At 44.5% G+C, this 138,426-nt stretch overlaps 7 protein-coding genes and 1 long non-coding RNA gene across 16 annotated transcripts in view; 3 read left to right on the top strand and 5 right to left on the bottom strand.

Annotated features, from left to right (window-relative positions):
- Nucleotides 1-13,597, bottom strand: part of tie1 (tyrosine kinase with immunoglobulin-like and EGF-like domains 1) — a 27,000-nt gene extending 13,403 nt beyond the window's left edge. The window contains exons 1-16 of one of the 7 annotated variants that reach the window (XM_036978667.1): nt 13,390-13,597; nt 7,838-8,146; nt 7,523-7,633; nt 7,176-7,331; nt 5,641-5,772; nt 5,223-5,363; nt 4,876-5,004; nt 4,532-4,677; nt 4,186-4,330; nt 3,766-3,924; nt 3,258-3,395; nt 2,531-2,833; nt 2,003-2,293; nt 902-1,107; nt 376-586; nt 93-206 (exon numbers count right to left, since the gene is read on the bottom strand). In XM_036978667.1, the coding sequence (XP_036834562.1) occupies nt 93-206; nt 376-586; nt 902-1,107; nt 2,003-2,293; nt 2,531-2,833; nt 3,258-3,395; nt 3,766-3,924; nt 4,186-4,330; nt 4,532-4,677; nt 4,876-5,004; nt 5,223-5,363; nt 5,641-5,772; nt 7,176-7,331; nt 7,523-7,633; nt 7,838-8,126 (2,671 nt within the window). In that variant the 5' untranslated portion in view covers nt 8,127-8,146; nt 13,390-13,597. Of the gene's footprint in view, nt 1-92; nt 207-375; nt 587-901; nt 1,108-2,002; nt 2,294-2,530; nt 2,834-3,257; nt 3,396-3,765; nt 3,925-4,185; nt 4,331-4,531; nt 4,678-4,875; nt 5,005-5,222; nt 5,364-5,640; nt 5,773-7,175; nt 7,332-7,522; nt 7,634-7,837; nt 8,147-11,222; nt 11,537-13,389 lie in introns of those variants that run through there. The other 6 variants (XM_036978663.1, XM_036978664.1, XM_036978665.1 and 3 more) reach the window with 6 other exon arrangements.
- An 8,161-nt stretch (nt 13,598-21,758) lies between these two features.
- Nucleotides 21,759-28,494, top strand: c5h1orf210 (chromosome 5 C1orf210 homolog). The gene is made up of 4 exons (XM_036978662.1): nt 21,759-21,909; nt 26,314-26,438; nt 26,945-27,455; nt 27,643-28,494. The coding sequence occupies exons 2-4, from the start codon at nt 26,328-26,330 to the stop codon at nt 28,053-28,055; spliced, it is 1,035 nt and encodes a 344-aa protein (XP_036834557.1). The 5' UTR covers nt 21,759-21,909; nt 26,314-26,327; the 3' UTR covers nt 28,056-28,494.
- A 244-nt stretch (nt 28,495-28,738) lies between these two features.
- ap1m3 (adaptor related protein complex 1 subunit mu 3) lies at nt 28,739-70,899 on the top strand. 2 transcript variants are annotated; one of them, XM_036978660.1, is made up of 12 exons: nt 28,739-28,913; nt 37,997-38,153; nt 39,458-39,525; nt 42,611-42,741; nt 52,128-52,275; nt 54,745-54,871; nt 59,938-60,080; nt 60,164-60,235; nt 60,511-60,669; nt 64,776-64,901; nt 68,918-68,993; nt 69,418-70,899. In XM_036978660.1, the coding sequence occupies exons 1-12, from the start codon at nt 28,872-28,874 to the stop codon at nt 69,438-69,440; spliced, it is 1,272 nt and encodes a 423-aa protein (XP_036834555.1). In that variant the 5' UTR covers nt 28,739-28,871; the 3' UTR covers nt 69,441-70,899. The 2 variants fall into 2 exon arrangements, with proteins under 2 accessions (XP_036834555.1, XP_036834556.1); XM_036978661.1 differs by lacking the exon at nt 28,739-28,913 and adding an exon at nt 31,540-31,640.
- On the bottom strand, nt 34,272-35,219 carry LOC118964681. Its single transcript, XR_005051886.1, has 2 exons — nt 35,022-35,219; nt 34,272-34,512 (listed from the first exon to the last, which is right to left on the bottom strand). It is a non-coding gene; the product is annotated as an uncharacterized LOC118964681 (long non-coding RNA).
- Nucleotides 70,900-79,670: 8,771 nt separating the features above from the next.
- On the bottom strand, nt 79,671-89,403 carry LOC110524752 (transmembrane protein 125). Its single transcript, XM_036978659.1, has 2 exons — nt 89,278-89,403; nt 79,671-80,955 (listed from the first exon to the last, which is right to left on the bottom strand). The coding sequence occupies exon 2, from the start codon at nt 80,669-80,671 to the stop codon at nt 79,991-79,993; it is 681 nt and encodes a 226-aa protein (XP_036834554.1). The 5' UTR covers nt 80,672-80,955; nt 89,278-89,403; the 3' UTR covers nt 79,671-79,990.
- Nucleotides 87,740-108,633, bottom strand: LOC110523030 (cilia- and flagella-associated protein 57). Its single transcript, XM_036979078.1, is given in 14 exon segments — nt 87,740-90,391; nt 90,659-90,785; nt 90,947-91,090; nt 91,483-91,617; nt 91,720-91,836; nt 94,799-94,942; nt 98,462-98,715; nt 99,558-99,789; nt 102,486-102,644; nt 106,579-106,738; nt 106,857-107,083; nt 107,947-108,100; nt 108,102-108,181; nt 108,628-108,633. Coding segments are annotated over 14 exon segments (2,109 nt in total). The 3' UTR covers nt 87,740-90,221.
- A 53-nt stretch (nt 108,634-108,686) lies between these two features.
- On the top strand, nt 108,687-114,252 carry LOC110524751 (probable rRNA-processing protein EBP2). Of its 2 annotated transcripts, none has more exons than XR_002473645.2 (10): nt 108,687-109,039; nt 109,135-109,218; nt 109,353-109,528; nt 109,650-109,773; nt 111,585-111,674; nt 111,781-111,856; nt 111,992-112,121; nt 112,255-112,450; nt 112,603-112,710; nt 112,837-114,252. XR_002473645.2 is itself a non-coding variant. In XM_021604649.2 (10 exons), the coding sequence occupies exons 1-9, from the start codon at nt 108,761-108,763 to the stop codon at nt 112,648-112,650; spliced, it is 1,203 nt and encodes a 400-aa protein (XP_021460324.2). In that variant the 5' UTR covers nt 108,687-108,760; the 3' UTR covers nt 112,651-112,654; nt 112,837-114,252. The 2 variants fall into 2 exon arrangements, 1 of the variants encoding a protein (XP_021460324.2); XM_021604649.2 differs by having other exon boundaries at nt 112,603-112,654.
- On the bottom strand, nt 113,313-115,391 carry fam183a (family with sequence similarity 183 member A). Its single transcript, XM_021604651.2, has 4 exons — nt 115,123-115,391; nt 114,958-115,020; nt 114,621-114,724; nt 113,313-114,446 (listed from the first exon to the last, which is right to left on the bottom strand). The coding sequence occupies exons 1-4, from the start codon at nt 115,259-115,261 to the stop codon at nt 114,333-114,335; spliced, it is 420 nt and encodes a 139-aa protein (XP_021460326.1). The 5' UTR covers nt 115,262-115,391; the 3' UTR covers nt 113,313-114,332.
- Between the last annotated feature and the right edge of the window lie 23,035 nt (nt 115,392-138,426).

Below are 138,426 nucleotides of genomic sequence, written 5' to 3'. Positions count from 1 at the left end.
GGGAAGTAGTATTATATTACTGCCAGCAGTATTATTATAGCGTCAATTAAAAGCGTGTAATTCCCATCCTGACCAGTAGGTGGGAGACTCACCCCTGTTTTCACAGGCTCCTATGAGATTGATGATGTTGGGATGCTGGCCCAGTTTACACAATACCTCCAGCTCTCCTGCAAAGTCCCGGTGGTCATTCTCAGAGGCAAATTCTGCTCAAAACGAAACACAGCAAACATAGCAAGTTACAAACAGGTACAGAGAAAGAAGCTTGTTCAATTTGACCCCTGGCTTGTTGTCAGGGTTTTTAGTGTCTGTGTCTTTGTGTGTCTGTGTGTCTGTTTTGGTGTGTGTGCCTGCGTGTGTTTGTGTGGTACATACTACCTTTCAGCATCTTGATAGCAGCGCTCATCTTGACCCCATCCTTCTTGATCATGGCCTTGATGACCTGACCGAAGTTGCCCTCTCCGATGACGTCCTCGAACTTGATGTCATCCCACTCCAGGATGGGGTAGGTGAGGGACTCGGCGGCAGGCTTGGGTCTCCTCGTCAGGGTCAGGGTCCCAGAGTTAAACTGCAGGATGGTCTCCTCTCCCTACGGGTTGCAATGATTCATTTCATTCATTTTTAATCAGTCAAAGTATAAACATTGTATATATAGAGAGGTTTCTAATAATATGTCGCTATGTATAATATAGCGTAAAAGTGGATATATGCACTGTACAAAATATTAAGAACACCTGCTTTCCACAGTATAATGGCCGGGTGAGACCAGGTGAACTATATGATCCCTTATAGATGTCACCTGTTAAATCCACTCCAATCAGTGTAGATGAATGGGAGGAGACAGGTTAAATAAGGATTTGTGAACTAGTTAATGACTGTGGTATGCCGTGTCTCTCTCTCTCACTCTGTCTCTCACCGATCCAGACTGGTAGGTGAAGTTGCGTCTGTGTTTGAGCAGGGTCTTGCGGATGCAGAAGAGCGCCAGCAGGGCCAGCAGGATGGTGACACAGGTGACCGTCACAGACCCCACTACCGCCACCACTAGCTGGTAGCCCTCGCTGCCTGGACGCCCCCCCACACCCTGGGTGGTTGGAGTAAAGTCCTGGAAGCCTGAAAGGGGAGGAGTGGAGGAGGAGGAGGAGATGAGGAGATGAGGAGGAGAGGAGGAGGGGAGGAGGAGGAGATGAGGAGATGAGGAGGAGAGGAGGAGTGGAGGAGAGGAGGAGAGGAGGAGAGGAGGAGAAGAGGAGGGGAGGAGGAGGAGATGAGGAGGGGAGGAGGAGGAGATGAGGAGGAGAGGAGGAGAGGAGGAGGGGAGGAGGAGGAGATGAGGAGGAGATGAGGAGGAGATGAGGAGGAGAGGAGGAGGAGATGAGGAGATGAGGAGATGAGGAGGAGAGGAGGAGAAGAGGAGATGAGGAGGAGAGGAGGAGAGGAGGAGAAGAGGAGGGGAGGAGGAGGAGATGAGGAGATGAGGAGGAGAGGAGGAGAGGAGGAGAAGAGGAGGGGAGGAGGAGGAGATGAGGAGGGGAGGAGGGGAGGAGGAGGAGATGAGGAGGAGAGGAGGAGATGAGGAGGGGAGGAGGAGATGGGGAGGGGAGGAGGAGGAGATGAGGAGGAGAGGAGATGAGGAGGGGAGGAGGAGGAGATGAGGAGGAGATGAGCAGGGGAGGAGGAGGAGATGAGGAGGAGATGAGGAGGGGAGGAGGAGGAGATGAGGAGGAGATGAGGGGAGGAGGAGGAGATGAGGAGGAGATGAGGAGATGAGGAGGGGAGGAGGAGGAGAGGAGGAGGAGATGAGGAGATGAGGAGGAGAGGAGGAGGAGATGAGGAGGTGTGCAGTGAGAATCACCTGGCCATCTCCTATTTCTTATGTACAATAGGCTAAGTATCCTTAGTAGTAGGCTAAGTATCTCCTCTCTCTCACTCACTCACTCACTCACTCACTCACTCACTCACTCACTGTTATTCATTTGGGATTACAGAGTGGCGTAATCTAACTCACCATCTCCCTGGGTCCTGGCATGGACCAACTTGCTCCACTCCCCCGGTACTTTAGAGAAGGCTCTCACTCTGAACTGGTAGAGAGTACTCCCGTTAAGTGCTGTCACGTCTTTAGCCGTCTTGTTGCCATCGTCAGTATCTACCCAGGGGTGCAGGCTGCCCTGACCCACTGGCTGGTACTCTATGATGTACTTTACTATGCCCCCGTTAGGGTCCTCAGGGGGCTGCCACTTCACCTGCACCGCAGACACAGACAGGGGCAGGGCCTGGACATTACGAGGGGAGGAGGGACCTGAGGGAGAGGGGGAGAGGGGAAAAGAGAGGAGGAATGTTTTATCTTATGCTACATGGCTACATGGCTACATGGCTACATGGCTATTGCCCAATGCTGCACAATGTTTTCATCCTGATTTCCTTTCTTTAATCATGACACACTACGAGGGCAGGGGGGAGCCAGGCACCATACATCCACCAATCCCACTCGTCAACACTCACCGCTAAGCCAATAGAAAGAGCTTTTGTTAGTTACCCTGGCTGTTGATGCGGAAGTGGTAAGGCTTAGAGGCAGGCCCCAGACTGCCACAGTTGAGCAGCCTGACGACCACTGTGTAGTCTTGGTGGTACTGCAGGTTGTAGAACTTGGTGGAGAGCACATTGAGCAGGGTGGTCTCCTCTCTCAGCTTCTCTCCTGAGGGGGAGGGCCCGAAGAGCTGCACTAAGAACCCGCTGGCCGCACCCACGGCCCCGCCATCGTTACCAGGCAACAGCCAGCGTACGGTGGCGTTGCGGCCCTCCAGCGAACTGAAGTCAATCTCCGGTCGAACCGTTGGCTCTACAGCAGCGACACAGAACACGCAGTCAGGGAGAGGTCCACCAGCCTGGGATACTTACTCATTCTACTGTTTACTTAGCCTCTGGCTTACAGACGGACAAAGAACATTCTGATCTGGTCACTTATAGACCTCAGAATTAAAGAACCATTCTCACACAGATTCAGAACCAGCACTTAGCTGTCCACTAGGACAAACTTCTACTAACTTCAACTCACACACACACACACACACACACACACACACACACACACACACACACACACACACACACACACACACACACACACACACACACACACACACACACACACACACACACACACACACACACCCTCCCCCTCTGCAACTTCACCAAACCTCTGTTCTGACTTTCTTCCATTACGATACTACAAAAACTAAAATGGCCACTATGTTGTTTCTCACCTGGACAGTCAGTCTCCATGATGGCCTCAGGCCCCAGAGTTCCCTCCCCTCCCTCCCCAGGACGGGTCAGCTGGACACGGACGTGGTAGCGGGTAGACGGCTTCAGATTCATCAGAGTTATAGGCTCTCTACTGTACACTGAAGAACATGAACACAGAGAGAGAGCATCAGAGACCATTATCAATGTAGCATAGGAATCTAAAGTGTATAATGTATAATTAAGCAACAAGGCCCGAGCCGGGCAACACGGAGTGCCTGGACACAGCCCTTAGCCGTGGTATATAAACCATATACCACAAACCCCAAGGTGCCTTATTGCTATTAGAAACTGGTTACCAATGTAATTAGAGCAGTAAAAATACATGTTTTGTCATACCCATGGTATACAGTCTGATATACCACAGTGATTTTTCCTGTGAAATGGATAATAACGCATGTTGCCACTTGCCAAGATATGTAGTTTGTAACTCCCATGACTTTACATGAGATCAAACTCCACCTGACATACCTATGATGGAGGACCAGGAGTCTCCGGTCTCCATGGGCTTGTAGAGGAGCTTGGTGGAGTCTATGGGTCCGTCTCCTCTGTAGGAATCCACAGGCATCACCACCAGTTGCTTACTCCTCTTCTCCAGCAGCTTGGGAGGGGTGTTGGGGCACGGCGGCTCTGGGGAGAGAGCGGGTAGGGGTGAGAGGATGTGGGTGAGACGGGTGATATGACGAGTTTCAACCAGAACATTAAAACCTTTTTATCTACCATTTTTCTCAGTGTGTACTTAGGACAGGTTTCCCACTCAAATCAAGTCCTGCACTAAAAAGTATGTTTAAGTCCAGGACTAGGGTTCCTCTGTGTCTAGGAAAGCTGCCCTCGATGTTAAGCACCTCACACAGACTGATCTGGACCATTAAAATACTTCTCTCTTCTGACCTTTGACAGTGAGGTTGAACTTGCGGGAGTCTTGTCCCCCATTGGTGGAGACCCTGCACTCCCATAACCCAGCATGCTCGAAGGACAGACGAGGGATCTCAAACTGGGCTGTGCTCTTATTGGAGTCCATGGTGGTGCGAGATGCCTGAGAGAGGTCCAAATAGATATTGACAAGTCTGTATGTTGAGCCAACTGACATTAACATAAAAAATATTGACCTATTTTCACTGTTACAAAAGCACAGAATTTCCCAAATCTCACTGACAACACCATCACAGTTTGATTCCCAGTAATGGAATAATCCAATATAAAATAAACACCCTGGCCATCCCTCCATTGCCTCTACCTTGAGCACAGAACTGTCCAGTTTGCGCAGCTCGATGCTGGTGTGGCTAGGCAGGGGGTTGCCTGTGGCAGAACACAGGATCTCAGGGCTGGAGTCAAGGTTCCACTCCAGACTACTGGCCATGTCCAAGATCTGAGGGGCGCGGTCTGATGGGGGAGGAACAGATAAAGATGAGGAAGAAGATGCTTGGTAGAGGCACCAGTGGTGATGATGAGGAGGAGGAGGAGGAGGAAGATGAGGAAGAGGAAGATGAGGAGGAGGAAGATGAGGAGGAGGAGGAAGATGAGGAGGAGGAGGAAGATGAGGAGGAGGAAGATGAGGAGGAGGAAGTAATGTTTACCCACCTGATTTCTCACAGTGCTGTCCTCTCCAGCCAGTGGGACACTGGCATCCACTGAAACGGTTACACACTCCTCCGTTCTTACACCTACAGCTCAGACTGCAGTCTGCCCCGTACATGTCCCTGTGGCAGGCTGGGGGAGGGAAGACATTAGGATGGGAATGCCAAGGCGTTGGAGTTCTAATGAGTGTGTCATGAATTGCTACCTGATCTGGCTATGCATGTTATGTACGTATCTATTTTAACACATGCAGTAATGTTGATAGGTTGGTTGTACAGTACAATCAATATTTATTGGTCAATCCAAGGCTGAAAATACGCCATAACCCTAATTATAACAAATGAACTCACATCTGTTGCAGTGGTGCCCAAACCATCCGCTGGCACAGGAGCATCCGTAAGGGTCAGCCAGGCAGAACCTCAGCCCTACACAGTCCAGCTCTGACCTGCACCACTCCTGACAGTTACGGCCAAACATCCCCTCTCTGCAGGCTGGAAGAGAATACATTACGAGTCCTAGATTTAGTACAGGACAGGTACAGTTACTTCAGACAGTTTGTCAATAGAATATACTTGTATTTTACACACACCACGCACGCACTTATACACACTTATGGACACACACACACACACACTACAAATTAGCAATTGTGTGTATGTGTCAGCTTCAAGGCCACAGTTTTATTATTTAACATAGTGCCTGTAACCCCCCACCCCCTCCTCCCCCCCACACACAACCACACTCACACCCAGACACAGCCACACTCACCTGTCTCGCAGCGCATTCCCATGAACCCTGGTGGACAGATACAGTCCCCATTACTGTCGTGGCACACCCCTCCATTGAGACACTCTGGACAGTCCTTGTCACAGTCGGCACCCCACTTCTTACTGCCACAGTCTGGGAGCGACAGCAGAGAAGCATCAGTGGCCAACCCACCCAAATACAAACACCTCATCCATATGTCAATCATCATACAGATCCTTGTAATGGTTAGCAGTAAGAGAGATGCTGCTGGGAGAGGTGTTGGAGGGCCAGTAGGGGGCACTCTTTCCCCAGGGCAGTAATTGGGGACATTGCCCTTGTGTTGGGTTCAGTCTTTCGGATGGGATGTTAAACGGGTGTCCTGACTCTCTGTGGTCACTAAAGAGCCCATGGCACTTACCATAAGAGTAGGGGTGTTAACCCCGGTGTCCTGGCTAAATTCCCAATCTAGCCCTCATACCATCATGGCCGCCTAATCATCCCCATCATCCAATTGGCTCATTCATCCCCCCTCCTCTCCCCTACTAACTATTCCCCAGGTCGTTGCTGTAAATGACAATGTGTTCTCAGTCAACGTCCCTGGTAAAGTAAGGGTTAAATATAAAGGTAATACAGGTGTCAATCAGACTATTAACTTAGTACTACTTATTAACTATAATCAGACTATTAACTTAGTACTACCAATGTCCAACCAAAAATGTTTCAGAGAAGAAATAACTAAATGTATTGTCAGGCTTACATCCAGATGAAAATAGATCAACCCCAGTACAGACAGTTTACAATAGCGATGGGAAGTTCAGCTTATTTTACTGACTCTAATCTTTTTCACTCGTTCAGTCAAAATAACAAATCTTTCAACTCTTTTTATTTGAGCCAGTAATGCCCAGAACACCAGGACCCCCTACTGGTGAACGATGAACCCGAAAACTCAAGAGTCATGATTCTACAAGCCTCTCATATGGCGTTCACCATAGGGGGCTTATTGGAGCTGTCATTTGCGACTGAAACTTGTTAAATTTGTTGATTGCTAGGCATACAAATAAGATAATTTTTTGCTACATTCGATGCGAAGTTGTGGCCGCAACCAGACTAGATTGTGAACGACTTATGGGAGAATGCATTGGTTGACTGCTGTGAGGGTGATAAGCCCAATGTCGTTCGTAAACTGCAGCCCCCAAACGATTTGCTCTGGAGTTGGAGTTTGTTGAGTAGAGGCTGTGTATGTTTTGGTTCTACAAAGCTGTGTCCATCATAACATTCAATAATAAATGAACTGCAGTCATTCTTACACCATCTTACACTGAGCAGGAAGAGACTGTATTAATCCTGCTGTAGGACTCATTGCGGCCAGCACTAGCCGGTCAAACGAACTACTGCAATGAACGAGTCAATTTGTGTATGTGTGTGTGTGTGTGTGTGTGTGTGTGTGTGTGTCTTTGTGCGCGTGTGTGTGTGTGTGTGTGTGTGTGTATGTGTGTATGTGTGTCTTTGTGCGTGTGTGTGTGTGTGTGTGTTTAATATGAACACCCTTTCTGTACCTCTGACAATCAGCCTCATCCAGGCTCCATTGATGGGACTGTCTCCCACGAAGCATGCACTGTAGATGCCCTCGTTGGCACGAGCCACGTTCTCAAGGGTTACTACAGTCGTACTGTTGGACACATCACCCCAGTGGGTCATGTAGAAATAGTTTCCTGGTATAGAACACAGTATGAGTCAGCACATAGGACAAGATCTCATTAACATCATTAATCAATGAATCAAGCAATTGGCTATATTGCCATGTCATTTTCTCATTTAGATGAATCTATTCCCCCCCCCCCCCCCCCCCCCCCCCCCATCCATCCCCTCCTCCATGCCATCCCTCCCTCCCTCCGTAACTCACCATTGTACTTCCAGGTGACATCTCTCCTCTGGGAGCTGAGGACCTGCATGGCCAGGTGGACTGTGTCCCCTTTGTTAGTCGTCACTGTGAGGTGGACCGGGACAAAAAGACCTGGAAGGAGCAATACAGAAGAAGATGTGTTTTCTCTCTCTCTCTCTCTTTCTCTCTCCCTTCTCTCTCTCTCTCTCTCTCGCTCCCTGTTTCTCTCTTTATCTCTCTCCCTTCTCTCCCTCTCTCTCTCTCTCTCTCTCTCTCTCTCTCTCTCTCTCTCTCTCTCACACACTCTCATTCTTTCACTGAGAGCCTCTTCCTTACCTTTGCTGTAGTTGTTGATGAGAGTGACTGTGACCAGGTTTCTAGTAGGACTAGTTCCCTTTGATGCATGACAATAGAAGATGCCCGTCTGGTCCACTATACCAACAAACTCGTTGGCCACCACCTCCTTGGTCTTGGGCCTCTTGACGCTGTATTGGGACGGTGAGGGGAGGATGAGAATGCTGTTGTCCTTCTTGATGTCCAGGTCTAACTCTGCCGCGTCCCGCTCCCCTATGAGGCAAGATATGGAGAAGCGCTGAGGGGTGGAGGCCACGGCGTTGGAGATCATCGTCAGGTCTGTAACCGCACCTGTAAGGACGAGATGGCATCGCTCACATGATACAGTAATCTACACTATATTGAGATAAAACAACAAAGGGAAGCTCCTGTAGTAATCTACTGATGTTATAAAAATCAGTTAATTCATTCTAACCCAAACCAACAGACCTTAGGGCAGGGCTATTTCAATCTTACCCTACGAGGTCCGGGCTATTGCTGGTGTTCTGTTCTACCAGATTATTAAGAATGGGGGGAAAAAGCAATGGAACTGGCTTCGAGGTCCAGATTAGAATTTGAGGGCCTGAGGGCATAACGCTAAAACCTGGGGACATATTTCAGTTACAAACTGACCTAGAATCAGGGCCCTCAACATAAATCATTGGGAGCCAAATAAGAAAACACATCATATATGGTGGCACAGAAATGGTGCAACATAAATCCGACCACATTCCTGTTCTGTGGCATTTGAGCCCTGATCCACGGAACAATAGAAGGAAACAGGGATGAGCTCCTGCTCTCTCCGGAGGATGCATTCTGCACTCCCCTTGAACTTTTATAGTAGCCCATAACTTGTTGTGTCAAATCAATTCTGATGTTCAGAAATCTAAATTACAGTTAGTTGCCTTGCATAGCCTACGTTATAGCCTTCTTTATGGGGCTCAAACGTTCAGTGGTAATGATTACAACATCTAATAAGCACCTTGAGTAACGTAGCTTATACCTATTTCAGATAGAAGGTGTAGTATTTTACCTGTAAAAAAATACCAGGCAATGTTTATATGGGCCCCTTTCAAAAAGGCCCTTATTTACTACGTTCTTGCATGTATACATACCACTTTTATACATATCAGTGGGTAACTGGTAAATTAGGAAGAGAAGAGGGATGGGGGGGGTGTTGTTAAACCTTGGGGGCTGTTTGCATTTCAAACAGCGAGGTCTTAGCCTAGTGGTTAAGAGTGTTGGGCCAGTAACTGAGAGGTTGCTGGTTCAAATCCCCGACCCGACTAGGTGAAAAAACTGACACTGTGCCCTTGATCAGGGCACTTAACTGCAATTGGCTACATTAATAAAATGTAAAAATGAAAGCCGGAAAAAAATAATTACAAAATATCCCAAAGCTGTGGATTTTTTCCATCATCCACCTGTGTCAAGGTCATGCCACGCTTTGTGTAAGAGCTATTGAAGACTGAGATCCGAAATCGTAATATATACAGTATACAGTTGAAGTCAGAAGTTTACATACACTTAGGTTGGAACTCGTTTTTCACCCACTCCACAAATTTCTTGTTCACAAACTATAGTTTTGGCAAGTAGGTTAGGACATGTACTTTGAACATGACACAAGTCATTTTTCCAACAATTGTTTACAGACAGATTATTTCACTTATATTTCACTGTATCACAATTCCAGTGGGTCAGAAGTTTACATACACTAAATTGGCTGTGCCTTTTAACAGCTTGGAAAATGTCATGTCATGGCTTTAGAAGCTTCTGATAGGCTAATTGACATCATTTGAGCAATTGGAGGTGTACCTGTGGATGTATTTCAAGGCCAACCTTCAAACTCAGTGCCTCAGCTTGACATCATAGGAACATCTAAAGAAATCAGCCAAGACCTCAGAAAAAAAAGTGCAGACCTCTACAAGTCTGGTTCATCCTTGGGAGCAATTTCCAAATTCCTGAAGGTACCACGTTCATCTGTACAAACAATAGTAGGCAAGTATAAACACCATGGGACCACACAGCCGTCATACCCCTCAGGAAGGAGACCCGTTCTGTCTCCTAGAGATGAACGCATTTTGGTGCAAAAAGTGCAAATCAATCCCAGGGACCCTGTGAAGGGACCCCTGTGAAGGGACCCCTGTGAAGACGCTGGAGGAAACAGGTATAAAAGCATCTTTATCCACAGTTTAACAAGTCCTATATCGACATAACCTGAAAGGCCGCTCAGCAAGGAAGAAGCCACTGCTCCAAAACGACCATTAAAAAGACAGACTACGGTTTGCAACTGCACATGGGGACAAAGATCGTACTTTTTGGAGAAATGTCCTCTGGTCTGATGAAACAAAAATATAACTGTTTGGCCATAATGACCATCATTGCGTTTGGAGGAAAAAAGGGGAGGCTTGCAAGCCGAAGAACATCATCCCAACCGTGAAGCACAGGGGTGGCAGCATCATGTTGTGGGGGTGCTTTGCTGCAGGAGGGACGGGTGCACTTCACAAAATAGATGGCTTCATGAGGAAGGAAAATTATATGGATATATTGAAGCAACATCTTAAGACATCAGTCAGGAAGTTAAAGCTTGGTCCAAATGGGTCTTCCAAATGGACAATGACCCCAAGCATACTTCCAACAAAGTCAAGGTATTGGAGTGGCCATCACAAAGCCCTGACCTCATCCTATAGAAAATTTGTGTGCAGCACTGAAAAAGCATGTGAAAGCAAGGAGGCCTACAAACCTGACTCAGTCACGCCAGCTCTGTCAGGAGGAATGGGCCAAAATTCACCAAACTTATTGTGGGAAGCTTATGGAAGGCTACCTGAAACGTTTGACCCAAGTTAAACAATTTAAAAGCAATGCTACCAAATACTAATTGAGTGTATGTAAACTTCTGACCCACGGGGAATGTGATGAAAGAAATCAAAGAAATAAAAGCTGAAATAAATCATTCTCTCTACTATTATTCCAACATTTCACATTCTTAAAATAAAGTGGTGATCCTGACTGACCTAAAACAGGGAATATTTACTAGGATTAAATGTCAGGAATTGTGAAAAATTGAGTTTAAATGTATTTGGCTAAAGTGTATGTAAACTTCCCGACAACTGTATATATATGTTTTATGGATTATTCATCCACCCCTGTTTCAGAATATACCATCTTCATAGTCATGGCATGCTTGGTTCAATAGCTATTGATAAGAGAATATCCACTGAATATCCCGTATAAAACACATTTTATCTTGGTCAAAAAAACAAGCAGGCATTGTACATTTGTGTGATCTTTGACTGTGTGTGAACGGGGTATTACTGTGTTTTTAGGATACAATTTATTTAGGGTTCAAAATTGAATGGATCGGAATAAGCTTGTCCCCTCCACTTACCTGACACAGGTATGAGGCACAACAAGTACAAAATATCAATCATAATTGTAATCCTCAAAACCGCAAATCACAAATGAGCAGTGGCTTCTCCAATCCAATTCTTCGGTTAAAAGCGGACACTTCTACATTCCTAGCGGCGGTCCCCAGCGTGCCAAATAACCGCGCGTGTCTTTGCGCATTTCCATCAAATCCGGTAACTGTTTTTAACAGTAAAGTAATCCTCGCAGTTATATCTCTTTCCCTATGAGTGTTCCAGATCATGTCACATTCTCCATATCCAATCTGAGCGTTCTGACTCTGGGTGGGAGAGGAGAGGAAGGAAGAGCGTCACGAGGGGAAAGAGGTCGTTACTCTCCAAAAGCCTTGGTTCTGATTTCAGGAGTTGCAGAGTTTTGCATTAGTTTGTGGATAGCCTACTTTCTACTTGTCATCGAATGTAAATTCGTTTTCCAATCAATTTCTATATTTCCACCAAATGTGTTGTTAGCCAAGTCAATAATTCACCTAGGCCTAAAAAATTGCATTTTGAAAAATGATCCTGCAACAAATGTCATCATTGTTTTATGTATTTGCACAGTTTTGACGATGCCCAAGAATGGTTGTTTTTAATGCATTTAGATGTGCATGTGTTTTTTATTTCCCTTCAGACATATTCTACATCTCTCTGCTCCAGGCTGGTCTCATAGACTAGACATAACATAGTAAACGAAAATCCGGGACACTCAAATTAGAATATGTTAGGTTTGGTATGGTTACATAAGACATAAGGTTACTTAAGGGAAAAACAATAGTAGGCTTGTTGGTTGGGGTGGATGGTTGGGCATATAACTAAAATGTTGCCTGTTTGAATCCAGCCTGGTCTCATAGACTAGACGTAACATAGTAAATGTAAGTCAGGGACAGTGAAATTAGTATATGTATACGTTTGGTATGGTTACATAAGACAAAAGGTTTCTTAACGCAAAAAACGAAAGTAAGGTGGTTGGTCAGGGTGGATGTATAACGCAAACCTCTAGCGACTCAAAGGATGTGTGTTTGAATCGCAACACAGAAAACTTCAGAATTGTATCTTTCCCTAAATGCTGACACTGCCTTTTGCATGGTAGTAATAGTAGGCCTATGCACACTGAGTTTTCTCTAGCTGCAGATCTGTTCTGAAAGGCCACAGTCAGATCTGTGTAATAATAGTAGATGGGTAATGTAATAGCTGTGTTCTTTCCCCCCAGTAAGTTGGTTGTGATCCCTGCAGCTGGTGGTCATTTGGCCTCTACTTCACTGTTCCAACCAGCCTGAGGAAATGATTATGAACAGTCTGCTTGTTGAGTCTCTGCTATTCTATCATTACAGCTGTAATCAGATGGATCACGTCCCGTGTCTCACTTTTTTAATACTCATTTAGAGAAGTTTAAATATCACTCACTTCTCTTATTTCTGGACGGGTGGGCTTTGAAATGGTTGTCTTTACGTTTCCTGATGCCCTCAGATAACTGAAGTTGACTCAACGTCTTATTGTTCGAAACTTCCTGTTTTCAATAAGAGAGTTCAAGATTTGCTTAAAATGGAGTGTATTTCTGAGGGATTTGAGGGCTTGGTTCAGATAAATACAATTCTGATATAATCTACAACTCACTTGTTACATTTGTCTTGTGTGATTGCATGAAATTGCTCAAAATAGGTGAGGACACAATATTTCACTGTACCATTGAATAGCATAATCATAATACAAAAATGACAAAAATACTTTGATGAGGTGCCCAGAGCAGGAGACTATTGTTATGTCTCCAGGTCAGAATGTTTCCATTTTGATACAGGCCGAACGGAGGGCACTTCCCAGTGTTGGCTCAGGTTTGTTTTAGTCTGTGGTTCTATGACGGTGACCTCCCTGTCCCTGATACTGTAAATAGACCATCACCTTGAGAGGGCCTTCCTATTTCCTCTACACAGGGTCACAAACACTACACTCACACGACTGACTCATCACACATGACAATGAGGACAGAGACTCGTCTTATCAGTCACACTGACTACACTTTCTGTCAGGGACACAAGAATTCCACACTTTTTTTGTTTGCATCAGTGCTGAGTTAATACAATTTCTTCCCAGAATGAATTACAAATAATTGCACAACTTTTTCTCAGAAGGAAATAAATCAAATCAGTTTCATACCAGTTTTTTGGAGCAGATCCAACTTGGCCGTGGTGCAAACGTTTTATTGTGTTCAAATACTCTCGCTGTTCTCAAAGATGGATGGAAGATAGAGCACATGGACAGACAGATGCAGAAACAAACAGACATCTTGGTGGTTGCAGAGTGAGTGGACCCACAGGGGAAAAGACTGGATACTGTGTCGACATAGTCACTGTGGCTGCTGGGTGCAGTGAGGCGTCAAGAAGCCTGAGACAGGGTGTGTGTGTGCATGCATTTGAGCACATGAGTGCCTGCCTGTCCGCCGATGCATTTGTGTGTGTGTGTGTGTGTGTGTGTGTGTGTGTGTGTGTGTGTGTGTGTGTGTGTGTGTGTGTGTGTGTGTGGATATTGCAGGGTGGAGCTCAGGACGTGGCTTGATACTCCTCAGATATGGCTCATTGTCCAGAGAGCTATTTGTTGTCCTGAGGTAATTATGAGTGGTGTTTGTTGTCCTGAGGTAATTCTGAGGGGTGTTTGTTGTCCTGAGGTAATTATGAGTGGTGTTTGTTGTCCTGAGGTAATTATGAGCGGTGTTTGTTGTCCTGAGGTAATTATGAGTGGTGTTTGTTGTCCTGAGGTAATTATGAGCGGTGTTTGTTGTCCTGAGGTAATTATGAGCGGTGTTTGTTGTCCTGAGGTAATTATGAGCGGTGTTTGTTGTCCTGAGGTAATTATGAGCGGTGTTTGTTGTCCTGAGGTAATTATGAGCGGTGTTTGTTGTCCTGAGGTAATTATGAGCGGTGTTTGTTGATTTGCTTTAGAGGACACCGCCAGACAAACTACCACACCTCCCCTCGCTAGGGTCAAAACACAATATGTGTACCTCACACAAGGTCATCAGTGGGAGAGAAAACAGTCAGAAGAGGTTTATGTATTTATGGTGTTTACATTGGATCACATCACATGATGATTGTTTTCTGTTATTGTTAATGTAAAGAGCAGTAGGATATGCTGACCACTGGCTTTCATTGTGTTGCACGTTGCACTGTAACTGTATTACAGTGTTATTGCTTGAAGATAATCTGAATTGAAACACCAAACCTCAAAATCAAGCGGACAAATCTGGTCTGTGGGAAAATGTCAAACAGTAGAGGTGAATTTACAGCTGCACACTCCCCTCCATGTTTTAGTACTTTTTGGACATTTTGTTGTGGTTTTAGACGTGACGTTGTTGGATGATGGGCGGACTGGTCATCTGGCATTTCGGGCAAATGCCAGATGGTCTGGTCCATTTTTACTCTAGTGGGCAACTAATTATTATTATATATATCATTTTTGCAAAACGATTGTTATCTGGCTTATACTTGGGGCCTCAAGGAAAAACATGGGCCGGTATGGTTGCCTCAAGGAAACACATGGGCCGGTATGGTTGCCTCAAGGAAACACATGGGCCGGTATGGTTGCCTCAAGGAAACACATGGGCCGGTATGGTTGCCTCAAGGAAAAACATGGGCCGGTATGGTGTGTTAGAAATGCCAGGACCAATTTCTGGTCCCAGTCCGTGCCTGGTGTGGAGTGGGGTGACGGTGGTGGGTGTTGGGAGTGGGCCTGGAAGTGAGACTTTGTGAGAAAGTTTGTATTAAATTCCCATTTCCACCCATTGTGTGAGGAGCTGGCAGAATTCCATAAACACTGACCCACTCCTGCAAGCTCATGCGAGCCGGGTTAGGGATGCAGTGTACACCTCTCTGGCCCCTTGAGACCCCCTACCCCCCTTCCCTCCTCCCCTGTCTGTGGAGGAACCACACCCATGGGACCCCAATCCAGACCCCTGGGGGTTCCAGGGCAACCAGTGATTACATTACAGAGGTGAGTGGAGTGGGTCAGAGGGCAATCAGTGTGATTAACTTATGTTAAACCCCCTTCGATGTGTAATATAATGTGTTAACTTCCCCAGAAATAATGAGGTAAAAACTATGGAAACGTGTCTGCTCTCAGAGTCAGAACGCTGTCTGTCATCTGTATGGCTGAACAACAAGCCAAGAAGACTTCTAGTGGGGTGTGTGTGTGTGTGTGTGTGTGTGTGTGTGTGCGTGCGTACATGCATACGTGCATATCTGTGTGTGTCCTGGTGCTTGGTGACAGCCAGGTCCAGACACTTGTCATCTTGCCCGCCTTGTCACCATTCCCTACTCCAGGCGGTCAGTGGAATAAACCGCTCAGCAAATCCCACGCCTGCAGCAGCTCTGTGTAATAATAAACAGCATCCACCCGGCCGTCGACATCATCAGAGATGAAAATGGTGCTGTGTTTAGAGTTAGTCAGATGGGACGACACTGAGTGAAGTGATGTGTGACAGTCAGCAGAGGGATATGAGGTCAGGTCAGCAAGTCCTGCTGGATTCTGGGAGGAGGATACAGGGTCATCATAAGAGGAAGTGCATAGTAGCTTGCTAGTTTGTAGCACGTCAGCCTCAAGGCCTAAAATCATATGAATTAATTTATGTTGGCTACTATGAGCCCAGAAAACCCCACTTGCATGGATGTAAACACATGTACACACGCAAACACACACGCACACGCACACACACACGCACACACACACACACACCATGATCCTGTCAGTGTGACTCTAATACCTTAACATAAAGTGCAATGATAAAACAGTTAACATTCAATTGAAACACTCCACACTCCTCATGAATCACACAGCCATTTTATATATCTTGTATTGTAATTGGCACTGTACTATGTATGGGACCTAGATATTGTGTGTATGATGATATGTAAGCTATGTGTGATGTTTTAAATTGATGTATTTCAGTCCTTGACTAGTAATGCTCTGCACTATGTAATATGTCATCAGAGTAGCTGATGCTTTTGCAGTGGCGGTTGGAGATGCTAATAAATACCAATAAATACCAGAATCAAGTGAAGTCCCCATGGAAAGAATGCTCTGCTGTGTTCCATCCTTCCCATTTCCTCTGTTCCTCAGCAGTCTTCTTCTCGCCAGGACAAATGTCCTGCAGATACAGCTTGGCACGCTATCCTATCTGGTACGGTCATGGCTAGAAGGGCTCCTCCAGCTTTCGGTCAAATTAACATCAGATTTTACTTTTCGGAGCCGGCTAGGAGAATTAACGTAGCAGGTTAGGAGAATTAACATAGCAGGTTAGGAGAATTAGGTTAGGAAAGGGGTTAGGGTTAGCTAAAATGCTAAATAAAATGGACATTCATTTGACAAAAAGCTGTATCCCTTCTATGGCCATCTGATACCCAAACCCAGTATTTCCCTGCTGTAGAAACACAAGATGCATTCGTGTTTTTCTTCCGCTTGATTTACTAGACAGCTTGTAAACTTGTTTCAAATGCTTCCAATGAAGTAATTGGCAGTACATTTACTCCACAACCCATTGCCACCCACACATTAGTAATAATTGATACAATCAATCAATATGAAAGTGTATATCTTCAGTTCAGTGATCTCTAAAAGGACTGACACAGTGCAGTGGATTCATACTGGCTTCTCTCCATAAGAAACCATTCTACACCCTCTCCATGTGTGTCAGTTGAGTGGAAATTGGCCCGACAATATTGGTCTATGTGTTTGGAACTGAGTGCCGTGTTTCCAGCCGTACCCTCATTCCCTTTGTCTGTCCTGATCTGGAAAGACAACATGATCCTCATAAAGCCTGTGGCAGCCCCCAGCTGCTGCCCCGGTTGAGGGTGAGGCAGACGGGGAGAATGGTTTGAGGGTAGGGCAGGGGAGATGATTGGATGAGAGTGAGGATGAGGAAGGGGAAGATGGGTAGCCATTGGTCCTGCACCAGCTCTCGAACAGGGTTGACCCATAGTTCCAGGGAAAAAGAGCACCAAACAGGGGCTTCCCTGTGGAGCAGGGCACAGAGTTCGGTTGTTCCTGCTGTACATACCTGAATCTACACAGACCATACACTCATGTCTGCATTGACAAAAAAATGTCAGGAAAATACCAGGATAATAACCTCTCACTCAAACGTCAACAAAACAAAGGAGATTATCGTGGACTTCAGGAAACAGCAGAGGGAGCACCCCCCTATCCACATCGACGGGGACAGCAGTGGAGAAGGTGGAAAGCTTCAACTTCCTCGGCGTACACATCACTGACAAACTGAAATGGTCCACCCACACAGACAGTGTGGTGAAGAAGGCACAACAGCGCCTCTTCAACCTCAGGAGGCTGATACACGCTCAAAAGCATGTACTTTCAGGAACACTCACAAACTTTCAAAAACATGCAGGCAAACACACACCACCCAAAACTCCCCTGTTGACATTATGGAAAATCAACAGATCAAACTATGAAAGTGGAGGTGCAAATAGAAACACGACATTCAACAGTTTCAAAGATTTTACTGAGTTACAGTTCATATAAGGAAATCAGTAAATTTAAATAAATTAATTAGGCCCTAATCTATGGATTTCACATGACTGGGCAGGGGTGCAGCCATTGGTGGGCCTGGGAGGGTAAAGGTCCACTCACGTGGAAGCCAGGCCCAGCCATTTAGAATGAGTTTTAACCTACAAAACGGCTTTATCAAAGATGGAAATAGTCCTCAGCCCTCCCCTTCTGACGGTCCCGCAGGTGAAGAAGCCAGATGTGGAGGTCTTGGGTTGGCATGGTTACACGTGGTCTGCGGTTGTAAGGCCAGTTGGTCATACTGCCAAATTCTCTAAAACGATGTTGTAGGTGGCTCTGGTGGACATTCCTGCAGTCAACATGCACAACATTTGAGAGAAATAAGCTTTTTGTGCGTGTGGAACATTTCTCGAATCTTTTATTTCACCTTACACGTTGCATCTACAGTTGAAGTTCGAAGTTTACATACACCTTAGCCAAATACATTTAAACTCAGTTCTTCACAATTCCTGACATTTACTCCTAGTAAAAAGTCCAGGTCTTAGGTCAGTCAGGATCACCACTTTATTTTAAGAATGAGAAATGTCAGAATAATAGTAGAGAGAATGATTTATTTCAGATTTGATTTCTTTCATCACATTCCCAGTGGGTCAGAAGTTTACATACATTCAATTAGTATTTGGTAGCATTGCCTTTAAATTGTTTAACTTGGGTCAAACGTTTCAGGTAGCCTTCCACAAGCTTCCCACAATAAGTTGGGTGAATTTTGGCCCATTCCTCCTGACAGAGCTGGTGTAACTGAGTCAGGTTTGTAAGGTCTCCTTGCTCGCACACGCTTTTTCCGTTCTGCCCACAAATTTTCTATAGGATTGAGGTCAGGGCTTTGTGATGGCCACTACAATACCTTGACTTTGTTGTCCTTAAGCCATTTTGCCACAACTTTGGGAGTATGCTTGGGGTCATTGTCCATTTGAAAGACCCATTTTTGACCTAATTTGAACTTCCTGACTGATGTCTTCCGATGTTGCTTAAATATATCCACATAGAGGAGGTAGAGTATATAAATGTAGGAGAAGGTACAGTATATAAATATAGGAGAAGGTACAGTATATAAATATAGGAGAAGGTACAGTATATAAATATAAGAGGTACTGTATAGAAATATAGGAGAAGCTACGGTATATACTGTACATTTAGGAGGAGGTACAGTATATACAATATAGGAGGTGGTAGGGTATATACAACAGCCCAGAGAATTAGACAAAGACAGAGCTTGATTCTTTGGAAGAAAACACAGATGTATTAAAACGGGAGAGAAAATCATGTCTGATGTTACAAAGAGGGAGGTGAAATGAGCAGCAAGCAAGTGAGAGTGAGAGAGACAAAACCATGAGCTATGTTCGTCAGCTTGAGCACAGGAAGTAGTGCTGCTGGAGCTGATATGTGTTCAGGAAGTGGCTGGAGCGTGGGGCAGGAATCACCCAGCGTGCACCCAGAGGCAGCCTGGAGCAAAGGCATAGACAGGAAAGCCTATGTGTCTCCTGTCTGCCTTCGGGGTGTTTGCTCAGCCCTCTGCCCACGGCCCAGGGAGCAGGGACTATACTTCCCATCAGCCAGTGGGGAAAGCAGCTGGAGCAGGGACTATGTAGTTCTCATCAGCCAGTGGGGGAAAACAGCTGGAGCTGTGGACGGTCGCCACCGACCCAGCATGGAGTGCTTCCACCCAAGCCAGCGATTTAAGAAGAGTGTGCTGTATTAATAGTGATGCGTGCTGATGCACAGACAGTCCTTGCTCTGGTATCTAATCTAATGTGCAGTTTTCTGCAGAAGCCTGTTTGATGTCCTGATATGCCTTGTGTTTTACTGTTTGACAAGCTACCTAGATGTGTATCATCAGGATGTATGAGGTAGCCCAGGTTCGACACCTGCTGTGGGGTTTACTACAGAGATGCAGATACAGATCTCTTTTCCTATTGTGTTACTATGCAGAAGGGTGATTAAAGCTCTTTTATATCTGAGGGCTACCCAGTCCTATGAAGTGTGAGTCCACTCAATCCTATGTGTGGGTACTGTTGTGTCCCCCAATGCTTCCCAGTGGGTTTCTACTTTGCATCAGACTATTGTTATAGCCTGCTAGTTCACACACTGGGTGAAGAACCCAAGCCAAACACTGAAGTGATAGAAATAATTTATTAACACATCACTTGGACAAATCACTTTCCTCACAGAGCCCACAGTTTCTGGCGGTTTCCACCTCAAAAAGAAAGTGAATGTTCTTGCAATTGAATACAAATGTCAAAGATCTAAATTTGTCTTTCCAAACTCCAGACTAGCTTTTGGATAATGAAGTCAAGCAATTGAAATGTAACAGAACTAGCAGTTATGACCTTAGGCACCTAAAATAGAGAAAATAAAGAACATTATGTGTCTTCACCTGTTGTGTAATATGTGGGAGACAATCTAATATCCAGACAGCACAACCTGGACGTAGCATGGCAAATTTAAATCAGTCTCACTCCGTTTTGTATGATATGTTACAAATTCCAATTTGCTGTGGCTAACGCTAACGTTAGCTAGGCAGCTAATGCTAACATTAGCTAGGCGGCTAACGTTAGCTAGAATAGGGGATAAGGTTAGAGGAAGGGTTAGCTAACATGCTAGTAGGTGCAAAGTAGCTAAAAAGTATTACCAAAGTTGCTAATTAGTTAAAATGCTGAAGTTGTCTGTGATGAGATTCAAACACGCAACCTTTGGGTTGCTGGACGTTTGCGTTACACACCCACCAATCCACTGTGGCATACCATCCTCCTTTTGTTTTTGGCTTGTAACCATACCAACAGTAACATATCAAACTCATTTCAGTGTCCCGGATTTACTTTTACTATGTTACATCTAGTCTATGAGACCAGGCTGAACAGTGAAAAACAGAAGTCCCTTAATGACATTCTAAGTGCCTAAAAAAAAACAGCCCAGACTGTCTGCTGGATTGTTTGTGTTCTAGCCTCTCCCTGTCCCCCTCTCCATTGTAATGTACTGTACTGTACACACGTGTTGTTATTTCCCCTGCTTTACAGAGGCAGTGAGGCCATCACAGCTGTCTTACAGAGGGAGCTTGACCACTGACCTCAACTGCCATACCACTGGGACAAACAGCATGAGTCCCTGGAGGTACGGGTGGGAAACCCCACGACTCCTTCACTGCTGAGTGGCCAGTTTGCAGGGTCATGTTCCTTAGTGCACACAGTAGCAAATTGTTTTGCAATAGAAGACAAAAGCAAGCATTTCTTACTAGAACAGTTCAGGTAGTCCCTCCGTTTGGCGCCTAATGACTATGACCCTGCTGTCCTGCCATCTGCCTCCCCTAACGAGCCGAGGCCTCTTAGGAACGTGTTAGAAGCACAAGAGGATTGGAGGCCTGGAGTGCATAGTGCAGGTTCGGCGCAGAGAGCAGGACAGGATGTGGCCCTATTGTTTTCTGGATCCCCCTCTTTTCCTTCCAAGGGTTGCAGAAGGCCGCTCTCTCTCCCTCAAGGCCCGAACATCTTAAGTAAACAAAAAACGCTTCACATGTATCTTGTCTGTTTCCCTCTCTCAGATCCAGACGTTTTCAGAGATAGGGTGGTTTTATAAGAGCAAAGCAAAATGTGTCTGTGGGGTGCGCTTTATTAAATGTGCAGTAGCGTCTGTGCTATATCATATCCTGACTGTGTAAATGTGAATGTGTAATGCCGTGTAAATAACATGGGTTCTCAGCTGTGAACCCAGATAACAGGAACAGTGTTCTGTGTGATACTGACTACTATTGTGTATAAACATTGTGACATAAGGGAGGACAAAGCATGTCATTTTATAGCAACCATGTTGTTATTGAATTGACTATCGATTCTGATCATGTCTGGTGTAGTACCATTGGATAAAGGCAAGGGAAAGTAGGAGGGAGAGGCGAGAACACCTATGTAGTTACAAAGTTACTCATTAACGTAAGTCCTTCAGAACACGATTGAGGTGAACGCACCCCTTTCAACCTTTGCACACCAAGCCTCCATTTTATAGCAAAGGCGTAATACAAACTTACAGTGACAATGCTGCATTAATGTGAGCTATAAGGAAGAGGACATATTGTTACCTGGGTTTCAGGTACATACAGACCAGGCTGGCCAGGTAGGACACTTCTAATGAGCGGAATTTCTCTAAATGTTAACCTTTGGGGCTGTTTCCATTTGTCAACACTGAGATCATATGACCTCCCGATTCTCTTATTGATCATTTAGTACTGTGGTTATGGTAATACAGTATGTTGGTATATTTCTATGACATACTAGTATAATAACCAAATGCAAACAACCCTTTGACCAATCTCAACTACAGTACATCAGTAATTATGTTTTGACGGCTATTTACGAGATATAATACCATGAAAGTAGATGAATGAGAGAGAAATGGATATAAGGATGCATGTTGCTCAGCCAGGCAGTCGTGCCCACATGTTGTTACCCAACATTCGCTGTTTTGATCAAATAAGGCTAAACCTTCGACAGCCAACGTCTTGATAATAATGTAAAACATTGATAATTCGGGGAGGATGATGTGGTGAGGTCTAGTTACATTAACAAGGAGACGCAGTAAGCTAAAGGTCTGTCCAATGCATTACTCTTTGATCCCACTAACCTCTAAAGCTGAAGATATTAGTATCTGGTGTATTTGTTTCTAGGAGTTGCTTGGCTCTATTGCTGACACTGTGTAGGCTTTTAAACAAATGTTAGAAAGGATTGTGCCTATTGCCAGTTGCTTTGTTTATGACTTGCTGTGGGATTAACAGAGTTGCAGATGTGAAACTCATTAACCCACAACAGTCTAAGCCGGTGGAGGGTTCTACTAAGCTATATGGAATTGTTTTAAGAAGGTCATACCAAGGATCATTAGCTATTTGATTTTGAATTTTAAGACCCCTTGAAGTACAAAAAATCATATTAAAACCTTATGTGATGAAAATGTTAATTTGGCCTTACTGCTATTAGCCCATACAAACAAATTGAATAACACATTCACCACATGGAAAAACAGATAGTCCCCCAAAGAATCTAAAGGAAGTTTGTTCTGAAGTATCGGTCCTATATCTCTCAGAAACATTTTATTACATTTGTACATGCATTTTAACCCCTTATTTTTTGTCATGAAACAGTCTCCACATATACACAACATGGCCCAAAGTATGTGGACACCTGCTCGTCGAACATTTAATTAAAAAATCATGGGTATAAATATGGAGTTGGTCCCCCTGTTGCTGCTATAACAGCTTTTCACTAGATGTTGGGACATTGCTGCTGGGACTTGCTCCAATTCAGCCACAAGAGCATTAGTAAGGTTGTGCACTGATGTTGGGCGATTAGGCCTGGCTCGCAGTCAGTGTTAAAATTCATCCCAAAGGTGTTTGATGGGGTTGAGGTCAGGGCTCTGTGCTGGCCAGTCAAGTTCTTCCACACCAATCTCGATAAACCATTTCTGTATGGACCTCGCTTTGTGCACAGGGGCATTGTCATGCTGAAACAGGAAAGGACCTTCCCCAAACTGTTGCCACAAAGTTGGAAGCACATAATCATATAGAATGTCATTGTATGCATTAGCGTTAAGATTTACCTTCACTTGAACTAAGGAGCCTAGCACCAACCATGAAAACAGCCCCAGACCATTATTCTTATTCCACCAAACATTACAGTAGGCACTACACATTGGGGCATGTTGAAGCGTGATTCATCACTCCAGAGAACGCGTTTCCACTGCTCCAGAGTCCAATGGCGGCAAGATTTACACCACTCCAGCCGACCCTTGGCATTGCACATGGTGATCTTAGGCATGTGTCCGGCTACTCGGCCATGATTAACCCATTTCAAGAAGCTGCCGAAGAACAGCTCCTGTGCTGACATTGCTTTCAGAGACAGTTTGAAACTCAGTAGTGAGTGTTGCAACCGAGGACAGACAGTTTTTACGTGCTACGCGCTTCAGCACTCAGAGCTCCCGTTCTGTGAGCTGTGTGGCCTACCACTTTGCGGCTGAGCCGTTGTTGCTCCTAGACGTTTCCACTCCACAGTAACAGCACTTACAGTTGACATGGGAGGCTCTAGTAGGGCAGAAATTTGATGAACTGACTTATTGGTAAGGTGGCATCGTATGACGGTGCCACGTTGAAAGTCCCTGAGCTCTTTAGTACGGGACAATATACTGCCAGTGTTTGTCTATGGAGATTGCATGGCTGTGTGCTCAATTTTATACACCTGTCAGCAACGGGTGGGGCTGAAATGGCAGAATCCACTCATTTGAAAGAGGGTCCACATACTTTGTGTACATAAGTGTACTTCCCATTAGTTTTTTCAACTGGTACCGGGGTACCTTCAGCGGAGTCTTGTGAGGCCTGTGGGCGTCCTAGAGCAAAAAAAAAACAACATCTACAGTTGAAGTCGGAAGTTTACATACACTTAGGTTGGAGTCATTAAAACTCATTTTTTAACCACTCCACAAATGTCTTGTTAACAAACTATAGTTTTGGCAAGCTAAACTATAGTTTTGGTCGGTTAGGACATCTACTTCGTGCATGACACAAGTAATTTTTCCGACAATTGTTTACAGACAGATTATTTCATTTATAATTCACTTATAATTCACTCACAATTCCAGTGGGTCAGAAGTTTACATACACTAAGTTGACTGTGCCTTTAAAAAGCTTGGAAGCCTCCCGGGTGGCGCAGTGGTCTAGGGCACTGCATCTGGGTTTGCGCCCAGGCACTGTCGCAGCCGGCTGAGACCGGGAGGTCTGTGGGGCGACACACAATTGGCCTAGTGTCGTCCGGGTTAGGGAAGGCTTGGCCGGTAGGGATATCCTTGTCTCATCGCGCACTAGTGACTCCTGTGGCGGGCCGGGCGCAGTGCACGCTAACCAGGTCGCCAGGTGCACAGTGTAAAAACTGGTTGAATCAACATTGTTTCTATGTCATTTCAACCAAAACATTCAATGTGATGACGTTGAATCAACATGGAAAACTGATTGGATTTGAAAAAGTCAGCAACATAAGAGAATTTAGTGTTTTTAACCTAAATCCAATGACATTGTGAAATGTTCTGTTGATTTTATGTTGAATTCACGTTTGTTGACAACCAAATGTAAATTAAAACAAGACTTTGTACTGACGTCTGTGTCCAGTGGGCTACTACACACAGCCTCTTGTGGGCTCCTGGGCTTCCCATAGCTCCCAGGCATGGTGTTGTTGTGCCTTTACTGTGCGAGGACAGGAAGAGATTAAGAGATCCCCATTCGGGTCTTTACAGCTAACCATGCTGAGCTTAATAGCAGAAGGAGGAGAGGAGAAGAAGCCTAATGGCAGAGCAACCAGCCAGTAGGCCCCCTCTGTGAAAAATCTCTTTGGTGCCAAGAGGACTCAGGCCGGGATCAGATTAAAAAACAAAGAGAGAAGAAAGATACACAGTCACAGACGTGAGAAGAACAGCATAAAAGCAATCTGCAGAACAAAAGCTATTGTTAATGTGTGTGAAAGAGCTCTTCAGTCTTTAACTAAATGCTTTAAATCTACTTTTTATTGTATAGAAAATGTGTACACACCCCTGCATAGAAAATGTACAAAACATGTGGGAACACTAAACTGGTACTCTTGTCTTTGTGAGAACATGCCAATAGACAATCTTCAGAATGTGCAATGAGTCTGCGGATCTGTATATAACATAATGAGTCAACACTGCATGCAAACAAATGTAAATTAAGCACATTTGCTAACAGAAGAGTATAAGAGGTCACTGGTTTTAGTTATGTCAAAAAACTGTTTATATTTCAACACGATTCTGGTGTATTTTAGGGCCGGTCATTTTTCCTGGGCAGGTCACATAACTTGTTGGGGGCCTATGTCAGTAAGGTCACAGGCCCAATGAGTCTGGGCACAGTGAATAAAATTGAATTTATTTGGGGTTATAAACATATGAAACAAGATGTAGAATGAATTCCCAGAGGATAAAGTATGAATTAAAACACTTGTCTCAATGCAGTTCTAGTTATCTAGTTATTATTTCTCAATGCAGTTCAGTTATTATTTCTCAATTCAGTTGTGGTTATTATTTCTCAATTCAGTTCTGGTTATTATTTATCAGTTCAGTTCTGGTTATCTAGTTATTATTTCTCAATCAGTTCTGGTTATTATTTATCAATTCCGTTCTTGTTATTATTTCTCAATTCAGTTCTGGTTATCGAGTTATTATTTCTCAATTCAGTTCTGGTTATTATTTCTCAATTCAGTTCTGGTTATCTAGTTATTATTTCTCAATTCAGTTCTGGTTATCTAGTTATTATTTCTCAATTCAGTTCTGGTTATTAATTCTCAATTCAGTTCTGGTTATTATTTCTCAATTCAGTTCTGGTTATTATTTCTCAATTCAGTTCTGGTTATCTTGTTATTATTTTTCAATGCAATTTTAGTTGTGTCAGTTTGATTAATACTTAGTTGTGACTCATTTGTCAGTCTGATTAATACTTAGTCTTTGTCTGTCCATCTGTGATTCCTACAGGAAGCGGGGGAACCATGGGGTCCTGGGGCCACGGCCTGTGTGTGGTTTTGTGTTTCTGGGGAACAGTTAGCGGGAGCATGCTTCAGAGTCGCACTGTTGGCCCGTGTACTGTCAATACTGGCACGGTAAGAAAGACACACAGCTTTCTTCTTCTCCCCATTTTCTTCTCCTCTTTTTCTTGCCATTGTTCAGTTCCAAGCAGTCACGTGAGGAAAACACTGTGGGGAATTTCCTGTTTGAGACAGTTTCCCTGTTGTTGATCATAAGATAATGTTACATCTGGGAGTGGAGTCTGATTCGTTACAGGATATCAACATAAGAATTATGTCAAGATTGGGGCTCTCTTTGAGCGAATTGATTTGTTGTTCACAACTTTATTTGTTATACATTAGATGTTTTTCTTTATCTTTCGTTTTAAAGTTACATGGAATATTTATTTATCCACACCAGACAGTTGCAGAGACTCCTAATTAATTTACTAACACCACATTTTTTATTTACCCATATAATGGCTTTAGGGAGAAACTTCCAAAAATCATAAAGTTAATTTTACACTTCTTGATTCTTGCTAAATTGCAACCACAACATGGGAAGGGTTGGCTTGACCAATCTTGTCCATCTCTTCCCCAAGGCATCATTTAACTGCAGTTGGAGGAAACTGGCTCATTTTCCAACAGAGATATGGGACAATGCAACCACACTGGACCTCTCCCAGAATCACCTCAACTTAACTAACCCTCAACACCTCAGACAACTACAGAGGTTGGATAAGCTGGTTACCCTCAATCTCTCAGGCAACTACCTCCCTCTGCTGGGGAAAGACAACCTCTGCAGCCTCCCCTCCCTGCATACACTAGACCTCAGTGGCTGCCAATTGACTTCCATAGAGGCTGGAGCTCTGCATGGTTTACCCAGGTTAGGGAAGCTGTTTTTGGGGCACAACAGACTGCGAGTCCCCCTGTCTGTCTCCACTCGAGATATAGTAACTATATCCTTCCTGGATTTCCATGGGAACCAAGAGCTTGAGCGTGGCTCTGATGATTTGTCGACAGGAATCAGAAGACCATCTCATAGAAAACTGTTGGCGAATGTCCGTGAACATCCCAACACAACTCCAACGAACACAATGACTACAGCTAATGGTAAGGATCTCATAACAACTTACTTCTGCCTCATATCATCTCATTTATATGTAGTTAAGTCATATCATATTTATCAGCTGTCATAGAATTCTTTGATGCTTACTCAAGCGGTCTTGGCTGTTATAGCTGTGATGTAATTCATAATAATGATTTGAACAGTAAAACCTATTCCCCTCTTGCCTAACAGGCACAGCGTCGCCTGGTCAGAGCCGCCCCTCCCACAGTTGGCAATACTTGGTGGCAGTCCTTGTGACGGCAATCTCCCTCTCCCTCCTCATCGCCAGCCTGGCCAAATGCCAGCTGGTCCGCCGCTACCTAGCCAGCTATCGCCACACCCGTCTGACCGAGCAGGACACAGCCAGCCAGTGTGACCCCAACAGTCTGGAGGTGGGCTTCTCTATGTACAACCATGGGGGACAGGCACAGAGCCCCCACCCTGCTGCTGTCCCCCAGGGAGAGATTGACATAGAGGATGAGGAAGATGATGATGGCTTCATAGAGGATAACTACATACAAGCCAGCGAGAGGGAGAGGGCTAAGAGGGCACTTGAAGTGGAGGAAGAGGAGGAAGAGGATGGGATGGACTTTACCATTGGCTAGGAAGAAAGGTAGAAGGTGGAAAGAGAGGGGAGAGAATGAGAGAGGGAAGAGAGAGAGGGAGAGGGGTCACTAGCCTATTTGGACACTGATTGGGGCCAATGCAGATATTAAACATAAGCATGTCTATTTCCATAATCTTTAGAGGGAGAAAACAGTCCAGAGACAGATTAATACAAAACTGATAAGAGCAATAACTAAATTTAGCTCCGCAATAGGGCACCTTTGCCTGTGTCTTTCAATGGATTTCAAAATTGGGCTGACTGTTGGTACAGACTTTGATATAAATTTGTTTGAAAATTATTATTTAAAGTGGGTCAAATAATCAATTTGTTTCTGAGTTAGATTTTTTAAGTTTTACCAATGCATTTGATGTTATTTGGGTGTGCCTGCACTCCATTTTGTTACATTTGTAGATAAAATAAAACGTTTTCAAATTCAATAGGGCACCTGTTTTTCTTTCTGTAGAAAAATACATACAATTATCTTGAAACAGTTAGGCATATGCGTCGATCTATGATAATGTAATGCTTTATATAGTACAATAGACAAACACGCCTGATAGTAGCCTATGCATAACTTAAGCAGAATAGAAGAGAATCGATACCATATGTAGACCTAATAATTGATGTAGGATTGGTTTTGCATGCTCTGTTGCGTTGAAAGCTGCTTGACAGGTCTGACGACGAAATACTACCCGGAAAGAGCAGTGGCGTGCATTAGACAACAGCGCGTGAGATGGGAGATGCACTGAATGAAATGTTGTAAGGGATATTCAACGTCAAATATTTATATTTTTTGTGCTATTAGTTTATTAGGATGTCGGCGTCTGCTATATTCATCCTGGACCTTAAAGGAAAGGTAAGTTGAGACTTGACAGTCTACGTGGCACTGGCGGATAAGTTTATAGTTTGACATCGATTAGTCTTGCGTTGCTGTTGCGGTTTTAAGGAAGACTAGTTCGCATCGATCAACAGCGCCTGCATCTGCCAGTGTAGCGCAGAAATCCATGCGTAAAAGCGCACATAAGAAAATGAAAGAGCGGTAGGGCAGGCTATTGGAAAATTACATATTTGTTTATCTTTTAATATTTACAACTAAATGTATTTGTTTCTCAGAATTCGTCACTAGCTATGTTTACAATAGCTTGTGCAGTGATTTTTTTGTTGTCGACATTTAAGAAAGTTCGCATAGAAAATAGATTCTACAATTGTCTGCGAAGGTGTTTCCATTGAACTATCTTGTGTCGATGAAAACAGCTGGACGTAATGACGTCACACCTAAAAAAAGAAATCGACAAAAAATGCAGTGGTTGATGTGTTTTGATTACCCATTTAGGCAAATTGCGCATTAATACATGGGCGACAGCCTGCATGCCCTCCCTATCCGTTTAATGTCTATCCATTCGCGAAAGCAAGAATGGATAGAATTACAATAATGGACCATGGTGAAAGTTGCACTCTTTTAGATCTGAAATAATTGGATGGTGAAACTTGCCAACCAACCAGGAAATCGAGGCATAGCAATTCAGGCATTCTTGAAAGTCAGGCCAATCATTATCCTGCAAATACATGTTTTTTGTTTAAACAAAATATTTAGCAAGCAGTATAAATTTAGAATTAAATGTGGAGTGGAGCTTATATACCAAACACAAATATAAACACTACATGCAACAATTTCAAATATTTTACTGAGTTACAATTCATATAATGAAATCAGTCAATTGAAATAAGTGAATTAGACCCTAATCTATGGATTTCACATGACTGGGAATACAGATATGCATCTGTTGGTCACAGATGCCTTTAAAAAAAAAGTAGGGGTGTGGATCAGAAAACCAGTCAGTGTCTGGTGTGACCACCATTTGCCTCATGCAAGCGTGACTCATCTCCTTTGCATAGAGTTGATCAGGCTGTTGATTGTGGCCTGTGGAATGTTGTCACACTTCTCTTCAATGGCTGTGCGAAGTTGCTGGATATTGGTGGGAACTGGAACACGATGTCGTACATGTCGTTGTACACGTCAATCCAGAGCATCCCAAACATGCTCAATAGGTGACATGTCTAGTGAGAATGTAGGCCATGGAAGAACTGGGACATTTCATTTTCAGCTTCCAGGAATTGTGTACAGAACCTTGCGACATGGGGCTGTGCTGAAACATGAAGTGATGGCGGCGAATGAATGGCACGACAATGGGCCTCAGGATTTCATCACGGTTTCTCTGTGCATTCAAATTGCCGTCGATAAAATGCAATTGTGTCCATTGTCCGTAGCTTATGCCTGCCCATACCATAACCCCACCACCACCATGGGGCTCTCTGTTCACAACATTGACATCAGCAAACCGCTCACCCACACGACGCCATAAACACTAGCTGCCGTCTACCTGGTACAGTTGAAACTGTTATTAATCCGTGAAAAGTACACTTCTACAGCGTGCCAGTGGCCATCGAAGGTGACTATTTACCCACAGAAGTTGGTTACGACGCCGAAATGCAGTCAGGTCAAGTCCTTAGTGAGGACGATGAGCATGCAGACGAGCTTCCCAGAGAAGGTTTCTGACAATTTGTGCAGAAATTCTTTGGTTGTGGAAAGCCAGTTTCATTAGCTGTCTGGGTGGCTGGTCTCAAACGATCCCGCAGGTGAAGAAGACAGATGTGGAGGTCCTGGGATGGTCTGCAGTGTGAGGCCAGTTAGACATACTGCCAAATTCTCTAAAACAATTCTCTGGCAACAGGTCTGGTGAATATTCCTGCAGTCAGCATGCCAATTGTACGCACCCTCAAAACTTGAGACATCTGTGGAATTGTGCTGTGTGACAAAACTGCAGATTTGAGAGTTGCCCTTTATTGTCCCCAGCACAAGGTGCACTTACGTAATGACCATGCTTAGTATGCCTCTTGATATGCCACAACTGTCAGATGGATGGATTATCATGGAGAAGGAGAAACGCTCACTAACAGGGATGTAAACAAATGTATGCACAAACTTTCAGAGAAATAAGCTTTTTGTGTGTGTGGACAATTTCTGGGATATTTTATTTCCGCTCATGAAACATACAACCAACACTTGACACTTTTATATTTTTGTTCAATGACCAAAATCCACCCCATTTCAAACCCAGTTGATCTTTAGAAAAAAAAATTCGCTACCTTGCTTTTGTCGAATACACCTGGGAAACCTGCCCTCATACCACAGTAGGCATTGACCACATAGGCATTCCACTTTGTGATCGGATCAATTATATATTTCACGTTTGTTGCCAGAGAAATAGCAATCTACTCCAGGGATCTCTGAACCCCAGATGGTTTATATGTGCCTCTTCTAAAATTGGAAATAATTTATTGTCAAATTATAGCGCATTCACATACAACCATTCACAGAAGACGATGGACTGTTGTCGGGCAGGTTACAGTGTAGCAGCAGTGCAGTCAGTAGTCCGAAAATTTGAGTTTCTATTGGACAAATGTAGGTAGGTCCCTCCCCGTTTCGTTCCGTTTGGATCTGTTTGGTTCGTAGTGAAGACATCGCTGAGGTGTATTCATTACGCCGAATCTGTTGCTAAACGTTTCAGTTGGACAAATTCCGGTAGGTAACCTCCTCGTTTCGTTTGGAAGACCTAATGAATATGGCTCCGGTGTTGTGAATAGAAACATTCCTGGTCAAACTTGTTCTGCAACACCAAAGTGCACCATGCCTATTCAATATTAGGCTTTACCTGGCAGACTGGTCAGGCAACCTTTTCTCTTGTTCTGTGCTCGTATTTCTTATTAGACTGACAGAATGTTTACAAAGTTGCTAACTGTGTAATTTACTAACATATATATCATTAACATGCAATAATAGCCTACATTCATTTGTTTGCATACAAACAAACCATTAATAAAGTCTGGAGTACCTGGTCAAATCAAGCCAGCTCAGACAGCAGGGCTGCGTTCAGTACGTTTTTATGTTCTGGAACGTTCAACTGAACGTAAACGGTTGGGTTGTTGGACACAGTCAGCATGGCCACTGCCCTTTAAATAAGTCACTTATTGCTTCAAGCCACACTGCGCCACACCCACCAAATAGGAGAAAACATACCTCAAAGTCTGTTCAAACTTACAACAATGTTTTGGAGAAACATGTCATTCAGTACAAACCATTCCATAGCGTAGCAAACGTTCAGGCGAACTGAACGCACCTCAGAGTATAGTCTAATCACACCAAACCGGACTTTCCTTATTTGGATGGTCATGTTAATAATATTGTAGAGAAAGTACAAAAGGCCCCACCAGTGCCTGAAGGTGTCAGGGGGAAAGATTACCATCTCATAGGCCCTTGCCTGCATCCCTGATAGTGCTGATTAAAGCCTTTCTCTCCTTGCCCTGGGAGCAATCCAATACCTCTGACCCAGGCTGGGCTGTAGTGAAAGCCCCAGCTGCTCCCTGGCTGGAGGGCAAACAGACATGCTTCCAATGTAGCTGTTTCATTGGTTGTCTGTCTCTTGGAGACTAGAGTGGCTGTATACAGGCAGTGTATCAGCACACTGGTTGTCTGTCTCTTGGAGACTAGAGTGGCTGTATACAGGCAGTGTATCAACACACTGGTTTGTAGTAGTGAGATGTTATGAATGTGGCTTTATGCTGTACTGTTCAAGTGAATGTTTCAAAATCTCTGTCTTTGAAATATATTATTATGCTGATAAATGCCTGCTTTGTTTTGTACTCTGACTTCACTTGAAAGTTAAATGGCCACCAGCACACTAATGAATTCTCCCCAGCTCTTTAATTGATCAAATGTAAACAGCGGGAGCATTCATCAGGGTGCAGTGTCTATTCTTTACTTTGTGTACCCTGCACCTGCAATTCTGGATGAGTGTACACTACTTTTAAAGTGCACATTTTCTGTCTCAATATGTGTGAAACTACACGATGTATAGATACTGTAGATCTTTCAGGATTAAATATTGAGTTGCCATGTGTGCTTGATTGTCAAACCCTGTCCTTCTCAGAGGTAAAAGGCACGTTTTTTGGAGACCCTCTGGGAGCTGGATAGATACTCCATGGTCGTTTACCTCCAAATGACTGAGCTAGTTTTCCCAAACGGCACCCTATTCCTTATGTAGACTCTGGTCAAAAGTAGTGAGTCACATAGGAAGCGTGCCCTTTGAGACTGACCCTAAGCGACCGCTAGTCTGTTTATCTTAATTGAGATGTGCCGTCAGCCTCTGAAGAGCATACAGACAGTAGTTCATATCGATTGTAAACAATGCCTCATTAACAATGACCAGTATCCTGTTACCAAACAATCTTCCCCTGGCAGAATTGTCCTATAGTTAAGGGGATGTGTGTGTGAAGCAGGCCTAAGGGCCCTCATTACAGCCAGTCAGTGTGTTTTACCGTTGTCAGCCAACAGTGGGACTGAAGGTGAACCAAGCTTGATTTCAGCTTCCCAGACATGTCTCTCGTTCAATCTCAAACAGTAACAGCATCACTGCAGCAGTCTCTCAGATCTGTTTCACTGTAGCAGGAGGCACTGCCTAACTCTTAAGAGTTGCTGTGTGTCTGTAGGTTCACATTTAAAATGAGCAGAATAGTCTCACGCCACCAGACCAACATCCTATAATGGCTGGAGTCTAGGCTAGCATAACACAAATGTAATGTTTCAGAGAAACTGTGCAAAGGGGATTTTCAGGGGAATAAAATAGGTCACAGATATAGTCAATCTGGTTTAATTACAAGTTGCAACAGGGAGAATGATCTGTAAACACCAGCCCGAGAAGATAGGAAGACTACATCAGAGGCTACAGAATCATAGCTACATTAGTGTGGCGTCAAACTTTAATCACGTAAGTCAACACTGGCAGACATTTGATACTGGCAGTTAAACAGATACTGGCAGTAGAACATCAGTACTTAGTTACAGTAAATCAAATACGAAAGGAAATGATCAAACAATTCCCCATTAAAGTGGTTTAATGAAAAACAAAAAGGTGGCTGGAGTGAGGTTTGCCAGCTCATGATGACTGCAGAAAGTGTCTGGGGATTTAAACATGGAATGAGGAACTTGCCATGGCATGTTCTGGTACATGCGTTTGATTAACACAGAGGGGGAGGTGTTGATGAAGGGACAGTGACAATGGGTTTGAACAATATTTGTACTTTTTCCATTTCCTTGAACCTTCATGGCAGTTTACTGTACATTTTAATCAGAAGCCAAACATGTTATTTTTAATTCTCAAAATTTTATTAGTTGAACACTGACATTTACCTCTACATTCTTAACAGTCAGGTAGCTTTGGTGTTTCCTTGCATGTGCGTCAAGACTCCTCTTTAAATGCAACAAGCTTTGAACTGTCTGTCGGTCTGTCTGGGATTCCACCATCCTTTTATAGCTAAAGAAAGAGGAAGAGCCTGTCCACATCCTTTCACTGTGTGAGGAGTATCCTGTGTGACAGAGGGCCCTCTTCAGTGCAGACCTGGGAAGAACATTGTATTTAATATGAAAATACCAACTTTTCAAATACTCAAGGAAGTCAACTAAAAAGGCAACTATTTTCTTTGATATTCAAATACAGAAAAACATCATATTTGAAAAGGTATTTGAATATATGCAAGTTATTTGAAAACCCCAAAATATGTTTTGATTGCTGCCAAATATTTGAAAAATCAAAAACTACACCTGTTGAGTTAGTTCAAATATATGATCATAAGCACATGGTTTGGAGGGCTCTTAGATGTGAATCTTAATATAGCCCAGAATTTAATGAGGGTTATGTAATCACCTCAACATTAGAGTAGAACACTTTTGAAACTTCAAAACAGTAGCAGAATACAGCTAATAAGTGTCAAAAGGGAAACTAAATATCCCAAAACTGCCTTCTTGAAATCAACTACAGCCAAGGTAGATGGAAAATAATGGTTTATTCAGAATACAAACTATCCCTTTATAGATTGTATATTGTTTGTTTGAAACAAGAACGCTTACCCTCAGATCGACAAGGAGGTTTGAAGTTGTTTTTGCTAAGCATCCAACTTGCTATTTGCAAATGGATTTGTTCAAATATAAAATACCTGCAGTATTTTCAAGTATCATAAAATGAATTGCAGCTTTTTCTACCTTTCCAGTGGCATGTTGAAAGATTCATACAGTAGTTGAGCGTCACAACTTGTTTGTACAAAATATAATTGGTTTGAATTGATTATGTACACCTGGAGCAAAATGTTCAGATAGAAATGTATTGTGTAGATCAAATATGACTTTCAGATAGATTGGAATAGTATAGTAGATTGTGTGTGCTCTATTCATTCTGTTTCTATCTTCAACATGCAGTTCCAGAAACAGCCCTGCTAAAAATGGAAGGCAACCAATCCAATAGTTTCTGAAAAGTAGTCATTTCCTAACATCTGTATTCACATATTTGTTTCAAGTCGTTGCTTTCTCAGATCTGTATTCAAATAGTTTAAACATATAAACTCAGAAAAAAAACAAAAGTCCTCTCACTGTCAACTGCGTTTATTTTCAGCAAACTTAAATATTTGTATGAGCATAACAAGATTCAACAACTGAGACATAAACTGAACACGTTCCACAGACATGTGACAAACAGAAATGGAATAATGTGTCCCTGAACAAAGGGTTTGTCAAAATCAAGAGTAACAGTCAGTATCTGGTGTGGCCACCAGCTGCATTAAGTACTGCAGTGCATCTCCTCCTCATGGACTGCACCAGATTTGCCAGTTCTTGCTGTGAGATGTTACCCCACTCTTCCACCAAGGCACCTGCAAGTTTCCAGACATTTCTGGGGGGAATGGCCCTAGCCCTCACCCTCTGATCCAACAGGTCCCAGACATGCTCAATGGGATTGAGATCCGGGCTCTTCGCTGGCCATGGCAGAACACTGACATTCCTGTCTTGCAGGAAATCACGCACAGAACGAGCAGTATGGCTGGTGGCATTGTCATGATTTTTAAATATTTTGTATTTATTTTACCTTTATTTAACTAGGCAAGTCAGTTAAGAACAAATTCTTATTTTCAATGACGGCCTAGGAACAGTGGGTTAACTGCCTGTTCAGGGGCAGAACGACAGATTTGTACCTTGTCAGTTTGGGGGTTTAACCTTCCGGTTAGTCCAATGCTCTAACCACTAGGCTACCCTGCCGCCCCAAATAATGGAGGGTCATGTCAGGATGAGCCTGTAGGAAGGGTACCACATGAGGGAGGAGGATGTCTTCCCTGTAACACACAGCGTTGAGATTGCCTGCAATGACAACTATCTCAGTCCGATGATGCTGTGACATACCGCCCCAGACCATGACGGAGCCTCCACCTCCAAATCGATCCCGTTCCAGAGTACAGGCCTCGGTGTAGCGCTTATTCCTTCGACGATAAACGTGAATCCGACCATCACCCCTGGTGAGACAAATCCGTGACTCGTCAGTGAAGAGCACTTTTTGCCAGTCCTGTCTGGTCCAGCGGTGGTGGGTTTGTGCCCAAAGGGGACGTTGTTGCCGGTGATGTCTGGTGAGGACCTGCCTTACGACAGCCTACAAGCCCTCAGTCCAGCCTCTCTCAGCCTATTGCGGACAATCTGAGCACTGATGGAGGGATTGTGCGTTCCTGGTGTAACTCGGGCAGTTGTTGTTACCATCCTGTACCTGTCCCGCAGGTGTGATGTCCGGATGTACCGATCCTGTGCAGGTGTTGTTACACGTGGTCTGCCACTGCCAGGACGATCAGCTGTCCTTCCTGTCTCCCTGTAGTGCTGTCTTAGGTGTCTCACAGTACGGACATTGCAATTTATTGCCCTGGCCACATCTACAGTTCTCATGCCTCCTTGCAGCATGCCTAAGGCACGTTCACGCAGATGAACAGGGACCCTGGGCAGCTTTCTTTTGGTGTTTTTCAGAGTCAGTAGAAAGGCCTCTTTAGTGTCCTAAGTTTTCATAACTGTGACCTTAATTGCCTACCGTCTGTAAGCTGTTAGTGTCTTAACGACCGTTCCACAGGTGCATGTTCATCAATTGTTTATGGTTCATTGAACAAGCATGGGACACAGTGTTAAACCCGTTACAATGAAGATCTGTGAAGTTATTTGGATTTTTTACAAATTATCTTTGAAAGACAGGGTCCTGGAAAAGGGACGTTTCTTTTTTTGCTGAGTTTAGTTACTTTATCCGATCCGTATTCAAATAGTTTAAACATGTAGTTGCTTTCTCAGGTCTGTATTGAAATAGTTTTAAAAATAAGTTGTTTCTTGGGATCTGTATTGAAATAGTTCTGGTCACATCTTTTGTTTCTCCAGAAAAGCATAGCTAAAACTAGTTATCCCAGGTCTGCTTCAGTGTGTGAGATCCTTCAAGCATATGCTTTGATCTATCAGAGTGTGAGGGCTCCAGCCCAGCGACTCTCAATGCTGACTCATCTTGTTATTGGTGTTGAAATGAAAGGGTGTGTGTGAGTGTGTGAGTGAGAGTTCCCTCAGGCCACTCCAGTGTATCTTGTGGTGTGTGAGAGAGAGATATTTTTTTTTTACACAATGCTGTCATTGGGCATTGTGATCCCAGATTAGTTGTCAGTTATTTTATGTTTCTAAACAGAGGCCTCCCAGCAGAGGCTGCTGCTCCTTTCATTTGCTGTACATCTTCCACAGCGTACTGCTGAGCCTTCACAACAAGGGGAAGGGCATATGCTCCATGTTTGATCTTGTTGAATTTCTTCTGTTGCATAACTGCCTCTATGGACTCCCTGGATAACGGTGAGAATTGCTGCCGACAGTGCCGAGTGAACTATCCTATCTAAATAAAGATGAACTGAATTGAATTGAAAATGAATTTCATTCATGTGTTACAATGCCCTCTGTGTCGTGTGGTTTCAGGTGTTAATATGCCATAACTATATGTGTGTGCAACACTTTACCCTATTTACAAATCTTCACCCTGTTATGTGTTTTCCCTGTAGGTGTTGATCAGTCGTAACTACATGGGAAACATGGACATGAATGAGGTCGACCACTTCATGCCCATTATGATGAGGATGGAGGAGGACGCAGACTCATCGCCCCTGGTGACACACGGCTCCGCCCACTTCCTGTGGATCAAACACAGAAACCTCTACTGTATCCTGTCCAAACAGGAATTCCTGTTACTGCTCAGTCATGCTCTTACCATGCTCAGGACGACTGCTTGGTTACCAAGCTTCTGTCTCTCTTACCATGCTCAGGACGACTGCTTGGTTACAAGCTTCTGTCTCTCATACCATGCTCAGGACGACTGCTTGGTTACAAGCTTCTGTCTCTCATACCATGCTCAGGACGACTGCTTGGTTACAAGCTTCTGTCTCTCATACCATGCTCAGGACGACTGCTTGGTTACCAAGCTTCTGTCTCTCTTACCATGCTCAGGACGACTGCTTGGTTACCAAGCTTCTGTCTCTCTTACCATGCTCAGGACGACTGCTTGGTTACCAAGCTTCTGTCTCTCTTACCATGCTCAGGACGACTGCTTGGTTACCAAGCTTCTGTCTCTCTTACCATGCTCAGGACGACTGCTTGGTTACCAAGCTTCTGTCTCTCTTACCATGCTCAGGACGACTGCTTGGTTACCAAGCTTCTGTCTCTCTTACCATGCTCAGGACGACTGCTTGGTTACCAAGCTTCTGTCTCTCTTACCATGCTCAGGACGACTGCTTGGTTACCAAGCTTCTGTCTCTCTTACCATGCTCAGGACGACTGCTTGGTTACCAAGCTTCTGTCTCTCTTACCATGCTCAGGACGACTGCTTGGTTACCAAGCTTCTGTCTCTCTTACCATGCTCAGGACGACTGCTTGGTTACCAAGCTTCTGTCTCTCTTACCATGCTCAGGACGACTGCTTGGTTACCATGCTTCTGTCTCTCTTACCATGCTCAGGACGACTGCTTGGCTACCAAGCTTCTGTCTCTCTTACCATGCTCAGGACGACTGCTTGGTTACAAGCTTCTGTCTCTCATACCATGCTCAGGACGACTGCTTGGTTACCAAGCTTCTGTCTCTCTTACCATGCTCAGGACGACTGCTTGGTTACCAAGCTTCTGTCTCTCTTACCATGCTCAGGACGACTGCTTGGTTACCAAGCTTCTGTCTCTCTTACCATGCTCAGGACGACTGCTTAGTTACCAAGCTTCTGTCTCTCTTACCATGCTCAGGACGACTCTCTCTGCTTCTGACACATCACACAATTCACAGTTCACACCCTCACTGCATGTCATTTATCTGTACATCTCATGTTATTCAGAACTGTAGGGAAATGCTGTGAACAAATAATCTTATGAGTCAACCATCTCAGTGGTTGTAAAAGTTCCATGTGAAAAGTATTTTAAAACAGCAGTGTCCCCGTTACTTTTCTGTTCAACAGTTTTAGTACATTCTTAAGTTATTCTTCAGTGGTGGCAATGACCAAGAAGAATGCCAATGCAGCCCTGGTCTACTCCTTCCTCTACAAAATGGTGGAGGTGAGTGTGTGCTTTACTGATATACAGTCGTGGCCAAAAGTTTTGAGAATGACACAAATATGAATTTTCTCAAAGTGCTGCCTCAGTTTGTATGCATATACTCCAGGATGTTATGAAGACTGATCAGATGAATTGCAATTAATTGCAAAGTCCCTCTTTGCCATGCAATGAACTGAATCCCCCAAAAAACATTTCCACTGCATTTCAGCCCTGTCACAAAAGCTGACATCATGTCAGTGAATCTCTCGTTAACATAGGTGTGAGTGTTGATGAGGACAAGGATGGAGATCACTCTGTCATGCTGATTGAGTTCGAATAAAAGACTGGAAGCTTCAAAAGGGAGGTGGTGCTTGGAATCATTGTTCTTTCTCTGTCAAACATGGTTACCTGCAAGGAAACACGTGCCGTCATCATTGCTTTGCACAAAAAGGACTTCACAGGCAAGGATATTGCTGCCAGTAAGATTGCACCTAACTCAACCATTTATCGTATCATCAAGAACTTCAAGGAGAGCGGTTCAATTGTTGCGAAGAAGGTGTTGAAGATAAGTAGTTTCTTGGGATCTGTATTAAAATAGTTCACGACGCCCAAGAAAGTCCAGCAAGCGCCTGGACCATCTCCAAGTTGATTCAGCTGCGGGGTCGGGGCACCACTAGTACAGAGCTTGCTCAGGAATGGCAGCAGGCAGGTGTGAGTGCATCTGCACGCACAGTTAGGCGAAGACTTTTGGAGGATGGCCTGGTGTCAAGAAGGGCAGCAAAGAAGCCACTTCTCTCCAGGAAAAACATCAGGGACAGACTGATATTCTGCAAAAGGTACAGGGATTGGACTGCTGTGGACTGGGGTAAAGTAATTTTCTCTGATGAATCCCCTTTCCGATTGTTTGGGGCATCCGGAAAAAAGCTTGTCCGGAGAAGACAAGGTGAGCGCTACCATCAGTCCTGTGTCATGCCAACAGTAAAGCATCCTGAGACCATTCACGTGTGGGGTTGCTTCTCAGCCAAGGGAGTGGGCTCACTCACAATTTTGCCTAAGAACACAGCCATGAATAATGAATGGTACCAACACATCCTCAAGAGGCGGGTGGACAAACAAAAACCCACAAATGTTGACAAACTCCAAGCATTGATTATGCAAGAATGGGCTGCCATCAGTCAAGATGTGGCCCAGAAGTTAATTGACAGCATGCCAGGGCGGATTGCAGAGGTCTTGAAAAAGAAGGGTCAACACTGCAAATATTGACTCCTTGTATCAACTTCATGTAATTGTCAATAAAAGCCTTTGACACTTATGAAAAGTAATTGTAATTGTAATTATACTTCAGTATTCCATAGTAACATCTGACAAAAATATCTAAAGACAATGAAGCAGCAAACTTTGTGGAAATTAATATTTGTGTCATTCTCAAAACTTTTGGCCAGGACTGTACAGTACAGTTGAAGTCGGAAATTTACATACACTTAGGTTGGAGTCATTAAAGTAGTTTTTCAACCGCGCCACAAATTTCTTGTTAACAAACTATAGTTTTGGCAAATCGGTTAGGACAACTACTTTGTGCATGACACAAATAATTTTTCCAACAATTGTTTACAGACATATTATTTTAATTAGAATTCACTGTATCACAATTCCAGTGGGTCAGAAGTTTACATACACTAAGTTGACTGTGCCTTTAAACAGCTTGGAAAATTCCAGAAAATTATTTAATGGCTTTAGCAGCTTCTGATATGCTAATTGACATCATTTGAGTCAATTGGAGGTGTACCCGTTGATGTATTTCCAGCACTACCTTCAAACTCAGTGCCTCTTAGCTTGACATCATCGAAAATCTAAAGAAATCAGCCAAGACCTCAGAAAAAACATTGTAGACCTCCACAAGTCTGGTTCATCCTTGGGAGCAATTTCCAAATTCCTGAAGTCACCACGTTCATCTGTACAAACAATAGTACGCAAGTATAAACACCATGGGACCACACAGCCGTCATACCGCTTAGGAAGGAGACGCGTTCTGTCTCCTGGAGATGAACGTACTTTTGTCTGAAAAGTGCAAATCAATCCCAGAACAACAGCAAATTACCTTGTGAATATGCTTGAGGAAAAAGGTACAAACGTATCTATACCCACAGTAAAACGAGTCCTATATCAACATAACCTGAAAGGTCGCTCAGCAAGGAAGAAGCCACAGCTCCAAAACCGCCATAAAAAAGCCAGACTATGGTTTGCAACTGCACATGGGGACAAAGATCGTTATTTTTGAAGAATTGTCCTCTGGTCTCATGAAACAAAAATTGAACTGTTTGGCCATAATGACCATTATGTTTGGATGAAAGAGGGGGAGGCTTGCAAGCTGAAGAACACCATCCCAACCATGAAGCACGGGGGTGGCAACATCATGTTGTGGGGGTGCTTTGCTGCAGGAGGGACTGGTGCACTTCACAAAATAGATGGCATCATGAGAGAGGAAAAGTGTGTGGATATATTGAAGCAACATCTTAAGACATCAGTCAGGAAGTTAAAGCTTGGTCCAAATGGGTCTTCCAAATAGACAATGACCCCAAGCATACTTCCAAAGTTGTGGAAAATGGCTTAAGGAAAACAAAGTCAAGGTATTGGAGTGGCCTTCACAAAGCCCTGACCTCATCCTATAGAATATTTGTGGGCAGATCTGAAAAAGCGTGTGCAAGCAAGGAGGCCTACAAACCTGACTCAGTTACACCAGCTCTGTCAGGAGGAATGGGCCAAAATTGACCCAACTTATTGTGGGAAGCTTGTGGAAGGCTACCTGAAACGTTTGACCCAAGTTAAACAATTTGAAGGCAATTGAGTGTATGTAAACTTCTGACCCACGGGGAATAGGATGAAAGACACAAAAGCTGAAATAAATCGTTCTCTCTACTATTATTCTGACATTTCACATTCTTAAAATAAAGTGGTGATCCTTTAAACTGAGTTTAAATGTATTTGGCTAAGGTGTATGTAAACCTCCGACTTGAACTGTACCTACTGGAGTACACTGCTTGTATCCAACCAATTGAATATTGTATTGATCCTGTATTAAGTTGTCTGTCTGTGTGCCCATCTGTAGGTGTTTAAGGAGTACTTTAAGGAGCTGGAGGAGGAGAGTATCCGTGACAACTTTGTGACGGTGTATGAGCTGATGGACGAGGTCATGGACTTTGGCTTCCCTCAGACCACAGACAGCAAGATCCTGCAAGAGTGGGTATTAGACTGAGTACCAGTCAATCAATACTGCAGTCTGTCTTGGAAGGCTTGGCTTGACATTTCAGACTGTAATACAGGGGCAGTACTAAAACATACTACCAAACTGACTGATATCCAACAGACTGATATCCAACATACTACCAAACTTGCTGATATCCAACAGAGTGATATCCAACAGACTACCAAACATACTGATATTCAACAGACTAAAATTCAACATACTACCAAACTGACTGATTTCCAGCTGACTGATTTCCAGCTGACTGATATCTAACACATCAAATGAAATCAAATCAAATTTATTTATATAGCCCTTCGTACATCAGCTGATATCTCAAAGTGCTGTACAGAAACCCAGCCTAAAACCCCAAACAGCAAGCAATGCAGGTGTAGAAGCACGGTGGCTAGGAAAAGCTCGAAAAGGCCAAAACCTAGGAAGAAACCTAGAGAGGAACCAGGCTATGTGGGGTGGCCAGTCCTCTTCTGGCTGTGCCGGGTGGAGATTATAACAAAACATGGCTAAGATGTTCAAATGTTCATAAATGATCAGCATGGTCGAATAATAATAAGGCAGAACAGTTGAAACTGGAGCAGCAGCACAGCCAGGTGGACTGGGGACAGCAAGGAGTCATCATGTCAGGTATTCCTGGGGCATGGTCCTAGGGCTCAGGTCCTCCGAGAGAGAGAAAGAAAGAGAGAATTAGAGAGAGCATATGTGGGATGGCCAGTCCTCTTCTGGCTGTGCCGGGTGGAGATTATAACAGAACATGGCCAAGATGTTAAAATGTTCATAAATGATCAGCATGGTCGAATAATAATAAGGCAGAACAGTTGAAACTGGAGCAGCAGCACAGCCAGGTGGACTGGGGACAGCAAGGAGTCATCATGTCAGGTAGTCCTGGGGCATGGTCCTAGGGCTCAGGTCCTCTGAGAGAGAGAAAGAGAGAAGGAGAGAATTAGAGAACGCACACTTAGATTCACACAGGACACCGAATAGGACAGGAGAAGTACTCCAGATATAACAAACTGACCCTAGCCCCCCGACACATAAACTACTGCAGCATAAATACTGGAGGCTGAGACAGGAGGGGTCAGGAGACACTGTGGCCCACTCCGAGGACACCCCCGGACAGGGCCAAACAGGAAGGATATAACCCCACCCACTTTGCCAAAGCACAGCCCCCACACCACTAGAGGGATATCTTCAGCCACCAACTTACCATCCTGAGACAAGGCTGAGTATAGCCCACAAAGACCTCCGCCAACCCAGACAGGATGACCACATCAGTGACTCAACCCACTCAGGTGACGCACCCCCTCCAGGGACGGCATGAGAGAGCCCCAGTAAAGCCAGTGACTCAGCCCCTGTAATAGGGTTAGAGGCAGAGAATCCCAGTGGAAAGAGGGGAACCGGCCAGGCAGAGACAGCAAGGGTGGTTCGTTGCTCCAGAGCCTTTCCGTTCACCCTCCCACTCCTGGGCCAGACTACACTCAATCATATGACCCACTGAAGAGATGAGTCTTCAGTAGAGACTTAAAGGTTGAGACCGAGTTTGCGTCTCTGACATGGGTAGGCAGACCGTTCCATAAAAATTGAGCTCTATAGGAGAAGGCCCTGCCTCCAGCTGTTTGCTTAAAAATTCTAGGGACAATTAGGAGGCCTGCGTCTTGTGACCGTAGCGTACGTGTAGGTATGTACGGCAGGACCAAATCAGAGAGATAGGTAGGAGCAAGCCCATGTAATGCTTTGTAGGTTAGCAGTAAAACCTTGAAATCAGCCCTTGCTTTGACAGGAAGCCAGTGTAGAGAGGCTAGCACTGGAGTAATATGATCAAATTTTTTGGTTCTAGTCAGGATTCTAGCAGCCGTATTTAGCACTAACTGAAGTTTATTTAGTGCTTTATCCGGGTAGCCGGAAAGTAGAGCATTGCAGTAGTCTAACCTGGAAGTGACAAAAGCATGGATGAATTTTTCTGCATCATTTTTGGACAGAAAGTTCCTGATTTTTGCAATGTTACGTAGATGGAAAAAAGCTGTCCTTGAAATGGTCTTGATATGTTCTTCAAAAGAGAGATCAGGGTCCAGAGTAACGCCGAGGTCCTTCACAGTTTTATTTGAGACGACTGTACAACCATTAAGATTAATTGTCAGATTCAACAGAAGATCTCTTTGTTTCTTGGGACCTAGAACAAGCATCTCTGTTTTGTCCGAGTTTAAAAGTAGAAAGTTTGCAGCCATCCACTTCCTTATGTCTGAAACACATTCTTCTAGCAAGGGCAATTTTGGGGCTTCACCATGTTTAATTGAAATGTACAGCTGTGTGTCATCCGCATAGCAGTGAAAGTTAACATTATGTTTTCGAATAACATCCCCAAGAGGTAAAATATATAGTGAAAACAATAGTGGTCCTAAAACGGGACCTTGAGGAACACCGAAACATACTACCTAACAGACTGATATGCAGCAGACTGATATGCAGCAGACTGATATGTAGCAGACTGATATAGAGCAGACTGATATCCTGCAGACTGATATCCAGCTGACTGATTTCCAGCTGACTGATATCCAGCTGACTGATATCCAACATACTACCTAACAGACTGATATCCAGCAGACTGATATCCAGCAGACTGATATCCAGCAGACTGATATCCTGCAGACTGATATCCTGCAGACTGATATCCAGCAGACTGATATCCAACAGACTACCAAACTTACTGATATTCAACAGACTGATATCCAAAATAGTACCAAACTGACTGATGTCCAGCTGACTGATATCCAGCTGACTGATATCCAACATACAGTGGGGCAAAAAAGTATTTAGTCAGCCACCAATTGTGCAAGTTCTCCCACTTAAAAAGATGAGAGGCCTGTAATTTTCATCATAGGTACACTTCAACTATGACAGACAAAATAAGAAAAAAAATCTTGAAAATTACATTGTAGGATTTTTAATGAATTTATTTGCAAATTATGGTGGAAAATAAGTATTTGGTCAATATCAAAAGTTTCTCAATACTTTGCTATATACCCTTTTGTTGGCAATGACAGAGGTCAAACGTTTTCTGTAAGTCTTCACAAGGTTTTCACACACTGTTGCTGGCATTTTGGCCCATTCCTCCATGCAGATCTCCTCTAGAGCAGTGATGTTTTGGGGCTGTTGCTGGGCAACATGGACTTTCAACTCCCTCCAAAGATTTTCTATGGGGTTGAGATCTGGAGACTGGCTAGGCCACTCCAGGACCTTGAAATGCTTCTTACGAAGCCACTCCTTCTTTGCCCGGGCGGTGTGTTTGGGATCATTGTCATGCTGAAAGACCCAGCCACGTATCATCTTCAATGCCCTTGCTGATGGAAGGAGGTTTTCACTCAAAATCTCACGATACATGGCCCCATTCATTCTTTCCTTTACACGGATCAGTCGTCCTGGTCCCTTTGCAGAAAAACAGCCCCAAAGCATGATGTTTCCACCCCCATGCTTCACAGTAGGTATGGTGTTCTTTTTTTAAATTTTACCCCTTTTTCTCCCCAATTTCGTGGTATCCAATTGTTGTAGTAGTATCTTGTCTCATTGCTACAACTCCCGTACGGGCTCGGGAGAGACGAAGGTTGAATGTCATGCGTCCTCCGATACACAACCCAACCAGCCATACTGCTTCTTAACACAGCGCTCATCCAACCCGGAAGCCAGCCGCACCAATGTGTCGGAGGCTACACCGTGCACCTGGCAACCTTGGCTAGCGCGCACTGCGCCCGGCCCGCCACAGGAGTCGCTGGTGCGCGATGAGACAAGGAGATCCCTACCGACCAATCCCTCCCTAACCCGGACGACGCTAGGCCAATTGTGCATCGCCCCACGGACCTCCCGGTCGCGGCCGGTTACGACAGAGCCTGGGCGCGAACCCAGGGACTCTGATGGCACAGCTGGCGCTGCAGTACAGCGCCCTTAACCACTGCGCCACCCGGGAGGAGGGTATGGTGTTCTTTGGATGCAACTCTTGTCCTCCAAACAAGACGAGTTGAGTTTTTATCAAAAAGTTATATTTTGGTTTCATCTGACCATATGACATTCTCCCAATCTTCTTCTGGATCATCCAAATGCTCTCTAGCAAACTTCAGACGGGCCTGGACATGTACTGGCTTAAGCAGGGGGACACGTCTGGCACTGCAGGATTTGAGTCCCTGGCAGCGTAGTGTGTTACTGATGGTAGGCTTTGTTACTTTGGTCCCAGCTCTCTGCAGGTCATTCACTAGGTCCCCCCGTGTGGTTCTGGGATTTTTGCTCACCATTCTTGTGATAATTTTGACCCCACGGGGTGAGATCTTGCGTGGAGCCCCAGATCGAGGGAGATTATCAGTGGTCTTGTATGTCTTCCATTTCCTAATAATTGCTCCCACAGTTGATTTCTTCAAACCAAGCTGCTTACCTATTGCAGATTCAGTATTCCCAGCCTGGTGCAGGTCTACAATTTTGTTTCTGGTGTCCTTTGACAGCTCTTTGGTCTTGGCCATAGTGGAGTTTGGAGTGTGACTGTTTGAGGTTGTGGACAGGTGTCTTTTATACTGATAACAAGTTCAAACAGGTGCCATTAATACAGGTAACGAGTGGAGGACAGAGGAGCCTCTTAAAGAAGAAGTTACAGGTCTGTGAGAGCCAGAAATCTTGCTTGTTTGTAGGTGACCAAATACTTATTTTACACCATAATTTGCAAATAAATTCATTAAAAATCCTACAATGGAATTTTCTGGATTTTTTTTCTCATTTTGTCTGTCATAGTTGAAGTGTACCTATGATGAAAATTACAGGCCTCTCTCATCTTTTTAAGTGGGAGAACTTGTACAATTGGTGGCTGACTAAATACTTTTTTGCCCCACTGTACTACCTAACAGACTGATATCCAGCAGACTGATAACCTGCAGACTGATATCCAACTGACTAATATCCAACAGACTACCATACTTACTGATGTCCAGCTGACTGATGTCCAGCTGACTGATGTCCAACATAGTACCAAACTGACTGATGTCCAGCTGACTGATGTCCAACATAGTACCAAACTGACTGATGTCCAGCTGACTGATGTCCAGCATAGTACCAAACTGACTGATGTCCAGCTGACTGATATCCAACATAGTACCAAACTGACTGATGTCCAGCTGACTGATGTCCAACATAGTACCAAACTGACTGATGTCCAACATAGTACCAAACTGACTGATGTCCAGCTGACTGATGTCCAACATAGTACCAAACTGACTGATGTCCAGCTGACTGATATCCAACATAGTACCAAACTGACTGATGTCCAGCTGACTGATATCCAACATAGTACCAAACTGACTGATGTCCAGCTGACTGATGTCCAGCTGACTGATATCTAACAGACTGATATCCAACATAGTACCAAACTGACTGATATCCAGCAGACTTATTTCTAGCTGACTGATTTCCAGCTGACTGATATCCAACAGACTGATATCCAACATAGTACCAAACTGACTTATATCCAGCTGACTGATATCCAACAGACTACCACAGTGCTATGTAAACTACAGTATGTAGGATCCAAACGCTTTAGCTTGTTAACAATAGTTTATTTTTGTGTTTTCTACAACATACTACCAAACTGACTTATATCCAACAGACTGATATCCAACATAGTACCAAACTGACTGATTTCCAGCTGACTTATTTCTAGCTGACTGATTTCCAGCTGACTGATATCCAACAGACTGCTATCCAACAGACTACCACAGTGCTATGTAAACTACAGTATATAGGGTCCACATGCTTTAGCTTATTAAAAATACTTTATTTTGGGGTTTTCTTCTCTGCTAAAGAGTGAGTGGAGTCAGTTAGTCAACACCTCTGTCTGCACACCTTTCAACTAGATGGCGTGCCAGCATACTTGCATCCAGGCTAGTGACAGTATACAATAGCCTACAGGATTCAGAGGGTTTAGCTCTTTAACAGGAATTTGTTTTCCTGTTTTGCTCCTGGGAAAGGTGCCATGTTCTGACAGAAGGTTCAGCATTCACTTAATTAGGGCCAGGCTACCACGGTAACGGGCTAAATATGTCTCCTTAATTACATCTTCTTACACTTACAATTGAAAGCCTGCTTGTAACATCATACTATAATTGAGTATTTTCATAATTGCTCAGGCAGACTGTTTACTGTGATAATATGGTGACTGTCTGGTGTAGACGTGAAGATTTTGCCCTGAGGTTTGGTGAGGCCTTTATCAGTGTGTCTATGTTGTCTGTGTCCATGGGCCTGAATAGGGCTGATCATCGCTAGACTGTCTTCCATTGAGACACACACACACACACACACACACATACATACACACACACACACACACACACAATACCACCGTCAGCTGGCTGCACTCGACACTCCAGACAGACGAGCTCTGTTCCGATCATCGTTTTGCCAAGGAGACCCCCCCACCCCACCTCATCCCGGCGTTCTTCCATCCTCGCCCTCTTCTCCCCCAATTAGGCTCTTCCACAACCCCCCCCCCCCCCTTAAAACACTACCCACCTGACCTGCCAACCATTCCCTTGTCTTCCCCTGTGTGAGACAATGAGTGTGTTTGTGTGTGTTGTTTCGTAGTATGACTGACATGACATTCTTATGCTAATCTGTCGATTTACCGCCAACTCTGCTCTCGGATAGACTCATTAGCATTTCTGAGAAGAATCAGGACCAAACCAAACAAGCCCGCTTGTCTTTCATCTCTTTCCACTCTCTGTGAGTCGTGGTGAGGTGTTGAGATGAAATGATCTCCCTGCTTGAGGTGGGGTTATCGTAAAACACAGTGCAGTGGTGAAATCAAACAGTGTTTTGTAATGTCTTGGTCAATTTTGGGGGTCATCTTTCGGTGCCTGTGCAGTGTGCAGACACACATTTTGAGCCATGCTAGCGTCTTATCATCTGAGTGATAGGGGGTTTCTCAGACGAGCCCAGAGAAGGTTTAGTGGAGGAGAGGGGGTTTCTCAGACGAGCCCAGAGAAGGTTTAGTGGAGGAGAGGGGGTTTCTCAGACGAGCCCAGAGAAGGTTTAGTGGAGGACAGAGTTTCACAGACGAGCCCAGGGAAGGTTTAGTGGAGGAGAGGGGGTTTCTCAGACGAGCCCAGAGAAGGTTTAGTGGAGGACAGAGTTTCACAGACGAGCCCAGGGAAGGTTTAGTGGAGGAGAGGGGGTTTCTCAGACGAGCCCAGAGAAGGTTTAGTGGAGGAGAGGGGGTTTCTCAGACGAGCCCAGAGAAGGTTTAGTAGAGGACAGGGCTTCTCAGACGAGCCCAGAGAAGGTTTAGTGGAGGAGAGGGGGTTTCTCAGACGAGCCCAGGGAAGGTTTAGTGGAGGAGAGGGGGTTTCTCAGACGAGCCCAGAGAAGGTTTAGTGGAGGAGAGGGGGTTTCTCAGACGATCCCAGAGAAAGTTTAGTGGAGGAGAAGGGGTTTCTCAGACGAGCCCAGAGAAGGTTTAGTAGAGGACGGGGTTTCTCAGACGAGCCCAGAGAAGGTTTAGTAGAAGACAGGGTTTCTCAGACGAGCCCAGAGAAGGTTTAGTAGAGGACGGGGTTTCTCAGACGATCCCAGGGAAGGTTTAGTGGAGGAGAGGGGGTTTCTCAGACGAGCCCAGAGAAGGTTTAGTGGAGGAGAGGGGGTTTCTCAGACGAGCCCAGAGAAGGTTTAGTGGAGGAGAGGGGGTTTCTCAGACGAGCCCAGAGAAGGTTTAGTAGAGGACGGGGTTTCTCAGACGATCCCAGGGAAGGTTTAGTGGAGGAGAGGGGGTTTCTCAGACGAGCCCAGAGAAGGTTTAGTGGAGGAGAGAAATTCGGCAAGCATCAGAAGGGTCCATGATGGAGAATGGATCAATCTGTCTCATTACCCCAGGGGGAGCTTAGAGAGATGCAGGCAGAAGAGATCTATCAGGGGGGATTACAGGTGTGTGTGTGTGTGTGTGTGTGTGTGTGTGTGTGTGTGTGTGTGTGTGTGTGTGTGTGTGTGTGTGTGTATTTGAGGAAGTAGATGGTGTTGCTGTCTGTCACCTGGTTGTTTGTCAGTGAGATATAAAGAGAGGCAAAGGCAGGTGTTCCACAGATGGTCACGCTTGCATACTGGAGGAACATCATCTCCCTCCTACCCACACCCCATCTCATCCCTTCAGACACCCAGTCCTCCCTGGAGGACAACAAGCCTCTCTCAGAACAGTATATCTCTGCCTGTTGTACAACTCAGCACTGCAGCATACGTTACTGATAGTACAGCCAGTAGGAGACGATAGTCATACAAGGTCTGCTGTGTTTAAAGGCACAATGGGATCGGGCTAGTGACATGTAACCACTCTCGTGGAGCTATGGGTGCAAGGCCTGACAGTCTATGAGGTCAACTTGATTGCTTTTAGCAATTGTAGATTGTACCGATTTAATGAGCACACGATGTACTTCAGGTACAAAATAATGATTTGCACTCAAGAGTTTAGTTTAGCGCAGTCTGAGTCTTTTCGTTACAATTACAATGTAAACCCCCTTGTTCCAATTACAACCATGGTTACCGAGCTCACAACCCAAGACAAATCCTTTCAATAATCTATCTACTCCAGTCAAGAGGTTTATTCAAATGAACTTTCTATTCAGGGGTATCATAAGCTCTTTCATCAATAATGAATAAATACAAGGTATGATATCACCTAGAAAACAAATATCTTCATAAAATAACTTCCGCTGTCCTTCCAAGAGTTTCTTTTCATCTTGTGCTTGCTCCTCTGTTCTTGCACCTAAGTGGAAAGTGAGGTAGCGATGCCTGTATTTGTCCCCCTCTGAACAAGCCTACATGGTATCTGTCCTCTCTCCTCTCCCCCTCTCTTCTGTCTCCTATCCTCTCTGCTCTCCCCTCTCCCCTCTCCCCTCTCCCCTCTCTCCTCTCTCCTCTCCCCTATCCCCCCTCTCTTCTGTCCCCTCTCTGCTCTCCCCGGTCCCTCTGTCCCTCTCTCCTCTCCCCCTCTCGTCTGTCCCCTCTCTTCTGTCCCCTCTCTGCTCTCCCCGGTCCCTCTGTCCCTCTCTCTCCTCTCCCCTCTCTCTCCTCTCCCCTCTCTCCCCTCTCTCCCTCTCTTCTGTCCCCTCTCTGCTCTCCCCGGTCCCTCTGTCCCTCTCTCCTCTCTCCTCTCCCCTCTTCCCTCTCTCCCCTCTCTCCCCTCTCTCCTCTCCCCCTCTCTTCTGTCCCCTCTCTGCTCTCCCCGGTCCCTCTGTCCCTCTCCCCTCTCCCCTCTCTCCCCTCTCTCCTCTCCCCCTCTCTTCTGTCCCCTCTCTGCTCTCCCCGGTCCCTCTGTCCCTCTCTCCTATCCCCTCTCCTGTCCCCCTCTCTGCAGGTACATCACCCAACAGGGTCACAAGCTGGATGTGGGCGCCCCTCGCCCCCCCGCCACCGTCACCAACGCTGTGTCCTGGAGGTCGGAGGGCATCAAGTACAGGAAGAACGAGGTGTTCATGGACGTCATCGAGTCCGTCAACTTACTGGTGAGAAGCCTCTTTAATGGGATCTCGTTTGGTTACTATTCTACCTGTTGACAGTGAAGATAAAGTCATGGCAACTCTAAAGTAAGAAACTGCTCAATAGAAAAACAGGGGACACCTCTAGTAAACAATAATTATTAAAGAACACTAGCCAAGCCATAAGTTTCCACACATCTTTTAACCCTTTGAATGTGTGATCTATCTGTATAGAGTACAGACTGTACACTATACTGTATATGGCTTGTACTCAGCAATAACCTGCTGATGTCGGGTGACAGTGACTAGTTGGGACAGTAGTATGATTATAAAACAGCTGGTCTGGCTTTGTGTGGCGTAACTGATTTGTGTGTAAGGTAAGACGAACAGACAATAGATTAAAGGCCCAGTGCAGTCAAAAACTAGAATTACCTGTGTTTTATATACACTGCCGTTCAAAAGTTTGGGGTCACTTAGAAATGTCCTTGTTTTTGAAAGAAAAGCACATTTTTTGTCCATTAAAATAACATTGAATTGATGAGAAATACAGTGTAGACATGTTATGTTGTAAATGACTATTGCAGCTGTAAACGGCTGATTTTTAATGGAATATCTACATAGGTGTACAGGGCCCATTATCAGCAACCATCACTCCTGTGTTCCAATGGTACGTTGTGTTAGCTAATCCAAGTTTATCATTTTAAGGCTAATTGATCATTAGAAAACCCTTTTGCAATTATGTTAACACAGCTGAAAACTGTTGTCCTGATTTAAAGAAGCAATAAAACTGGCCTTTTTTAGACTAGATGAGTATCTGGAGCATCAGCATTTGTGGGTTCGATTACAGGCTCAAAATGGCCAGAAACAAATTACTTTCTTCTGAAACTCGTCAGTCTATTCTTGTTCTGAGAAATGAAAGCTATTCCATGCGAGAAATTGGCAAGAAACTGAAGATCTCGTACAATGCTGTGTACTACTACCTTCACAGAACAGCGCAAACTGGCTCTAACCAGAATAGAAAGCGGAGTGGGAGGCCCCGGTGCACATATGAGCAAGAGGACAAGTACATTAGTGTCTAGTGTGAGAAACAGATGCCTCACAAGTCCTTCTTTTAAAAACAAGGACATTTCTAAGTGACCCCAAACTTTTGAAAGGTAGTGTATATTTCCACACTATGAGGTTGGAATGAAAATGATGATAATGCCCTTTAGTGGAAGAGCTCTTTGAAAAGACCGCCTTAATTTTCAGCTTGTTTTAGTGGGATGAAGCTTTGGCCTGCCTGGTGACATCACCAGGCGGTAAATTAGTAAATAGACTATTAACAAAGAGTTCCAAAACTCTCTGCCAATAACAGCTAGTTTAGAGTTTAAAAGTATATTATTGTCACGTACACCTGATAGGTGAATTGAAATGTGTTGTTTTAGAGGGTCAGCCATAGTACGGCACCCCTGGAGCAAATTAGGGTTAAGTGCTTTGCTCAAGGGCACATCAACAGGTTTTTCACCTTGTCGGCTCGGGTATTTGAATCAGCAACCTTTTGGTTACTGCCCCAATGCTCTAACGCAAGGCCACCTGTTGCGCTACCCCCTCCCCACTCACACCACTCCCAGACAGCCCTAGCATAAAATGTTGCTTGAGAAATTGCTCTTTGTTAAGAAGCAGTTTTTTTTCTCTTTTTGACCATTTTAAATTAAAACAATCCCGGTAAGGTACTTCATTGTTACCCAGAAATGATTTTGAGATAAAAATGGCTGCATTGGGCCTTTAACCTAAACCAGGAAATTGTTGAGTAAAGGTAAACATTCCCAGGTAAAGAGTACATAGTCACACCCTTTACTGTACATACCGTTTACTGTATACCAATGATGGGCAACTTTGATGGAGGTGGGGGCCACAAAGAAACGTATCTCATCATGAGGGGCCGCAGTGGGTCTGTGTACCCAGGATAGATACATTTTTGTTCAAATTTGATTTCTAATAGTTGGATATATATTTAGAGTGATCATTTTCTAGAATGGACAGGCCAAGAAACAAGGTCAGGTTTACAGTAAGCTGTATGAGAAGGTTCTTCCAGACACCGTTTCTCCACTTCCTTGAATCGAAAATGTGAGGAAATGATTTCCGATTTCCTGTCTTACAACAATCCTCCGGTTTCTGTGCTAACGTTGTTACACCGGGACACCCATGTGGCCACAACCTTTTGGTTTGGCATGTAACCAGCCCCCTGAGCCCCTGATGTATCCCAGGGGTCACAGACAGAGACATGGCTGATAACTGATTGTAAGGAAGAGCAGGTCTGATGGGCCTCTATTGCCACATTATCATTCAACTGGACAGCTAGATCTCTGAGCTCCCTTTTTGTGACAAGCCACTTTATCATCTTCAGTCTGAAACACCTTACTTAACCTCATATAAACCTGCAATCCTTGGTTCCTCCTGGTCAAAATCAGAGTTTTTGTGATGAATATTCTTTGCTGTCTGTAACCCTCCCTGTAGGTGAGTGCTACCGGCAGTGTCCTGCGTAGTGAGATCGTGGGCAGCATCAAGCTCAAGGTGGTCCTGTCTGGGATGCCTGAACTCAGACTGGGCCTCAACGACAAAGTGCTCTTTGAAATCACAGGACGTGAGTATAAACACCTACAGTATAATGTCTGTACACCGTAGCCGTGGGAAGTAGGGGTGCTGAGTTGCTGCAGTACCCCCCGCCCCCCACAATACATTTAAATAATGTTTCCAAAATTGAATAATTACTCCTGTCTGAACACTGACTGAATCTGCCCAGCACATGAACCAAATGTTTATTTATTTTGTATTTTATTTAACATTTATTTAACTAGGCAAGTCAGTTACCAAAAGACAAAAGGCCTCCTGTGGGGATGGGGCCTGGGATTAAAGATGTAAATAAATACAATATAAATATAGGACAAAACACACATCACAACAAGAGAGACAACACAACACTACATAAAGAGAGACATAACACATGACAACACAGCATGGTAGCAACACAACATAACAACAACATGGTAGCAACACAGCATGGTAGCAACACAACATAACAACAACATGGTAGCAACACAGCATGGTAGCAGCACAAACCATGGCACAAACATTATTGGGCACATACAACAGCACAAAGGGCAAGAAGGTAGAGACAACAATACATCACACAAAGCAGCCACAACTGTCAGTAAGAGTGTCCATGATTGAATCTGATTCCAAATAAACAGTTTGTTGCATTTTGGCCATAGAAATAGAATCCATGGAACCCAGCTAGCACATAACGTTCTGAAAACGATATGTTTCTTACAGCTTGGTGAGAGCCTGGTTGCCCAATGGTTATTTTGCATACAACCTTCCCATAATGTTTCCTACAGATTTCGTCATGGTTTTTTTTAAAGTAATGTTCTCAAATTGTTCAGAGAACGTTAAGAAACAACGTTCTTCTGTTGGAATTTCAGTATTTCAGCATAACATTTTCTGCAGGTTTCTTCACGATTCCATTTAAAGTCCTGTTCTCAGAACATTAAGAAAACGTCAGTAAAATTCAAAGAACGTTCTAAGAATGCTATTTAAAAACATATGCAGTCCATTTCGTTCTCAGCATCAACAAAACTCTCTCTATCCTCAATCTTGTTAAGTGTGTTCAGATGTGTTGGCCACACCAGATCTTAATGAGTGCTTGTTTCCTTTGAAATGGGGTCTGTTTGAATAGACAAAAATGAACAGCTATGTAATGAGTTCAGAAAACATGGCAGGCTAGCTCCATTCTAGTGGCACAGTGAACTAATTCCATGTATAGAGAGCAGAAGATAAAAAAAGAGATGTGTTTGCATAATTCATGTGTCCTATCTGTGCTTGGAGTTAAAAAAAACGTTAAACTAAGCTAGCAGTGTTATCAAAAGTCTCATTGAAACATACTCAGAATGTTATTTAATTACCTTCAAATAACCTAGCATTTTTGTTCTTGGGACGTTAATAAAACCACCAAGGAAAATTTTAAGGGCACCATAGAATTGTTTTCTCAGAACCTCCCTACAACCTAAAAATGTACATTCCCAAAACAGGCTACATTTTCACTTCTATTCAACGTTTAAGAAAAAGTTCAGTTTTAACTTACAAAAAACGTATGGCTTCATTCCCAGAACCAATGGGAAACCAAAAATGTACATTCCCACTTCCAAGGAACCAAATGTGCTAGCTTGGAAGGGTTTTGGAATCTCACTCTGGTAATTTGAAATTTTTATTTATTTATTTAATTTTACCCCCTTTTTCTCCCCAATTTCGTGGTATCCAATTGTTTAGTAGCTACTATCTTGTCTCATCGCTACAGCTCCCGTACAGGCTCGGGAGAGACGAAGGTTGAAAGTCATGCATCCTCCGAAACACAACCCAATCAAGCCGCACTGCTTCTTAACACAGTGCGCATCCAACACGAAAGCCAGCCGCACCAATGTGTCGGAGGAAACACTGTGCACCTGGCAACCTTGGTTAGCGCGCACTGCGCCCGGCCCGCCACAGGAGTCGCTGGTGCGCGATGAGACAAGGATATCCCTACCGGTCAAACCCTCCCTAACCCGGACGACGCTAGGCCAATTGTGCGTCGCCCCACGGACCTCCCGGTCACGGCTGGTTACGACAGAGCCAGAGTCTCTGGTGGCACAGCTGGCGCTGCAGTACAGCGCCCTTAACCACTGCGCCACCCAGGAGGCTCACTCTGGTAATTTGACTGGTAAACTCATGGGTATGCTCAAAATGGCTGTCAGTTCTAACTTGAATGGGCACTTCATGTATTCTATTTCTCTACTCTGTCAGTGAATAGTTAAAGGACTTTCACAAATGTCTAAATACAATTGCAGGAAGTATGTTTAGAAAGTGAATGGCTACTGCTGAAAATAGAAGATTAGTTTGTCAGTAGAAGCTACCAGTTTTTTTTCTTCTCAACAACTCAGACGAACAGCACTGTTTTTCAAAGTAGCTCTGGCCTCTCTTGAGACCATCACCGGTACGGTGAGAAGCCTAGGTTATGCACATTCATGCTATCTTCATCACTGGGTGAGTCTGTGCCACTGGACAGTTGATTCAGTAGCTTACTGTAGCCTATAATATTGATATATTGTTTCCCTTATTTTTATTGGCCCTGAGCCAGGTCAAGACCAAGGCCCGGTTTCTCAAAAGCATTTTAAAACTAAATTCATTTTAGAACCATAGAATCCCAGAATGACATGAAATGCGTTTATAAAAGACCATATTTTCCAGACCCTCCTAAAAATGCTTCTTCTTAACTAGGCAAATACGATGATAGAATACGTTATTATAAAGGGATTTTTATACACCCAACTCAATATCTTCTCGTGGCTATGCTGTACACAGTATACACACAGACTGACTCACAAGTACACAGACACACACCAAAAGGTAAGGACAATCATAGCCGGGACAAGATCCCCAACCCAAATAATTGGACACTTCATCTCTGGAGAGATGTGGTCACAGATAATATGGACAATTACCTTCCATGCCCAAATCCTCACCCTTCAATATCTTAGTTTGTTCCCAATCCTGCCCAACTAACTCCATACCCCCTGCCTCCCATCCCTACCTACACCCCTCTGCCTCCACCGCCCCCATTCTCTGTCCCTGGTCTCCCCCCTCATCTGCCCTGGTTGTGGGGCGTCTGGTGGATTACTCTTCCCTGGTCTAGCCCCGGTGCTAATCCCTCCCCCAGGCTACTGCTGCTGTCGGCAGATGAAAGATGGACGGCTCCTCACATGCAGCCTACGGCCTGGAAGTATGGTGGCATGTCTGGAATGGAAAAAGAAAAGTACTCCTACAAATAATGGATAGATAAACAAGAGAATGCAAAATGGGCTTCTGCACTCTCCCTATTGGGGCGGCAGGTAGCGTAGTGGTTACAGCGTTGGAAAGTTGCAAGATCTAATCCCCGAGCTGACAAGGTAAAAATCTGTCATTCTGCCCCTGAATAAGGCAGTTAACCCACTCTTCCTAGGCCGTCATTGAAAATAATAATTTGTTCTTAACTGACTTGCCTAGTTAAATAAATAAAAAAAATAATCAAATTGCAGCAGGTAGCTTATGCTGGGCCAGTAACCCGAAGGTTGCTGGATTGAATCCTCGAGCTGACAAGGTAAAACATCTGTCATTCTGCCCCCGAGGAAGGCAGTTAACCCACTGTTCCCCAGGCACCATAGGTGTGTTTTAAGGCCCCCCCCCCCCTGCACCTCTCTGATCCACAGGGGTAGGGTTAAATGCAGAAGACACATTTCAGTTGAATACATTCAGTTGGACAACTGACTAAGTATCCCCCTTTCTCTTTCCCATAATCAGAGAAAGAAGTGACATTAACTATTCTCCCAAATTGTGTATTGCACTTTGTTTTTGCATAACATAAGTATGCCCTCGAGGGATCCTACTAAAATCCTGAATTTGGGACAAGTAATTTTGAACCATAAAGGTGTGTTTTGATTACGAAGTCATCTTTATTAATGTCTGTCCTGGCTTGCTACATTGTAAACAGCCTTGTGTGGGTGAAACAGCACCCTCTTCTGGTCAAAGTATGTTAATGTCACTCCACATGAAGAAGATACTGTTGGAGAGTCAGGGCTGTCAAATTTGGGTATAGGGAAATCATGCTAATGATACATACAGGAAAGAAAATCACATGAGCTTACAGGGAGAGTTTTGAAGTAGGCTTTGAGAGATATGAGAGCTGAAACAGATCAAATTGTGAAAACGAATAAAGCACGGGATTCATTTCTGTGATATGGACACATGACTGTTCTGTTGCCTTGTTAGGGAGATAGTGAACCACAGGGGACAGTGTGATAACCTAAACCCTTCTACATCTGGCATCTCTCTCTCCCTCCACCCCCTTAGAGCCTGAACATGACTGTGCCTCCTTTTTGACCGTTCCACAATCTCTCAGTAATGATGCTACTAGGGGGACCATACTTACAGTATACTGGGGAGAGTAGCGCTTCAAAGGGCTAACCTGCTGGGATGTCATGATCTGATAGGCCTGCTAGGTCTCTGATCTCCAAAGACTAGACGCTAGCTCTCCCTGGAGGATGGGGCTTTACATTGAAATGTCACACACACACACACACACACACTCGGTCAAACTCAGTCACCTTGGTGTGGACAGGGTTCATTCTACCTGGGTTCATGTGGGGCCCAGAGTCATTAAGAACTTTTAACAGCAGCTCTGCTGGGCCTTTTTCTATGTGTTCAGGAAAACAACGGGAACATTAGGCTTGCTCACCACAGTACACAGCCACATTGCCAGGTCATTGTTTTCTAACCCACTCCTGAAGTGGATGTTCTTCCAAAACGTTCTCTTACAACAGCTATGATCGATTGAACTCTTTATAAAGTATCTACGAAGAAGAAGCCGTGGTGTGTTTTCTGATCAGGAAGGATGACAATGGAACCTACAGGATACTTTTTATTTAGTATCTGAGGCATATAAGACGGTACAGTATTTGAACTGAGACTGGAAAACTTCTATGGACTGCTATGGATATTTCGCACTGATCCAATGTGCACCTGTCAGGCGCTGTCTATTAGGACATAGCCGTACAATAACCCCTCCCCCTTACCTGTCCTGTCAGGCGTTGTGTATTAGGACATAGCCGTACAATAACCCCTCCCCCTTACCTGTCCTGTCAGGAGAGAAAAGTAAGACGGTAGAGCTGGAGGATGTCAAGTTCCATCAATGTGTCCGTCTGTCCCGCTTCGAGAACGACCGCACCATCTCCTTCATCCCCCCTGACGGAGAGTCCGAGCTCATGTCCTACCGCCTCAACACCACGGTCAGCAGAACACACACACACTCTTTCTCACACACATCTCCTTTGCTCCATGTTAACCTTCTCTCCTCTCCTCTGTCTGCCAGGTGAAGCCTCTGATATGGATTGAGAGTGTGATTGAGAAGTTCTCCCACAGCCGAGTGGAGATCAAGGTTAAGGTAAAGGATGTCCACCATCATCCGCTGTGTTTTAGCATGGCTCCAACGTTGGCTTTCCTATGAACCCTGGCTGCAATGTGGGACAATGTTTGGGTTGGGACTGTTTCCTCAACCTTTAACTTTAGATGCTATGAGTTAATCATTGAGCAAGGAAGTCTTCATACAATAACCTCTGTGTTTCTTCTTAATGACTGTATCCTTTCTTTCCATCACTAGCATTGCACGTCTCTGCTGGTAACCCTGTGACCGTTTGACCTTTCACCTCCACCCTACAGGCCAGGAGTCAGTTTAAGAGTCGCTCCACTGCCAACAATGTGGCCATCATGGTACCTGTGCCCAGCGATGCCGACTCGCCCAAATTCAAGACGAGCACAGGCAGCTGCAAGTATCTTCCCGAGAAGAGCGTGGTGCAGTGGAACATCAAGTCCTTCCCTGTAAGTAGCTAACGTCACTGAGATTAACTAAACATTACTACACTGAACAAAAATGTAAAGTGTTGGTCTCATGTTTCATGAGCTGAAATAAAAGATCCCAGAAATGTGTCATTCCCACAAAAAGCTAATTTCTCTCATATTTTGTGCACAAATTTGTTTGCATCCCTGTTAGTGAGCATTTCTCCTTTGCCAAGATAACATCCACCTGACAGGTGTGGCATATCAAGAAGCTGATGAAACAGGATCCTTACACAGGTGCACCTTGTACCGGGGACAATAAAATGCCACTCTAAAATGTGCAGTTTTGTCACACAACACAATGTCACCGATGTCTCAAGTTTTGAGGGAGCGTGCAATTTGCATGGTGACTGCAGGAATGTCCACCAGAGCTGTTGCCAGAGAATTTAATGTTAATTTCTCTACCATAAGCTGCCACCAACTTCTGAGGCCCATTGTGAGGCCCATTTTTTTTTAAAGGTATCTGTGACCAACCGATGCATATCTGTATTCCCAGTCATGTGAAATCCATAGATTATGGTCTAATGAATTCATTTAAATTAACTGATTTCCTCATATGAACTGTAACTCAGTAAAAATCAATTGCTGCATGTTGGTTTTTATATTTTTGTTCTGTATAATAATAACATATTGTAGATGGCAGTTAAGTCAATGCCTCCCTGTTAGTGGGTCATCTGCTACAGTATGGTAATATTACCATAGCATAGGTCCTGTGTGGCTTAGTCGGTAGAGCATGGTGCTTGAAATACAAAGGGTCGTGGGTTCGATTCCTGCTGGGACCACCCATACATAGAATGTATGCATCTGCTATATTATTGTAACAGTAGCCATGTGTTTAAGATACTATTTTGTTCAATCCACCCTCACACAGTTGTACTCTTCAAAACCATACTATGAGTAATCATTGACCAGGGGCAGCTGGTGGGAGGAGCTATTGGAGGACAGGCTCATTTGAATGGCTGGAATGGAGTGAATGGAACGGAGTCAAACGCGGTTTCCATATGCCGTTCCATTGATTCCATTCCAGGCATTACAATGAGCCCGTCTTCCTCCTATAGCTCCTCACACCAGCCTTCTCTGTTATTGGCTAAATAGTAACTAAATGGTAAACATGCGGTCTTATCCATTAACAGATTCTGAAGGCTACAGTATTCTCACAGGAAGCAGCACATTTTCTAATAACATGTTTTTACACAGCCACCAGAAGAATCACGGGGAGGTTAGACAAGTTATGTCTGATAACAGCTAGAGGAAACACTTCACATTGATAAAGACTGACAAGCATACTTTACTCAACCCCATGGCCTAACTATTACATTCAGCATGACTCTGTCAACTCTCTCTGCTGCTGTAAACCCACATCCTTCCTGCCTCTGAGAAACAAGAGAGCCGCATGGACAGTTTAAACAAATAACTGTGTGTGGAGGTGGCATTGGTGGTGTGTCGCAGGAGACTGTGTTTATTAAAAACAAAAAACAATGTTTTAAGTGAGAAGTAGGCATTGGTCTGAAGCTGAAAAAGAAAGGAAATTCACATGAGCACCACAATGACTATTCCACCCATGCTCTACCAAGGTTTTCCAGCACACAGCTTTGACCTAGTACAGCAGCTATGTTGGTATTGTACTTCAAACTATGTGTTGGCAGGTTGCTTGGGATTCAAACCTTCTCAAACAGCCTAATTCATACTCTTAGAGGAGGTGCCGCCATTCAGGTCCTCTTGTAGTTGTTTACCTAACAAGGAAGTCCTGTGCACTTGATGTATCCTGCATCAGTACAGACGTGAGGAGTGTTTTAATATGACTGCATGGCCTAGCTAGCTTTATTGTGATAAGATCAGGTAGCGAGGGGTTTGGCTTCAACAGGCCATTTGTTCGGTTTACAGTGCTATAAAGTACACTCTATATACAAAAGTATGTGGACACTCCTTCAAATTAGTGGACTCGGCTACTTCCGGCACACTCGTTGCTAACAGGTGTATAAAATCGAGCACACCACCATGCAATCTCCACAGACAAACATTTGGCAGTAGAATGGCCTTACTGAAGAGCTCAGTGACTTTCAATGTGGCACCGTCATAGGATGCAACCTTTCCAACAAGTCAGTTGGTCAAATTTCTGCCCTGCTAGAGCTGCCCCGGTCAACTGTAAGTGCTGTTGTTGTGAAGTGGAAACGTCTAGGAGCAACAACAGCTCAGACGTGAAGTGGTAGACCACACACGCTCACAGAACGGGACCGCCGAGTGCTGAAGCAACACTCGCTCCCGAGTTCCAAACTGCCACTGGAAGTAACGTCAGCACAAAAACTGTTCGTCGGGAGCTTTGTGAAATGGGTTTCCATGGCCGAGCAGCCGCACACAAGCCTAAGATCACCATGCGTCGGCTGGAGTGGTGCAAACCTCGCCGCCATTGGACTCTGTAGTAGTGGAAATGCGTCTTCTGGATTGATGATTCACGCTTCATCATCTGGCAGTCTGACAGACAAATCTGGGTTTGGCGGATGCCAGGAAAACACTACCTGGCTGAATGCATAGTGCCAACTGTAATGTTTGGTGGAGGAAGAATAATGGTCTGGGTTGTTTATCATGGTTCGGGCTAGGCCCCTTAGTTCCAGTGAAGGGAAATCTTAACGCTACAGCACACAATAACATTCTACACGATTCTGTGCTTCCAACTTTGTGGCAAAAGTTTGGAGAAGGCCCTTTCCTGTTTCAGCATGACAATGCCCCCATGCACAAAGCGAGGTCCATACAGAAATGTTTTGTTGAGATCGGTGTGGAAGAACTTGACTGGCCTGCACAGAGCCCTGAACCTCAACCCCATCAAACACCTTTGGGATGAATTGGAACGCCGACTGCGAGCCAGGCCTAATTTCCATTTAGGGCTTCCACTAGATGTCAACCGTCTTTAGAAACTTGAATGATGCTTCTATTGTGTTGTGGGGCTGAATAAGAGCTGAGTCGGTTTACTGGCAGAGAGCCATTTCCTGGTCACGTGCATTTCACATGATATCGACCTGCGTTCCATGGCTTCACTAGACACAAAGGAATTCTCCGGTTGGAACTTTATTAAAGATTTATGATAACACCCTAAAGATTGATTCTATACTTAGTTTGAAATGTTTCTTTGACCTGTAATATAACTTTTTGAAGTTTTTGTCCAAAGTTATGCTGGACCTGCACGAGCGTTTGGATATGTGTACCTAACGCCCTAACAAAAGTAGCTACTTGGAAATAAATAATGGACATTATCGAACAAATCAAGCATTTATTGTTGAACTAGGATTCCTGGGAGTGCATTCTGATGAAGATCATCAAAGGTAAGGGAATATTTATCATGTGATTTCTGGTTTCTTTTGACTCCAACATGGTGGAAAATTGTATTTATTTTCTGAGCGCCGTCTCAGATTATTGCATGGTTTGCTTTTTCCGTAAAGTTTTTTTGAAATCTGACACAGCGGTTGCATTAAGGAGAGGTATATCTATAATTCCATGTGTATAACTTGTATTATCATCTACATTTATAATGAGTATTTTTGTTGAATCGATGTGGCTACGCAAAATAATTGGATGTTTTTGGAACTAGTGAATGTAACGCGCCAATGTAAACTCCGATTTTTTAAAATAAATATGAACTTTATCAAACAAAACATACATGTATTGTGTAACATGAAGTCCTATGAGTTTCATCTGATGAAGATCATCAAAGGTTAATGATTCATTTGATCTCTATTTGTGCTTTTTGTGACTCCTCTCTTTGGCTGGAAAAATGGCTGTGTTTTTCTGTGGCTTGGTGGTGACCTAACATAATCGTTTGTGGTGCTTTCGCTGTAAAGCCTATTTGAAATCGGAACTGTGGTGGGATTAACAACAAGATTACCTTTAAAACAGTATAAGATGTTACATAAGATGTATGTTTGAGGAATTTTAATTATGAGATTTCTGTTGTTTTGAATTTGGCGCCCTGCACTTTCTCTGGCTGTTGTCATATCATCCCGTTAACGGGATCGCAGCCCTAAGACGTTTTAACGAAGAGAAATGCTCCAGTTTTCCAATAAACCTCATACCTGTGTGTTTCTATGTTTGAACAGGGGGGGAAAGAGTACATGATGAGGGCTCACTTTGGTCTGCCTAGTGTGGAGAGTACTGAGTTGGAGGGGAGAAGGCCCATCACTGTGAACTTTGAGATCCCCTATTTCACTGTATCTGGTATCCAGGTAAGCTAACAGATCCCTTAAATCCATGTTTATCAAAGTGGACCCTTGTAGAGCCAGGTATGAGTTCCATCATAGTGCATACAGGCTGGAAGGAGCTGACTCACGTGTGCGTGTGTGTGAGTGCGTGTGTCAGAGCGTGCCCCAGAACGAATCAGTTGGACGGGCCTTTGATTTCCATAGACAGGCATGTTTTTTCACGGGAACCCCTGTGTGTGCGCACTTGCATTTCACAATTTTCTCAATCGGTGTAATAGGAAATGCAATAGGCAGCTTGTGAGTTTAAAGTTTGGGGAAGCTTACAATTTATCCTAACATTTTTATGGGTGCCAGTTCTCATAATTTTTATATATGCACATTTTCGTGGAACAGTTTCATTTCAATAATAAAGTTGTTGTTTCTTAATATCATACTCACGTGGTAAATCATAAAAATCTGAAGTAAAATTATTTCAAATTCAACTATGGCGAGAGCACTAGCCTCTGCCATATGGGCACATTTAATATACTGTGATCAATTGGCGGCTAAAGAAATGAGAGCATAGAACTCAGAGATAGCTTAGAGATAACTCAGAGAAAGCTTAGAGATAACTCAGAGAAAGCTTAGAGATAACTCAGAGAAAGCTTAGAGATAACTCAGAGATAGCTTAGAGATAACTCAGAGATAGCTTAGAGATAACTCAGAGATAACTTAGAGATAGCTTAGAGATAACTCAGAGATAGCTTAGAGATAGCTTAGAGATAACTCAGAGATAGCTTAGAGATAACTCAGAGATAGCTTAGAGATAACTCAGAGATAGCTTAGAGAACTCAGAGATAGCTTAGAGATAACTCAGAGATAACTCAGAGATAGCTTAGAGATAACTCAGAGATAGCTTAGAGATAACTTAGAGATAACTCAGAGATAGCTTAGAGAACTCAGAGATAACTCAGAGATAACTCAGAGATAGCTTAGAGATAACTCAGAGATAGCTTAGAGATAACTCAGAGATAGCTTAGAGATAACTCAGAGATAACTCAGATAGCTTAGAGATAACTCAGAGATAGCTTAGAGATAACTCAGAGATAACTCAGAGATAGCTTAGAGATAACTCAGAGATAACTCAGAGATAACTCAGAGATAGCTTAGAGATAACTCAGAGATAACTCAGAGATAACTCAGAGATAGCTTAGAGATAACTCAGAGATAACTCAGAGATAGCTAATGCAGCAGCAGGCCTTTAGCGTCCATCGTCAACTTAGTAAAATGCATAGGCCTAAAGCTGACAAATAAAAACAGTAGAAAATATCCTGATGAAAGAACCTGAATTTTCAATCACGTTCATCTCTGCCTCCCTTTCTATCTGTCTAGACTTGAGCTATTGCTAGTGAACTGAAACATGTTATCAAATCATCACTGGGTCCAGTAACTTGCAACATTGTATCAACTAGCCAATTCCAGGCCCTCAGTGTTTCCTGCCCCAGTGAGCTGGGACAGACAGCTGTTGTTTTTTATTTTTTATTACATTTCCACTGGATATATGAGATCATCAGATCATGATCATTTGTTCTTTCACACCGAGTCTTGGCAATTATCGGTGTTGGAAATATTTTTCAAATACTGAGGAACTATCATTGCAATGGATGTAAAAAATACAGCTGACTTCGTTGACTTATGTGAGGTAAAGAAAAAAATCACTTCGAAACTCAGCTTGTTAGTGGTGTATTGTCACTTAAGACAATCCGAAAATCAACATTGCCAAATGTGCATGTATTATGGAGAGAGAAGCTCCATATCTTTGCCTCACACCCATCCACTTCTTTTACATTTGTTTAATGTAACCTTTATTTAACTAGGCAAGTCAGTTAAGAACACATTCTTATTTACAATGACGGCCTAACCCGGATGACGCTGAGCAAATTGTGCGCTGCCTTATGTGACTCCCAATCACGGCATGTTGTGATACAGCCTGGAATCGAACCAGGGTCTGTAGTGACGCCTCTAGCACTGAGATGCAGTGCCTTTGACCGCTGCGCCAATTGATGCAACATTTTTTATTATACTCAAGACACATTATTTTCACATATATTTTAGACCCTTTTCACTGACAGCCGCAACTCAATCAGCTCGATCTATTGTTACGTTCACTACCCATATTGCGGGCTTCCCAAACACACTGGTGATTTTAAAACGATCCACAGCTATTTTTCTAAAATAAGCTAATGATCCTCTGTGACTAAGTCATGCTCCCCGATGAAGTATTTTGAATGCTTTTATGTACAGGAGTAAATATATAATTTTGGTGAAACATCAATTTACTTTAGGGAAAATCCAGCATCTTAACAGGGCACTATGCACCCACCAACTTTCCTTTCCAATTCGCGAGGCTGAAACCTGAGATCTATATATTGAGGAGATGCTGATGTCTCCACCCTAACAATGGGAGCCTTTGTCCTAAAGGCGGGAAGGCAGATGACAAGCTTAGGTCTGCATCACAGGAGGTTGGTTGGCACCTTAATTAGGGAGAAGGGGCTTGTGGTAATGGCTGGAGTATAAATGCATCAAACACATGGTTTCCCCTCTCATTGTGTTTAGACCATGTTTTTTCCCCCTACTGTATTATTGACTGTTTATTCCATGTGTAACTCTGTGTTGTTGTTTGTGCCGCTTTGCTTTATCTTGGCCAGGTCGTAGATGTAAATGAGAATTTGATCTCAACTAGCCTAGCTGGTTAAATAAAGGTGAAATAAAAAATAAAAGAAATAAAAAGAAATGTGTCTGATGCTGTCTGGACAGAAATAATATGACATGCCTTACTCTTTTGGTCCACACAGCATCAGATACATGGTCTACACATACTGAGACAGAGGGGCGCTGTTTCACTGTCCACACAGCATCAGATACATGGTCTACACATACTGAGACAGAGGGGCGCTGTTTCACTGTCCACACAGCATCAGATACATGGTCTACACATACTGAGACAGAGGGCGGCTGTTTCACTGTCCACACAGCATCAGATACATGGTCTACACATACTGAGACAGAGGGGCGCTGTTTCACTGTCCACACAGCATCAGATACATGGTCTACACATACTGAGACAGAGGGGCGCTGTTTCACTGTCCACACAGCATCAGATACATGGTCTACACATACTGAGACAGAGGGGCGCTGTTTCGCTCTCTCGGATGCTTTAACCCTCCTGTTGTGTTCGTTTCATGTTAATTAATTCTGTGTTCCCGGTCCAAAATGACCGCCCCATTATTGCTGATTATAAATCCATAATAATACATATATTATCACTAATGTTGTGTTCGATCTTTTTATCAACTTAAGATCTTGTGAACATTACACGTTTTGAACTTCTATTTGCTATTTATGGCCTGTAGGCCTCATTGACCTGAGCTCATACAACTCGTTTTGGAGTAAAAGATTGTGCTGCCACAGAATGAATGGTGAGCAAGGCCTCAAAAAACCTTCGTATACCAGAGCTGCGAGAAAAGTTCTATATATTATTGAAACAATATTGCGATTGTTTGTGAGAATGCCAACAGGTGTGGTTCCCGTGGTCGAAATATTCTATTGGGGAAAGGTTCCCGTGGGGGTTGCCATGGAAGCCAAGAAGGGATGTGTGTGTGTGTGTGTGTGTGTGTGTGTGCTCAAACACACATGCATGTGGGGGTCTGGGAGAGGAAGTGTGTCCTTCTGATGAATGGGCATGTGCCTGAACTCAATTTTATACACTAATTGTAGTCTCACCCATTAATTTCTAATGCCGGTAACTATTGCCCGGGAACATCACAAGTGTACAAAAGTGAAATAAAACACCCAAAATGTTATGAAAATCATCAACATGTATTTTGTGTGTCCAGATACCCTGTGTGGACAAAGTCATGGAACCTTATGACAATTAGATTAAATGAACTAAAGAAAAATTCAGAGAGAGAACTTTCTGTTGGTAGGGCCCCTAAGGCCTGCCCATAACGTATCGTCCCTGGTGTGTGTATGTGCTGAAACTGTTCTTTGCTCCTCCTCAGGTACGCTATCTGAAGATCATTGAGAAAAGTGGCTATGAGGCCTTACCATGGGTACGCTATATAACACAGAGTGGAGGTGAGACACACACACCATTCGGCCCGGCAGTGAACCCAGCTATTACCTCTCTCTCCTGAAGCTGGGGCAAGAGGGATTTGAATGATGCCTTACTTCCATTAGGTTCTCTGTGACACTGCTCTGCATGCCAAGGTGGCTATCACCTTTTCATTGAGAGGGGGATGTAGGGAGAGAACTAGAGAGTGAACGGAAGAGAAAGAGGTAGATAAATAGAGAGTGAGAGCAGTGTTGACTTATTGATAAGGGAGTTGTAAGTAGTTATTGTAAGGCCATAATAACTACTACCCTGACCCTAATGTGTATCTCAGTCACCCAGATCCCCAATGCTAATTTGAATGTTAATGTGACGCCACAGTACAGGGGTAATGTGATGATGGTTAGAAGAGTGTTAATGTATTGCTGTTATGTCTTCACTTCTTGGCAGATTATCAACTCCGGACAAACTAAGGGCGAGCCTGCTTCTAGACAAATATATCGTCAATCTCTCCCTCTCTCTGGGAGTGAGGGACAACACAGGACAAGGAAAGGGGAACTTTCACCACTGTCAATTCTCAAAGGACCATGTAGTCATCTTGCAGACATGAGGACCTTCAAGACTCAATTTCCCTTCAGAACTCGACTGTTGTCACCTTCGACCTTTGCTGTGTTACATCATCTGGAGAAACATGTTTTATCTTTTTAGAATAATGAACTTAGTGGTTTTCTTACTGGTCACATTGTAAACATTTGTATAGTTGTATTTTCTTCTTAAAGCTGGAAGAATTCAGGACATTTATGATCTCTGAAGTGTGAACGTTGAAACCTGTGTACAGCATTGATATAAAATGATATCTGGTTGGTGTGGATGCTAGCGGTTGACGTTATCTTGGGGCCAGCTGTAAGCATATAATCCCCACTGTGTCCAATGAGATGAACACCAAGATAATGAATAGGCCTGCATAATATCAGCAGCTGTGTATTACCATATTGTTGTCACAGTTCCTAGACATGTGCTTGTACTCAGCTGATGACTACGAGGAAAAGACTGAAGGAATTCTCTGTGTGCAAATTACAATTATGTAGTGTTTCTAACAGTCTTGTGATACAGACACATTTAACGCCTCGAGGAAAAGCCACGATCAAAATAAGTAAACCAATAATACAGGTGGTCCGATATCAAGAGAATGTTGTTTAGATAGGAAACAAAGTGAACATATCTATGTCAATGTGTCCCCACCAAACATACACCCAACTTTTTCAAAGCAGCTATTGGTTGGTATGGTTACAGTAGTATGTTGTGCGTGCAATGCATCACCCCTCATATCAGTTCTGGTTCTCTATGCCAGGGAAATAGCTCTGATTCTCTCTGCCAGGGAAATAGCTCTGGTATGCTGTGTGTAGGCATACTGTATGAAATCCAGACCTGGTTTCAAATACATGTTTATTTGAGTATTTCTTATTTAAATACACATTTTCTGTATATTTGAGTATTCTCAAATGTGGTGAATCAACTTTTTTTCAAAATACTATTTTCAAATACCTGGGATAGATGCATGGGAGTATATTTGAGACAGTCTATTTGAATATTTTGAAATACTTTCCAAGTGTATTTCCAAATATATTCCAATATTCAACTACTTGTTTTTCCAAATAAAAAATAAATACTTACTTCCAGATGTCTTTGAAAGTAATTGAAATAGCCTAAATAGTATGTGAACCCAGGTCTGATAATCTCATATTAAACCATCCATATAAAATGGCTGATTATGAGGAACAGGACAAATATGACTACACTCGTCCAGATATTCTCTCCAGTGGGGGTTTAATGATTGAAAACCACAATCTATTAATATCTTATTTATTAACCTCTATGTCAATGGGAGACAAAGGGATCTAGATAGAAATAAATAAATTACTTTGTACCTTACTATCTTTACTGGTTATCTCTCACGTCTCTCTCTCTATTCAATTCAATAGACTTTATTGACATGGCAAGATTAATGACTTACATTGTCAAAGTATACGTATAGCAACATTTGTGGGACCAACAGCAATAATAGTAGTAGTAGTGGAAATGGGATTACCATTAACAGCAACTACAACAACAATATTAATGAGAATAACAATACATAAAAGCAATGGTAGTAGACCAGTGTCAACATGACTGAGAAGACAGTCTCTCTCTCATGACTGAGAAGACACATGACCTGGTAGTAGACCAGTGTCAACATGACTGAGAAGACACATGACCTGGTAGTAGACCAGTGTCAACATGACTGAGAAGACACATGACCTGGTAGTAGACCAGTGTCAACATGACTGAGAAGACACATGACCTGGTAGTAGACCAGTGTCAACATGACTGAGAAGACACATGACCTGGTAGTAGACCAGTGTCAACATGACTGAGAAGACACATGACCTGGTAGTAGACCAGTGTCAACATGACTGAGAAGACACATGACCTGGTAGTAGACCAGTGTCAACATGACTGAGAAGACACATGACCTGGTAGTAGACCAGTCTCAACATGTCTGAGAAGCCACATGACCTGGTAGTAGATCAGTCTCAACATGACTGAGAAGACACATGACCTGGTAGTAGACCAGTCTCAACATGACTGAGAAGCCACATGACCTGGTAGTAGATCAGTCTCAACATGACTGAGAAGCCACATGACCTGGTAGTAGACCAGTCTCAACATGACTGAGAAGCCACATGACCTGGTAGTAGACCAGTCTCAACCTGACTGAGAAGCCACATGACATGGTAGTAGATCAGTCTCAACCTGACTGAGAAGCCACATGACCTGGTAGTAGACCAGTCTCAACATGACTGAGAAGTCACATGACATGGTATGAAAACCAAAACAAAACTAAATGGGAAATATTATTGACATTACATTGCACTTTTCACTGGCTGTCCCTCAGGTTGTGGCAGGAGGACACATATTTGGCTGCCAAAACTGCACATTTTGGCTTTTCACCCAATAAATATTAGATTTTTTCTTCATCTTTTACAGTTTCAAATTCTTTGTAATGTATGCTAATTTTGGGAAAGAAAAATTCTCATAGGTCTGAGTATTTGTTACAGTGTAATAGGAAATGCAGCTCTGTCTCTACCTCTCCCCTGGAGCAGAGTGAGCACAGCCTGTCCTCTCTGGGCAGCCAGGTTTGTCTGTGACGACCTGTCTCTATAGCCAGACTGTCCTCTCTGGACAGCCAGGTTTGTCTGTGACGACCGGTCTCTATAGCCAGACTGTCCTCTCTGGGCAGCCAGGTTTGTCTGTGACGACCGGTCTCTATAGCCAGACTGTGCTCACTGAGTCTGTACCTAGTCAATGTTTTCCTCAGTTTTCTATCAGTCACAGTGGTCAGATAGTCTGCCACCATGTACTTACTGTCTGTTTAGAGCCAAATAGCATTGAAGTTTACTTAGATTTTTTGTGGTGTCTTTCCAATAGGTGATAGATTTTTATTTTTGCTTTGTGATGATTTGGTTGGGACAGATTTGTGATGTCTTCAGGCTCTATGGGGTTGGTTTGGGTTAGTGAACTGAGCCTCAGAACCAGCTGGCTGAGGGGACTCTTCTCTTGTTTCATTGTATAGCTGTGTGATGGAATAGTTGTAACATTTGATGGCTCTTTATCTATTCGAGCGAGGAGTTTTTCTGTGCCCAATTCTGCTCTACATGTGTTATTTGGAGGTTTTCTTTGCACTTGCAATACATTCTTGTAAAACTCAGCGTGCAGTATTTAGATTGGATGTTTGTCCCATTTAGTAAATTCATTATTAGACAGCGGACCCCATACTTCACTGCCATATAGAGCAATTGGTTCTATAACTGATTGGAACATTTTGAGCCAGATTCTAATTGGAATTTCGATTTTAATGTTTCTTGCAATGGCATAGAATGCTCTTCTTGCTTTGTCTCTCAGCTCATTCACAGCCATGTGAAAGCTACCTGTGCTGCTGATATTTAGTCCTAGATATCTGTAGTTTTTGGTGTGTTCTAATAGAAGTGTGTCCAAATAGGATTTATATTTGTCATCTTGATTTCCAGATCTTTTTTGGAATATCATTATATTAGTTATTTTTTAAATTAACGGTCAGAGCCCAGGTCTGACAGAACCTGTGCATATGATCTAGATGCTGCTGTAACCCCTCCCTAGTGGGAGACAGTAGCACCAGGTCATCTGCATACAGCAGGCCCTCAGTGGGAGACAGTAGCACCAGGTCATCTGCGTATAGCAGACCCTCCTTAGTGGGAGACAGCAGCTCCAGGTCATCTGCGTACAGTAGACACTTGATTTCAGTGTTGTAGAGGGTGAGACCAGGTGCTGCCGATTCTTCTAATGTTTTTGCCAATTCATTAATGTAGATGTTAAATAGTGTTGGACTTATTGGGCAGCCCTGTTTCACTCCCCGTCCCTGAGAGAAGAAGTCTGTTTGCTTGTTGCCAATTTTAACCACACATTTGTTTTTAGTGTACATTGATTTAATAACATCATGTTTCCCCTCCAATACCACTTTCTATTAGTTTATAAAAAAAATACGTTCCTGCCAAACTGAATCAAATGCTTTCTTGAAGTCTACAAAACACAAGTCAAATTTGCCTTTGTTTAGGTTTACTTGTTTGTCTATTAGTGTGGAGGGTGTAAATGTGGTCTGTTGTACAATTGTACGAAATTATGTAGTCTGCTATTTATGATACTGCAGAAATTTTTCCCCAAGTTGCTGTTAACTCACTACAGGTATTTTCCCCGATATTTGAAACCAAGATCACACCTATCTATAAAAATGGAGACAAATTTGACCCAAATAATGAGTATAGCAATTTGAATTTGTGGTCTGTATTATTTGATCATTTCATTTAAATTACCGTCAGCTCCACAGGCCTTTTGGGGTTGGAGAGTGCATAGTTTTTCCCCAAAATGTCTTCTGTCATTGGGGTATCCACAGGATTCTGATAGTCTGACTGCTAATTCAAGGATTTGTCATTTTTCTTGTATATATTTTTGTTCTGGGCAAAGTGATTTCTCCACATATGCCCATTTTGGCAATTCCTCATGATGAGGTTTGTTTAATTTATTCCAATTCTCCCACAAGTGGTTTGATTCTATGGATTCCTCAATTCCATCCAGCTGATTTCTAATGTGCTGTTCCTTTTTTGTTCTTAGGGTGTGTTTGTATTGCTTCACTGTTTCCCCATATTGACGGCAAACATTTTTGTTGTCTGGTTCTGTGTTTTTTTTTTATAACTTTCTGAGATTTCTCCAATCATTATCAACCAATTTTCATAATCTATCTGTTATTTCTAGTTTGCTCTTATGTTTCTTTAGATTGGCCAACGAGGCTAATTCGTCAAATCTAAAGTTTATGTTCCAAACGGCCAAATGTACACCTTCATTGCTGTAGGAGAATGTTATGACTAAAAGATTGTCCAGGAGAGATTGTATTTTTTGGCTAATAATTGCTTTTTGGTAGATGTCTGTACTGTTTGCACTTCATCTATAGGCCTGTTTAGTACCATGTCATTTATTGGGCCGTAATGCTTCATGGTTGGGTTCCGCTCTTCTCAGATACACTGTGATTTTACTGTGGTCTGAGAGAGGTGTTAGTGGGCTGACTGTGAAGGCTCTGGGTTTAGGTCGGTGAGGAAGTAGTCTACAGTGCTGTTGCCAAGGGATGAGCTGTAGGTGTGCCTACCAAAAGAGTCCCCTCTCAGCCTACCATTGACTATGTACAGACCCAGTGTTTGACAGAGCTTCAGGAGCTGTACGTTTTTGTTTTTCACTTTGTCATAGTTGTTTCTGGGGGGGTATGTGGGGAGGGAAAGGTTGTTGCTTCCCGGTAGGTGTTTGTCCCCATGACTGTTAATAGTTCTTCTGCTGTTCTAGCATTCAGGTCTCCACAGACCAGTACGTTGCCTTGGGCCTGAAAGTGACTAGTCTCCCCCTCTAGAATGGAGAAAATCTCTTCATTGAAGTAAGGTGACTGAGGGGGAAATGTATGAGGCACAGGGGAAGGTGTTTTTATCTGTTAAGATAGCCTCTTTGTTGATTTTTAACCAGATAAGAATTCTCCTGTTTTGATTTATACCATATTAGCATTCCCCCTGAGTCTCTGCCCTGTCTGATTCCTTTTAAGTTGGTGGATGGTACAATTATCTCCCTATAACCTAGTGGACAGTCAGTGGAAACATCACCTCTGCACCATGTTTCCTGTAGTACTACAATATCAACATCATCAATTTATTTCAGGTAATCTGTGTTTCTGCTCTTTAGCCCAAAAGCAGAGGAATTCAAGCCTTGTAAATTCCAACATGCAACGTAAAAAAGATTTCACAACTGTTTTTTCTTTACCTTCAAAATGACACACACTCACAATCCAACAAGAACTATTAAAATAGGATTTTTCAATTAACGTAAACTCTTATTATGCAAATGGGATTTGTTTATAATTTAAGATAGAATTTGTGTCATGCTACTTGGGTGGGTGTAGTGTGAGGATGGTGGAGTTCTTGTGCTCATCTTACCATGACCCTCGGCCTATCACATTGTGAGCATAGTAGACTCAGCATTTGTTTAATGTCACTCATTTGATTGGTGGAGGCTGGGCCAGTTGCTCCTCTCACAGACTGTGCATAGCTCTGTCTGCAGGGTTTTGGCTCCTCCAGGTGTGGGTCTGCGGTGGGGGGTGGTAGGCCTCATCTGGTTGGGTCTGAAGCTGGTGTGGTCTGTGCCGCGCTGGCTGTGGTGGGCATTGAGGTTGGTGGTGCTGTGGCCGTGGCTGGGGGGGTCCAGAGTTCTGGTCCGGGGTGTTATCTCGGTGGGGTGGAGATTGCTCCGTTGTTCCTGGTTTGAGAGATCGGGTTGCGGTTTAAAGCAACGTCCTTGAGAGTCTTGGCAAGGATGGGGACTGTCTCCCTGTACAGGTGAACATGGTCATAGAGACAGTCCAGACCGAGGGTGGGATGATGGGCCAGGTGTACGTTGGGTCGCAGGGCAAAGTCCAGACCGAGGGTGGGATGGTGGGCCAGGTGTACATTGGGTTGCAAGGCACAGTCCAGACCGAGGGTGGGATGATGGGCCAGGTGTACGTTGGGTCGCAGGGCACAGTCCAGACCGAGGGTGGGATGGTGGGCCAGGTGTACATTGGGTTGCAAGGCACAGTCCAGACCGAGGGTGGGATGGTGGGCCAGGTGTACATTGGGTTGCAAGGCACAGTCCAGACCGAGGGTGGGATGGTGGGCCAGGTGTACATTGGGTTGCAAGGCACAGTCCAGACCGAGGGTGGGATGGTGGGCCAGGTGTACATTGGGTTGCAAGGCACAGTCCAGACCGAGGGTGGGATGGTGGGCCAGGTGTACATTGGGTCGCAGGGCACAGTCCCGGGAGAGGCTGGCGTTTAGTCTTTGGATTGTGGCAGGGTGGAAGTCCTTCCTCTGTAGAAGGGTTGACACCACGATCCTTGAGTTGGGGAAGATTGCGGAGGCCTTCTCAATCACTTCCCGTGGTGAAGTCGCCACCCTCTTCTGCTGAGCACGCAGGGCGTTGCTTCCGGTGTGTATGATTATGTGGCTTGGCGACCCGACCCGAGCCTTATCAAGCAGCTCCATGGCACTCTGCGTTGTTGGCACCACATCTTTCTCGTTTTGTATCTAGGGAAAAATGTATTCTCCTGAACAAACTTCTCATTTGAGTCCATCAACAGGACCATGTCAGCCAGTGTTTCTTCTGGACTGGAGGGGGTAGTAGGGGCTGGTGGGTGTTGGAGCTGGGGTGTGGCTGGTCGGTGCCGGTGCTGCTGTCAGTTGGAGGCTGTTCTGTGGGCTGGGGTGAGGTGTGCAGCAGGCAGAGCTAGGGAGGCCTGGCTGGTTGAGCTGGGCTCCTCTGCTGTGTGAGGGCAGGGCTGGGAGGCCTGGCTGGTTGAGCTGGGCTCCTCTGCTGTGTGAGGGCAGAGCTGGGGAGGCCTGGCTGGTTGAGGTGGGCTCCTCTGCTGTGTGAGGGCAGAGCTGGGGAGGCCTGGCTGTTTGAGGTGGGCTCCTCTGCTGTGTGAGGGCAGGGCTGGGAGGCCTGGCTGGTTGAGGTGGGCTCCTCTGCTGTGTGAGGGCAGGGCTGGGAGGCCTGGCTGGTTGAGCTGGGCTCCTCTGCTGTGTGAGGGCAGGGCTGGGGAGGCCTGGCTGGTTGAGGTGGGCTCCTCTGCTGTGTGAGGGCAGAGCTGGGGAGGCCTGGCTGGTTGAGGTGGGCTCTTCTGCTGTGTGAGGGCAGGGCTGAGGAGGCCTGGCTGGTTGAGGTGGGCTCCTCTGCTGTGTGAGGGCTGGTCATAGAGTGGTGATATAACTGCTCCTGCAGCCTGTTCTCTTTCTCTCCTGCAACCTGTCCTCTTGCTCTCCTGCAGCCGGTCCTCTTTCTCTCCTGCAGCCTGTCCTCTGTTCTCTTTCTCTCCTGCAGCCTGTCCTCTGTTCTCTTTCTCTCCTGCAGCCTGTCCTCTTTCTCTCCTGCAGCTCCTCTCTTAGTTTGGTCAGATTGTACTGCTCTGCCTGTCTTTTTGGAGCTCTCTCACCTCCTTTGTTAGATCAGCCAGTTCTCTCGAGTCCGTCTCTCTCTTGCTGAACCTCTTTCAGCTGTCCTGCAAGGCTGCTGTCCTGCTCTGTCCGCAGCTTGGTTAGGAGCTCTTCTAAGGTGTGGATGTCTGGCTACTGTTTGCTCACGCTCACCCTGAGCAGAACAACCTCCCCCTCCAGTTTGGTAAACTCACCCCTCATGGCAGCCATGGTGGTGAGGAGGGCCTGAGCCTGCTCTGCACTGAGGGGGTCGCTCTCCTCCTCGGGCGTGTCCTCCACTATGATGGGAAGAGAGGTGCTGGATGTGCCTTTTTGGGTGGGGAGAGTGGGGGTGATGGTGGTGGAGTTTCTCTCTCTGCTCTCTCCTTAATGGTCTGAAAGTCTGTTTCAAACAGCCTAAGGTTACTTTGCCCCAGTCTTGTAGAGGTTAATTGTTATCATGGCGCTGTCAGGGTCATCTGTCTATTTGACTTTCAGCTTCCACCCATTACAGATCCCTTCTTTCTTTATGGATGGGTAGTGAGAGCAGACTGCTGACTGCCATGCATTTGGTTGGTCAGGGAGAAATATGAGATTACTCACGTTATTGTTTTTGTAGAGGTCTGCAAAAAAGATTTCTGGCCTTCCCTTTAGTAGTTTTTGTTTAAAAGCTTTCATCCTTGTGTCATTTTTGGCCTCTGGAGAGTAGAGAATGGACTCAGCGCTGAGGGGGAGTGGGGACATGGTGCTTGTGGGCTCTGCTACTACTGCTGCTCTGTTTTGCTGCACCGTTGCCTTGGTAACCGGTTTTGTTTGTCTGCTGCTGTTGCTAGCTAGCTCTAATTTAGCTCAGAAACCAGCAAAAAAAGTGAAAAATCTTCACACCAAAAAACAGAATATGTTTAAAGTTCGAGTCCGTGCTCCTTTTGATTTACTCACTCAGTTTGACCGTTTGATGTAGTTGGATTAACTCCCCTTGCTAGGTTTGTTCTAGCTAAATCTTTCTGGCTAGCATGTTAGCCTGCTGGCTAGGTTTTTGTGGTATAGCTAGCTAGCGAGTCAAGACTTCTTCATTTGAGGCGCAAAGTTACTTTTTTCTATTCTGATTGAATATTGAGTTGTTGTTCATCACTTCTTGTCTTGAATTATTTTTTAGATTTGAGTGTCTCATTCTAAAAACAAAAAAAATGAAATAAATCAGGAGCTCACGTTGAACATGTCTGTAGCTCTTTCTCTCTCACTGTCTGGCTTCTCTCTCATCACTGTTTGTGGCTGTCGTCTCTCTATCATACGTACACAAACATACCTGGCACCACCTAGAAGGCATGTCCATAGCAGTGCACAGTAGAGACCAAGAACAGTCCCTTGTCAATTAGGGATTGCACGCTGTACTGGCTCATTGCACAGTCACTGCCGATGCTGTGTGTGTGTGAGAGAGAGAGGGTGGTAAGGGTGAGCCGTACTGGGCGATGCCAGCCCTTTTACGATCCACAGTCTGTCCATTGTCCCAGTGCCCAACCATCAGTACAACAACAATGGCCGCCTCAGTGACCCCTATTGTCTCTGAGCAACAGGTCGCTCACATGCACTGCCTGATAAGGAGGTGCGAGGGCCAGACACACACAAAACACACAGCAACTTAAATCCAAGAACAGCATCCAAGCACATAGACGCTTTGTTTAATGAAACCACATTGTACCCTTTAACCATGGCAACAATGCAGGACGTTCTCCTCAGATTCTTGGTAAGCGTTGCAAAGTGAGTGATGACACAGCTTGCTTTGACCACCCAACACTGCTGTAAACCTGTGACATGAAAAGGTGACAAAATGTGTCATTGATCACTTTGATTAAGTTTGGAGATGCTGGGTACATTATTCTATGATATGATTATTCCTTACAGCAGCTTTTTCACCTGCTGCTTTGTAGTGGATGATATTATTATTATTACATTGGACACATTATGAATCATTATCTCTGCACCATGTTCAGTGTCCGGTGTCTGTGCAGTGTCACTAGTATTCTCTTCATTCCACATCATAGAATGGTGCTCTGCTGGGCTCATAAAATGGCCCATGCTTGAACCATAAAAATATCATGTTTTGACACAGCTCTGTATTCCTCATGGTATTTCATGATCCAGCAAAATTCCATTGTTTTAAGAACCACATGGGGTGCTGTGGTAATCAACAACTCAATGAACATATAGTGGCTTTCCAAGATGGCCATTATGCTAAAATGCCATTTTCAAATGTGATGTCCATTGGTCCTTCCCTGACAGCAAGGTGGATGTGGCCCACATTCAGAACAAACGTGGCCCAGAAACTACAAGGCCACATACCTTAAACCAGAGCTGGCCAATAAGCTCCAACCCTCCCCCAGTGCGCATCTCCCACAGATCAGACCTAGTCCATATGAGTGTCGCAGTCATCTCCTGTCTGGGCTACCTGTCCCATCCCATGTCTCTGGTGGTCAGATGAGGTTAGCCAGGCTAGAGGTGGTCTCCCTCCTACCCTGGTCCATGTGTCGTCCAGAGATAGTGAACAGCCCCACAGCCCTGTCCCTAAACCTCTGGCCCGGCCTGGTCCTCTCCAGCAGCATCACCACCCCTGTGTACACCCCTACCCCCACTACCGCTGCCCCCCCTCCAGCTAACAACACAACCCCAGAGATGTACATATCGTTCAGGGCCACGCCCGGCTGGGGCATGTGGTGCTCCAAAGCCAGCTTCAGCAGCACAGCCCCACAGACCACCAGACACAGCCCCGTGATGAGCACTACTAACAGATCCGACAGCCCTCCGCTCTTAAGGATATCGATCCGCCTGCGACTCCGCACACAGTTCATGTCCTGCACGGCCGAGCTCAGGAGCTGTTTGAGGAGGACAGCCAGGGCTAAGAGACACAGGGCCAAGCCCGCTCCCATGCGCCAGTCACTGGAGAAACTGGTGGTAGTGGAGAGGAGAAGCACGCCACCCAGGCCGCAGCCCAGGATGAGGAGGACCGCCACACAGTAGCACAGCAGAGACTTGGCCGGGTCCCGGAACCACCACAGCTCCACCTGTTCATCCAGAACACTGCGCTGGATCTGAGCAGGGTCAGGACCGGCCGGCTGGCCACCCCGCGACGGAGGGAAGTCCTCCAGCTCTGGCATCCTGATCCTCCCAGCCTGACAGACACGCTCACCAGAGAACTCTACCAGGACACAAGCTGGATCACTGGAACTCTCAGTGGAACACCGTTCTTTCGCTCTGGAAATCTTGAGTGGATCTCAGTAGATGGATCACTGGACACCTCACCGGATCACAGTTCCTTCTCACTTGATTACAGGTCCTCTTGGTAGATCACAGGGTCCATCAGGTAGTCCACTGCACTCTGAGAGGATGTCCTGTCACTGAACCCTCAGAGCTCAGGGACCAAATGCAGCCTGATGGATACCTGGGGAGAGGAGAGACAAGGGACATTAGAGCCACCTGACATGCACACACGCAGGCACGCACACACACACACACACACGTGGCTGAATATGCAATCTTTAAAGCAGGACTCAAAACATTAGAGATCCTGCCGTATAATAGAGGTATCCTGCAGAGAGAGGTGTTTGAACTGACTGAAAACATAATGCTGAATATTCAACCTGAAAACCCCTCTCCCTTCTTAGACCTGTGTGTGTGTGTGACAGAGACAAATAACGTGAAATAGAAGTGTGTTTCTGTGTTTGAGTGTGTGTGTGTTGTTTATTAGATTAGCAGCTGATAGTGGCCTAGCATCTTTATGGTGTACTCCTGTATGTAGATCAGCATCCCATAGGCTAGTTTAGCCACCCCTCGTAGGCTAGTTTAGCCACCCCTCGTAGGCTAGTTTAGCCACCCCTCGTAGGCTAGTTTAGCCACCCCTCGTAGGCTAGTTTAGCCACCCCTCGTAGGCTAGTTTAGTCACCCCTCGTAGGCTAGTTTAGCCACCCCTCGTAGGCTAGTTAGTTTAGCCACCCCTCGTAGGCTAGTTTGTTTAGCCACCCCTCGTAGGCTAGTTTGTTTAGCCACCCCTCGTAGGCTAGTTTAGCCACCCAGCTCTCTTCCTGTGTTGTGTGCCACCTCCTGTTTTTTCCCCTGCGAGGTGATATTTCTAAGATGGCAGCGCAACGCTGACTACAGCCCCCCTCACAACAGGGCTCAAGTATGACTCCTTTTATCAATGGTCTGTCCCTGTAGTCCCAGCAACTCTCAAGGTCAGGGCACAGACAGCTTGTCTTTAAAAGTCTGACAGCCCCTTTACTATCAAAGTCAATAGCGCGAGCCGAGGCACTGAGCGAGGCGAGCACAGAGCAGCAGCAGCTCTCTGACAGGAATTACAACTGTCCTCTAACAGACCTGGTCTAGTCTGCTGACACAAACAGAACACTACTAGTCTGTCTGAGCCTCCAAGCAGCAGGTTGAGCTGAGTCCTCATCAACACACAGGGATCATCACACTGAGATATGACACACAGTACAGCTGAGTCACAAGGTGTTCACATTAGGTGTGAAGTGAAGGGATACTAAATAACAGAGCGCATTGCGTTTATTGGACTCCAGCTTCTCCACGCCGTTTCAGTTCATAATTATGAGGTGGATGTGTATACGAGGTGTGCAGTGTGTGTATGTGGGGGGGTACAGTGTGTGTGTTGTTGAGTCACTAATTAAATCCCAGCAGGTTTGGATCTGATGCCACTGACAGGTATAACAGGAATAGAAGGCAGTAATTGAGGTGACATATGAGCTGGATGAAAACAATAAAAAACACACACATATATAATTGGCTTTTCTCTCTCATACCAAAACACACATTTTCTCTCTCTCACACACACACACACACACACACACACACACACACACACGCGCGCGCATGCTGATCGATTAACAAAAACATTTTCTGATTATTAAACAACTATTTGATTGACGTTGGTTCAATTACTTGAATTCCTGAACGTAATCCAAACCAAGTCCACTTAGTTTGGTTTTCTTGTGAGCTCAACGTGCCATTTCTCTAGTGAGAAATCCTATCAATCACGAGAGACATCAAAATCAAGAACGAACTGTGAGATGCTGTAGGGAGTTTTCATAGGCAAATATTCAACCTAGTTCAGCGCAGAAAACGTGGTAATTACCTACCGGAGTTGGGGAAGCTACTCCGAGCTACTTGCCAAGCTACCAATTACTTCACACTGAAAGACATTAAGCTACACTTAAGAAAAATATAGTTCACTTAACTAGTTACTTTTAAAAAGTAGTTCACTACATCCAAACTACACTACATGGCTAAAAGTATGTGGACACCCCTTCAAATTAGTGGATTTGGCTATTTCAGCCACACCCGCTGCTGACAGGTGTATAAAATCGAGTACACAGCCATGCAATTTCCATAGACAAACACTGGCAGTAGAATTGCCCATACTAAAGAGCTTAGTGACTTTCAATGTGGCACCATCATAGGATGCCACCTTTCCAACAAGTCAGTTGGTCAAATTTCTGCCCTGCTAAAAGCTGCCCCTGTCAACTGTAAGTGCTGTTGTTGTGAAGTGGAAACTTCTAGGAGCAACAACAGCTCAGGAGCGAAGTGGTAGGTCACACAAGCTCACAGAACAAGACCAGCGGGTGCTGAAGCGAGCAGAGTGTAAAAATCATTTGTCCTCGGTTGCAACACTCACTACCGAGTTCCAAACTGCCTCTAGAAACAACGTTAGCACAATAACTTTTAGTCGGAAGCTTCATGAAATGGATTTCCATGGCCGAGCAGCCGCACACAAGCCTAAGATCACCATGTGCAATGCCAAGCGTCGGCTGGAGTGGTGTAAAGCTTGCGGCCATTGGACTCTGGAGTAGTGGAAACACGTTCTCTGGAGTGATGAATCACCCTTCACCATCTGGCAGTGCGAAGGATGAATCTGGGTTTGGTTGATGCCAGGAGAACGATACCTGCCCCAATGCTGTAAAGTTTGGTGGAGGAGGAATAATGGTCTGGGGCTGGTTTTCATGGTTCGGGCTAGGCGCCTTAGCTCCAGTGAAGGGAAATCTTAATGCTACAGCATACAATGACATTCTACATGGTTCTGTGCTTCCAACTTTGTGCAACAGTTTGGGGAAGGCCCTTTCCTGTTTCAGCATGACAATGACCCTGTGCACAAAGTGAGGTCCATAGAGAAATGGTTTGTCGAGATAGGTGTGGAATAACTTGACTGGCCTGCACAGAGCTCTGACCTCAACCCCATCGAATGCCTTTGGGATGAATTGGAACGCCGACTGCGAGCCAGGCCTAATCGCCCAACATCAGTGCCCAACCTCACTAATGCTCTCATGGCTGAATGGAAGCAAGTCCCCACAGCAATGTTCCAACATCTAGCGGAAAGCCTTCAGAGAAGAGTGGATGGAGGCTGTTATAGCAGGAAAAGGGGTACCAACTCCATATTAATGTCCATAATTTTGGAATGAGACGTTCAACGAGTAGGTGTCCACATACTTTTGGTCATGTAGTATATACAGCTCTGGAAAAAATGAAGAGACCACTGCAAAAGTATCCGTTTCTCTGGTTTTACTATTTATAGATGTGTTTGGGTAAAATGAACATTTTGTTTTCAATGAACTACCTACAACATTTCTTCCAAATTCCAAATAAAAAGATTGTCACTTAGAGCATATATTTGCAAAAAATTGCAACTGGTTAAAATAACAAAAAATATGCAGTGTTGTCAGACCTCGAATAACGCAAAGAAAATAAAATATGTTTTATATTAATTTATAAACAACACAATACTAATGTTTTAACTTAGGAAGAGTTCAGAAATCAATATTTGGTAGAACAACCCTGATTTTCAATTACAGCTTTCATGCATCTTGGCATGCTCTCCAACAGTCTTTCACATTGATGTTGGGTGACTTTATGCCACGCCTGGTGCAGAAATTCAAGCAGCTCTGCTTTGTTAAATGGCTTGTGACCGTCCATCTTCCTCCTGATCACATTCCAGAGGTTTTCAATGGGGTTCAGGTCTGGAGATTGGGCTGGCCATGACAAGGTCTTGATCTGGTCCTTCATCCACATCTTGATTACCTGGCTGTGTGGCATGGAGCATTGTCCTGCTGGAAAAACCAATCCTCAGAGATGGGGAACATTGTCAGAGCAGAAGGAAGCAAGTTTTCTTCCAGGACAACCTTGTATGTGGCTTGATGCCAAAGGTGATTCAACAAAGTACAGAGTAAACGGTCTGAATACTTATGTAAATAAAATAATAATTGCTTTGTCATTATGGGGTATTGTGTGTAGATTGAGGGGGAAAAAAACGATTTAATCAATTTTAGAATAAGGTTGTAACATAACAAAATTAGAAAAAGTCAAGGGGTCTGAATACTTTCTGAATGCACTGTGTATATAAATAAATAAATTGCATCTATGATTGTTGAAGATGTATTCAATGATCACACCAATGATAGAAATTATGGAAATGTCATTCAGTACATTTTGATGAGTAGTGCAAGTGTATAGCCCACAACAGTGTAATGTACTGTAAATTACAAGCTCCTGTTTTTCTAGTCCTTCCGGTTCTGACCTTTTGCCTGCCCTGACACTGAGCCCGCTAAGACTGGGGAGCTTGGCTCGTTGGGGAGCACAGGGATAATGCTAGATGGTTGTCTGGCTGCTACTGACTGAGCAGAGATGAGATGACGACTTTAAGAAATGAAAAAAATGAGATCATTAAATAAAAAATGTAGTAATATAGTAAAGAAATGTGAATTCATTATTGTTAATAAGTGCTAAGCAGTAATTGGCAGTCACATCATGGGGCTCATTCATTGCTTTATTCTGTGTTAGAGACAATTGAATGTTCTCAATATATTTGGCTTTGGAATTTCAATTCAAAAGGCTATAAAATTATTTCAAGCTCATATTTCATAATTAATTAAAAAAAAACTAATATTTTGTATTTATCGAAACCAAAATTTTAAAACTTGATTATTTGTTTTAAACCGAACCGACCTCAAAAAGCACTAATCGCTCAGCACTAACACACACACTATCTCTCTCTCTCTCTCTCTCCCCCTCTCTCCCTCTCACCCACACACACTCTCTCTCTCTCTCCTCATTCTCCTCTCTAGTTTAGAGGCTTTCTGCCTGCTCTCTTATCAGAGCTGATAGGACCTCTCCTTCACATCACAGATACCAGAGGCCTCATCATAAAAACCTTCATCATCTGCTCCTCTGTGTGAGCTATTCTCTAGTCTGTCTCTTCTGTATTTCGCAGACAGGCACAGAGGCAGACAATGACTTCCCCCAAACGTCTGCAGCACCTAGCAAGGTTGATGACGGTTATATGCAGAGCAGCATTTTTCAGTTAACGCAAATTTGCTATGTGATAATGATGAAAAGCCACAGATAATCGTAAAACCTTGAGAATCAGTTAGTAAGACCTCTTTTGGGTTCAGTTTTTTAAAAGGTCTGAAGGTCGGTCTGTTGGTCGACTCGACAGAGGAGCTCTGCTTTATGGACACTGTATTCCCTATGTTATTTGGCCCTGCTGAATTCATCCCACCAAGTCATTAGTGTCTCATTTTATGTTGAAGTTGTGTTCTTTAAAATAGGAATTTGCCATTATAATCAGTCTGTAGATCAATTATTCATGGGTTCACATAAGAACAAAATAAACAAAATGGTAGTTGTTTTACTTCTGACAGGAGGAGATGAGAGCCAAGGGAGCCAGACAGTTGCAGAAGCTTTGCTTTGATCTGCAGTCAAACGGCTGAAACTGCTTGTCCCTACTTCCTCTCTGCAGGGTTTGAACCGACACACCACTCCCTCCGATCAGCAGGTGTTTAAAGAGGCCTTTAGAGCTACCAGCAGTACTGAGGGGTCCCTTTAATAATTAATCCAGGCCTGAGAGCCCAGGCCAGCCAGCAGGGAAAGAGGAGCAGTCCCCGACAGGATGGAGTTTCATTGGCTTTCAGTAAACTGATGTCACGTTCCTGCACTGGTCCTGGTCCATCAGCACATTCTCATACAGTCCAAGCAGGCATGGAATTGGACGCCTACAGAAAAAAGTCTGGTCGTGTTGAAGTCTCACAGGCAATGAGTTAGCTGACTAGGACACAAACGGGGTCCTCGCCTTGGTCCTGTTGTGTGAATGTGTTTACCTGAGGCCCTTGGAGAGGATGTGTGGCCAGGAGTTGCCGTGGCAACAGTGCCTCCTCCTCTTCCTGTTCCTGTCCATCGGTGACGAGAGGGGTCAGGATTGGCACCATCTGTTTTTGCGCTGGGCATCAGTGCCAAGCTCCATGGGGGCCGGGAGCCTGGAGCTGCTAGGGGCTGGAGGCAGGCAGGCGTCTGGGGATGAGGCAGGGCTGGATGGAGGAGTGGCGGGTGGAGAGAGAGAGGTTCTGAATGGTTCATTATTCAGGCGGTGTCTATGTTCCTGTCACAGTCCAGCCAGTCAGGGGCCTCGGGACCCTCTCTGTGGCCAGGCACGGTGAGGGGACAATTGGCAGACACACCAACTAAGTTGGGCTTAATGCTATTTTAATTGTGGACTGTGTGCTTGATAGCAAATACTAATACAACTAACAGCACAAGGAAACACTTGTCTCCCCCGCTGTTCTCCCCCCTGGTCCTGTACCTGATGTTATTTTCAATCTCTCTTCAGCAGGACCTAGTGATGTTGACGGTGATGTTACTACCCCTCTCAGCTTGCACTGACTCCCTGCCGAGACCTCAGCCACCTGGCTCTACAGTAGCTTGCCTGCATAAGTCACAAACTGGATGGAAAGAAGAATAGAATATAGATAAGAACAGAATTGGAAAAAAAAAACAGAACAACAACACAACATAATCTAAAGAGTCTGACATTTTTTTTGCACTTGACTTTTCATTTGCATACAGTATTTTCCTCCCTTGAATGCAGACTGTTTCCTGTCCTTGATGTGGTTTTGCTGATAGTTTCTCCTATAGCTGCCCACTCGGATGTACACTCTCCTCTCTGTAGTGGCCAGCCTGAGCCTGCCTGCCTTCATTGAGCACAGCTCCAATATTAAAACCCTAATCAAATCACCAATTAACATGCACTTGCGCAATAAAAAAAAATAATGGCGAACAACAAAAGGTAAACATGTTTATTGTCGGCAGCAGAATGGAGCGAGGCAAGGGGGTTGCCTCGCTCCATTCTGCTGACGACAATAAACATGTTTACCTTTTGTTGTTCGCCATTATTTTTTTTTATTGTATGGGCTCAGAGGCGGCCTTCAACATATTCAAACATCCCTGCTCTGTGAGAAACAGGAGCCTGGATTCCAGATAGAACCTGATCCTCACGGGGCTGGGTTCCAGATAGAACCTGATCCTCACGTGGCTGGGTTCCAGATAGAACCTGATCCTCACAGGGCTGGGTTCCACACTCTCGCTCTCTCACCTTCTGTCTCTCTCTCACACACACTCACCCTCTCTCCTGCACTCTCTCAAATACATCAAACACATGGTTTCCTGGCATTATTATGAGCCATCCTCCCCTCACCAGCCTCCGCTGGCACACACATGCATGCGCTTACTCACACACTCACTCCATCCCTCGTTCCCTCACTCGCCTTTTAGTTTATTGGTGAGACTATGTTATGTATATTGATCATGAGATAGCAGGGAACGACAATGGAGAGGTCACTCCTAGGTATAGTTATTTACTGTTACACAAGTATAGGCTAGATGGATTTTTCACAACATCACTGACTTTTGTTTTGTATGATATATACAAGTGGAAATAGCTACAACAGTGTTTAGAGGCCAACACTAACACTTGGGTCCAAAACTTAAGGTGTGATATTGGCAGGAACTAGTTACAGTATAGGAAATCCTGGTTGGCCTGAATAAATAAAAAAAACTGGACAGTTCAGTCCTCCACAAAACCTGTTACACCCATTCTGTCTGGCAATAAAAGGTTCATATTTATTCAGCTATTCCAGTCTTACAGCTTCACAAAAATGTGTCTGAAAATAGATTAAACTATAATTGTGTTATTTGCATGATGGATGTAAGAATAGTCAGGAGTATGTTTTGGTTTTTAAATACATGACTTTTTTTTTTATGCAATGTTTAATATCTCTTATGGTCAAGGGTCAAGTCAGGCTCGAAAATATGAATGAAAACTTCAGTCAAACAGCCAATAACCACGATCAAACTTCTGGAAATGAATACCTTCATGGGGGGGTGGACCAAGTGAGTGACCAATTTCCCACTAAATGTTGACAAATTCTAAAATTACGAGCTTCACTGTCCTTTCATGGGAGATATCTATCAGAAAATATGCTTGGAGGCTTTAAGAAAATACAACGGGCCATTTGTATTCAATGTGGCAACTGCAGTGAGCTAAACTCTCCAATGTAGCCTACTCTGGCTCTATGGGATGATTGTCTCAACAGTATGGTGACATGGTTACAACAAACATACAGCAACACATTACCTATGGCTGCCAAACGTAACACTGTCATAATGCTATATGACACCGTCATATGATGACCTGTCATGAGGACAGATCACGACACGTTATGACAGTAAACTAGGCTATTTATATTCAGCTCAAATTATCTTGCTTGATAATTCAAATAAGTAGCTAGCCTAGAACCGAACTATAAAAGGTGGAACAATGTCAAGAAAGTTATATAGCCTAGTCACCTTCAGGTGGCTGGGCTTCATCAAATCGAGTGTGGGATCCATGCACTGTCTAGCATTTGTATTCTGTCTATATGCTGTTTACCTGTGCGTGGTGCTGGCACATTCCCAGTCGCTACTCATCCTCGAAACCGAACGACTCCACAAATCTCCGTTCCTGCGCCGGGAGGTATTTCCAAATCCAAACCATATGCCGCGCGTTTGGTGCGTGAAAGGACGGTTTGAAACAGTATAGTCTCAATAATCAACATCATTCTGACTACCTTTCTCCGATGTGGAGCCTCCGATGGTGATTGTGTGTGCCTCTCGCGCTCACTGAACCGTGCGCAGGTCTAGCGGACTTTCCCGGTTGCAGGTGTGGTCACCGCACGCAGAGGCGACGCTGGTTGGGAGGGGAAAGCGCATCAGTAGGCTACAGAGCAGCGCGCGACCTTTCGCTGGCGTCCCATGGGGAAAGCCCGCGCGCCAGCCTTAAATTATAAACACTTCTCATGAAGGGGCTGTGCGCCGTTGGGATAGCACCTAGCAGACAGACAAGATAGATTTTCCCAGTACTTTTTAAAGTCTAGAGAATGATAGGCTTACCGTTTTTGCCACTTCCCATTATTATGGTGATAATAAGAAGGAATATCCTACCAGTTGACAAACAGGTCCCGTAAAAACGCACGCACACGCATTAATAAAACACAAATATGCTAGCCTACTGACAAGCCATTAGGAGTAGACTGTTTTGCATGCACAACAATGTCAATTGTTCTTGTTAATTAATAGTTTGTCATAAAAAATCCATAATTTCCAGTCTGACAATGCTTTGATTTGACCCTGCCAATAACACCCTCCATTCACTTTTGGAAATCCCAATCTCATTTAAAATATATATATATTTATGTTATATTAACCCTCAAATATGAATTGTTTTCCTTTTTATTTACAAGTCCCTTAAAATTGGTTTGGATGGAGGGGTTGGGGGTGGTTATAAATTGATTTGGAGGGAGGGTAGCTTGGCGGTGGAGGGGGGTCTGAAGGGGGTTATGAGTTGATTTGGAGGGAGGGTAGCTTGGCAGTGGAGGGGGGTCTATAAGGGTGTATCTCCTCCCTGAGCCTGTGAATCTCCAGGCGCTGCAGCTGAACGATACGGTCCCCCTCCTGGTTCAGACGGACCACCATGTTACTGGGGTCGGCCCTGGGAGACAGCAGCGCTGGGGACAGAGATAAAAAGTCAGCTCACTGAGCAGCTACTTTAGATGTGGATAACTTAGAAATAGGAGTTTTTTCAAGTGACTTAACTAGGAAAAAAACAACTTAACGATGAAACAGAGAACCTCAAGCACCTCTATGAATATAAACTCCAGGAAGTGAGGTGGTTTCCCCACATGGTAAAAGTTATCCTGCAGACTATTTCCAATGAAAGCTGCAATCAGTCGTCTTTACTGTAAATCAGTCCAGATAAGAGAGAAACAGGTCACCTTTGAAAGTGTTGGTCTGCTTCTTGCCCTGTTTTCTCATCAGACTCTTGTAGTCGTGGACCTGGGAACGCACCAGACGCAACTCCTTTCTCAGGTCGTTGATCTCTTTGATCAGAGTTGCATTCTCCTGTAGCAATCAATGAATGAATCAACCAATCAGTTAGTCAAAGAATAGTACGGAACAAACAGCCTATAGATTTTGGGTGTATAATAAAGTTGGTCACTAATTTTATGACTATTGTGTGCGGCACTCCAACAGTCCTTTATGAAAAGTCTCGTCTCTGTCACCTGCATGATCTTGACGTTGTCTGCATGGTGGACCACGCCGTCTTTGGCCAGTTTCCTCTTCAGGGACGCCACGTTCCTCTCCAGGTGCTCTCTGTGCCGGGCGTACTCCCTCTGGACTTCTGCGTCCACACCAACTATATCCACCTGAGAGACATGAAGAGCAGCCATCTTTGATTACAATGAATACACAGTAGCCAACTTACTTATCCATGACGAGTTGCATTCTTTAACTTCTGGGTACATTTTTGCTCAGGGAGAACTTTTTAGACCAGCACTGTAGCCATTACAAGGTTACAACCCAATTCACTCTACCAGCTTGCATGAAAGAGGATAAAAGCAGCACAAACAGGCAGAGTGAGCTCTAGTGAGCCTATAACAATGCTGCTCTTGCTCTCTGTCAATTCAATTCAAGGGGCTTTATTGGCATGGGAAACATATGTTTACATTGCCAAAGCAAGTGAAGTAGATATACAAAAGTAAAATAAATAATACAAATTAACTCTCTCTGTCTCCCTCTTTCATCCTGTTTCTCTCACCACATCACTCTTCTGTACATAGCGGCCGTAAAGGTCTGTGATGCTGTCCTTTAACCTCTTAGGCTCCTGGGTGAATCCCACACAGTTATGGAGGTCCGTCTTGAACCTACGTACCAGGGCCTCCACATCCCTCACCTGGGGAAGAGGGGTTGGTCATGCAAAGATAAAAACACAAATATAAACACCTGCCATGCACTCAAGGTAAAATGGTATCCCTCTCCCTCACACACTACATACCTTCTGCAGTCCCTTGTGCATCTCCTTGTCGGTGGTGGTGAGTTTGAGCTTCAGCTCAGCGATGTCCAGTTCCTGTTGAGCGTTCTTCTTGTGGAAGGTATCCAGCTCCTGCTCCATCTACAGAGTACAGGAAGCCCATAGCATCGATCTCTATATACTCCCTCATACAGCTGATCAATAGCACTCATCTAAACCCTGATCCACTCTTATCTATATGGACACAGTCATCATTTCCATCTACATGAAGAGAGGGCTAAAAGTTGGCAGGCGGTTTAAATAAGTATCAATGATGAAAAAACTAAGAACTAAAGTAGGAAAAGCCTCCCCATTTTTCCTCCAAACACAACAATGGTCATTATGGCCACATAGTTCTATTTTTGTTTCATCAGACCAGAGGACATTTCTCCAAAAAGTATGATCTTTGTCCCCATGTGCAGTTGCAAACTGTAGTCTGGCTTTTTTATGGAGGTTTTGGAGCAGAGGCTTCCTCCTTGCTGAGCGGCCTTTCAGGTTATGTCAATATAGGACTCGTTTTACTGTGGATATACAGTGGGGAGAACAAGTATTTGATAACCTGCAAAATCGGCAGTGTTTCCTACTTACAAAGCATGGAGAGGTCTGTCATTTTCATCATAGGTACACGTCAACTGTGAGAGACGGAATCTAAAACAAAAATCCAGAAAATCACATTGTATGATTTTTAAGCAATTAATTTGCATTTTATTGCTTGACATACATATTTGATACATCAGAAAAGCAGAACTTAATATTTGGTACAGAAACCTTTGTTTGCAATTACAGAGATCATAAGTTTCCTGTAGTTCTTGACCAGGTTTGCACACACTGCAGCAGGGATTTTGGCCCACTCCTCCATACAAACCTTCTCCAGATCCTTCAGGTTTTGGGGTTGTCGCTGGGCAATACGGACTTTCAGCTCCCTCCAAAGATTTTCTATTGGGTTCAGGTCTGGAGACTGGCTAGGCCACTCCAGGACCTTGAGATGCTTCTTACGGAACCACTCCTTAGTTTCCCTGGCTGTGTGTTTTGGGTCGTTGTCATGCTGGAAGACCCAGCCACGACCCATCTTCAATGCTCTTACTGAGGGAAGGAGGTTGTTGGCCAAGATCTCGCGATACATGGCCCCATCCATCCTCCCCTCAATACGGTGCAGTTGTCCTGTCCCCTTTGCAGAAAAGCATCCCCAAAGAATGATGTTTCCACCTCCATGCTTCACGGTTGGGATGGTGTTCTTGAGGTTGTACTCATCCTTCTTCTTCCTCCAAACACGGCGAGTGGAGTTTAGACCAAAAAGCTCTATTTTTGTCTCATCAGACCACATTACCTTCTCCCATTCCTCCTCTGGATCATCCAGATGGTCATTAGCAAACTTCGGACGGGCCAGGACATGCGCTGGCTTGAGCAGGGAGACCTTGTGTGCGCTGCAGGATTTTAATCCATGACGGCGTAGTGTGTTACTAATGGTTTTCTTTGAGACTGTGGTACCAGCTCTCTTCAGGTCATTGACCAGGTGCTGCCATGTAGTTCTGGGCTGATCTCTCACCTTCCTCATGATCATTGATGCCCCACGAGGTGAGATCTTGCATGGAGCCCCAGACAGAGGGTGATTGACCGTCATCTTGAACTTCTTCCATTTTCTAATAATTGCGCCAACAGTTGTTGACTTCTCATCAAGCTGCTTGCCTATTGTCCTGTAGCCCATCCCAGCTGTGTGCAGGTCTACAATTTTATCCCCGATGTCCTTACACAGCTCTCTGGTCTTGGCCATTGTGGAAAGGTTGGAGTCTGTTTGATTGAGTGTGTGGACAGGTGTCTTTTATACAGGTAACGAGTTCAAACAGGTGCAGTTAATACAGGTAATGAGTGGAGAACAGGAGGGCTTCTTAAAGAAAAACTAACAGGTCTGTGAGAGCTGGAATTCTTACTGGTTGGTAGGTTTTCAAATACTTATGTCATGCAATAAAATGCAAATTAACAACTTAAAAATCATACAATGTGATACTTTTGAACCCGTTTCTTCCAGCATCTTCACAAGGTCCTTTGCTGTTGTTCCGGGATTGATTTGCACTTTTCGCACCAAAGTGCGTTCATCTCTAGGAGACAGAAAGCGTCTCCTTCCTGAGCGGTATGACGGCTACGTGGTCCCATGGTGTTTATACTTGCGTACTATTGTCTGTACAGATGAATGTGGTACCTTCAGACATTTGGAAATTGCTCCCAAGGATGAACCAGACTTGTGAAGGTCTACAATTATTTTTCTGAGGTCTTGGCTGATTTCTTTTGATTTTCCCATAATGTCAAGCAAATAGGCACTGAGTTTGAAGGTAGGCCGTGAAATACATGTAACGGCTCTCGTTGGTGGTAGGAAGAGTAGACCAAAGCGCAGCGTGGAAAGTGTTCATGATTCTTTTATTCAAAAAACACTCAAACAAAATAACGAAAGCGCACAGTTCTGTCAGGCTAAGACACTAAACAGAAAACAAGATCCCACAACCTAATGGTGGGAAAAAGGGCTGCCTAAGTATGATCCCCAATCAAAGACAACAATAGACAGCTGCCTCTGATTGGGAACCACACTCAGACAAAAACAAAGAAACAGAAGACATATAATTTCCCACCCTGACCTAACCAAACATAGAGAATAATAAGGATCTCTAAGGTCAGGGCTTGACAATACATCCACAGGTACACCTCCAACTGACTCAAATAATGTCAATTAGCCTATCAGAAGCTTCTAAAGCCATGACATCATTTTCGGGAATTTTCCAAGCTGTTTAAAGGCAGTCAACTTAGTGTATGTAAACTTCTGTCCCACTGGAATTGTGATACAGTGAATTATAGGTGAAATAATCTGTCTGTAAACAATTGTTGGAAAAATTACTTGTGTCAAGCAAAGTAAATTTGTGGAGTGGTTGAAAAACAAGTTTTAATGACTCCAACCTAAGTGTATGTAAACTTCTGACTTCAACTATACCTACTCGAGACATTTCAGCAATGGTTAACGAATTCAACAATGACAGTTAACCAGTTAAAGAACTGATACAGGAGGAGGAAGTTTTACCTCATGGGTCTGCTCTTTCATCTCCTTGATGTCGTTCTCTCTGGGCTCAATCTGTTTCTTCAGTTCTTTGATCTTGTAGTCCAGAGCAAACTTAAATTTCCCCAGCTCCTGGTTCTTCTTTTTCAGGTCGTATATGCATTTCTCCTACACAGGGATAAAGGACAAGACAAGACAAACAGGCCTCAGATCAGATCATGGATGTGTTTATCTTACAAAGGATCAGGAACAAGACCCTAGCCTGCTGATCATGTTGTGCTGTCTTGCCAACTCATGTGGTCTTTGTCAAGCAACAACCATAGGAGTTGGCAAGACAAGACAAACAGGCCTCAGATCAAAAAATCCAATCAAATGTTATTAGTCACATACGCCGAATACAACACCTTACAGTGAAATGCTTACTTAGAGACCCTAACCAACAATGCAGATGAAAAAAAAGGATAATAATAAGAAATAAAAGTAACAAGTAATTAAAGAGCAGCAGTAAAATAACAATAGCGAGACTATACACAGGGTAAAGGTACAGAGTCAATGTGCGGGGGCACCGGATAGTTGGGGTAATATGTACATGTAGGAAGATTTATTAAAGTGACTATGCATAGATGATAACAACAGAGAGAAGCCCCGGTGTAAAAGGGGGGGGGGGGGGGGGGGGCAATGCATGTAGTCTGGGTAGCCATTTGATTAGGTGTTCAGTAGTCTTATGGCTTGGGGGTAGAAGCTGTTTAGAAGCCTCTTGGACCTAGACTTGGCACTCCGGTACCGTTTGCCGTGCGGTAGCAGAGAGAACAGTCTATGACTGGGGTGGCTGGAGTCTTTGACACTTTTTAGGGCCTTCCTCTGACACCGCCTGGTGTGGAGGTCCTGGATGGCAGGCAGCTTTGCCCCACTTTACACTAACTGCCATGTAATAACTCATAGAATATAACATGGCATGATGCAATGTTGCCATGTAACAGGTTTGTTAGGTGTTTAAATAAGCCATGAAATCAACCCATTCTCTTTATAGTCTTTGGCTTGAGTTATTTGTCCAGTTCAATTACATTCATAATTCTCTTCCAACATTAATATCCCATGAAATTGAATATAAAATGTCACTTCCATAGTTCAACAATACAAGATAGTTAGTGAACCAAAGCTGATGTTCAAGCTTAACTTCTGGGAGGCATCTTTAATGTTCAAATGCATCATCGTTAGTGACGAAGAGCGTTAGAACAACAGTTGCCACGGCTACTCTGCTGAGTGTGAATCTTTATTCATGAAGAGAAAGGATAGGAGGATGGATCTGTGTTTGAACTGAACTGGGGCCTCCTCTTTTAATGCGGGGACATTTTGTTATAATTTACTCTCTGTCCAATTAGCTATTTGAAAGCGTTTCATCTTGAGGGCAGGTGGTGTGTGTGAGTGTAGGGGGGGGGGGGGGGGGGGGGGGGGTGACATTTACACATTAAAGACAGTTATCAATTATTGTCTCTATTCAGTCTGTGTCGCTGAAGCGTTACAGAGAGCACGGTAGAAATGTAAAGGTCATTTCCTATTGAGACGACATCTGCAGCTTTTACCATGAAGCAGTCTCTGCTGACGTGGGAACATTGCCTTTAAATTTCAATAACGCTGTAGCGCTGAGTTTCCACGATCCGGATTGAATAGTTCCCCAAGTGTCCCTCTGCACACTAAGGCTGTGGCCCAAACACTTTATTTCAATTGTATTTATTTCACCTTTGTTTAACCAGGTCGGCCAGTTGAGAACAAGTTCTCATTTACAACTGCGTCTTGGCCAAGATAAAGCAAAGCAGTGCGACACAAACAACAACACAGAGTTACACATGGAATAAACAAACGTAGTCAATAACACAATAGAAAAAGTCTATATACAGTGTGTGCACAGTGTTTCATTTAAAAGACACATCCTATCCCCTCAGCCCTCAAATTAAGTGGACACTTCTGATGACGTTTCATGGCGTCTGACGAGTATACACTTGCAGGGCGAGGGAGGAAGGACGGAATTATTTTTAAATGGACCACCTACCCCAGAAATTCGTCAATCGTACATTAGCCTGCCTAGCTGGAACTTCTGAAGAAGGAAAATGTTTTATTTCTACAATTTCCAAGAGATAACCAAACAAAAACATATTTACTTTTTATAAGACGTGTTTGTGCCATCATGTGCATTAGTAGCACAATGTCTAACGTATTTGCATTCGTTTTGACTTACACTTGTATGTCGACTTCTCCATTAATGTTGTTTTAAGTTTTCGCTGACTTTTCTTAGTGGATGTACAATCGTCGCGATTTGAATTATGGGGAGTTTTAGGCCTCGGAGTGAACATAATTGTACACTCGCAAAGCCGACAAAAACGAGGGCTGCGGGGCTTACGTCGCAAACTTCCCTCGCTTGACTAATCATTTGGACCGCCCTCCAAGATGGCGACAGGGATTCCGCCAAGGGCATAAGTGGATGAGGGTGTGTCTTTTAAGTGTTTGGACCGCAAATAAGAGACAGAGTTAGAAGAGGATGAAAATGGTTGTCTCCTCCCTCAGAACACTGATGTTAAAATATGGACATGCTCTTTGGAGGGATATAACATCGCAAATCAATTACGCTAACAGCCCCATTCTTTGTTCATGCTTTGTTTGCGCAGGGACACAACATGTCAACATGTAACCTTATGTGAAAAAAGAGAGGGGGATAGTTTATTTAAAAAATATATTTCACCCTTATTTTACCAGGTAAGTTGACTGAGAACACATTCTCATTTACAGCAAAGACCTGAGGAATATTTACAGGGAAAAGGAGGGGGGAGGAATGAGCCAATTGGAAGCTGTGGATGATTAAGTGGCCATGATGGTTTGAGGCCAGATTGGACATTTTTACCAGGACACCGGGGTAAACACCCCTACTCTAAAGAGTGGACTTTTTTGCCATGGGATCTTTAGTGACCACAGAGAGTCAGGACATGCGTTTAACGTACCACCCGAAAGACAGCACCTTGCAACAGGGCAATGTCCCCAATCACTGCCCTTGGGCAATGAGATAAAACATTTTTTGTTTAGACCAGAGGAAAGAGTGCCTCCTACTGGCCCTCCAACACCACTTCCAGCAGCATCTGGTCTCTCATCCAGGACCAACCCTGATTAGCTTCAGAGGCAAGTCAGCAGTGGGATGCAGGGTGGTATGCGTACGTGAGTTTGTGTTCGCAGAGCAAGTGTCTGAGTCGGTGCCTGAAACGGTGGCCTGCTCCACCACATGCTGATGCAGTGGGATTATTCATTATTGGTCCTTCACACTCTGGTTCAGTGCTGTGAGAAGGGGAGGAGTCTCACAGTCTCAAAGTCACCTTGTCTGGTGTGATGCATGGGACTGGGACTGGGACTCAGGATAATAGATGTATGGGGGAGAACAACTTTTATGGACAATATATAATAGCGCATAAGTTGATTGCGTTCGATTATGAGAGAAGAACATTTGAACAAAGTCAACTACAATCATAAACAGTAGAGGTCCATCAATAAAACAGACTATTTTCCTTCCTTAGTGTTTCAACAGTTTCAATATCATCCAGTCAAGTAACCGTCCATGTTTATGCATACCTTGGAGGCAAACCTAACCCTCTCCATGCCATGGCACCTGTCTGTACCCCCTCAGCCCAGCAGCAGCCCTCTTACCTTATCCTGGATGGTGTCATCCCTCTCCTGGATCTCTTTCTTCAGGGCCAGGATGTCTCTCTCCAGACACATCTGATGTGCCAGTAGCTCTGTCTTCATCTTCTCTTTCTCCATGCTCCTGTCGTCTATATTCTTCTGCAGGCTGCTGAACTGCAGTGTGTGTGCGTGGGTGTGTGTGTGAGGGAGGGAGGGGAGGACAGGGGGTAGACGTGGCAGGGAGAGGAGGAAAATGTCATCAGTCACCGTCGTCATAACTCATTGGGACTTACACAATGGTCATATTCTTTATAGCTTCCCATAACCAACAATAAAGCCTCCACATGCAGTCCCATATTGGATAGTAAAAACAGCCTAACCTGATCTAGGGAGAAAGGGAAGGAGACAAAAAACATCTGAGAAGACAAGAAAAGACAGACAGAATGGGGCCATAGGACTGCAGAATCTACACACAGAATCTAACTTAACATTCTCCCTGTGATATTGAGTGAGCAAGCGGAGGGAGCACATTAGAGCCTAACTATGGACACATGGACAGGCCCTGCTCGCCATCAGCAGGCCCTATGCTGCGTCTGATTGGCTGTAATTATGATGTACCACTGTGATGAGAGGGCAGGCATGCAGGGTCTAGGTGGGAGAGGGTTGGGGAGGGAGTGTGTGAAGGATGGGAGTTGGAGGGAGACTAGCGGGGAATCTTGCATCCTCTCCTCTGTCCTCTCCTACCAGTCCTCTCCCCGTCCCTCTCCCCCCCGTCCCTCTCCCCCCGTCCTCTCCCTCCCGTCCTCTCTCCCCGTCCCTCTCCCCCCGTCCTCCCTCCCATCCTCTCTCCCCCATCCTCTCCCTCCCGTCCTCTCCCCTGTCCTCTCCCTTCTGTCCTCTCCCCTGTCCTCTCCCTTCTGTCCTCTCCCCTGTCCTCTCCCTCCCGTCCTCTTCTCTCCATCCTCTTCACACTTCCATATCAAAATGTCTGAGGAAAATGAGGAGAGCATTGGAGAAGATCTGAGGAGAGGAACCTCTGATCTTCTCCTCCAATGCTCTCCTCGTATCCCTCTTATGTTCTGAGAAGAAGGCAGGTAGAGGACAAAAGGAATCAAGGAACATTTTGAGAGCTTGTGATGGTGGAGGGAGGTGTGGGGGTGAGAAGATGATGTCTCCAGCTTCTTCTTCATGATGCTGGTGTCTCCCTTCATGCGCATGTTGGTCTCCCTCTCGTCCTTCAACCACCTCTCATAGCGGATCCTGATGTCCTGGATCTCCCTGTCTCCATCCTCCTCCATCTGCTTCCTGCTCTCCTCAAACTCCCTCCCCTTGATACGAGACTCCTCCTGACACTACAGAGGGGGGGAATAAGTCAAGACGGAGTTTAAAGTTGGAGAGATACAGAAAGAAGGAGGGAGAGGGGGAGGAGAAGAGAAGAGATACAGAAAGAAGGAGGGAGAGGGGGAGGAGAAGAGAAGAGATACAGAAAGAAGGAGGTAGAGGGGGAGGAGAAGAGACAGAAAGATGGAGGGAGAGGGGGAGGAGAAGAGAAGAGATACAGAAAGAAGGAGGTAGAGGGGGAGGAGAAGAGATATAGAAAGATGGAGGGAGAGGGGGAGGAGAAGAGAAGAGATACAGAAAGAAGGAGGTAGAGGGGGAGGAGAAGAGACAGAAAGAAGGACGCAAACTCGGTCTCAACCTTTAAGTCTCTACTGAAGACTCATCTCTTCAGTGGGTCATATGATTGAGTGTAGACTGGCCCAGGAGTGGGAGGGTGAACAGAAAGGCTCTGGAGCAACGAACCGCCCTTGCTGTCTCTGCCTGGCCGGTTCCCCTCTTTCCACTGGGATTCTCTGCCTCTAACCCTATTACAGGGGCTGAGTCACTGGCTTACTGGGTCTCTCTCATGCTGTCCCTGGAGGGGGTGTGTCACCTGAGTGGGTTGATTCACTGATGTGGTCATCCTGTCTGGGTTGGCGGAGGTCTTTGTGGGCTATACTCAGCCTTGTCTCAGGATGGTAAGTTGGTGGTTGAAGATATCCCTCTAGTGGTGTGGGGGCTGTGCTTTGGCAAAGTGGGTGGGGTTATATCCTTCCTGTTTGGCCCTGTCCGGGGGTGTCCTCGGATGGGGCCACAGTGTCTCCTGACCCCTCCTGTCTCAGCCTCCAGTATTTATGCTGCAGTAGTTTGTGTCGGGGGGCTAGGGTCAGTTTGTTATATCTGGAGTACTTCTCCTGTCCTATTCGGTGTCCTGTGTGAATCTAAGTGTGCGTTCTCTAATTCTCTCCTTCTCTCTTTCTCTCTCTCGGAGGACCTAAGCCCTAGGACCATGCCCCAGGACTACCTGACATGATGACTCCTTGCTGTCCCCAGTCCACCTGGCTGTGCTGCTGCTCCAGTTTCAACTGTTCTGCCTTATTATTATTCGACCATGCTGGTCATTTATGAACATTTGAACATCTTGGCCATGTTCTGTTATAATCTCCACCCGGCACAGCCAGAAGAGGACTGGCCATCCCACATATGCGCTCTCTAATTCTCTCTTTCTTTCTCTTTCTCGGAGGACCTGAGCCCTAGGACCATGCCCCAGGAATACCTGACATGATGACTCCTTGCTGTCCCCAGTCCACCTGACCGTGCTGCTCCAGTTTCAACTGTTCTGCCTTATTATTATTCGACCATGCTGGTCATTTATGAACATTTGAACATCTTGACCATGTTCTGTTATAATCTCCACCCGACACAGCCAGAAGAGGACTGGCCACCCCACATAGCCTGGTTCCTCTCTAGGTTTCTTCCTAGGTTTTGGCCTTTCTAGGGAGTTTTTCCTAGCCACCGTGCTTCTACACCTGCATTGCTTGCTGTTTGGGGTTTTAGGCTGGGTTTCTGTACAGCACTTTGAGATATCAGCTGATGTACGAAGGGCTATATAAATACATTTGATTTGATTTGAAGGAGGGGGGGGAGAAGAGAAGAGATACAGAAAGAAGGAGGAAGAGGGGGAGGAGAAGAGATACAGAAAGAAGGAGGGAGAGGGGGAGGAGAAGAGATACAGAAAGAAGGAGGGAGAGGGGGAGGAGAAGAGATACAGAAAGATGGAGGGAGAGGGGGAGGAGAAGAGACACAGAAAGAAGGAGGGAGAGGGGGAGGAGAAGAGACAGAAAGAAGGAGGGAGAGGGGAGGAGAAGAGACAGAAAGAAGGAGGGAGAGGGGGAGGAGAAGAGATACAGAAAGAAGGAGGGAGAGGGGGAGGAGAAGAGATACAGAAAGATGGAGGGAGAGGGGGAGGAGAAGAGACACAGAAAGAAGGAGGGAGAGGGGGTGGAGAAGAGACAGAAAGAAGGAGGGAGAGGGGAGGAGAAGAGACAGAAAGAAGGAGGGAGAGGGGGAGGAGAAGAGATACAGAAAGATGGAGGGAGAGGGGGAGGAGAAGAGACAGAAAGAAGGAGGGAGAGGGGGAGGAGAAGAGACAAAGAAGGAGGGAGAGGGGGAGGAGAAGAGACAGAAAGAAGGAGGGAGAGGGGGAGGAGAAGAGACACAGAAAGAAGGAGGGAGAGGGGGAGGAGAAAAGACAGAAAGAAGGAGGGAGAGGGGAGGAGAAGGGACACAGAAAGAAGGAGGGAGAGGGGAGGAGAAGAGACAGAAAGAAGGAGGGAGAGGGGGAGGAGAAGAGAGAAAGAAGGAGGGAGAGGGGGAGGAGAAGAGACACAGAAAGAAGGAGGTAGAGGGGGAGGAGAAGAGACAGAAAGAAGGAGGGAGAGGGGAGGAGAAGAGGTGAAGGGCTGGAAAATTACAATGTGCGTTTGACACTAGCACTGCCCTTAACGCCAGCCAAAAATAGAGTCCTCTGAGTTATTTGGGACAAGGTAAACATAAGTATTTCATCAGATGAATAATTTTTATAATTTACTGTTTTAATCTGTTTATCTCAGAGCTTATTTACCATCTAAATGTTTCTTCATTGCTCTGATTCACTCAGGTAATTATATCATATGTACTTGTACTTTCTTTAGTTAACTTAATTAAGGTGGGTAACTGATTATGTTTGAAGCCTCGTCTCACCTGTCTCCTGGTCTTGAGCGACTCTTATCTGCTCGACAAACTTAGCCGACATCTCTTTGATGTCCTCGTTGTTCAGACGGAGCTGGTACTCATTCTCCATCTTCATCTCCTCCACACGCATCTTCAGCTCCAGCATAACCTGGTTCTGTTATGGAGGAAAGGAGGGATGGGGGGAGGGACAGAAAGAGAGACGGTAGAGAGAGAGAGTATCTTAAGTGGGAGAAGAGAGAAAGGGAGGCATAAGGAGAGGAAAGAGGAAAGGACAGGGAGAATGTGAATAATCAGGTTTCAGGATGAGCAACTGCATGGCCCTTGCAAACCTACCACAGGAGGCTACTGAGGGGAGAACGGCTCATAATAAGGGCCGGAAACGGTGCAAATGGAATGGCATCAAACACCTGGAAACCATGTGTTTAATGTATTTGATACCGTTCCACTGATTCCGCTCCAGTCATTACCATGAGCCCGTTCTCCCCAATTAAGGTGCCACCAACCTCCTGTGCAACCTACAATAAGGTAACCACCCCCACCCCATGTATCAAGTCAGTGTAACGCTACAACAGTTCCCATGGGTGTCCTACAGATGTAGGATCTTCATTTGATCACGGTGTAGAAGGAAAACTTAACTGCAACGCAGGACATTATTTATTTGAGGTTTAAAAGGGTTCTGAATTTAGTAATTTCCACTTTGAAATTTCAGACTTGATTTTCCCCTATGAAAAATGTATCAAACCCTACAAAAATGTACATTTATTATATCCACGTAAAAAAAATGTATGTGAATATAAAGGCTACTATCAAGGGATGGCAAGAAACAATTACATCAGAGGTAAAGTGTTGCTTAATTTGATCACTCTTTTCTTACTGAGAATTGTCCAGTGAATTTTCCAGAAAATGCAGATAAGCTTTGTGATTTACATAAATTTACTGAAAATCCAAACTAACACACATATATTAACAGTATTCCACTTTTCATGTAGCCTCATGTTGACCAGAAAACCACTGACCAAGCAACATTATGGACTAAACGTTCAAATCCTGTTGCTGCAGGATTATTTTGCTGAGACAATACTGGTCAAATGAAGATCCTACATCTGTGTGTCAGTGAAAGTTTTGTTTGTTTCACCACCATTTGGATTGCAAATAGCCTGCTGGGGAAGGGCTGGGTGGCATCCAACAAACCACTGATCTATTCAGAAAGACAGGCTAAAATGTATGATTGTTAGAGTTTCTTTCAAAGCTCCAGCATCTGACAATAACTCAAGGGGCCTTTATCGTCTCTCCTGACTGTTTTCATAGACTGTCAGAAAGATGACCGTCACTCAGGATGAGGAGAATGAACAGCAGAGTATGAATTTAATGAGCTCTCTTCTCTGCTCTGGTCATTATGACTGAGATGGGAAAATCTATTTACACTGAACAAATATATAAATGTAACACGTAAAGTGTTGGTCCCATGTTTCATGAGCTGAAATAAAACATCCCAGAAATTTTCCAGATGCACAAAAAGCTTATTTCTCTCAAATGTTGTGCACAAATTTGTTTACATCCCTGTTAGTGAGCATTTCTCCTTTGCCAAACACCTACCAGGTGTGGCATATTAAGAAGCCGATGAAACAGCATGATCATTACAGAGGTGCACCTTGTGCTGGGGAACAATAAAAGGCCACTCTAACATGTGCAGTTTTGTCACACAACACAATGCCACAGATGTCTCAAGTTTTGAAGGAGCGTTCAATTGACTGCAGGAATGTCCACCAGAGCTGTTGCCAGAGAATTGAATGTTCATTTATCTACCCTAAGCCTCCTCCAACATGGTGTTACAAAATTTGGCAGTACGTCCAACCGGCCTCACAACCATAGACTACGTGTAACCACACCAGCCCAGGACCTCCTCATCTGGCGGGATCGTCTGAGATCAGCCACCTAGACAGCTGATGAAACTGTAATAGGACCTGAAACCGAAGAATTTCTGCACAAACTGTCAGAAACCTTCTCAGGGAAGCTTATCTGCATGCTCTTCATGACATCCTCCTCACCAGGGTCTTGACCTGACTACAATTTGACATTGTTTCAGACTTGTGGGTGGGCAAATGCTCACCTTCTATGGCCACTGGCACGCTGGAAAAGTGTGCTCTTCACAGATTAATCTAGTTTTCAACTATACCGGGCAGATGGGCGAGCGGTTTGCTGATGTTAACATTGTGAACAGAGTGCCCCATGGTGGTGGTGGGGTTATGGTATGGGCAGGCATACGCTACAGACAATGAACACAATTGCATTTTATCTATGGCAATTTGAATGCACAGAGATGTCGTGACAAGATCCTGAGGCCCATTGTCGTGCCATTCATCCGCCGCCATCACCTCATGTTTCAGCAGGATAATGCACGGCCCCATGTCGCAAGGATCTGCACACAATTCCTGGAAGCTGAAAATGTCCCAGTTCTTCCATGGCCTGCATGTACTCACCAGACACATCACCCATTAAACATGTTTGGGATGCTCTTGATCGACGTGTACGACAGCGTGTTCCAGTTCCTGCCAATATCCAGCAACTTCGCACAGCCATTGAGGAGAAGTGGGACAACATTCTACAGATCACTATCAACAGCCTGATCAATCAACAGCTTGATCAACTCTATGCGAAGGAGATGTGTCGCGCTGCATGAGGCAAATGGTCGTCACACCAGATACTGACTGGTTTTCTGATCCACGTACCTACCTTATTTTTAAAGGTATCTATCACCAACAGATGCATTATCTGTATTCCCAGTCATGTGAAATACATAGATTAGGGCCTAATGAATTTATTGTAATTGACTGATTTCCTTACATGACCTGCAACTCAGTAAAATCTTTGAAATTGTTGCATGTTGCATTCTTATTTTTGTTCAGTGTACTTTCCCTTTCAGAACTTCATATAACACAGCTGGAAACTGTTGAATAATTTTGCACGCCCAATTTTTCAGTTTTTGATTTGTTAAAAAAGTTTGAAATATCCAATAAATGTCGTTCCACTTCATGATTGTGTCCCACTTGCTGTTGATTCTTTACAAAAAAATACAGTTTTATATCTTTATGTTTGAAGCCTGAAATGTGGCAAAAGGTCGCAAAGTTCAAGGGGGCCGAATACTTTTGCAAGGCACTGTATGGACAGACCAGTGATAGACAAGGAGTGGAAGGAATAGGACAGGAACTCAAACTGAGCCTGCTCCCCCTTGCTAATCTCAGCAGAGGACAGGGTGATAATGTCTGTACTGGTCACTACAGTCTCCTCTGACAGACTGATGACCAGAGAGACAATCTGCTGCTGCTCTGCCTGGCTGGGCTCGTGCCTGCACTGGTCTGGGGGGATCTGGATGGGACCGTTTATTTCCAAAATGCTATGTCCATCAATTTTTCCCATTTGTGTTTTTTCATCAGAAATGCTTGCTTATGGGTAACTTAATGTGTGTGTAAAGTATTACTGTTCTCAGAATTTTAATTCCAAGATTTTAGATGTGTATGAATTTTATTTTTGTTTTTGCTAAACACTATGTAGCCACTGTTTAGCTGGAATGGAATGTTGGTATCCTGTATATTTAACTGTGATATGTGGTCGTCTCACCTAGCTATCTTAAGATGAATGCACTCACTGTAAGTCGCTCTGGATAAGAGCATCTGCTAAAATGCCAAATATAATATAAATGTATTAATAAAAAATGTGGTTATTTGTTACATTTGACTGTGTAAAACCTAACAGCACTACGTATTTTTCTGAGAGTGAGACGAATATGTAGCATTTAGAAAAAAACATGATTATTTGTCTCTCTGAAGTGAAACCCTACACCATTATAGATTTAAACAAATACATTGAACAACCCCATGCCATGATTAGATAGTGAAAAAACACATAAATCTCTTTCATAATTTCTTTAAACAATAAAAGCAAATTTACCAACATTTCTGAAAATGGATATATAGTGTTTTGGAATAAAACTATTAAAATAAAAAAAACACACACACAAATAATGAGCTAAGATACAACATATTGCTGGAAAGAGTGATAGAAACGAAGCAAGGTGAAAGCTTTCTTACCCTTATCTCCCTGGTCTTCCTGTAGTTGTCCTTATCGTCGGTTCTCTCAAACAGACACACAGTCCCAGGACCGGCCAAGCAGGCAAAGCCTTTGGAGTACGCTGTGATGACTGTAACCCGAGGCAACTGAGGAAGGGACTCTTCATCATTTCCCTTTGCACTGTAAAAAGTATTGTTTTAAATTGAAAACTGTACAACATGGTCATTCTTACAATGTGTTGGTGACATCTGTTTGGAGTTCTTTCAACCCCAGCTTGTCTTTTTCTCCCTATGCCCACCTCTCTGGGTCCTGTGACATGGTGGTCTTGGTGGACACACACATATCCCATCGCAGGTCTCCAGACTCAAACACCATCAGCCTGCCTGCCTCTGTCCCGGCTATCACCCTGTCCTCAGACACCCAGGCGTGGGACAACAAGTTATGGGTCTCCAGCTTCTGGAACAGCTTGAAGACCCCATTCCCACTCACACAGATCTGGGTGTTGTCGTATGGGTTCAAACTGACCTGGAAACATATAGTGTGAGACAGTGCCATTGAAATATAGCTTGTGTAAGTAAATTAGTATGTGTCTGATCAGCTACAGAGTTGATACTACAACATAGTAAGGAGCAAGGACCAGTAAGGTTATTTAATGCCTTTTAAATGGAAAAATAACACTGCTATTTTGAATGAACATGCTGATCATTCCACACCACCATTTCATTGCCAAGGACACTTCCCTGGCCCCACTAACAAGCTGTGGTGGGAAAAGTACCCAATTGTCATACTTTAAAAGTAAAGATACCTTAATAGAAAATGAAAAAGTGAAAGTCACCCTGTAAAATACTACTTGAGTAAAAGTCTAAAAGTATTTGGTTTTAAATATAATTAAGTATCAAAAGTAAATGTAATTGCTAAAATATACTTAAGTATCAAAAGTAAAAGTATAAATTATTTCAAATTCCTTATATTAAGCACACCAGACAGCACCATTTTCTTGTTTTTTTAATGTACAGATAGCCAGGGGCACATTCCAACACTCAGACATCATTTACAAATGAAGCATGTGTGTCTAGTGAGTCCGCCAGATCAGAAGCAGTAGGTAAAACCAAGGATGTTCTCTTGATAAGCGTGTGAATTTTATATTTTTCCTGTCCTGCTAAGCATTCAAAATGTAACGAGTACTTTTAGGTGTCAGGGAAAATGTATGGAGTAAAAAGTACATTATTTTCTTTAGGAATGTAGTGAAGTAAAAATAAAAAATCGTCAAAAATATAAATAGTAAAGTGAAGTACAGATACCCCCAAAAAAACACTTCAGTAGTACTTTAAAGTATGTTTACTGAAGTACTTTACACCACTGCTAACAAGAGAGCAGTCCGACCTCACCTGGTTGACTGGGTTAGCGGCCACAGTGGTCTTCACCATGGCCATGATCTTCTGCTTCTCCCACATCCAATAGAAGAGGATGTAGTCCGGCGCCCCTGATTGGCCGATGAAGTACTTGGAGTCCGTGGAGAACGCCATTGAGACAAACTCATGGGATGTCCCCTCCGCTCAGCACCTTCCTCTTCTGGCTCTGCTCGTGCTGCAGGTCATACACGTCAAAACTGCACACTAAAATCTGCCAGTAAAAGGGAAAGAAGAAAAATAATTTAGGATTTTTATCTTTATGTAGCTGGAAAAAGTCGAAAGGATACTAATTCAATTCTGTATGGCCATATTAATAATTTTCACCTTAATCTGAAATTGCCTCCTGTCCCTTGAAGTTTACATCTACAACTCCTGACCTTCAATACTTTTTATAGAGTTACTGGAACCTTAAAGGTCAACTTGGAAAATAAATGATCGTCTTATTTTACTAGGCTAGCTACTTATCTGTATTGAAAATACAAATTAATAAATAATTGTGTTTATTCCGCAAAACTCTTTATTAATTACTTAATTTGAATACAGTGAGACTTCCTGAGATTGACATGCTATTTTTGCCGAAGCGTGGAAAATAATACGAATAGAATGTTATCGTTAAATTCTATCACTATGGAGAAGCTTTCATACATACATACATACATTCATAATTACATAATAAGTAACGAATATAACTAATTAAAGCATAAACCTATATCATTATAAATCGAATATATGTCGGAAATTCACACGAAGAAGGTTTATTGTCCTCTGTTCCTTTTTTCACGAGTTATACATGAGAGCTGTAGACAGCTGCAAAATAAAACTTCGGATAGGAACATTTGATTACTTCGGGGCGGGTGTTTCACCGGAAGATATTTTCGGTGTACCCTTTACAGACGCCAATTCCTTCTCACGTCAACCGCTCCATGTGAGCACGGATTTTATGGTATTTGGTCCACAAAATCACTGTTTGTATCCAGTCATTCTCGTTAACAATACCATGGATATTATTGAAGATGACGAGCAGTTAGGTGAGACGTCTGAGCAGGACAGCGAATTATCTGACGGAGAGGTAACCGGGTATTTTATAGCGTGCTAGCGAACATTAGCCAGTTTACATTGTGTAGGTGCTTTACAAGTTACTGCTGTGTTTTTCGTTTTCATTAGCTTCAAGATGCATTCGCAAAGGGATTGTTAAAGCCTGGGTTGAACTTTACAACACAAGAACCGAAGAAGATTGTCAACAATGTGGTGAGTGTTGACATGCGCACGTGTCTGCGACCAGAAAGCCACCATTGTCTCTCATTCATGCTTTATTCGACTCATAAGTCACAAATTATTGGCTGTTCTAATATGATCCGTATTTGATTCATGGTTGTGGACAGGAGGGTTTGAAACAATGCCTCGCTGACTTTCGTAAGAACACACTACCCTGGATAGAGAGGCTGGACATGGTCAATCTCCCCGCTGATGACATCGTTGCCAAGTCCGAGGGCAGACTCGACAACAAGGCCAGCGAAGACATCAACCCAGATGACGACTTCCAGAGAGAGATGTTCTTGTGAGTGTCTATTGTCCATACAGGCTCATATCAGTGGACAGATAATTTGTTGTAATGTCATGATGCTGTCCTAGTCATAGCAATTGTAAACCATATCCTCTCTTTCATTGATCTATTCCAGTTACCGTCAAGCCCAAGAAGCTGTTCTGGAAGCGATGCCCCGGCTACTGAAGCTGAAGATAGCCACCAAGAGACCTGAGGACTACTTTGCAGAGATGGCCAAGTCAGACCAGCAAATGCAGAAGGTAGGATGTCCTGATCTGGCCTTACTCCCAGAGAGATCTTGCCATCTGTCTTTATATGTATGTGACTGAATTGCATCAGGTTTGGATTAATCTCTCTGACCCAAACTGTTGAAAAGTTATGTTGTCCAGCTATTCATTTAGCCAGTAATTTGTCACTTTTATTTGCTGAGTACAACAACCTTACACTGAAAGGCTTTTTGTGTGTGTGTGTGTGTGTGTGTAAACCTTTATTTAATTAGGCATGTCAGACGGCCTAGGAACTGCCTTGTTCAAGGGCAGAATGCCAGATTTTTACCTTGTCAGCTCTGGGATTCGCTCTTACAACCTTTCGGTTCGTGCCCCAGGTAGCCGCTACCTGCTTACTTACAATGCAGTTCAAGAAATAGTTAAGAAAATATTTACTCAATTAGCTGAAGTAAAAAATGTAAACTAAACCAACAAAATAACAATAACCACGCTATATACAGGAGGTACAGGTTAGTCGAGGTAATTTGTACATGTAGGTAAAGTGACCATAGATAATAAACAGCGAGTGTTAAAACAAAGGGGGTGGTCGATGTTTTTACAGGCTTTTGGTAGATAAATGCATGCAAACAAATAAACATTGATTTGCAAAAGGTATCGTGATGAAAATAAATATCCTCTGTAAATCACATTGGCTATGTGTTGGAGGTTGGTTCAGACAGATTATGCAATTAGAAGACACCCTGTCTTGCACTTGTGCTCTCTAAGGACCTTGCAACATTGTATCATGGTAGTGGTGTTGTAATACTGGTGGATTCTCGGAACAGATGGATTTTAAGGTTGTGGCTAGATGAAGTACAGCTGCAGTATTTTAGCTAAGCATAACCCTTTCCCTAACCTTAACCTAATTCTCCTAACCTACTACGCAAAGTCACTACTATTCCCGTAGTTGTACTTTGTAGCCACAACCGTAGAAGCAATCAGTCCCGAGAAACCATCAGTATCACCACAATGTTGGCGGACACAACTGTATGCACACAGGGGAGAAGTGTTTTGGTATTTTATGACGTTTTGCTAGATTACTCTTCATAAAAGAGAACTTTTTTTACCTAGTCCACCAAGGAGTATTCCACTGATCTAATGCCTGGTTGAGTAGTTAGCTTAAAAATGCTAAAAACTGCAATGCTTGCTTGGTAGCTAACTAGCTACTTTACCAAGGTTGGAGGCAAGACAAGTGGAAAAATAAATTGACTCCGTAGCAGAGGTTTTGGCGAGCTAAATGGATGGAGGGAGACATGCTTTGTGCAAGGCGCCAACATACACTTGGTAGGCTATCATTTCTTGTATTATAATTGCAGTAATTTCCATGATGGTCACAATGAATTGGCAGTGGGCATTCCTAACAAAGTATTAAGAATTTAACATAGTCCAAATTGTGTATGCATACGCACAGCTGTGTTGAAGAATATTGGACTGTTGGCTTTCATACTTTTCTGATTCTTAGAGCAGTTCAAGCTATTTGTCCAACTGTCAATGCATTCAAATTAATAAAGGGTGCGTACCAGAGACGCATTTGGTGGGAATTGTAGGGAGGTGCACATTCGGGCTGTTCGTCCCTCGCGGCTGTTTGTCTCAGAGCCGTGTAGCTAAGTATGTCACAATGGGGCGTTGGACTATCGACTCCTGGTGTCTGTGGACCATGATTTACACTTTACCCGGCGCGTGGCTGGCATCCAACTGAGATTCTATTTGATATGCACATTTGTCCAGCAATTTCAAATCTGGTTGACCGTCGCGGAAACACTGGTGTGGTCATGAATAATGCGATCCTTTATCTTTTCCTACAGATCAGGAAGAAACTCATCACGAAGCAGATCATGATGGGGAAGTCGGAAAAGGCCAAGAAACTAAGAGAACAGAGGAAGTATGGCAAGAAGGTCAGTCTCCTTTCATCTTACATGACAGCAGTGGGGGTCTCACTGGAATTGTACTTTTTTATTATATCCTCTTGGTGAATGTGATCTTATGAAATTGGTGTTGTAGGTACAAGTAGAGGTTATTCAGAAGAGACAGAGGGAGAAGAAGGCCATGATGTCTTCAGTGAAGAGGTATCAAAAAGGTGGGTCCTCAGTTCTGCATGTTTTGTTTACCACCCAAGTCACCCATCTTGTTTGCACTATTTTGGTTGGTAAGTTGCTTTGGGTGACATCTGCTAAATGTGATTCATAACGGTAAACACCCTCCTGTCTTGCAGGCATGACTGACAAACTGGACTTCCTGGAAGGAGATCAGAAGACTGCTAAAGGAGGCGCTCCAGCTAAAGGAGGTGCAGGGAAAGGGGCCGGTGGCCAAACACCTGATAAAAAGGCCATGAACAAGAAAGGGTAAGATGCTGCACAGACATGGGAATGTTGTTCACAATGCTTCTTCAACGACCTACCTATATTCATTGTATTCATTGCGTTTATATCAAATCTATATGTACTTGGACTAAAACTGAAGTCTCTGACTTGACAGGCCCAATGCTAAGAGGAAGTATAAAGACCAGAGGTTTGGCTTTGGCGGGAAGAAGAGTGGAACCAAGTGGAACACCAAGGACAGCCACAACGATGTGTCAGGGTTCCGAGCCAAGGTGGCTCATGGGAAAGGAGGAAAGGGAGGGAAAGGAGGCAAAGCAGGACCAGGCGGAAGGGGCCCCACCAAAGGAGGGGCTGTAAGTCACTGACAGGAAACCATGATTGGGTCATACAATATCACATTTTGAATTCAAATATTGTGTTTATAGTGTTGGTACATTTGGTTTGTTATTGAAAAAAGTTAGTTATTTTGTAATTTTGATCCCTTTTTCTTCTTCAATTCCTTCAGAAACGACCGGGCAAGAACGCACGCAAGAAGATGAAGGGTCGCTCCTAAAGAGGTGTGTGTGTGTTGTCTTTGGTCTTTGCCACACTGCATCCCAACTTCTGGAAGGAGGTAATATTAGAGAGAAGTCCTCTCTTTCTCTTCTTGATCACACACACCACCCTTCATGGAGCCCTTGGGGCAGTGGACTGATGTGGAGGCCTTTTGTGTGATGATTTCCCAACATGTCCTTCCTAGAGTATCACCAAGACTACAAGATGTCCTTCCTAGAGTATCACCAAGACTACAAGATGTCCTTCCTAGAGTATCACCAAGACTACAAGATGTCCTTCCTAGAGTATCACCAAGACTACAAGATGTCCTTCCTAGAGTATCACCAAGACTACAAGATGTCCTTCCTAGAGTATCACCAAGACTACAAGATGTCCTTCCTAGAGTATCACCAAGACTACAAGATGTCCTTCCTAGAGTATCACCAAGACTACAAGATGTCCTTCCTAGAGTATCACCAAGACTACAAGATGTCCTTCCTAGAGTATCACCAAGACTACAAGATGTCCTTCCTAGAGTATCACCAAGACTACAAGATGTCCTTCCTAGAGTATCACCAAGACTACAAGATGTCCTTCCTATTGTATCACCAAGACGACAAGCTTTAGAATGTCTCCATATGAAAACCAGACAGAGCGGTACTAAACATGCCAAATTCAATGTTTTTTTTAAATGGTTTAAACCTCTAACATGAATATGGACATCAACGGTACAATGACATTTTATTATCGGCAGTAAAATAAATCCATGTATCTTTTAAAGGAGATCTTTATACTTTGTTGTAGGGCGTCTACGTTTGTGAAACTATTTCCACAAATGTATGTCATCTAGTTTGAGTAAATACTTGATAGATTTTTGTAAAATGCACACTTTGCAAGTCTGCTTATTGACCCCCTGATTCACTACCTTTAGGGATGTGATATTTTCTAATATTGAACAGCTGTCGTGTTTGGCCTTTTCCATGTATCAATATTATTAATGTGTAGTGGGCCAATGTATTACTTTCTATAGATCTGGGTAAATGTTTCTTCTGCAAACAGGTTGCAGGTATGACAATAGTTGGTACATTTTGGGCAAGAACCCCTTCTCTAGCCTGAGTGCCAGTCTGTGCTATTATACCAACTAATTTCATGCTGAGTTTTGCTTGACAATGACTGATGGAGATGGCAAGAGCACAAACAGGGACCAGGCTACACCTGCATCTGTTTAACTTGAATGAATGATTAGTATGCTGCTTCATGTTTCTCATGTGTGGTGTTTGTTATAAACTGGGTGTTTCAAGCCTTGGATGCTGATTGACTGAAAGCCGTGGTATACGGTCTGATATACCACGGGTGTGACTATTTATTTTCACTCTTCTAATTATGTTGGTAACCAGTTTATAATAGCATTAAGGCACCTTGGGGGTTTGTGGTACATGGTCAATATACCATGGCTACAGGTTGTATCCAGGCACTCTGCGTTGCACACAAGAACAGCCCTTAGCTGTGGTATATTGGCCATATACCACACCCCCTTGGGCCTTATTGCTTAATTACAGTAGGTCTGCCTGCAACCAGTTACATTGTATTTCCTTTGGACAGTAAAGTATTATTCTTCATAGCTGTGTTTCCACTCAATTTTTATCCAGTAAAGAGACCAATGACCCAGGTTATCATAATGAAGTCTGGTAGGCTGTAGATCTAACACTGGTTCTGTGTCTGTTCTTTGAGACGCCATGCTGCATCCATGTACTTGGTGATCTCAGAGTTCTGCCGTGACCAGTTCAGTCTTCTATCGCTGCGATCTGAAACAATCTCAGGGCAGAAAAGCTATTTTAGAGGGAGGTGACAACAGGCTTAGGACACTCAGACAGGGGACATGACAACTTGTTACAACAAATACCTGGAAGTAAAGGGGACACAAATTGTCAAACCATTTTGAAAAGTAGCTATTTTCCTGCTCGTCACTCACAAAGAGGGGTTTCTTACCAGAGGTCTGGATATCCAGCCTATCTCCTGGCTCTCAGTTTGGGGGTGAGTGTATTTCTTGGTTGGCTCCAAACAAGCCCTGTGGATGGCCCTTAGGAAAGCAGCTGGGGGATAAAACAATCAGACAGGGTTTCCCAAACGGTCCTGGGTGCACGTTTTGGGTTTTGCCCTCGCACCACACAGCTGTTTCAAATAATGGAGTTGGTTATTTTAATCAGCTAGTCCTTGGGTAACAATCAAAACGTGGACACGGGGGGCCCCATGACAGTTTGAGAAACCCTGATCTAACAGACTGGCCAACATCTCATAACATTGAAGAGCTATTAGGCATACTTACGGTCCTCCTGCACTTGGTCGTGTGTCTTGTTGCCAGCCATAGGTTTGTCAGTCAAAATGTGAACTGAGAAGTGAAAGAAGATGAGAAAAAGTGGTTGTTCATCATGAAATTCCTCCTCGTTCACGTTAGTCCTCACATCTTTCTACTGAGGTGGAATGTGCTTACGTCTTTTGTACGGGTTGATGCTAAATAGCGTGTACACTTTTTGGCTCCTATTCTCTTTCTTTATGGTCTCGATGTGAATTGCGTTCTGATTAACAATATCCGCAGGATCCTTTTCTTTTGACTGCTTAGCCGAAGCCATCCTGGTTTGTATAAATTCGGATACAATACAGAAAAAAAGACGAGAGACGACGATACGTAGTGTGCAACTTTATAGCAAACCAGTCCACGACACGAAATTCAAAGTGTATCATTTGAAAAAATGATTTCGTTCTCTCGTTGCTTAGCAACCATAAACAGAAGCCCAGATAGAACGTACAGGTACGTAGTGGCCACACGAGGGCGCACAGTACTCATTTATTATCAGCAAGCAGAGCTACAGGGGCTGTTGTACTGTGCTCTTGCTCTATTAGCGGAGAGTGCATTATTTCTGTCTTGTGGGGGGAAAAATAGTAAATTACGTAATTTCTCAATAAAATGTTGTACCGACAGATGTAACCTATTTACTAATTGCAACGTCTGTCTAAGCCCACACATTGTTTCAAGAAAATTATATATTTTTAATAACCTCAAACACCAAGTTAGGCGGACCTCATTTCAAAATAGGCCATCATCACTGTCAATCGTGAATGATAGGTCTTCACGTTTTACCGGTGAAATGTGCCTTTGAACGGGGGTAGTCCTTACCAGCGCACCAGTTTGTGTCAAGAACTGCAACGCTGTTGGGTTTTTTACGCTCAACAGTTTCCCGTGTGTATCAAGAATGACATCCAGCCAACTTAACACAACTGTGGGAAGCATTGGGGTCAACATCGGCCAGCATCCCAGTGGAACGCTTTCGACAGCTAGTTGCAACTCAGTATTTGGAAGGTGTTCTTAATATTTTGTACACTCGGTGTATATGCTGCCGAGAGGCGCGACCGGTTGTTGAGTTGTGGCCGCATGAGAAAAGAAATGCGACTATTCAGCTTCAGCTAACCATCCTAAAATCTCACTAGAAACGATGTGTTTTTGGTGTAACAGTAACGTTATAGGCCTACTATGATATGCTATTATATTCGGTTCTGTTATGTAAAATACCAATTCCTTCTTCAGAAATCATTTTCCAGAAATATTTTTACCAGCTACTTTTATTCTCAAAATATAAAATGTGAGGCGCTCCCTTGCATTCCAGCAGAACAACACCATTGTTTGTTGGCCTCCATTAAACCAATTTACTTCACCTTTGGCAATTGAAAAACATCAAAGAACATGTTTTCAGATCAATTTAAACCAAGTATGCTTGTTTGATATCTAGCTAGAGGTACAATATCAAACGCTATTGTGCTTTCAATCTTTACATGATCCGCTCAATTCAGTAGACCTAGTGGTCTTAATGGTTGAGCAAGTATCCGTTCAGTAGACCTAGGGGGGTTTAATGGTTGAGCAAGTCTCTGTTCAGTAGACCTAGGGGGGTTTAATGGTTGAGCAAGTCTCCGTTCAGTAGACCTAGGGGGGTTTAATGGTTGAGCAAGGCTCCGTTCAGTAGACCTATGTGGGTTTAATGGTTGAGCAAGGCTCCGTTCAGTAGACCTAGGGGGGTTTAATGGTTGAGCAAGTCTCCGTTCAGTAGACCTAGGGGGGTTTAATGGTTGAGCAAGGCTCCGTTCAGTAGGCCTATGTGGGTTTAATGGTTGAGCAAGGCTCCGTTCAGTAGGCCTATGTGGGGTTTAATGGTTGAGCAAGTCTCCGTTCAGTAGGCCTATGTGGGTTTAATGGTAGAGCAAGACTCCGTTCTGTAGACCTAGGGGGGTTTAATGGTTGAGCAAGTCTCCGTTCAGTAGGCCTATGTGGGTTTAATGGTTGAGCCTGGCTGTATGAGAATTAGTAGAATGTGGTGACAAGGTCATGGGCAGCAGGTAGCCTAGAGGTTAGAGCTAGCAACCGAAAGGTCGCTGGTTTGAATACCTGAGCTGACAGGTGTCCTTGATCAAGGTACTTAACCCTAATTTGCCAGGGTAGCAGGTAGCCTAGTGGTTAGAGCGTTGGGCCAGCAACCGTAAAGGTTGCTAGATTGAATCCCTGAGCATTCTAGCATCTTGTCCTGACAAAATAGCCTGTTTACATTGGGAACGTTATTTTTCCAAAAATGAAAAATGCTGCCCCCTAGTTACAAGAAGTTTTTAGCCATTTTGCAACAACGTTGGAAGTGTGCTTGGGGTCTTTGTCCATTTGGAAGACCCATTTGCGACCAAGCTTGAACTTTTTGACTGATGTCTTCAGATGTTGCTTCAATATATCCACATAATTTTCCTCTCTCATGATGCCATCTATTTTGTGAAGTGCACCAGTCCCTCCTGCAGCAAAGCACTGCCACAACGTGATGCTGCCACCCCCGTACTTCACAGTTGGGATGGTGTTCTTCGGCTTGCAAGCCTCCCCCTTTTTCCTCCAATCATAACGATGGTCATTATGGCCAAACAGTTCTATTTTTCTATCAGACCAGAGGACATTTCTCCAAAAAGTACGATCTTTGTCTCCATGTGCAGTTGCAAACTGTAGTCTGGCTTTTTTATGGCGGTTTTGGAGCAGTGGCTTCTTCCTTGCTGAGCGGCCTTTCAGGTTATGTCGATATAGGACTCGTTTTACTGTGGATATAGATACTTTTGTACCTGTTTCCTCCAGCATATTCACAAGGTAATTTGCTGTTGTTCTGGGATTGATTTGCACTTTTCGCACCAAAGTACGTTAATCTCCAGGAGACAGAACGCGTCTCCGTCCTGAGCGGTATGACAGCTGCGTGGTCCCATGGTGTTTATACTTGCGCACTATTGTTTGTACAGATGAACGTGGTACCTTCAGGTTGTTTGGAAATTGCTCCCAAGGATGAACCAGATTTGTGGAGGTCTACAATTTTTTTTCTGTGGTCTTAGCAGATTTCTTTTGATTTCCCATAATGCCAAGCAAAGAGGCACTGAGTTTGAAGGTAGGCCTTGAAATACTTTCACAGGTACACCTCCAATTGACTCAAATGATGTCAATTAGCCTATCTTTTGCTGTCCTATCCTGTCCGGGGGTATCATCGGATGGGGCCACAGTGTCTCCTGACCCCTCCTGTCTCAGCCTCCAGTATTTATGCTGCAGTAGTTTATATGTCAGGGGACTAGGGTCAGTCTGTTATATCTGGAGTACTTCTCCTGTCTTATCCGGTGTCCTGTGTGAATTTAAGTATGCTCTCTCTAATTCTCTCTTTCTTTCTCTCTCTCGGAGGACCTGAGCCCTAGGACCATGCCCCAGAACTATCTGGCATGATGACTCCTTGCTGTCCCCAGTCCACCTGGCCGTGCTGCTGCTCCAGTTTCAACTGTTCTGCCTGCGGCTATGGAACCCTGACCTGTTCACCAGACGTGCTACTTGTCCTAGACCTGCTGTTTTCAACTCTCTAGAGTAGAGGTCGACCGATTATGATTTTTCAACACCGATACCAATACCAATTATTGGAGGACCAAAAAAAGCAGATACCGATTAATCGGATGATTTTTTAAATTTAGTTGTAATAATGACAATTACAACAATACTGAATGAACACTTATTTTAACTTAATATAATACATCAATAAAATCTATCTAGCCTCAAATAAATAATGAAACATGTTCAATTTGGTTTAAATAATGCAAAAACAAAGTGTTGGAGAAGAAACTAAAAGTGCAATATGTGCCATGTAAGAAAGCTAACGTTTCAGTTCCTTGCTCAGAACATGAGAACATATGAAAGCTGGTGGTTCCTTTTAACATGAGTCTTCAATATTCCCAGGTAAGAAGTTTTAGGTTGTAGTTATTATAGGAATTATAGGACTATTTCTCTCTATACCATTTCATTTCATTTGACTATTGGATGTTCTTATAGGCACTTTAGTATTGCCAGTGTAACAGTATAGCTTCTGTCCCTCTCCTCGCCCCTACCTGGGCTTGAACCAGGAACACATCAGCCATTCTCGAAGCATCGTTACACATGCTGAGCAAGGGGAACAACTACTCCAAGTCTCAGAGCGAGTGACGTTTGAAACGCTATTAGCGCGCACCCCGCTAACTAGCTAGCCATTTCACATCGGTTACACCAGCCTAATCTCTGGAGTTGATAGGCTTGAAGTCATAAACAGCGCAGTGCTTGAAACACAATGAAGAGCTGCTGGCAAAACACACAAAAGTGGTGTTTGAATGAATGCTTACGAACCTGCTGGTGCCTACCACCGCTCAGTCAGACTGCTCTATTAAATATCAAATCATAGACTTAATTATAACATAATTAACACAGAAATACGAGCCTTAGGTCATTAATATGGTCGAATCCGGAAACTCATCTCAAAAACAAGACGTTTATTCTTTCAGTGAAATACGGAACCATTCTGTATTTTATCTAACGGGTGGCATCCATAAGTCTAAATATTCCTGTTACATTGCACAACCTTCAATGTTATGTCATAATTACGTACAATTCTGGCAAATTAGGCAGTCCAAACTGTTGCATATACCCTGACTCTGCGTGCAATGAACGCAAGAGAAGTGACACAATTTCACATGGTTAATATTGCCTGCTAACCTTTCTTTTAGCTAAATATGCAGGTTTAAAAATATATACTTCTGTGTATTGATTTTAAGAAAGGCATTGGTGTTTATGATTAGGTACACATTGGAGCAAGGACAGTCCTTTTTCGCGAATACGCACCGCATCGATTATATGCAACGCAGGACACGCTAGATAAACTAGTAATATCATCAACCATGTGTAGTTAACTAGTGATTATGATTGATTGATTGTTTTTTATAAGATAAGTTTAATGCTAGCCAGCAACTTACCTTGGCTTACTGCATTCGCGTAACAGGCAGGCTCCTCGTGGAGTGCAATGAGAGGCAGGTGGTTAGAGCATTAGACTAGTTAACTATAAGGTTGCAAGATTGAATCCCCGAGCTGACAAGGTCGTTTTGCCCCTGAACAAGGCAGTTAACCCACCGTTCCTAGGCCGTCATTGAAAATAAGAATGTGTTCTTAACTGACTTGCCTCGTTAAATAAAGATTAAATAAAGGTGTAACAAAAAAAAACAATTGGCCAAATCGGTGTCTAAAAATATCCTAATTAATCGGCCATTCCAATTAATCGGTCAACCTCTACTCTAGAGACAGAAGGAGCGGTAGAGATACTCTTAATGATGAAAAGCCAACTGACATTTACTCCTGAGGTGCTGACTTGCTGCACCCTCGACAACTACTGTGATTATAATTATTCGACCATGCTGGTCATTTATGAACATTTGAACATCTTGGCCATGTTCTGTTATAATCTCCACCCGGCACAGCCAGAAGAGGACTGGCCACCCCTCATAGCCTGGTTCCTCTCTAGGTTTCTTCCTAGGTTTTGGCCTTTCTCGGGAGTTTTTCCTAGCCACCGTGCTTCTACACCTGCATTGCTTGCTGTTTGGGGTTTTAGGCTGGGTTTCTGTACAGGACCTTGAGATATCAGCTAATGTAAGAAGGGCTATATAAATACATTTGATTTGATTTGATTTGTACATAGACTTTTTTCTATTGTGTTATTGACTTTGTTTGTTTATTCCATGTGTAACTCTGTGTTGTTGTTTGTGTCGCACTGCTTTGCTTTTTCTTGGTCAGGTTGCAATTGTAAATGAGAACTTGTTCTCAACTGGCCTACCTGGTTAAATAAAAGTTAAATCAAATAAAAAAATCAGAAGCTTCTAAAGCCATGACATCATTTCCTGGATTTTTCCAAGCTATTTAAAGGTACAGTCAACTTAGTGTATGTAAACTTCTGACCCACTGGAATTGTGATACAGTGAATTATAAGTTAAATAATCTGTCTGTAAACAATTGTTGGAAAATGTACTTGTCATGCACAAAGTAGATGGCCTAACTGACTTGCCAAAACTACAGTTTGTTAACAAGAAATTTGTGGAGTGGTTGAAAAACGAGTTTTAATGACTCCAACCTATGTGTATGTAAACTTCCAACTTCAACTGTGTATTTGGCCAACCTGGACTCGGGTAAATGTAACACAGTATGTTACGTTTTGTATGGTATGTATTAATTTGTGTATGTCCATCATACATTTCATAAAGATATGTTACGAATTACAATTGCGAAGTTGCAAATTAGCTAAATGCTAAAGTTGTCTGTGATAAGATTCAAGCTCAACCTTTGGATTACTGGATGTTTGTATTTTTTATTTTATTTTTGGGACTGCTGTTGATTTAATTCTGAGGCTGTTGTAGTGTTATATATTGATTTAGAGTTTTCATATGGAGCAATTTGTCTTGTTTTGGGTTTATGTTATAGGCCTAATAGGTTTTGAGGGCGGTTATCAATCTTTCTTTTTCAGAACGTTCTTACATTTGTCAGGCAGGCAGACACAGGCAGATGATACTTGGAGTACTTTAGTGTTCTCCATCTGTTGAAGGGAGCGTCTTTGTGTTGCTGATGGCTGATGTAGTCTACTGGGTTGACAGATATGCATATTTAACAGTAATGGGAGAAAAGTTTGAGGAAGTACAGTCACTGCTAACTGGCTGCACAGTGCTGTAGAAACCCGAAATGAGGTTTTCACATTGTGCAGAACTGGGCTTGAGTTAGCCTGCCATCTGTACTAACCTCAATTCAGTCCCATTCAAAATCCTATTTTCCCTAACTTTAACCCCAAAACCTAGCTCCTAACCCTAAAACTAACCCCTGAAACTAATTCTAACCTTAACCCCTAAACCCCCTAGAAATATAATTTGACCTTGTGGGGACAAAAAAAATGTCCTCAGTTGGTCAAATTTTTGTTATTTTACTATACTTGTGGAGACTTCTGGTCCCAATAAGTAAACTTAAACACGTCCACCACACACACACGCACGCACACACACGCTTCCCGTTGTAAATGGCACATTTTGTTGGGTGGCTCCCTCGGGAAAGCAGTGATGACAATCTCACTGCTGTGGAGCACCTGTACTTGTCTCCTCACATAAGGCCTTTTATTTCGTTTCACTTCTTTTCCCTTCCTCCAGTCTTCCTTCGTTCGTTCCTCTCCCATCTGGCCTGCTCTGAGGCAATCATTTTGTTTCCCCCTCTCCCCGTCTGACGACTTCTGAGCATTGTGTGTCTCTGCGCTTGTCTGCGCCGTGTCACTGCCTCCCTCATGGAAAGAGACAGGTTAATAATGCTGGAGATCTTCTGCTACTCTGCCTTCCCATGTTGGAACCTGATTTAAGGAAAAATAATAGAAATAAGTAATAACATGGAATAGCTTCCTGCAGAGTATCAGCTAGTGTTAGTGTGTGGAGTTGTTATTGGGAAGGTCTACAGGCAGGTTAGTAGGCTTCAGTGTGTGATTTTGTGTGTGTCTCTGTGTGTGTGTGAATGTGCGTTGGTGCATGTGTGTGCGAGCTCGTGTGTGCGACTGTCTCTGTGTGTGTGAGGAACCCCGGGCTTATCATGTCAATCACATCCCTCTGTCTCCTATCACAATGTCCCACCACGTTAACTTCAAGACAGACACTTCTTCCCCCTTTGCATTCTGGGTTGGAGAACAGAGAGAGGGCATTTTTAGGTTGTCAGGGTAGCATTTTGATGTAGTAAACATCCTCTGGCCATAATGGAAGCATTTCAAATGATTTCCCTTGTTTGCATATGGTTATTATTCAGAAAAGCCATGGAAAAGAACATCACATTTTTATGGCAACTATACACACACCATATAATTCCTTTAGAACTGGTGTGTGAGCAAAATAGAGAGAGAGATTTTTTCCCCCCTGAACGTGGCTCAGTATCAAAGCCAATAACAGCTGAATATTCAGGAAGCTTGCCGATGCCGTGGCGCAGCACCCTTTCCGTAGTAGACAGGCCTACTCTGCGCCATGGCAACCGACGACTTTTGACCTTTCGTCACAAGGTTGAGTTCTAATTACGAAGTTCCCTCCAACTAGCCTGCTAATTAAACATCATGCAATGTATAATTCAGCCATTTTCTCCCTGATTAATCCAACACAGAACAAACAAGAACCAGTGTTTATTCTTTCACACTCTATCTAATCCACTTAGGTATGACCACTAATGAACTCTGCTGATATTTATTAACTGAGGGGGAAGAGGAATCCACTAGAGGTGGAATTTGGAATTTAGAACAGACATTTAATGAACTTCCTGTGTAACTTTTAATTACTCTAACATGACCTTTGGAACATGAGTGGTTGTGGACGAGAATCAAAGGGAACGGTAAAAATAATATCTAATCAAACAGCATGTTTGAAATGTAAATGGATAAATTGATGTTTTTCTGTAATATAGATGAATATGTTATGCTATAGATGAATCTGTTATGCTATAGGTGAGTATGTTATGCTATAGATGAGTATGTTATGCTATAGATGAGTCTGTTATGCTATAGAGGTATGTTATGCTATAGATGAGTATGTTATGCTATAGGTGAGTATGTTATGCTATAGAGGTATGTTATGCTATAGATGAGTATGTTATGCTATAGATTAATATGTTATGCTATAGATGAGTATGTTATGCTATAGATTAATATGTTATGCTATAGATGAGTATGTTATGCTATAGATAAGTATGTTATGCTATAGGTGAGTATGTTATGCTATAGATGAGTATGTTATGCTATATAGGAGTATGTTATGCTATAGAGGTATGTTATGCTATAGATGAGTATGTTATGCTATGGGTGAGTATGTTATGCTATAGAGGTATGTTATGCTATAGATGAGTATGTTATGCTATAGATTAATATGTTATGCTATAGATGAGTATGTTATGCTATAGATGAGTATGTTATGCTATAGGTGAGTATGTTATGCTATAGATGAGTATGTTATGCTATAGATGAGTCTGTTATGCTATAGAGGTATGTTATGCTATAGAGGTATGTTATGCTATAGATGAGTATGTTATGCTATAGATTAATATGTTATGCTATAGATGAGTATGTTATGCTATAGATGAGTATGTTATGCTATAGATGAGTCTGTTATGCTATAGATGAGTCTGTTATGCTATATATGAGTATGTTATGCTATAGATGAATATGTTGTGCTATAGATGAGTATGTTATGCTATAGATGAGTATGTTATGCTATAGATGAGTATGTTATGCTATAGATTTGTATGTTATGCTATAGATGAGTATGTTATGCTATAGAGGAGTATGTTATGCTATAGATGAGTATTTTATTCTATATAGAAGTACTGTATGTTATGCTATATACAGTGCCTTGCGAAAGTATTCGGCCCCCTTGAACTTTGCGACCTTTTGCCACATTTCAGGCTTCAAACATAAAGATATAAAACTGTATTTTTTTGTGAAGAATCAACAACAAGTGGGACACAATCATGAAGTGGAACAACATTTATTGGATATTTCAAACTTTTTTAACAAATCAAAAACTGAAAAATTGGGCGTGCAAAATTATTCAGCCCCTTTACTTTCAGTGCAGCAAACTCTCTCCAGAAGTTCAGTGAGGATCTCTGAATGATCCAATGTTGACCTAAATGACTAATGAGGATAAATACAATCCACCTGTGTGTAATCAAGTCTCCGTATAAATGCACCTGCACTGTGATAGTCTCAGCGGTCCGTTAAAAGCGCAGAGAGCATCATGAAGAACAAGGAACACACCAGGCAGGTCCGAGATACTGTTGTGAAGAAGTTTAAAGCCGGATTTGGATACAAAAATATTTCCCAAGCTTTAAACATCCCAAGGAGCACTGTGCAAGCGATAATATTGAAATGGAAGGAGTATCAGACCACTGCAAATCTACCAAGACCTGGCCGTCCCTCTAAACTTTCAGCTCATACAAGGAGAAGACTGATCAGAGATGCAGCCAAGAGGCCCATGATCACTCTGGATGAACTGCAGAGATCTACAGCTGAGGTGGGAGACTCTGTCCATAGGACAACAATCAGTCGTATATTGCACAAATCTGGCCTTTATGGAAGTGCTCTCCATCCAACCTCACTGAGCTCGAGCTGTTTTGCAAGGAGGAATGGGAAAAAATGTCAGTCTCTCGATGTGCAAAACTGATAGAGACATACCCCAAGCGACTTACAGCTGTAATCGCAGCAAAAGGTGGCGCTACAAAGTATTAACTTAAGGGGCTGAATAATTTTGCACGCCCAATTTTTCAGTTTTTGATTTGTTAAAAAAGTTTGAAATATCCAATAAATGTCGTTCCACTTCATGATTGTGTCCCACTTGTTGTTGATTCTTCACAAAAAAATACAGTTTTATATCTTTATGTTTGAAGCCTGAAATGTGTCAAAAGGTCGCAAAGTTCAAGGGGGCCGAATACTTTCGCAAGGCACTGTATGTAACGTCTGCTTCCAACTCACACTCTCAAACAACTACATCCCCTGAAAGCAGCTCACTCCATATCCCAATCACCTGTTCACACACCTGTATGTCATTATCACACACTATTTAGTTCAGTTCTTTGCACCCCATCACTGTGAGGTATTGTTTGTCTTTCGGGGCTCTGGGTTTTTCCCCTGTGATTTACTACTCCCATGTTTGATAGTTTTTGCCTGCCTCACTAACGACGCCTTTTGCCTATTCGATGCCTGTACTTAAGCCTATCGGATTTCCTGTTATCTTCCTATTGCCTGATCTCCTAGACAATGTTACTAGCCTTTTCCCTGCCTGTATTGTTGCCTTTTGGACCCCCTGTGTATGACCTGCTGCCTACCCCTGGACCCAGCTAACTGCCTCCTCCTGTGTATGACCTTCTGCCTGCCCCTGGACTCAGCTACCTGCCTCCTCCTGTGTATGACCTTCTGCCTGCCCCTGGACCCAGCTACCTGCCTCCTCCTGTGTATGACCGTCTGCCTGTCCCTGGACCCAGCTACCTGCCTCCTCCTGTGTATGACGTTCTGCCTGCCCCTGGACCCAGCTACCTGCCTCCTCCTGTGTTTGACCTTCTGTCTGCCCCTGGACCCAGCTACCTGCCTCCTCCTGTGTATGACCTTCTGCCTGCCCCTGGACCCAGCTACCTGCCTCCTCCTGTGTATGACCTTCTGCCTGCCCCTGGACCCAGCTACCTGCCTCCTCCTGTGCATGACCTTCTGCCTGCCCCTGAACCCAGCTACCTGCCTCCTCCTGTGCATGACCTACTGCCTGCCCCTGGACCCATCTACCTGCCTCCTCCTGTGTATGACCTTCTGGCTGCCCCTGGACCCAGCTAACTGCCTCCTCCTGTGTATGACCTTCTGGCTGCCCCTGGACCCAGCTACCTGCCTCCTCTTGTGCATGACCTTCTGGCTGCCCCTGGACCCAGCTACCTGCCTCCTCCTGTGCATGACCTACTGCCTGCCCCTGGACCCATCTACCTGCCTCCTCCTGTGTATGACCTTCTGGCTGCCCCTGGACCCAGCTACCTGCCTCCTCCTGTGCATGACCTTCTGGCTGCCCCTGGACCCAGCTACCTGCCTCCTCCTGTGCATGACCTTCTGGCTGCCCCTGGACCCAGCTACCTGCCTCCTCCTGTGCATGACCTTCTGGCTGCCCCTGGACCCAGCTACCTGCCTCCTCCTGTGCATGACCTACTGCCTGCCCCTGGACCCAGCTACCTGCCTCCTCCTGTGTATGACCTTCTGGCTGCCCCTGGACCCATCTACCTGCCTCCTCCTGTGTATGACCTTCTGGCTGCCCCTGGACCCAGCTAACTGCCTCCTCCTGTGTATGACCTTCTGGCTGCCCCTGGACCCAGCTACCTGCCTCCTCTTGTGCATGACCTTCTGGCTGCCCCTGGACCCAGCTACCTGCCTCGTCCTGCGGTCCTTTACAATAAACACCTACTGCGCCCTGCGCTTGAAACCAGCTCTCTGTCTCACCTCGTGTTCATTACAATATGCGCTATATTTCCATTACAAACTACATCTACAGGGAATTTACATTTAAAAAATGCCTTCAGAAATGTATTCAACCAAATGCTGTCATAAGACACAAATAGCTTTTTTTCTCGTATAAATATGCAGACGCTAAAGGTACCATAAAAAAATGACAGATTCTAACTATCCCTACTATTGAAACAGTGGAGAAGAGAGCCCATGCAGGACAGTGTATTGTACAGACAGTCTCCAGGGAAGACCGTGATAAAGTTGTTTATGTGTGTACCTGGAGCCCTGAGCTGAGCCCTGTCTGTGGCTGCCAGTCAACCACAACGCCAATCTGAACATAACTATGAACACAGCCTGACTCTCACGCTCTATTGTTTCCACATACACCAAGATAATGCTCTATCTCACACACATCTTCACATACACTCTGTGTTACCACCCCAGTGAGTGTGTGTGTGCTGAGTGAGATAGTGATTTTCCAGTCCCTCTTCTCTACCTGTGTTAGGGAGAGCAGGGCACCTCTACCCACACATCCAGTGCCATGCAGGTATATCCATCTATAGCTAAATACAACCCTCACACTGGAGCCAGCAGGACAGGTGATAGTAGAAGTACATTTATCTTTACACACACACACACACACACACACACACACACACACACACACACACACACACACACACACACACACACACACACACACACACACACACACACACACACACACACAGGTGGAGACACCCTTGTCGTGGGAAAGCTTTACACATATCAGATCTTAGTGTTGTGTCACCCCTGCTCCTCTCTAATCTCCCTGTTGTGTCTCAGTAGTAGTTGACTTTCTCAGACTTTCTCACCGCTTGAATGCAGCAGATTAGAGCTGCGGAGATTAGGACAGACCTTGTTGTAGAATAGATATCTGACCAAAGTTACTTTATAGTCTTCCCTTGCAGACTGTAGTAAATGTTTTGGTCACAAAGGCAAAAGTGCTTTCATAATTGTTGGAGGCAGTCTGGTCTGGTTGCTGACAGTTAGTAGCATGGTTCCTCCACCGGGGGGCAGTAGTGGGGGATGTGAGCTGGCTCAGTCAGGTGTACCATCCAGGGTGGTCCTCTGCCCTCCACTACGTAGTCATGTTTTAATCATATTTGCCCTCCTGACTACACATTGTCATCTTCATGGAGTGAATCAGGGAGTGTGGAGGCTGCTGACTCTCTGTGCCTCGCTTGCAATCAGAGACGATTAGCTAGACACATTAGAGGAGAGAGCCGGACACACAGGGCACTCGAGGATGTGTGTGTGTATGGCTGCATGAGCACCTCATTGATTCGGTTATTAACATCTCTCTGCTCTAACACCCTACTTCTCACCCGCACAGATAATGTATTTCCGGATGGTGACTGGCGGAGAATGTGTGTGTGTGTTACCTCTGTGTCTCAATGACTGGTGAAGACAACACCTCTGTAATGTCTCAGTGACTGGTGAGGACAAGACCACCCAGGACAGGAGTTAAACCCACCCTTCCATGAGGCTTCATTGTCCTCATAACAGCCTGCGCTCCATGTTACTGTCCAGGAGGGATCCATTTTGTGTGTGAGAGAGAGAGAGAGAGAGAGAGAGAGAGAGAGAGAGAGGGCAGGAGGGATGGAGAGAGAGTGATAAAGTGGTAGGGAGAGAGACAGAAAGGGAGGGAGTGTGTGAGAGAGAGAGATGGAAGCAGGTAGGAAGTGAGAAAGAGAGGATGCAGGAATGGATAGATGGAGGGAGGTAGAGATGGAGGGATGGAGGGAGGGAGCTAGAGAGGGAGGAATGGAGGGAGGAAGAGATGGAGGGAGGTAGAGAGGGAGGGATGGAGGGAGGTAGAGAGGGAGGGAGGGAGGGAGGTAGAGAGGGAGGGATGGAGGGAGGTAGAGAGGGAGGGATGGAGGGAGGTAGAGAGGGAGGAATGGAGGGAGGAAGAGATGGAAGGAGGTAGAGAGGGAGGGATGGAGGGAGGTAGAGAGGGAGGGATGGAGGGAGGTAGAGAGGGAGGGAGGGAGGGAGGGAGGGAGGGAGGGAGGGAGGGAGGAAGAGAGGGAGGGAGGGAGAGAGGAAGAGAGGGAGGGATGGAGGGAGGTAGAGAGGGAGGAATGGAGGGAGGTAGAGAGGGAGGGATGGATGGAGGGAGGTAGAGAGGGAGGGATGAAGGGAGGTAGAGAGGGAGGCATGGAGGGAGGTAGAGAGGGAGGGATGGAGGGAGGTAGAGATGGAGGGCTGGAGGGAGGTAGAGAGGGAGGCATGGAGGGAGGTAGAGAGGGAGGGATGGAGGGAGGTAGAGATGGAGGGAGGGAGGGAGGTAGAGAGGGAGGGATGGATGGAGGGAGGTAGAGAGGGAGGGAGGGAGGGAGGTAGAGAGGGAGAGTGGGTCACAGATCATGTTTTGGAAATGGGTTGAAGGCAAATCCTACCTTTTAATTTGTTTGGCGGAACATCATCCAAATTAATTAATATCGCAGAAAGCCTGCCTGAGGGAGACTAAAAACAATGGAATTTTGAATATTCTCATAGCAGTACAGCTGCGGACCAGACCAGTAGCAGTACAGCTGCGGACCAGACCAGTAGCAGTACAGCTGCGGACCAGACCAGTAGCAGTACAGCTGCGGACCAGACCAGTAGCAGTACAGCTGCGGACCAGACCAGTAGCAGTACAGCTGTGGACCAGACCAGTAGCAGTACAGCTGCGGACCAGACCAGTAGCAGTACAGCTGCGGACCAGACCAGTAGCAGTACAGCTGCGGACCAGACCAGTAGCAGTACAGCTGTGGACCAGACCAGTAGCAGTACAGCTGCAGACCAGACCAGTAGCAGTACAGCTGCGGACCAGACCAGTAGCAGTACAGCTGCGGACCAGTAGCAGTACAGCTGTGGACCAGACCAGTAGCAGTACAGCTGTGGACCAGACCAGTAGCAGTACAGCTGTGGACCAGACCAGTAGCAGTACAGCTGCGGACCAGACCAGTAGCAGTACAGCTGCGGACCAGACCAGTAGCAGTACAGCTGCGGACCAGTAGCAGTACAGCTGTGGACCAGACTAGTAGCAGTACAGCTGCGGACCAGTAGCAGTACAGCTGTGGACCAGACCAGTAGCAGTACAGCTGCGGACCAGTAGCAGTACAGCTGTGGACCAGACCAGTAACAGTACCGCTGCGGACCAGACCAGTAGCAGTACTGCTGCGGACCAGACCAGTAGCAGTACAGCTGCGGACCAGACCAGTAGCAGTACAGCTGCGGACCAGTAGCAGTACAGCTGTGGACCAGACCAGTAGCAGTACAGCTGCGGACCAGTAGCAGTACAGCTGTGGACCAGACCAGTAGCAGTACAGCTGTGGAACAGACCAGTAGCAGTACAGCTGCGGACCAGACCAGTAGCAGTACAGCTGTGGACCAGTAGCAGTACAACTGCGGACCAGACCAGTAGCAGTACCGCTGCGGACCAGACCAGTAGCAGTACAGCTGCGGACCAGACCAGTAGCAGTACAGCTGCGGACCAGACCAGTAGCAGTACAGCTGCGGACCAGACCAGTAGCAGTACAGCTGCGGACCAGACCAGTAGCAGTACAGCTGAGGACCAGACCAGTAGCAGTACAGCTGCGGACCAGACCAGTAGCAGTACAGCTGCGGACCAGACCAGTAGCAGTACAGCTGGGGACCAGACCAGTAGCAGTACAGCTGCGGACCAGACCAGTAGCAGTACAGCTGCAGACCAGTAGCAGTACAGCTGTGGACCAGACCAGTAGCAGAACAGCTGTGAACCAGACCAGTAGCAGTACAGCTGCGGACCAGACCAGTAGCAGTAAAGCTGCGGACCAGACCAGTAGCAGTACAGCTGCGGACCAGACCAGTAGCAGTACAGCTGCGGACCAGACCAGTAGCAGTACAGCTGCGGACCAGACCAGTAGCAGTACAGCTGTGGACCAGTAGCAGTACAGCTGTGGACCAGACCAGTAGCAGTACAGCTGTGGACCAGACCAGTAGCAGTACAGCTGTGGACCAGACCAGTAGCAGTACAGCTGTGGACCAGACCAGTAGCAGTACAGCTGCGGACCAGACCAGTAGCAGTACAGCTGCGGACCAGACCAGTAGCAGTACAGCTGCGGACCAGACCAGTAGCAGTACAGCTGTGGACCAGTAGCAGTACAGCTGTGGACCAGACCAGTAGCAGTACAGCTGTGGACCAGACCAGTAGCAGTACAGCTGTGGACCAGACCAGTAGCAGTACAGCTGTGGACCAGACCAGTAGCAGTACAGCTGCGGACCAGACCAGTAGCAGTACAGCTGCGGACCAGCCCAGTAGCAGTACAGCTGCGGACCAGACCAGTAGCAGTACAGCTGTGGACCAGTAGCAGTAGCAGTACAGCTGCGGACCAGACCAGTAGCAGTACAGCTGCGGACCAGACCAGTAGCAGTACAGCTGCGGACCAGACCAGTAGCAGTACAGCTGCGGACCAGTAGCAGTACAGCTGCGGACCAGTAGCAGTACAGCTGGGGACCAGTAGCAGTACAGCTGCGGACCAGTAGCAGTACAGCTGGGGACCAGTAGCAGTACAGCTGCGGACCAGACCAGTAGCAGTACAGCTGCGGACCAGACCAGTAGCAGTACAGCTGGGGACCAGTAGCAGTACAGCTGTGGACCAATAGCAGTACAGCTGGGGACCAGTAGCAGTACAGCTGGGGACCAGTAGCAGTACAGCTGGGGACCAGTAGCAGTACAGCTGGGGACCAGTAGCAGTACAACTGGTCTGGTCCACAGCTGTACTGCTACTGGTCTGGTCCACAGCTGTACTGCTACTGGTCCACAGCTGTACTGCGGACCAGTAGCAGTACAGCTGCGGACCAGTAGCAGTACAGCTGGGGACCAGTAGCAGTACAGCTGCGGACCAGTAGCAGTACAGCTGGGGACCAGTAGCAGTACAGCTGCGGACCAGACCAGTAGCAGTACAGCTGCGGACCAGACCAGTAGCAGTACAGCTGGGGACCAGTAGCAGTACAGCTGCGGACCAATAGCAGTACAGCTGGGGACCAGTAGCAGTACAGCTGGGGACCAGTAGCAGTACAGCTGGGGACCAGTAGCAGTACAGCTGGGGACCAGTAGCAGTACAGCTGCGGACCAGTAGCTTGCGGAGAGATGACACAACATAGAGCAATGACACAACATAGAGATGACACAACATAGAGATGACACAACATAGAGCAATCCCCTCTCTATGAGGTCACAGGACTTTTTATGTGCCAATTTTCATCAGATTCTTTGAAGCAAAAATAACAGATTATTCCAGACAAAAAGCAGCATACTTATTTTTCCATTTTCAAAAGATGTCATAGTAAGACTGTTAATAAATGTTTGTTTTGAGGATATTGCTATATGTAGCCTGACAAAGTGAGATGGCCCATGAATCCAGTTCATTTGGGAATTGAATGATCCTTCTCATGATATTAATAACCCAAGCCCCCATTAAATCAACACTGATTGTTTCTCAGACATAATGTATACTGAAGCTCCACATTTCTAAGACTGTCTGAGAATTTGTTCAGTGTTTTTTTCAATTTGTTTTAGCTCTGGACTAATGACACCATGCCTCTCCTCTCGTGAATAGTTCTGCTGATGAGAGACGGACAGGGTCGTCCTCCATGTCACATTCCTGACCAGTCAGAGTGGTCTTTGTTTGGGTAGGGGATCCACATCAGCTGGGCCCTGCCCTGTCCTGGCCACACGCCCTGGCATACCTCACAGGTGACAGGAAGTCATGACAGCAGAAAACAGCCCTGAGGAGGGAGGGAGAGAGAGGGAGAGGGAGAGAGAGAGAGAGAGAGAGAGAGAGAGAGAGAGAGAGAGAGAGAGAGAGAGAGAGAGAGAGAGAGGGCAATAAGGATATAGTATTGCATTCATGGGGATATGAATCATTCAATCTTTATCTATTATGTATCCAGCGATAGTGCTCAGTTAGTTAGTGATGCTAACTAGTAGCTGGCAAATCTACAGTACATTATATGGTAAAGGACTCATGGAATGTGACTCGCCCAGTTATGAGACAGATGATCTTCTCACCTATCAGTTACAGGTACCTGACAGAATAAAGGAAACAATTCAGTAAATGCAGGTTACAAAGTATATTGAAAGCAGGTGCTTCAACACAGGTGTGGTTCTGAAGATAATGAAACAATTAACAGCCCACATGCGTAGGGATCTCAGTGACTCTGAGAGAGAGGTCTCAAAGGAGCATAGGGTGTGTGTGTGTGTGTCTCTGTGTGTGTGTGTGTGTGTGTCTCTGTGTGTGTGTGTGTGTGTGTGTGTGTGTGTGTGTGTGTGTGTGTGTCTGTGTGTGTGTGTGTGTGTGTCTGTGTGTGTGTGTGTGTGTGTGTGTGTGTGTGTGTGTCTGTGTGTCTGTGTGTCTGTGTCTGTGTGTGTGTTTGTGTGTGTGTGTGTGTGTGTGTATTTGTCTCAGTCACCAGATCTGAACCCAATTGAAAACTTCTGGGAGATTCTGGAGCTGAGCCTAATACAGTGTTTTCCACCACCATCAACAAAACACCAAATCCTAGAATTTATTGTGGAAGAATGGTGTCATGTCCCTCCAATAGAGTTCCAGACACTTGTAGAATCAATGCCAAGGCGCATTGAAGCTGTTCTAGTGGCTCATGGTGGCCCAACGCCCTATTAAGGAACTTGTTGGTGTTTCCTTTATATTGGCAGTTACCTGTTCTGGCTGCTCCCGGTTCTGTTTTGTTCTCCTCTTAAGCACCAGGTGTATAATCTCTTAAAAGCTTGCCCTCCATTTGCAGGAGATTGGAAAGCAGCCACCACGTTAAATAAAGTTGAATTTATATAAGATGTTGAAAAATTACACACACGCACAGAGACTCGCAGTGACAGGCCAACTAGATGTCACGCCTGTCTGTCTGCAGCTACCACTTACAGCAGGTGACAAAAGAGGGATAGAGTTACCTCTGAGAGGGAGGGTGGTGTTTGCTGACAATCAGTCGGGACCTGACCTGGTCTCTCTCGGTTTCTAAGGGGGTGAGGAGGTGAGGGTGGAAGGGAGGGAATGGAGGTGAGGGAAGTCTGAGAGTGGAGAGGTGGATCATCCCTCTAACAAAAGGACCAAAAGATGAAAAACCTTGAGGGTTTTCAGAGGCATTGAAAATAAAAGCCAGAGAGAGAGAATAACAACTACAAACACCATTTGGACTTCAATCAAAGGGCCTATCGATTAAGTGTCTGGGTAGAGTGAGGGATGAGAACACAGCTATGGTTGGATTCGGTTGCTTTCTGAGCAGATTAAAGAGAGATTGATGTACTTATTAACTGAAAACGGCCCCCAGGCTCCTCATTAGAACTACATACAGTACTCTCTGTTTGCCTTGAAAAGCCGAGCACAAAACATCAAAATGGAGCCTGTCCATCATACAGTCATACATCTATCTATCACACATGATTGACGGAAAGCCCTGTTAACCTGAGCAGATGAATATCTAGGATGGGTCGTAGGTTGCTCTCCCTCTGTCATCTTCACACGGCCTTCAGGGTCTTCAACACTGTCTCTCTGCTCATCTCGCTTTGTAGCCCCTGGCAACATCACTCTTCAGATGTCAGAACTATGGAGTGGAGACAAACACACACTCATCTTCAATCTAATTCCACTTTAATCTTTTATATAGTACAAACTTGTTGAGATCTCAGAGATCTCAGTCCAACACTGTTGTATAATTCCTAGCAGCTCTGTGTGCATGGGTATGTGTTAGTGTGGGTTGGACGCAGATGAGAGGAGTGGCGTACTGTTAGGGCAGCTTCCCCATCACACTCCTACTGGGAAGGAAGTGCTGACTGGCACAATTTCCTGAACAGCATATTGGGAAACATGCATGAACACACACACACACGCATGGACACACACACACACTCCTAATAGGAAAGGTTTTACATGGATCTCTGGTCTGCAGCCAGCTCTTGTGATGCCGTGGCGACTGCCAACAACCAATCATCACACTTTTCACCTGGCCATGGCTTGGCAGTGCGACCCCTGACAACTCTCCTGTAAAAGTGTCAGAGAATGACTAGCTGGCAATGAACTCTTCCGTAAAGTGAGCTTGGATGCAGGCATCAGAGGTGGCCATGGCACGACTCGTTTTTAGTTTTTTCCCCTTCTGTTTTAGTGGCAATGAGCCATGGGTCGCCAGCTGGTTATCTGCTAAGGACTATTGGAGGCACATGGAGTACAGTAGTAGCCTTCATCTAGATCTCAGTGTTCATGTGATCTCGAGCCCCTCAGTACATAACTGCTCTGTAGATGCATCTCCCTCCATGTGCTCTATCAGTACATGTGTTGTGTACCAGTCCACCTGGGCCAGGGATCAACTGTATTGGCAGCAGTAGCCGTCGTGCTGTCCAAAAGACGGCTAGATGTAGGGATCAGAGGCGTCTCACATGTCAGACTTGTATCTCTTTTAAAGTGTCCAGTAAAGTGTATTAGTCTCTTGCTGTTTGAATGCTCTGTAAAATGCATAACATGGCCACAAGTTCAAAAAGGACATTATGATGACATGTTTTTTCAAATATATTTTCAATCATCAGCATGCCACAGAATAGCAATATGCAAACATTTCAGAGCACAAGCCATCCAGTCAGCGCCTCACTGACCTGTTATCAGCGAGAGTGCATGTGTGTACATGTTAACTGTGTGTAGAAGTCAGATGTGTTTGCCCAGAGTTGAGTAGTGATGTCTAGAGCCTGACAGAAAGACAGATAGAGAGTGTAGAGAAGAGAGACAGTTTGAGCTGATCCCAAATCGAGGTGGCGACTGCAGGAACAGAGAGATAAGAACAGATCCCTCCTTTGGTAAAGAAATGGATTCTACCTGAGACAGAGGGAGAGAGGGTGGAAGAGAGTGAGAAAGGGAGGGAGGAAGGGAGGAAGGAGTGATGAACATAGGGAGAGAGGGACAGAGGAAGGGAGGGATGGAGTTAGTGAGTGTGGGGGGGGGGGAAGGAGCGAGGGGCAGAGGGTGGGAGGGAGGGAGGCAGTGCCGTTCACTCCCTGTCTCTTCTCATAACACCATTTGGAGGATCACGTTACTGCAATATCCCCTTCCACTTAGAGACTCACTCAGCTCAAGTGGCCTGCTTTGTTCAGGCATGTGTTCTGCCACGTTCTGCCTCTTAAGACTACTTCTGTCTGTGGGGTCTCAGCGCTAATACTGCTACTGCCAGAGAGAGATGGTGTGTTTAGGTTAGGTTGGTTTAAATGTTGCACTGGGTATATTGAGTTACGCCAGGGGCCTTCAGGCTCTCTTTTTCTCAATTTATCTTTCTCCCCTCTGTTTCCCCATACCATCTCTCTTTCCTTCTCACTCTCCCTATTGAACAGGTACAGTGGAGCTGAGGTTTAGGGGTTGCAGTCCGGTGAATGCAGGTTGAAAGGGTGACTTACAGAGCACTGTATGGCCTTGACTCTCTTCACATGGGTGTGCTCTACTTCAGAAAGTATTCATACCCCTTATTCCACATTTTGTTGTGTTCCAGCCTGAATTTAAAATTGATTAAATATACTTTTTTGTCTCACCCATTCACACACTATACCCCATAATGACAAAATGAAAACAATTTTTCAGAAATGTTTGCAAATTGATTGAAAGTTATATACAGAAATATCTCATTTACAGAAGTACTTAAACCCCTGAGTAAATACTTTGTAGAAGCACCTTTAGTGGCGATTACAGCTTTGAGTCTCTAAGAGCTTTACACACCTGGATTTTACAATATTTGGCATTTATCTCTTTTTTTAAATCTTCAAGCTATGTCAAGTTGATTGTTGACCATTGCTAGACAGCCATTTTCAAGTCTTGCCATAAATCTTCAAGCCGATTTAAGTCAAAACTGTAACTAGGCCACTTGTCTTGGTAAGCAACTCCAGTGTAGATTTGACTTTGTGTTTTAGGTTATTGTTCTGCTGAAAGGTGAATTTGTTTCCCAGTGTAATGGCTGTCGTCGGAATGTGACCAAGGTGCAGCGTGGTAGGCGTACATTTTGACATTTATTAAATGAACACCAAAAAAACAAGAAAGATAAACGACACGTAAAGTATTGTAGTGCTAAACCAGCAACTAACAAAAACAAGATCCCAAAACAGAAAGTGGGAAAAAGGGCTGCCTAAGTATGATCCCCAATCAGACACAATGATAGACCTCTGATTGGAACCATACCCGGCCAAAAACAAAGAAATAGACAACATAGAATGCCCACCCCAAATCACACCCTGACCTAACCAAATAGAGAAATAAAACAACAGAGGCAGGCAAACGACAGGTCAAGTCAGGCAGGGGTCGATAATCCAGAGTACTGGGGCCAAGGTACAGGTCAGGCAGAGGTCGGTAATCCAGAGTAGGGACAAAGGCACAGGACAGCAGGCAGGCTCAGAGTCAGGACAGGCAAGGGTCAAAACCAAGATGACGAGAAAAAGAGACTGGAGACAAGCAGGAGCTGAGACAAAAAGCTGGTTGACTTGAACAAACAAGGCAAACTGGCAACAGACAAACAGAGAATACTGGTAAAAGTATCTAGAGGATTACGGGGAAGATGGGCGGCACCTGGAGGGGGGTGGAGACAAGTACAAGGACAGCTAGAACAGATCAGGGTGAGACAGTAGTGTGACTGTTGTGTCACTGGAGCCAAGAGAATCCCAATACCACAGGAACCTGTGGAGACTCAATTAGCAGGAATTGGATCGTCTCGCTGTGATTCCCCGACAATCGTAGGTTGATGGGAGTGGTATGCTGGGTGACCCAGCCTATAGAGCAACCGTCCAGCACTCTAACATCCATGGGAATTGAGAGGGGTTGAGTGGGGATACCCAGCTCAGAAGCCAGGGTAACGTCCATAAGACTTGTATCAGCCCCCGAGTCGATGAGTATCTGGAGAGACTTGGACTGGTCGCCCCACAGCAGGGCGGCATGGAGATGGGGGCGAGTAGGGGGAGGGCAAAATTATCCTTAAAACCCTCCAGAGTACTCGTTCCTACCAATGAGCTAGGTCTCTTGAAGGGAGAGGTAGACACATAATGACCAGCACTACCGCAATACAGACAACTCTGGGTGTTAAGTCTGTGTACGCGTTCGGCTGGAGACAGCCTAGCCCTGCCGAGCTCCATCGGCTCGGGAAAGGGCAAATCAGCAGTCTTCGGAGGCTCTTGGAGGAACTCGGGTAAGCTCGGATCCTCTCGGGGACAAAGACGCCGGGAACTTCCGGAGTTCATCAGATGCAAGGTGGGATCCTTGAGTGAGCGATTGGGACCGCACGTTCCCGTAGCCGACCATCGATCCGGATGGTTAAAGCGATAAGTGAGTCGAGATCCGTTGATATTTCCCGGGCTGCAAGCTGGTCCTTAACTTGCTCCGATAATC

The sequence above is a fragment of the Oncorhynchus mykiss genome, chromosome 5 (assembly GCF_013265735.2).
Source record: "Oncorhynchus mykiss isolate Arlee chromosome 5, USDA_OmykA_1.1, whole genome shotgun sequence".
Taxonomy (NCBI): domain Eukaryota; kingdom Metazoa; phylum Chordata; class Actinopteri; order Salmoniformes; family Salmonidae; genus Oncorhynchus; species Oncorhynchus mykiss.
This window is presented reverse-complemented; position numbering and strand designations above follow the sequence as displayed.

Coding starts and splice junctions, on each gene's coding strand:
- ap1m3 (XM_036978660.1), top strand. CDS start 28,872: ATGTCGGCGTCTGCTATATTCATCCTGGACCTTAAAGGAAAG. Junction 42,742..52,127: donor GACAGCAAGATCCTGCAAGA/GTGGGTATTAGA, acceptor CCCTCTCTGCAG/GTACATCACCCAACAGGGTC. Junction 54,872..59,937: donor GCTCTTTGAAATCACAGGAC/GTGAGTATAAAC, acceptor CTGTCCTGTCAG/GAGAGAAAAGTAAGACGGTA.
- fam183a (XM_021604651.2), bottom strand. CDS start 115,261: ATGGCTTCGGCTAAGCAGTCAAAAGAAAAGGATCCTGCGGATATTGTT. Junction 115,021..115,122: donor CATCAACCCGTACAAAAGAC/GTAAGCACATTC, acceptor TTCACTTCTCAG/TTCACATTTTGACTGACAAA. Junction 114,725..114,957: donor CGACCAAGTGCAGGAGGACC/GTAAGTATGCCT, acceptor TTTATCCCCCAG/CTGCTTTCCTAAGGGCCATC.
- LOC110524751 (XM_021604649.2), top strand. CDS start 108,761: ATGAGAGCTGTAGACAGCTGCAAAATAAAACTTCGGATAGGAACATTT. Junction 111,857..111,991: donor AGTGAAGAGGTATCAAAAAG/GTGGGTCCTCAG, acceptor CCTGTCTTGCAG/GCATGACTGACAAACTGGAC. Junction 112,451..112,602: donor GCCCCACCAAAGGAGGGGCT/GTAAGTCACTGA, acceptor CAATTCCTTCAG/AAACGACCGGGCAAGAACGC.
- LOC110524752 (XM_036978659.1), bottom strand. CDS start 80,671: ATGCCAGAGCTGGAGGACTTCCCTCCGTCGCGGGGTGGCCAGCCGGCC.
- c5h1orf210 (XM_036978662.1), top strand. CDS start 26,328: ATGGGGTCCTGGGGCCACGGCCTGTGTGTGGTTTTGTGTTTCTGGGGA. Junction 26,439..26,944: donor GTACTGTCAATACTGGCACG/GTAAGAAAGACA, acceptor CTCTTCCCCAAG/GCATCATTTAACTGCAGTTG. Junction 27,456..27,642: donor CACAATGACTACAGCTAATG/GTAAGGATCTCA, acceptor CTTGCCTAACAG/GCACAGCGTCGCCTGGTCAG.